This window comes from Tetrao urogallus (genome assembly GCF_951394365.1).
Source record: "Tetrao urogallus genome assembly, chromosome: 2".
NCBI classification, from domain to species: domain Eukaryota; kingdom Metazoa; phylum Chordata; class Aves; order Galliformes; family Phasianidae; genus Tetrao; species Tetrao urogallus.
In genome coordinates, this window is record NC_136814.1 from 101,163,371 (window position 1) to 101,307,549 (window position 144,179).

Sequence of the window (144,179 nt, forward strand, 5' to 3'; positions counted from 1 at the left end):
GAAGGGCATTTCTCTGCTGTCATTTGTGCCACAGAACCCCCATGAAATCAGTAGGTTTGAACTGTGTTAGCTCATGGAACGATATGTCTTCAATCCTATTACTGCTCCTTATGCACATCTTCTATCCATCAACTCACAGAAGGAATAAAGCGAGAAGCTTGCTTTTTATCTCTGTTGTGTTCTGTCTTAAGCTCTAGCCTTTGGATGAGCAAAGCTTTAAAGGCTTGTTCCTCCACTGCTGCCTATGGTGGCTGCAGTGTAAAGCCCTACTGCTTCCAAAGCTTTCACATTGCATAGAATCATAGAATCATTACTGTTAGAAAGACCAGCAAGATCATCTAGTCCAACCATCACCATGCCCACTGAAGCATGTTGCTCAGGGCCACATCTCAACGTTTCTGGAACATCTCCAGGGATGGTGACTCCATCACTTCCCTTGGCAGCCTGTGCCAGTTCTCTATCACTCTTTCTAAGAAGAACTATCTTCCTAATACCCAACCCAATGCAACTTAAGGCCATGTCAAAAAACATGTTGGGAAGTTAGATGTAGTAGACAGACCTGATTTCAGTTACACTATTTTGAATATAAAGATATACAAAATTTCAGAGAGATATAGAGCTGACCAGAATGGAGCTTCTTTATAACCAACATGCATTTTGCTGATGAACAGCTTAAGTTCTGCATTGTTAGGCAGAAGGTACTTGTTTGTAATACTACAGTGATGCAGTGGAGTCCAAACTTTTGTTATTGTTGTTGTTGATTATACCCATAAAAGCTTGTTTTTAACCCATCTATTACAGGTAAAAGTAATAAAAACAATTCAGAATTATGAATGGCTCTCTGATAGGAAATAAAATTCAAAACTGGAGGTTGGTTTTGGCTATTTTTTACTAGGAAATAGCTGTCCTGTTCAGGTGTCACAATAAATTTATCACCTCCAATAAAATGTAGAAAGTATTGTTTTTCTAATATTAGTGAAAGATGATGTCCATTTAAATTAGATTTTTCATTCATTTCTAATTGGCTTAAAATCCAGTTTAGCTACAGCTCTTTCACTCATAACTTGTTTAAAGGATTCTAATTCTCACAGATAAACAGGCATCCTGACGTTTTTCATTTTCATCCGTCATTAAGTTTCTTATGGCTGAGCTTGCTGGTTGTGCATTGCCTTTCCAATATGCTATCAACTTCTGAAGTAACTGGGTTCAGACTGGATACATTTATTTCGTTCAGTACCGTATCTGCTTCTTTCCCCCACTTTTTTAAGCACTGCCAAGGGTCATATTGAAAAACTATCTCCAATTCCAACTGAAATCAACCAGGAAATGGCTTTATTTTACTTTTAACTGCAATTGAAATCAACCAGGACTGCATCATTTTATAAAATAGTCATTTACAATACAGCGGTTTGTGTGCAATATAGAAAGCACCCTAAATTTTCTATATATGACTATTTTTCATTTCATTCATTTAGAATTACTTCAGAAATAGAAAATGTGAAGACTAGGGTGTCATTTAAAAATGCATATTGTTTGGAAATGAGAGGCATTTCTGTATGCAGGGTAAAAGGAACATGTATACTTTAGATGGATAGGAATAATAGGTCTGAAGGGCAAAATAAATCGAAAGACTGTTCCTTTCCAGTAGCCCCAGAGACTGAAAGAGAATGTCAGGATGCAAAGGCAGTTCATGTATTTTGATTCAAAAATTCCCTATTTGCAATAATAGGAAAAACTGAATATGTGATTCAGAATTAAAAATTGCTTGTACTTTGCTTTTATTTACAAATGCAGTCTCTATAGACAACTTTCTGAGGCCACCTACAGTATGTTTTTGTACCTTGAGCCTTAAGTCTCAGCCTTGTTTTACAGCTTTTCCAAGTCTGGGACTGGGTTTTGAAGAAAGAAAACTGATTCTAGACCTGTAAATATGTAATTAACTTGAAGATATCTGCAGGGTAGATTTTCCAGACAGTGTGGGAATAGTGGAGGTTGGAAGGTTTCTCATTCTCATTTGAACTAGCCCTGCTACTTAATGACAGAGAGTGTTGTCCAGATGAGGGAGTGGTGGGAAACTTGTTAGGTTTGAAGTTTCAGGCTTATAAAATAGAGCATTCTTTGACAATATTTTTTTTTTCTTTTTTCTTTTTTTTTTAAAAAAATGAGATCTGAATTAGACACAGACACATTAGACACATTAGATCAGTCTATTAAAGAGACTATCAATCAATCAGTTATGTTTTATAGCAGTTTCTATGTCTTCCTCTCTTCCCCCATCTTTAACTTCACTTTTTAATGGAAATAATTTTGTTAAAAGGAGATATTAGAAAATTACCTCAGTTATCTTGCATGAGACATTCAAGAACGTGGATGCCGAGGCAGAAAGTCTTATGTGTAGGACTGATAAATTGATAGAAGATTTTTAGTATCTGTGGTACAGATTAGAATCGTTTTATGAAATTTAGAAGGTGAATAATATTTTTTGCATGATATCAGGCTGTTTTCTTGTTAAGAGCCCGTGGAGGAATAGAGCATTTCCCGTTTGCTCCTGAAATAGCACTAGGTCTGCTTCAGAAATGTCAGCTGGGCTCTGTGGTCTGTTCAACATGTGTCCTGGATACAGACTGGCTCAGGAGTCTGTTTTCACTCCTGGCTTTCTTGGAAGGTTTTTCCATCCCATACTTTCTGTGCTCCTCTTATTTTCTGCAAGCTGTAATGATAGAGAGAAAATTAACCTGTCTCACTGCTGTAGTCCTTTGGTCCACACCAGACTTCTGGGTGCACCCTACGTATTCCCCACGCAGGGCATGAGCATCACTTCACTGGCAGCGGTTCTTTACAAGGACAGCTGTCAGAATCTCTGTGGCTCCTTCTTTAATGTCTCAAAGGTGCAGAGCAAACCTAGTGGAGAGTAGGCAGGCAATGCCATCCTATCCACTGACCTCAGGAGCGGAACTGGGGACCTCCAGATCTGAATGCAGGAAGACTCAACAGTGTGTGCTATATCTCAAATAATTAATGTTCATATTGTCTCAGAGCTATCTGTGGGGATGAGAAGAGAGTTTGGGGGAGGGTAATGTGTTTGTCTTATTGGCACGATTTTGCTTCACTCATCCAACCTGCCCTTCATCAGACATGAATTTGCAGACATCTGGATGAGCTCTTTGATGTCTGGCAAGGGGGAAGTACAGGAAAAAGGAAGATGAATGGAACAAAACTTGGTATTTCATAAGCAGTTTACAGAACATTAAGGGGAATATTTTGTTCCAATAGATTTTAGAATCCCTTGCAAGCAAAGCTGGAGCACAGAAGCAGTACAATCCAGGTTTTGGAGATTTTGATCTCTTTACTCTTTTCTTCTGATTTATTTGAGTGAATTTCGGATTTTAAATTGCACATCCTATAATGATTGAATGCACTTTCTGTATACCCACTATTTATGGTGCAGCTGTTGGCAATGTTAATGTGAAAAGCACATCTCCTGAACATTGTCAAGCTCTTATTGTCACCTTTAGTTCCCTGGGAGATGGGGACAGAATTTTATTTCAGATTAAAAGGAAGAAAACTGTTACCTTTCAGTGAAAACATATATTTATGTTTCTGGATGTCTCTAAAGTGACTCAGACAAGGAGACACGTATTTGAGTTATTGCTACTAGATTTTATTATGCTTGGTGCCTGGGTGGCTATACTGTATTTTATGCTGCAAGGATTAAAGTTGTTTTGGAATGGAAGAGAAGCATTTTGAGGATCTTGATGAGGAAGATAAAATGTAAATTCTCAGGGCAAAATTTAGACGTGATGCCATTGAGAATGTTTATTTTTTTTATATATAACAACCATTTGAATTCAAGCCTCATCTTATCTCTTCTCTCTTCTCTACCTATCCATACCTGAGTTTTCAGTGAGTAAATATGTCAAAATTTGTGAAATGTATCTGCTAGTGGGGTGGGGGGGGAGGGCAGAGGCCTGTTGCCCCTGTCACGAATGTAGATTGGTCTAGTCAATTCTGTGACACCCATAAGAGATATAAGTTAAAAATGAACTTTCACAAACCCATCCTTAAACCCACCATAAGGTTTAAGATATGTAAGCCAGTAATGCTTCCCAAGATAAATGTCAAAATTCAATGTATGGTCAGCAGACAGAGCAGATGTTTCTGAAGGACTTCAGAGTGAGAACCTGCCAATCTTCTTTTGCATACCAAGCTACGTATTTGATGTCTCTCCCTGGAAAACCCTTACTATCACTTACCATATTGCTGTGACACTTGCTTCTGAAGGCCAACTTCATTAGGTCTTTGAAATTTAGTGATTTTGGTGCAAGAAAGATGTATTTTTTGCTTTCACTTTCCCCTTCCCTTTTTCTTTCCATTTCCCCTTCCCTTTTCCCTTCCGTCTCCCTTTCCATTTTCTTCATGTTGTATACACAGTTAATGAATAACTGATGTTGTGTATGAATGTAGCACTGTTAATTAGAAGTGATAGTATAAATACTTGTTAATCCACAGCACTTAAAATTCATAACTTTTGATGGAAGCATATGACCCCTTTTCAATGTAATTTTTTTATATTATTGTAAGTAGTGATAAAAAAATAGAAAGATTAACTTGCGCCTCTTTACTGGTGCATATTCTGTGATTTATGACAAAATCATGCTTTTGCTGGGGGGGAAGCAAAGGAACAGTAATGTAACACATTAATGAGAAGATTTATGACTTGTTTTGACTATAGTTTTGCCTTGTAAGTCAATACAAATATATGCACATATATATATGCACACAGGCAAGCATCCTAACAGCTTCCAGCTCAAAAAGGAGAGAAGCTGACCATCCAGAAAGTGTGCTTGCTTTGCGGCGGATTTAGTGATCTTTTAATTAGCTGACATTATTTAGTAAAGTATCATGAAATGGGAGGAATAATGTCTTCATCATTAGATCTACATGAAGAAGATTCTCAAATAGAAGAATAGGTGCACTGGGGGAAAAGAAAACCATATCAGAGCCTTACAATATATTTGGATAGTTGTGAGCACCACACAGTGTTGCCCCATATTGGTTCTTGGTTCAGCATTGATGTCCAGAGAAGCTCCAGTTGTGCAACGCTCTTACGGTGAGCACAGCCTCCAGTTGGTGTGGGCTGGTAGGGGTTTGCTCATCAGTATGGGCTTACTGGGCACCAGGGACCCCTTGACCTTTCTGCTGATGCTTGTTTGATGTTCACTGTGGCTATAAGCCTTCATAACTTTCCCTTCCATTATAACCAGTCTTTTTAAAATGTACTGGGCCACTTGTGTGCCAGCCCACTCTTACTATCATGTAAAAATTACAACAACACAGAGTAGAGGTGTGCTATTTAAAATCCATGTGTTGGTGACTGCCAGCTCCTCATTCAGCAGCAAACATGGGAATTTTTCCTTGGAGAAGAAGCTATTATCCAGTAACTGAAGGGTCTGAGTATGTTTTCGTGTCACAGTGCAGTGCTTTGTGGTGATATACAGCCTGTGAGTTCGCTGTGTAATTAGCTGGGAAACAGGATGTATTAGACTCTCAAAGAATGCTTTAGTGGATCTATATGGTTTCTGACTCCTGAGCTGGCTTACTCCACGGTAGCTGAGGAACACTGCTATGAAGAGATATGCGGCTACTGTTCGGATTTAGGTTATCCTTTGTGTGGGGAGACATGCCTGAAGCTAAAAAATTGTAATTATGAAAATTTGGTTCTCATAGAAACGAAAAAAATGCAATGCTTGAGCTAATCTTGGGACTCATACACTCTATAAGGAAACAGATCTGTTCTTGTAAAACAGAAATGTATACATGGGAATCTACCGGACTTATGTAGGTTCCCCACAGAATGAGTAGAGAGGATGATTCAGTCTGTAATAAATTTCAAAGGTGGATGTGCCCTTACTTTGTATTAAAATTAATTCCTCCTTTCTATGAACATAACTAGACAGCCTTAAAATACTACAGAATATGGATTCTAACAGGAAAACAGTGGAGCAATATCAGCAATGGCTGCCTTTGAACACTTACATATCATGTTCTGAATTGATTGAACATCAGCACGAAGGAGCCAGCTAGACTTTTGAGAGCCTTTCTTTCTCTTTCTTCCCCCACCCTTCCCCCCCCCCCCCCCCCCAGTGGATTTAAACTCTGTTGTATCCAAACCCAGATATTTAATTTAGATAAACTTCAAACTGGTGGGAGTGAATTGAACTTTGTATGGAATAGCTAAGGACTTCATTTGACATTTCTAGAAATAAAAAGAAATAATGTAATACACTATAGATTTTTTGCCCTTATAACAAAATTCCACTCTGGCAAAAACTGGGAAAATCTTTCTTGCATTATTAGAATTATTTTTATTTTCCTTTATCCTGTTATTGAAGTGCTCAGTTTTCCACCAAAACGTCGACATAAATGCACATGCTCTGGGTTTTTCATTTATTTCATTATTTCAATTTATCTCAAATTTCAGTTTGGATGAGAAATAATGAAAATAACATACGTCAGTTATTTTCTGCAGCAGAGAACTCTCAGAGGAGCTTATATATTTACTGCTCAGCTACATTTATGCTGTTGAATAAAAATGATTAAAATGCCATACAATAAGACACAAGATAGGTTTCTCCCAGAGACAGAAATTATTTATGGACTTAACATTTAGCGCTGAAAGTGTCCTTCAGCAGCCAGTGCCCAACGTGGTATGTTATTTCTTTGGGCTAGATGGCGCTGCAGTATACGAAATTTCCATCCTTACCACCCTGCAGAAGGGCTGTGCTTTAACCCTCTGGTATTGGGAGCAGACTTCCCTCCTGGCAGGGGAAGGAGCCAGCCTTTCCTACAGGCAGACATTTACTTCTTAGTTTTGATGTAGGAAAACGGAATGTTAACTCTTCTTATTATGAAAGTTCCTCTTTGTGTCTATTCCCACATAGGGAGGAGTAGCAAAGCTGCATTTTAGATATGTGGTATAATAGATATAACTGCAACAAATTGAACACAATCATAAAACCTACATACATTTTCTGTGAATTTTGACTGCTTATTTTTTTCAGCCTGGAGCAGAAGAAAACCGCAGAGAAGTTGAGGTTTTTCCATGGGGTGAGGTTGTTCTATGGGGTGAAGTTGTTCTATAGGGTGAGGTTATTCCATGGGGTGAGGTTATTCCATGGGGTGGTTTCTGTTTCTAGCACAGGCGGTGAGCAACTTTAAGTGCAAAGATCTAAAAGTATTGGGAATTGTAAGTGATGCCTGCTGGTTATAATGCTGTACTTGGCTTCACTGTGTCCCAGAGTCCTCGTGCAGTTTTGCTCAATTATACATCTACATCATTGCAGTATCATCACTCCTAAGCATAAGAAATATGAGACATATAAAAGCCACGCAGAACTTGACAAGGGCCAGTGTCAAACACTGCTTATTCTACAGTTAAGATAGCCCATCCTACAGAAGCAGGATCTGTGTTCTGCTGTGCAATTTCTCTGTGCCTCCTCTGCATTTGAGTCACTGGAACAGCCTCTTTGCTACAGAATTGGGAGATACAGCAACAGGTGAGCAGAGTCCCCACCAGCAGTGAGGAGAAGAGTGATGGAAGAGAAGATGAGATCTTGTCACCTTATGTTAAAACCTGATCTAGCCCAGTGAAGTCCTCAGGGCCAGGAAATAATTCCCCTAACATGACTAAACTCTGCCTCTGTTAGATTTGAGGAAGAAGTATTTTCTGAGGAGGAGGGAGCTGTCATCACCCAGCATCCCCGACCCAGAGCTGTAACTGTGCCTGCTTCTGTAGAACCACAGAATCATTAATGTGGGAAAAGACCACTGAGATCATCTATTCCAACCCCAACCCATCCTTACCATGCCCACTAATCATGTCCCTCAGTGCCTCATCTCCATGGTTCTTGAACAACTCCAAGGATGGTGACTCTACCACTTCCCTGGGCAGTCTGTGCCAGTGCATCATCACTCTTTTTGAGAAGAATTTTTTTCTGACATCCAATCCAACATCCTCCCTTGGGGTACCTCTTTGTGCTGTTGGTGCCATAAATGATTCATTATTAACCGGGTTTCCAGGCTTCATAGCAAAGATGAAATATGAGAATTAGAGGGTGATGGTCCTGTGCCTGAAGTGGCACATCCCTTGTTGCAGGTCAAACAGACAGATATGCTGCTTGCTGTTTTCTGTGGAGGCTGCACTGCCTATGCAGTTTGCAGAAAGCTTTCTGTAGATTAATTACTTTCAGTACTGAGCTGAGGTGCTGTTCAAATGAGGAAAGACAGAGGTAAGGGATGAAGTGCACTAACCAGCAGTGACTACACTGAAGTCCTTCATGGAATCATAGAAAGTAGGAAAAGACCTTAAAGTTCATCAAGTCCAGCCACAACCGAATCAAACTACCCTCACAACCCTAAATCACGTCCCTGAGCACCGCATCCAAACAGTTTGTAAACACACCCAGGGATGGTGACTCAACCACCTCCCTGGGGAGTCTATTCCAGTGCTTAACAACCCTTTCTGTACGGAAGTTTTTTCTAATATCCAACCTAAACTTACCCTGGTGCAGTTTGAGGCCATTTCCCCTCATCCTGTCACCTGTCAACAGTGAGAAGAGACCAAATTTCATTCATTTGAGGGTAGCAGTGTGGTAGCAGTAAAGATGGAATATTGCTTGATCATCTTTAAATTTGTCTGCTAGTAGTATTGTTCTGAATATTGTTACTGTTTTATTTCATGAATATAAAGTTTCAGCCTATCAGCTACTCTCTCTGAATGTTTACTGGACCTTCCAGTAACTGCCAGTGAGCTTTTCTGTGCATGCTGTAGGGTAAAAGATGGTTTTATGAAAACACAGATCAGGTTTTGATCTTCAGAAAAGAGTTAAAGCATAGAAAAAGTGGTACAATGGATTGCTACTTGCTACAGAACACTCCCATGCATCCCCTTATGTGCCAGAAAGCACGTGAAGAATAGCTGGAAGGCGGGGTGCAGGTTGGGGCTGTTCCTGCATCCCTGCCCATTTCTTTCTTACCTGGCATCCCATCTTTGTGCATCAGCAGCAGCAGGGTAGCCACTCCCATCCCCTTCTTTTCTTGCTAATGCCTGCATCTGCACTGTGCCCTCTGCAGTGCTGTTTTGGAGAGCTATATTATATATATATTACTAAAAGACATTTTTTGAGTAAAAAGCCACTATTAGTGATTGATACTGAATGTGGAAGCACAGCTATTGCTGGTCAGCAAATGTGCTGAAAAAAAACAGCTAAGCTTTCTTTAATCTATTGGCAGGATATGGTTAGAAGTGAAAAAATATTCTTTGCTAAATTCTTTTCTTTTGGAGGAAAGCTGCTTCTGTCTTTCCTATATGCAATAGGATTCAACTTGGTCAGTGTTTACTGCTGCTCTGGGGAGGGTTTTTCTCTTCCATCCCACTCAGTCACACACAGTTCTGTTGAGGACTTTTCTGCTGGGCTTAAATTTACTGTACAGTTAAATTAACGCAAATTGGTAGAAACAGAGTTAATGCCAGTAGCACTGAATTTACATATCCTATCATGCTTCTTTATCTAAAACTGCAGGCAGATTTAGAAATTCTGGACTTTATTATTTTTTTTTTCCTTTAAATTTTCTTAATGAGGTTTTTAAGCATCCTGGGAAAAAAAAAATCTAGTTTTTAAGGCAGTAATAAATTAATTTGACTTTAGAGCATATAATGGAAATTTAAGTTGGCTTTGCTATTGAAGAAAAGGGTGATATTGCTTAAATCTCAGATCTTGCATACTTTGCTCATGTTATTCTTTCTTGTACGCAGAGTTTTTTAGCATCTGCATCTCAGTAAATACGTGACACAAAACCAACAGTTTAGAGTCCTAAGAACTGGAAGTTTTTAGGACATGTCTGAGTTCTTTTGATTTCAATAGAAATTGAGGACAGCTAGGACTTCATTAGACCAGGTTGAGTTACTTCAAGCTCTCCAGGGAAAATAAACTCTTTCAAAATATCTTATTAAAATTAAGGATGAAGCTGATGAGACTGAAATAAGCAACCTGATCCACTTCTCATGGCTAACAAAATTACCCTGATTCTCTAGCTGTTGTTATGGATGCTCTTAAAAACAATATTAAAAGCAGCTATCACCTATTTTTTTCCATCAAAATGGGATTTTTTTTTCCATCAAAATGAATTTTAAATAGCTCCTGCTCTGAAAGCTAGGTCAATATCCTAAGCTGAAATGAAGAAATAAGTCTTTGTATATATAAAGAAAAGGATAATAAGGATGATTTAAAGATGTCTCTCAACAAAAAATGTGTGTTATTTGGCTGCTAATAAGAAATGGCAGGTTGGTAGAATGTGACCGAGAGTATGATCCCTGTATGTGTTTCATCCAGTGAAAGATGTACGTGCAAGAAACATAACAATAGCGAGTATTTCTTTATGGTAATTACAGGCACTGTTGGAGATCTCCAGGAAACCCCACCCTCAGAAATATCTGATGAGTCCTAGATTAATACATCGGGAGAGTAAAGCCTTCCTGTGCGTGGACACTGGACAGATTGCCCTTTTAATCTGAGACATTCAGTCAATCTGCTTTTTATTCTCATCATTTCAAGTGAGTTGTTCACTGGGCTCACTGAGTGTGTTTGGGCTTTGTTCCCATTCACTTCAGTGCTGTTTTAGATCCTGTCCTGACCACCATAGCATCTGACCACCTTCCAGCTGGTCATTATGTGACATGTCTAGTATCTGTCACGTATACTTTGTTTTGCTTCTTGGTCTTCCCTTGGGTTGTTGCAGGTGGCAAATCCTTATAAATCCAGCAAAGCCCTTTGCTTTCAGCAAACCTCACTTTTCTGTTTTCTGTAGGATGATTCTTTCTCACATCACAGATGAAGTGTCATCTGTACAAGGGGACAGCAGTATCCAGGATGCCAAGCAAGATGTTTATGGTGAATTCTGGAGTTAGATTAATTAGTAGGAACATCTAAAATGCGTGTGACCTACTAAGTGCCTCAAAACCTGGCTTTGGAAGTGGGATTCTCTCCAGCCACAGGAAGAAGTGCTTTTTCTCATGCGAAAGGCAAAGCAAAAGTAAACCTCTTGCAGTACTGTATATTGCAAGCAAGCTTGGGCACAGGGATCTAATGAGTTCTCGCTTACTTTTTAGATCTCTGTGAGTCTCTGATGTGATATGACTTTCAGAACAAGCACAGAAATGAAACAGTGCAGTAAGAAACGTGTATTAACACAGGAGAGCAGTTCACCACAAATAGTACAATAAGAAGGGAGGGAAGTTTATAGCACATGACCTCTAGAGATCACTTCCAAAATAAATTATCTATGAGCCTATAATTTCTTCAGTATCAGTGTGTTGGTAGAATACTTGCTTCTCTGTATACTTTTCTTAAAAATAAGAAAGATTTTCTGACCTCTGTGAAGTGTCTAGGTCCATTTATGCTTTGTCATTTGTACTTCAGAACCAAGTTACAACCACTGCAGTGGCACTCTCTTATTTTTGTTAGAAGGTAGTGCCAGCTCCAAAGCACTTCAGGATGAATAAACAGCTCAGAGGTGATGGAAAGAACAGCCACACAAGAATGTGAACAATTTGTCACAGAACAACTCTGTGACCAAGGTGGAAACATATTTTTTCTCATGCATGGATATTCTGTGATATTCACATTCTCTATCTTATGTTCACTCCTGACTGTTTTCCCTCCAAATAAATTTAGCCCTGAAAATATTTGTGGAGCCAAAGTACTGATTTCACAGCCAACCTCCTTTGCCAAACAGTAGACTCCAAGCTATCTGATACTGTTGCAGTCCTAGGCACATTTTAAGAGGAAAGTTTTTGTTTGGCAAGAAAAAGTGAATTTCCATTGCACCGAACTGAAGCCTGCACCTCTTCTTTCACTCCTGTGTGAAACAACTGCTGAAGGCAAATTGGCAGGATGTTGGGATTCTTGCAGATTGTTACGTTAAGAAAAGAGCAGTCAGACCACAAATACTCATCGCCTCCTGGCAGTCCATCCATAGATACCCCAAGTCCAGCATTTGGGGCAGTGCGAGCCAGGCCTCACTGGCTGAGAGCAGCTCACGTTTCTCCAGGTTCTGTATTACCTGGGGCGTATAGCCAGCTAACACACTTCTTTTTTAAGCAATGAAAGGAAGCTGTGTTCTGGGCTATGTTGGCAAGAGCGTAGTCTAAAGATGAGGTGATTATTCCTCTTGGCACTTGCTAAGCCACACCTCAAACATCATGGGTGTCCCCAGTTCAAAAGACACACTGAAAAACGTAAAGATCTCATGAAGGGACAGCAAGAGGATTAGTGGGCTGGCCAGACTGACATACAAAGAAAGGCCGAAGGAATAGTGTTTTTTTAGCCCAGAGAAGAGAATGCTCTTAGCAGATCTACTCATGTTCTGCCAGTACTTGAAATGTAGGAGATGAAGGCACTCACTTCACAAAGATATGTGGTAGCAGTGCAAGAAGCAGAGGCATGAATTGTGTTAGAAAAAAATCTGTATGTCTGCAAGGAGATAAGAAACAAATTCTTTATCATAGGATCAGTTTAATATTGCAGTAGGCTGTCCAGAGAAATGGTGAAGTCCCTCCTGCTGGAAATACCCAAAACTTGGATTGACAGAGCCCTGCATAATCCAGACCAAGGCTGGACAAGATCATCTCATGAGATTCTTCCCAACCCAGAGACTTCTACTACACTATGATTTATATATTCTCTGTATATTCAACTTATTAAAGCCTCAAATGGGGTGCTGCAACAAGGAAGATCTTCTTAGGGAATCACAAATTTATTCTGCCAGCAGCTTGATGACACTAGCAGCTGACAAAAAGTTGTTTTTATCTTGTGACTTCTATTAATTATTCAGTAACCTTGTAAAGTTTCCCATCATCCCTCTAGCCTATTGAAATTGCTTACAAGAGCAGGTTGAATTTCACAGATTTTTTACCTGGTACCTTAGTATCCAATTAGAAAGATAAATAGATAGTGGAAAAATCAATTAAAGCAGAAAAGTTTTAATGCATTAAACTAGAATTGTTTTTGACCTGGAAGAATTGGGTCATTATCTAAATATTCCCAAGTCTTGGAATTGCTTTCATCCTGTGGCTCAGCTCTGGTTCCTCAGTACTTCTTAAGAAAATTAATCTAAATTTTATTATACATCAGGAGTTCTGAAGAGTTTGAAGACTGCTGTATTTACAACATCAAACAATTTAGAGGCAAAATGGATGACTTTATGCTTCTGTTCAGAGTTGTGAAATTATGGGGTCATGGAATAAGAGGGGTTCTCTTGTTAACTTAACTATTTCCATAATTAACATTCGTTTGGCTACTTGAGGTTTAACATGCCATTTCATTAAAATAATGCAATTGCAGATTGAGAAAAAAAGTTTTGAAAGTATAATTGGTTTTCATTGTCAATATAACTTAAAATCCCATTAGCCACAAAATTTCAGCATTGTTTTCCTAATGACTTGCATAATTGAATCATCAGATTTCTCTCCTTTAAAAAAAAAAAAAAAAAGATTCAGTTGGTGGTTTTAAAGGTTATAATTTGCATGATTTTTTCCCCCTTAGTGTTACATTTTGACTTCTATTTCCACCAGTGCTGAAAGGTCAGAGACCTAGCAAGTTAAATGAAATCATGTCAAGAGCAACTGGAGCTGTTACTTCCTCCCTCTTTTTTCTATTTATTGAAACTCTGTCAGCTTCTGCCACATACGTACATGGAGCCAATTTGATTTTAGATAGGTTCTAACTCAACCCATTAAAGGGTGTAGAGCACTCTTCTGGGTCTCCCATGGTGCTGCTTTCTCTTTTACGTGTGCCTATGGCAAGTTTTGTCACTTCATTTGGGATCTCCAGTGCCCTGTTTCTTGACTTCAGTGGACTATTTTGGAGATATTTTAAAATAAAATGTGAAACAAAGTTGGAGAAGCAGTCACAGCAATACATATTTTTAGAGGTAATACATTAATATAAGCAAAGTAGATCTGCTATATGTACTACTGGAAAAATTCTCTTCTCTTAACCTCTGCGTTTGTGTTATGGCAGGAGTCAAACACTGAAAAACTGTAGAAAAATCATGTTTGTGGAGGAGCTCCTGAAAGGTCGTCCAGTACATGCTTTTGCCCCAAGGCATGGTCAACTCTGCCTAAATCATCCCTGACAGATGTTCAGCATACTGATTTTTAAAAATCTCTAGTTTTGAAAAGTTTCTGTTTTCTCTAACCAATTCATTCAAGTATTTAAAAATATTTACAGCTCATTGCTGTATTTTAGGCTGGGTTAGTTTCTTCATTTTCTATTTGATATGGAGCAAAATTTGCTCCTGTCCTCTACACAGTAGCCTTTACACATATTTGAAGACCATCAACATGCTTTTCAAATGCCACTTACCTAAGAATCAAGCCAACTTATTTTGTCTGTAGAGGTCATGTTTTAAAACCCTGTGATTATTCTTGTTTCTTGGTTGTTCAGCATCTTTCTTGACAATATTTGAAATCTAGACAAAGCACTTGAGATGAGCAAAATGGAAAGTTTATTTCTTTTGTCTTTGGTATTATTCTCTCGTTTATACCTTCCATGATGAAGCTTCCTTTTTCTCTTTGAAATAGCCTAGCACTGCTGACTCATACTCAATTTATGGTCCGCTATAGCCCATGTAGCCTTTTTCAGCAGAACTGTTACTCCTCATCCTATCATTGTGCAGGTGGTTACTCTTATCTAAGTGGAGAACTTTTCATTTTTAGCCTTTATTAAATTACATCCCAGTCACTTCAGACCATTTCTCCAATTTATAATAATCAGTTTGAATTCTAGCCCTGTCATCCACATGCTTTTTCAGCCTCTCCCAACTTTGAATCATCTATGAATATAGCAAGTACATTCTCTACTCCATGCAGTTTATTACTGAAAGTGGTCCATAGACTTCAAATTAGTTCCCAGTGGACCTCATAGAGACATCCTTCCAGCTTAACAGTTCCTCTTTATGCATAGCATCTCAATCAGTTGTGGCCCTACCTTATGGCAGTTTCAGGAAGAACCTGGATTGCATAGAAAAATGTCATAAAAGACACTGTCAAAAGATTTAACAAAGTCAAGATATTTTTCTTTTCAATACACAGGCCTGTCACCGTGTCATAGGAGAAAACTAGGTTGCTTTGACATGATTTGTTCTTGACAAATCCGTGTTCTCTGATTTTTATCCCCTTGTTGCCTTCCAGATGTCTGAATATTTGAACCAGTATTTTTTTGGTAATTGAAATTAGTTTGACTGATCTGCACTTCTTTTCACTTTTTTTAAAGATAATGACAATGTCTGCCTTGTTCTGTTGTCTGAAACTTTGCCGGTCCTCACTTAGTTCTCAGAGTAATTGCTCAGGGCTCTGAGATCACTTCAGCCAACTCTCTAAGTATTCTCTGGTGAATTTCATCAGGACCAGCCAGTTTAAAAACATCCAGCTTCTCAAAGTGGAATTAAACCTATACTTTTCCTTTTTGATCCCAGGTTCCTACCCTTCTGTCGTTGATGCTAATTGTGTTAGACATCTAATCACAGCCACTGTGTCAAGTGAAGACTGAAAGAAAAAAAACCAAGCATTCTACTTTTTGGCTGCCTGTGCACCACTGATCCCTCATATACACAGGAACCAACAAAATGTTTTGATAATCTCCACTGTGTGGTGGTAGAATTAAGGAAAGAAGAAGACAGCACTCTTCATATTCAAATTTGTTTTTGAACTCAGAAAGAAGTAGGAAGTCTGACTCAGGCCAGATACCTGAGTCAAATTCATCACAATTGTTTTGATCATTGAAGTATTTTTGATATCTAGTCTAAGTATGATCTTCAAACATCCCTCTGTAATCAATAGAAGACAGAAAGACACTTCCAGGAGCAGTATTCTCCTCTCTTCCCTATACACATGCTATATGGATCCCAACCTTGCAAGCATATACAGTGATGATACCAGTGCAAGCAGACATTAAAGATTTGGTGCTTGGAAAGGTTGTATTACATTTTTTGCACGTCATCATGAAGAAATGGCCGGTTTTTTCTTTTCTTTTCTTTTCTTTTCTTTTCTTTTCTTTTCTTTTCTTTTCTTTTCTTTTCTTTTCTTTTCTTTTCTTTTCTTTTCTTTTCTTTTCTTTTCTTTTCTTTTCTTTTCTTTTCTTTTCTTTTCTTTTCTTTTCTTTTCTTTTCTTTTCTTTTCTTTTCTTTTCTTTTCTTTTCTTTTCTTTTCTTTTCTTTTCTTTTCTTTTCTTTTCTTTTCTTTTCTTTTTTTTCTTTTTTCTTTTTTTTTTTCCAATTCCATCATTATATTTAAGTCTGTATTGCCTTAGCCCCATCTTTTATACAAAACTTAATTCTAAGTTTAATTCTGATTCTCAAATGTTTAATTTCATACACAGCATTGTTTGTGACACACCACTTGTTTTTTGCTTTTGTTGGAAATCTGAATTGTGCCAGAATTATTCATAGATATATGATAATCTCTGTCTGTTCAAGACAGGAATTTACCAGCACCAAAAGCTGGCTGATATCCTAATTCTTTTCAGGCCAGAACAAGATTTTATTTTAGCCAGTTTAAATGTGACTTCTAGAAGGTGATTTTTGAAATAAAACTGTAGCACAGTGTCAGTTTGAGACAGCTTGACCTACTAATATATCAACAATATGGCAACTCAAGTAGTTTTACAGGGCTAAATCCATTTTGTATCACCAGTTCAGTCAAACTTTCCAGTCTTACTGCCTCAATTTCCCCTCTCTGGGGGCATGTTTATTTCCAGCACTCTGTGGAAGTCCATGTCATCCTGTGTATTACCTCCCTAGAGGCACAATATGTAGTCATCTTCTTTTTTTCTTTTTTTTCTATTTTTTCTCCTTGTCTTTCCCTCTTTTTCTATTTTTTCCTTTTCCTTTTCCTTTTCCTTTTCCTTTTCCTTTTCCTTTTCCTTTTCCTTTTCCTTTTCCTTTTCCTTTTCCTTCTCCTTCTCCTTCTCCTTCTCCTTCTCCTTCTCCTTCTCCTTCTCCTTCTCCTTTCTTTTTTCACAGAAAGCACTTCTTTAATTTTCAGAATCTTCATCTTCCTTTTTTTTCCTTTTCCTGCACTTGACTGCACACTGATGTATTCACTGCGCTTCATAGAAGTCTCAGCTCAGCTTGGCTACATTATGGTGTGACTGTATGTGTGGGTGTGTGTGTGTGTGGGGGGGGAGGGATGTGTAATAGATCCCTGAAGAAAATAAAGGAGGGTTTCCTTTTATACCAAATGAAGTGATTACCCTTCACTTGATGAAGTCTGGCACATACCTTGGAGTTCCATATGAATATCCTGACAATAACCTGACTATAATGCAGATTCCTGCCCCTGCTTCCCGAGGTTTGTGATATGTCTGCTTATTCCATTAGCACTTTGTCAGCTGCTCCCTTAATTCCACTGTAATAAGGAGAGGGGAGTTGGTGTGAAGTTCTTGATGCTGTTGAAAAGTCTCGTATTGCACTCACTCGTTCTCAATTTGCACAGTCCCTGTTTTTGTGCTTCTGCTTCTCTCACCAACTGATGCATCTGACATGCAGCTTGTGCAGCCTCGTTGTGGAGGACTGCGAATTTAGATGTTTGGTGTTCACTTTGGATGTGATGTTGGATAATAACAAGATTGTTATCTGATACCTTCTGTGTAGTTCCCCATCAGTGTTTCAGAAGAGGCTGCTTTGACATGGCAGTAGGGATCTGCTGAAGTAGTTTCTGCACTGTCTGTGAGAGAGGGATGTTAGCTATGGGTTTTCTTTGGGGTGATGAGCTGTGGTGGGTTTTTTTGCTTTGTTTGTTTGCTATTTGTTTTGTAATTTCTAACGAATTCCATCTATGTCATTTTGTCCTTTAAAGGAAGGAAGCAGAATAGGATTGAATGGACAGATGAATTAAAAAACAGAGCAGAAAGGAACTGCGTAGTGTTTCCTTCTTATGCTTTACATGATTTTAGAGATATTCAAGATGTTCCTGTATTGTGGCTTTCATTTATAACTAACATACTTCTATTAAGCAGACATATATAATCAATATTTTTTGTTCATTTTTTATATAACTGAAGCCATCGTGTTTATATTACTGATACAAAACAACCATAAGCACGTCTACATGCTATTAATAAGATACCGTGTGTAAATATGACTTAATTTTTTTTTTTAATGTTTATAGTGCAGATCAAATAAATTAGAAAAATTTTGCTGAAGTGCAGGAATAGCAGCCAGAAAAATACTGCTTGAAATTTCTTCCCTCTATAGTTTAGTGAAAATAACTTAACTGCTCTGCAGCAATTTTATGATCTCTGAAATGGGGACAATAGCTGAGGGTTAGTCCTTGGCAAATGACTTAAACAAGACTACATTTATGTGACTGAAATATAGGATATCTTTACTGACTTTTTCTGTTGAATTTCTTCTTTCATTTTTCACATAATTTATTTCAATTTACCAAGTAACTACTTGGTGTCAGCTCTCAAGGTTATATTGAATTATATTTATTTTTCTGATTGTATTTGAACTAGAATCCTTAACTCATCAACACAGGAAAAAATTATCCCATCAGACTGTAATTTGACATATTTGTGAATTTGCATATGGCATTATATTAGTACAGTGCATCCAATAGCTTTATCTTTGCAGTGCTGAAGAACAAGTTAGACTCGCAGGACAGATTTCAGTGTAGTTTCACTGCAGTTGTGGGAACATAGCTTAAAAATTAAATAGGTTGCTTCCTGTCCATGTTCTGTTACTCTTAGGCCTGTTTCAAGGATGGTGATGAGTGCTTTCCTATGTCTGAATACGGTAAGTTCATTAGCAAAACTGCAGTGAATTAATAGGTCCCTCTCATAGCTGTCGAGGCCAACTTTAACTTAAGGTGCTTTTTGTCCCAGTTCTGTGGGGTCAGAGGTTTTCCTTGCAGAGTAACACAATTTGCTGTATTTATTAGAAAAGCATATAGGTACGTAGTGAACACCTGAAACACAATGCGTGTTTTATAGCAAGATGCATGTGCTCAACTCATTGGTCCTTAGATATCACCCATCACTTTATCTAGACAAATTCTGCACAGTGGAAGGTATAAAGCAGGTTCCTTCCTCTGTGTGAAACTGGTCCTTTGATGGGAGATGTGATGGGTGGCCTCTACTCTCAGAGGCAGTGGCAGACAGCTGCGGTCCTTAATTCTGTGAAGGGTGGCTTGGTGTTGGCACAAGCTCAAAGTGGCTTCATCATGCCTTGCTTCCCCATCGTTAGCACGAGAATCACTGCCTCAGACTGCTGGCATGGTAACAGGGTGACAGCTGCCATTTTAGTTGTCATTTGAGATTTAGCCCAGGAACATTTTGGAACTTGAAACCAGAAGTCTTTGCAGCTTGAGCTGAAAAGAAAATGTCTGGAGCCAAGAGAGAAGTAGTTTTATATCCCTTATGTAGGCTGGGCAGCTGAGACAGTCTTCCCAGGAATGGCTGTAGCCCCATTCTAAGCGGAACAGATAAATGATGATGGTGTCAGGCAATGTGGCAATGTTTATCTCTATGCTTATCAGCACGGCACTGGGGGAATTAGGGAGGTAAAGGTACATTTGGTTCTAATAAACGTAGCACAAATGTATATTAGGAGTGGTTGTGGCATATAGCTGTTGATTCAGTTCTACTAATCAACATACAAGCACCTACACCTTGCAGCAATTAGAAAACTTGCAGAAAGTAATGCTACTAGTGATGTCTGCAACTCAAGAGCAAATAAACAGCCATTAAAATTCTTCCACAGTAACAGAATCTGATAGTGACTCAGAAGCAGTAAGCGAGAATAGATAGTCTAGCTCCAGCCCTAATGGAGAAGGATTTGTGCCAGCTGATAGTTTTCTATTTCTTTCGTTTAAGTAAGTGTGAGTGCCCTGAGTTGCAGCCTGGGTAGCTAATGCAGGCTGAATCACCTATGTTATGAAATTTATGCATAGTAGTCAGATGACAATTTTGTTACTCACTGATAGAGTCACCCCCACGTATGTTTTTGTAATCCTCGTTGACATTAATGGGAAATACGCTGCTATGGGGACATGCAATATAGACACAGGGTCATAAACCTTTCTCATCCTTCCATCCTTGTTAGTCAGAGGTGGAAAACAGCCCTTTTTTCTACATTCCCACACAGATTAAGACCAAAATATGCTTCTTTTTCTTCCTTCATCTATAATACTGACTGAAAAAGTGTTGGTTATGATGAGATATATAAATATTTCTGCTCTATCTGGGAAGAAATTGGAATGGCTCATTTGTATCATTTGGTATTAATATCATATTATTCTGTACCTATATATGTATAAAGCTAATGTGTACAAAGCAAAAGGTGTAACCTTTGTATTCAGCTGGTTTTTATTGTTTTCACTGCATAGTTTTGAAAGGGCTGTCTGGATCCCTCTCTGGATCACTTTTGCTTGTTTTCTACTAGACTTGGAAACCTTAGCTTGAAAAAAACAAAAACGGTCCATAAGAAAATCAATGCACCAACATTTTTGAAAGGTACAGAGGACAACAGTGATAATTATGAGCCTATTTGTCTGATATTGACCTTCAGAACAGTAATGAAATGGTTGATTCAGTTCAATTAATAAAGAGTTAAAAGAGGTTACTTTAATTATTGCCAATCAACATGGTTTGTGGTGACAGGACTTGTTAATCTGGGTTTCGACGTTTTTATGAGATTGCAAGTTTGATGGAGAAGTCTGCTTATTTTATATAGTTAGACATTTCCAAGGCATTTGATTTGGCACAAAAAGATTGTCAATATTTTACGGACTGGTTTGTTATCTGTATTAATACAAGGGTATTTCATGATGTAGAAAGAATAGTGGAAAATCATTCAGCGGGTTCGAAACCTTATTCCTGGGCTTCAAAATATTGTTGTAAATGGGGATTATTAGAAAGTAGCCACACTCTCAGAGCAGCCCTGGTAGGTTCCTTTATTCACTCAATATATATTATGTTTTGGAAAATACGTAATTGTATTTCCAGTACCATCAAATATGAAGTGACATCAAATGATTGCTCTCAAATCTTCACCCTTCAAATCTGTATATTTCCAATTTGGAGAGATGAATATTGTGAGGGACTGTGTCCAAGGCCTTACTCATGTCCAGATAGGAGACATCAGTGACTCTTCCCTTGTCCACTTATGCACTTACACCATCCCAGAAGGCCTCTAGATTGGTCCAGCAGGATTTGCCCTTGGTGAAGCCTTCTCAATGTCCTGTATCTCTCTTCTATGTGCCTTAGCATAGCTTCTAGGAAGATCTGCTTCATGATCTTCCCCGGGGCAGAAGTGATGCTGACATGATGGTAGTTCCCTCAATCGTCCTTTCTACACTTCTTAAGAATGGATGTGACATTGCCTTTTTTCCGGTCAACAGGGACTTCATGACTTTTCAAGTATCACTAAGAGGCTTGTTGAGTACATCAGCCAGTTCCCTCAGGACTTTGGGATGCATCTCATTGGGACCCATAGACTTATGGATGTTCAAGTTCCTCAGGTGGTTGCAGACCTGATCGTTGCTCTCCCATTCCCCACCCTCCATCTCATCTGCTTGAGGAGTGTGTGAAGAACCCTTACTGGTGAAGACCATGGCAAAACAGTTGCTGAGTATCACAGCCTTCTCCTTGTCCATTGATACCAGCCTGCATGCATATCTCAATAGAAGAGGGTGGGGTGGGGGGGAGGAATAAGCACTCTTGAACTTTTCTGGTTGATGTACCTGTAGAAGCCTTCCTTGTTCTTTACACTCCTTGCCAAGTACTATTCCAACTGGGCCTTGGCCTTTCTGACCCCATCTCTATAAAGCCTAGCAAATTCCTTAAGAATTCATGCAGGGATGAAGCCTGGCATCTTCTGTGGAAACTTTTAGGGGAGCATAAAAGTGTTTTTTTGGCCTCATCAGTTACACTTCTGAATCTTAAAATAAATGAGTGATTCTTTTTAAAGACAATGCAATTAAGTAGTGCCTGTTGGTGGTAGTGCCTGTTGGTGCCAGAATTTTCAGGACAAATGATCAATATTTTTAAGTTTAAAAAGAATAATTTCCTTCCATATTTGATGTTCAAGCTGCTGTTGTATTTTTCTAATTCCATGATCTGTTTGCAATTTCATACCATCACTGCTGAGTGCTAATAAATATGCATCCTTGGAAAACTGTTCATTGAGATAACACACAGTTGTTTCACAGTACCCAGTAAAAACAACGCAGTGGGAATTCTAGCTTGTAAATATTACCTTATATATCCTGAACATACCAAAACAGAATTGAATTTTGAATTCAGACCAAAATGTGAAGGATATACCAGTGAGAAGAATGCTGCACTGGTGAGGTATTTGCTCAAGCTGGGGTTCAGAACTTCTCGTTTCAGTTGTCTAATAGCATCTTCATAGCCCACTCATCTGATCTGTCACTGCAGTCGGGGATGAGAAACAAGCAGGCCCAGAGGTGGTTCATCCCCATGTTAATAAATGGTAGCTTGTATGTCCCAATAGTTCTACGTGGGTAGCTTTTCTTTGGTAATGCAAAGATCATGGATACAATCATGGATAAAATATAACCACAGGTGCATCATTTTATTAGAATATTTGCTAGTTTCAAAGACTATCTAGTTTTCTAGCTTTCTGGATGTATGAGGAGTGGCTATTGCCCTTGGATTGTTCAGCCTAGAGAAGAGGAAGCTGAGGGAAGACCTCATTGCAGCCTATGGCTTCCTCAAAAGAAAGCAGAGGGGCAGGCATTGATCTCCTCTTTGCTGTCCAGTGATAGGACCAGAGAGAACAGCATGGAGCTGTGACAGGGGGAGTTCAGATCAGTGTCAGGAAAAGGTTTTTCACCAGTGGATGGCCGAGCAATGGAACAGGCTCCCCTGGGCTGTGGTCATGGCATTGAACTTGCTGGAGTTCAAGAAGTGTTTGGACCATGCTCTCAGATGTTCGGTCTGATTTTTGGGTGGTCTCCTGTGTGGAGCCAGGAGTTTGCAGAATCATAGAGTCATTGAATGGCTTAGGTTGGAAGGGACCTCAAGGATCATCAAGTTTCAACCCCCGTGCCTCAGGTGGGGTTGCCAGCCACTAGATCAGGTACTGCATCAGCTTGCCCAAAGCCCCATCCAACCTGGCCTTGAACATCTCCAGGGATGCGGCATCCACAGAGTCTCTGGGCAGCTTGTTCCAGCACCTCATCACCCTCTCAGTGAATAAAGATGGGCTCTGTTTGGACTTGATCCTTGTGGGTCCATTCCAATTTGTCATATCCCATGATTTTGCGTTTGTTTTGTTTTCTCCCTGAAGGCCATAGGAATGGGTAATTTCCAGAAGCCAGCACCTGTTTCTTGAATGGCAAATAAAGCAACCTTCACAAAGGTTCACGCGTGTTCTGCCTCAACCAAATCTCGTCTGCCTCGAGAGATTTTCAGGCATAATTTTGCAAGAATGTGAGAGAGCCTTCTACATCACAGAGGCTTTTTGCTAGTTTTTTACATACTTTGAAAAAAATTCGTTACGAGTAATCTATAAAAACAAATTAGCATTGTTAATTTTTGTCTGTGTTCTTAATTGGAAATCTACTGATTTCTTCCAGTAAGCATTAAGCTTTCTTCCATAATTGTTAAGATTTTAAGCACATCACTGTAAAGCAAATTAATAATTTTCAACTAATTTGGCAAAAGAGTTTTTGAGAGATTCTTGTTTTGATGTTTTCACAAAAAAACCCAAAAAACTAAAAAAACTAAAGTGGAATTTCTTTGAACCTCACCTCTTGCATGCTTTTAGATACTAACTCAATGCAAGAATTCTTTGTCTTGATAGTGTCTCTCTCACATTGCAGGTTAGAGTACAGGTTTACTGAGACAATCGTACCTTCTATTAAATCTCTTTTCATTAAGAAGCCATCTGTCTGGTCTGTAAAGCATGGAATTCTTTTTTGTGTGTTCCACTTTGGTATGAATATTAGACCAGATCTTTAGTCCCTGCTATATCTGCAAATTTTAATGCAAACGTTTTGCTGAGTTTCTTTCTTCTTAGTTTTAGCTGTTTTAACATCTCTGTTGTTTGCTTTTCTGTAACTTCATTACAAATTTTGTTGGTATGAATGTTTACTAAAGAGATTCCTTCTGCAAAGGTATTTTTACAAACACTTATTTGAGAAAATGTATTTGCAGAAATGTCAGTGCTTACTAATACTTTTACTGGAGACACTCACCTATTTCCAGAATTTCTAAGAGGAAGAAATATAAGGAGAGGAGAACAAAGAAAAGTCAGAGGAAGATGATTTCAAGAAGCATAATATGAACATCAAAGAAGTGATTGCTATACAACCAAAGGTGTAGAGACGTAAATGTGCTTAGTGTGTTTGTCTACTGATGGTGAGTGCAGTTATAGATGAGCACTTTCACATATGAAAAAACTTGAACTGACCAGTTTAATTATTTAGTCTTTTGTATTATTTCTCCTCTCAATACTTTTTTTTCCAGCTCTTAATAATCCTGATCGACCTTGACAAAAAGAGACAGAAAAGTCAGTGAAAAACATTCATTTACACACAGGTTTATTGATTGTCATTAGAATCAAAGCAAAGGAAATTTTTATTTTATTGTATTACTGAACCGATGAAAAAAAATTGAAATAGACCAAATCCTGAGATTATCAGAAAGGAGTTGATTCGTTTCATTTTGAAGCTAGAATTAATTTTGGTAATTGTTACGGGCAATAATTGTCTGGTCTACAGGGCTAACCTTTTTCAGGCCAACAGAAAGATTCCTAGTAATTTAAGTAAGAGATAGCTATGACTATGTGTGAGTAACATGGTCTACATTAATTTTATCTTAATGCCTTTGTGGAGCTCAAGAAACAGACAATGTATTTTGCAATGAAAACACTGACAATATTCAGTGGCTGCTTTGTAAGTTGTCATCTAATGAAGTTAGTAACTGGCAGACTTTGTGTTTTAGCTTTTCCCTATCAGTGTAGAGAGCACATACATTCATGCTCATTAATCTTTCCTGTCCTTCTCCAGAATAAGTTGTACCATGGACATGCTTCAAATTTTAGTGGCTTTGCTTTTGAAAACGTGGCACTGGATTCTGTCAGCTGTTGTGGTACCTGGGAGATACTTGCCAGATGTCCCACAACCTCTTGGTGAGACAGAAAATGGCCTTTTGTGACATCTTTCCTGGAAAAAATCTTCACTTACGAATGGTAAATATAACAGACTTTTACATGAAAGAATGTATTGAACTCAACTGTATTTATTTTCTCTTCCATTGTTGATGTGTTGTGTAATGAAAAGTCAAATGTTGAGTTATTCTGCAGGCTACTGTTCATTTTCTGATTGCACACGTGTAATTTTTCTCATCCAAAATGGTTCTATTTTCTACTATAATAAAAGATTCCACTGATACTGATAGGTTATTATCAGTCATGGCTGTGTTCTGTGAACATAAATGTGGTACTCATTTACACCTTTTTGACACTTTTGTCCAAGAACATCATGAGCCATGCAGATGGCATTATTTGCTCCACAGCTCATCTCCTTGACACTTTCTGGATCTGTGCTGTATTTCACTGATGGGTGTCTTTGTGGAAAGGTTATGTTCTGCCAGCATATTTACAAATGCCCCGTCTGCCTTCACACATCTTGAAAATTGATTCATGTGATAAACCAGTGTGTCCACATCAGGCCAATAGTCCTATTCAAGGAATGTAAGACAAAGTTATGCCCTTTGCGTAACTTCGAATTTCTCCCTTAAAAGAGAGACAGAGAGAAGAATGTTTTTTGTTTGCATAAGAGAAGAAAGTTTAAAAGTTCAAAGGGGGAAGATGTGTTGTGGGTTGTTTTTTTGTTTTGTTTTTTACACTGTACTCATTCTGATGAGCTGCTCTTGTGTCTTTGTTCTGCAGAATGTCTTCAAGACAGTGGTATATAAGTGGAAAGACAAGGAAGAAAAACACATCAGGGCAAGACAGGAAGCTAAAAAAAATAAATAGTGCTCTGATACAAATCAAACTGCAGTCAACTAAGAAAAATTCTTTTTTCCTACTTGCTTCTGAATCTCAGTCTTCCATATTGTGCTGTCTATCATTTTCTACAAAAAGACAAGTATGTTAACAGAAAGGCTGTTTATGTATTCAGTTTTTCAAGCTGTACGTTAAACTCATGACCACTTCATGGAAAGTGAAAATAAAGCACCTTTCAATGCAGTGGCACTTGCCAGAAATCGGAAAGCTGATGGGAATGTGACAGCACTGTCCAGAAAAGGCACAGCTGTAGTTATTGCTTGAAATTGCACAACAAAAATATCTTTTTTTTTTTTTTTTAATAATGGTATCAAAGACATTAGAAATTGCTTACATGAAATATAAATAGAAGAACAACTGTATACATGTGTGTGATGGACCTAACAGTTTCCCCAGTTTCTGTTTGAATCTGCTACAGAAAAAAGGTGTTGTGCTAGGAACATCTCATCCTGCAGTAATTGCATTTCTAGGGGGTATTAACAAACACTGATTAGTTCTTTGAAAGAGCATCTTGAGAAGATCTTAGTGTAGAAGAAAATGTCAAACTATCTACAGTCCTGTCTGCTATTTTGTCCTGCAAAGCCCTTCTTTGTGAAATTTAAGAAAAAGGCACAGAATGGGAAGAATAGTCCCCTCATTAATTTGCTTTGAAAAGGAACATTTGCTTATGTTAAGGAACATAAATCGTAAATGCTTTATTTACTAAACAACATTGTAGAGCAGCTGAAGTCTCACTAAGAGCCTGTCTGATTCAGGTTTGCACAGAAATCTTTTTATTTCCTGCCTGTCATTCTTCTCTTGGGTTATTGTGGCATTTCACAAAACTTCTACCTAATTCTCCTGCGTATTTTCAAAATGAGCCTGTTACCACTGGCTTTGGTTATTTGATAGGTGCCTAAATGTAAACAGTGCCTCTCATAGCCTTAGCCCAGGAAACCTCAACCTCCAGAGCTTTACTGTATTTTGCACCCAGTTTTTCCAATTTTGCTGGAAGCACTTCTCATTCCTGTAAATGGAACTTAATTTGAATTGAATTTCTCATTTCACTAATGCAGTGAAATACTTTCCTCCTTTCTCTCTGCTTTTCTCTGTTTTTCTTCCCATCCCCACCACCTCCAATTTTAGGAAGTATAGAAGTCTCAACACATGTAAGCAGTAACCATTTTGTTGTGCATACAGAACAAAGAGTTTTCTAAGTGGCAATGGAAAGACATTTGGATGGATGCTGTCTATTCCCATTCCCACTGCAGATAATGAGTGTCCTTTTAGGACTGAGTAGACGTAGACAGGCATGGAGATGTTGAACACTAAGGATTAACTCAAAAAGTTGGGTCAGAGAAGAGATAAAGTATATAAAACATACAGATTCAAGAGAAAAGAATGAGATTAAGGACAGTCTTACAAATCAGCACAGTCAAGAGTGAGACTGCTGCATTCTCTTCACTGAAAAGCTAACACTCCCTTTCTTCAGAAATGTTCAAAAGTAATAAACAGTGCCTTGAACTCCTCCAGCATCCTTTCTTTTAACCTTATCCTTCTGTCACTCCCCATGCTATGTCCACTAGGGAGATCCTCTTCTCCTTCAAAAGCAAGCAGCTCAATTAGAAAAGCAGCAGCATTTGCAGCACAGCCCCTTCAGTACTGCAGCCTCCTTTAATCCAACCTAAGCTGAAAGCATTCATTTATATGTCTGTTCTGCCACAATGGAACATATTGATTATCAATACAGGGACCGCATTTTCAAAACAAGTCAACTGTAGGGCTTGCTGTGTACAGTTGTGGCACTGTTGTGAAAAGAGCCCTGCTCTATGACATTTATGGACACGTTCTCAATAGATGTTATTTCCAGGGCTTCATTACCTTTACTGTAGTCTTTTTTATTTATGTGGCCCAAGGGATAGTGGTGCTGAGCTCTTCTTAATACCTACAAACTGTCATCTGCTCTGTCATTTCATTAGCATAGTGGGTCTATAATCCATGAGAAAATTGGTAATGCTGTGGTGACAGAAACACATATGAAAAGACAATGAGTACAATAAATATTGCTAATTCTTAATCAGAAAGCATTCTGATGCATTGCTCACTTTTGCATTCAATTCTGAATGTCCATTTCTAACTCGAATTGTAAAAGCACTGCATTTGGCAAAGCTGTAGGTTTATATTGAAAAGTTTTTTTATCCGTGTAAAGTATTCTATGCAAAGTATTTGGGTAGCTGGACTAGATGGCTCTCAGAGGTCCCTTCCAACTCTAAAAATTCTATGATTCTATTCCTGCCATAATGATTATTCCATGGAGCAGTTGTACAGTCGTATTGTTCTAACCTGAACTGACTCTACCCAAGAGGAGGTCTTTTCCCTGTGGAAAGATCCAAAGAGCCAAAATCTACCAATTACTGCTTCAACTGCTTTTGTGCAAGGTGTGTAATTTCCTCTGCATCTTCTCAGTGTAGCTGTAAAAATAGAAATAACAACTTGTACTTTGCCTTTTCCAAAACTTTTTATTTTCAGCTGTAGTCCTGAGCAGAAATCCTTCGTAGAGAAACAAACCAAAGGGAAGAAAAAAAGAATATGCAAAATACAAATATATAATCATTAATTCTATTTTAGATTTCACCTGTCCGGTTTGATGGTTCCTAAAATATCTCTGGACAATGTAGGATTAAGGAATTATTGACAGAAATGCACACAGTAATTCCAAGTAAGCAAGAAGGGTTAATATCTAAGGTATTTTGAAAGATAGTAATGTGATTTTATATCATAGAGTTTTCTTCATCAATGCCCTCTCTTTGAGACAGTGATGTGATGATAGAATAGTAGTTATATAATGCAGTGGGAACTGCTCTGCTGCTTGATTTCAGATTGCCTTAAGTTTTTGGTCCTGTGGTTTCTCTTTTGACTGGATGGGCATCTTCATTTCCACATGATTTTCTTTGTTTTAACCAATAACATGAGGAGGTGTTCTCATTGGACTGCTTAATTTAAAAAAAAAAAACTTATCATTAATTCAGTAATTTCTCAGAATTTCTGTTGTCTGTGATCCAGAAGGATTCAGATTCAATTCAGTCACTTTACTGCAGTTTTCTGCAAACTCAAAAGATGTTCGTGGTGACAGCTACCCATGCTGTGATCTGCACTTAGTTCACTGCTCACCCACTTCCCAGTGTCAGGCTTTTAAGTGCTCACTGATCACTGGTCCATTCAACATGACTGTGCTCTGATACCTACTAAAGAAATGGATGAGCAATTACTTGGGGATCTTTAAAAAAGAGATCATTTAGAACGATCCCATCACCAGATTCTTTTTGTGTAACTTTAACCATCTGCAAGTTTGGCACCTATTATAAGTCATTTGGCCAGGTTCCTGGAATTGACAGGGAATGATAAATAACTCCAGGGTGCAACTCATCCTATCCAAACACAGGTGCCTAAGAACACTGGAACAAATAAAATGGATCCATGTGTGACTACAGAATCTTAGATTATCCTTACTTTATCTTATTTTCTCCAGAAGCACAAAAAAGCCTAACTCAGCCAAAAATAGAATAAAAATTCCACTTTAGAATTAAAAAAATGTTTTCCTGTTTTCCAAAAGTTGGAGATTTGTGGTTTATTACTAATTTGGGGGCAGCTTAGGAAAAAAACACCAAACATTTGACTTTATAAACACACACCTTATTTTCAGATTCCTCATTCCTTAATTGTAAAATGAGCACTCAAAAAGAAAGCCTGATAGTACCAAAACTGAATGGAAGATTGTTTAAGAAAAGTAGTATGGTTGATAAGTGAGGGTAATTTTTGGAAATTGTGTTGGAAATCTGAAGAAACAGAGTTTTGCACTGACAAAAGTTATTTTCATCACTTAAAAAAGCACTGCTCGCTAAGACGGAGGTGAAGTCTGTGATAAAAAATAATGGAAAAAATATGGTGCCTGATAACAATGAATAAAATCAGTATAATGCAGAAAACTGATAAAGAAAACTAAAGCAATCAGCTGAAAAATCTATTGCTAATAGGGCAAAGATAACAAGAAATTCTCTAAGGAGGAACCAAATGCTTATGGTGTTACAGAACTGTGGAGAGTAAAATTGTCAATCCTGCTAGAGAAAATGTAGGATTAAATAAAGATGTCTGTTTTCTGAAAGAAGAATGAAATATTTTATTTTCTGTCATTTCTAAGGAGAAGTGCTAAACAGCAACAGCAAATATTTTTAAGTTTACAGAATTAGATAATTCACAGTCAAGAATATTACTTGTCTGTGAAGCTGTCTGTACTATTCCTATCTTTTATAACAAATCTGGCAGTTCCAGAAGTACAAAAAAATAGTAAAATGTCTATATTGTTTTGTTATTTTTACTTTTGTTGTTGTTGCTTTTGTTACATTGTTTTTTATACAATCTTGAAAAGTGTCCTAATGGAGCAACTAGAGTGGTCCTCTGTGCTGAACTTTAATCCTTCTTCCCACCCAATCCAATTCTTCTGCTTCTCCAAAGGAACAACTGCTTCTGTAGCTTCTCTGAACTCATCTGGAGGCCACAGGGAGCTCAGGGCAATCTGCTGGACTCTCTTGTTTTTCCAGTCTAGCAGCTCAGAGGATGCCAATCCCAGTCCCAGTCTTTCCCATTTAGTCAGAGCTCAGGGAAGAAATGATGAGGTGTCTTGGGGAAGAAAGGATGGTAGGGAGCAGATAGGGTGCTGAGGCTGTCCCAGTTGATGGTCAGATCTCAGCAATGATCTGGTGTGTGGTGAAGATCGAGAGCTCCTGGTGAGCCTCTGATGGACTTGACAACATCTCCTGGCAGACACAATGTATTATAGTGCCTGCTGCTCCATGATGGAGGAGGACTCACCAAATGGAGGGTCCACCACCATGGGCTCATTGTCACCACCAGGGATGTCAGTATCCATCGGCTGGGACTCACTGCTGCTCCCGTGAAGCTGGAGCTTCTTAGGTGGAGGAGGATCCCAACCCATCCTGCAGCCATCCCACACCATCATGTCTGCAGCTCTGCCCCATTGGTGGCCCAGCCCAGCCCCGGGCACACACACACACCGCTCAGCAGCAGCCAGCAGTTGTGTGCTGTTGGCACTGCCTCAGCTGAAAGCAGAACATGACAAGGGCACAAGGCAGTGTAACTTAAGTTGTGGCAAATAACTGCATGCATTTGATACATTGGCTGAACACAGTCCTGTGAACAGCAAAAAATATTAATCCATGCTTTCTGTTTGAGAGAATTTGAGAATAAGTTTCGAGGTTGCTGAAAAAATCTTTTTTTTTTTTTTTTTTTTTTTTTTTGGTATATTTGTGACTCCATTTCAGTCAAAGTAAATAGGTTATCTATATGTAGATGTTGAACTCACAGAACAATTTCGTTTTTCTTTAGCAGACTTTTTTAAGCCTTCTTTTACCAGAGACAGATAGCCCTCTCTTCACAATCAGCCTTGATCATGTCATCACTTTTTGGCAGCACACACATTTGTGAACATGTTTTCAAGGATCAAGTGCAGGAAGAGTAAAATTTCATCAGAAATCTCTGAGGAACACCTTGAGACCTCAATGAGAATTGCACCCACTGCCATTGAACCAGACACGTGCATTAATTTCACAGAAACAAGGTCAAACATCTCATTAGTCAAACATCTCTGTCTTTTTTTTATATATATTTTATTTAAAAAAATATTGTTTTGTTGCTTCTCCACGTTAATTATATAATTTTATTATATATATTATATGAGGCCCTAGACAATTCCTTGCAGGTCCATAGGAAGGCCACTAATATGATCAGAGGGCTGGAGCACCTCTCCTATGAGGAAAAGTTGAGGGAACTGGGCTTGTTTAGCTTGGAGAAGAGAAGGCTCTGGGGAGACCTCATTGTGGCCTTCCTGTACTTGAAGGCTGTTTAGAAGGGTGGACAGTGATAGGACAAGGGGGAATGGTCTTAAACTGAGACAGGGAAGGTTTAGATTAGATATTAGGAGGAAGTTTTTCACACAGAGGGTGGTGAGGCACTGGAAGAGGTTGCCCAAGGAGGCTGTGGATGCCCCATCCCTGGAGGCATTCAAGGCCAGGCTGGATGTGGCTCTGGGCAGCCTGGTCTGCTGGTTGATGACCCTGCACAAAGCAGGGGGTTGAAACCAGATGATCATTGTGGTCCTTTTCAACCCAGGCCATTCTATGATTCTATGATTCTGTGATTCTTCACTCATTGCAGCCCAGGCAAGCCAATGTGTTGGGCACACATGATTTAAGGTATGCTGGATTTCAGTCAATGTGACACTGTGGAAAGTAAGGCTGGGTTTTTTTGTTGTTGTTGTTTTGGCTATTTCCCAGTGATTTTGTGTCTCGGTGAGATCATAAAACAATTTCATAGAGTAACTGTCCCAGTGGAACCTATTGAGATGTTGTACAGTTTTATAGACAGTGTGTGGCTGGCAGGTGTGATACAGCATCCGCAGCCACTCAGTGCCTGTCTGGAGCAGGCAGCAGGCACGTGTTATGCCAGAGGTGTCTCAACAACAAACAGTTGGATTTAGACAGCATTTAGATAGCATCCCCTGGTGCCCACACTGGGTGGGATTCATGCGCTTCATGAGAGGTACCCCAAAATTAAAACATCTGTGTCAGAACTACATTCTTTTTAGAGACAATAGAGAAAATAGGCACCTGCTGATGTGCTTCACCTGACTTAGCTGAAATGGCTGTCATAGGGTTAGGTGAAACATCACCAAAAGGCACTGAATTTCCCTTCATCATCTGGGGGGAAACTTAGTGAAACTGAAATTAGATGAAAGCAACCCGATGTGGTACAAAAAGAATATTGACAGCTCAGAAAGAGTTTGGAAAGATCTATAGAAGCAGTTCAGGGTTTGGAAAAGGTGCTTTCTAGTGTGGAACTAAAGAAGAGCAATCAATTCTATTTGTCCAGAAAGGTTAAGAGGTTGCAACCTATGGTTACATCTGAAGAAAAAGTGGTTGGTAGTTGGAGGCTCTTTAATCTGCCAGAAAAAAAAAAAAAAAAAAAAAAAAGCAAAAAAAAAAAAGCATGACATCGTACAGCTGAAAGCTTAAAGTAGCACAAATCAGTGCAGAAATTACAGTACAATTATTTACAATGTAGGTAGCTGTGAGAATATTCCAGCTGGTGACTGTAAAATCTTCTCATTGCCTTAAGTGGGTATCTAGACACTATGCTACCATGCAAAGCAAACAGATGAGCTTGGTTAAATTCCTGGGGAGATTTTGTGGCCCGAGATGCACCAAGCAATATACTGAAAAGTTACAGTTACTCATTTGGCTTTGAAATTTCTGAATTAATTTTTTTTTTTTTTGTAAGGTGGAAAGGAAGCATTGTACCTTCATCGGTGTTGCTGCAAGTCCCCAAGAGGCCTGTGAGAAATTGTTAACTAAGGCCAACAAGGAAGGTGAAAAACAGGAAAGATGATAAAGAGGGCAGAGGGAGAATAACCATGCAGAATTTCCTCTCCCACTGCTATATGTTGGGTTAAAATAATTATGATTTGGTTTTTGGATCTAAAATGTATATTGTGCTTTATTTCCAATTTACTTTAAGTTTTGGAAAAAAATGCGTCTAATAATATATTTATATATGTATATAGTCTATTGTATATATAAGTATTTATATAACATATGTATTGATTTGTCTGCTACTTTGTCTTCATTTTTTTTCTCTCTTCCCTCTTTCACAAACAAATAAAAAATCCAAACAAACCAAAATCATAAAAATGGGAAGGAGAATTGCAGGTACTGTAAGATTTTTAACCAATTCATTTTTCTGCCTGGAAATCAATTGAGAAGCACATGTTCCTTTTTCTTCATGCCACTGCACACAGAAAAGAAATATGCAATAATATCTTTTCAGAATTTAATGAACTTTGAAAAACAGTCCTAAATAAGCAGGGACTCATGTCCTGATACTAACAATTACATGATTTTGATGGTACTTACGTACTTTTATCTTTTTTTCCAGCACTTAAAAAAATAAAAAAATAAAAAATCTACAACTTATATCCGCAAAGACTTAAGTTGTTTCTTTACATCTTTATAAAGCAGCTGCCTCTGAAGTGCCTTTATAAATGAGAGCATTTTACAACACAGCATCTTGTAGAGGCCTCTTCTGCTGGGAATGCAGGCAGCCTTAACCCACTTGGTATTATGCCTGGAACTCACATATATCTATATATTGCTTGCTGTTTATAACCATTTTTATTAGTGTGCCTTTTTTCAGTACACAGTTTTGTGGAGCAAGCAGCTGTTCATTTGTTTTGTCAGTAATGGAAAGAAGACTTGAACAGCTGATGACAGGTAATTTGGGCTGATGTTCAAGCTCTTATAATAGAACTGTGAAGAAAGCTATCACTTTATCTTACAGTGTCTGTATACGTGTGACAAGACTTTCAGAGCAGAAGAAGAAATTTGCACTTCACAGGGTAAATAATAAAACATGAGAGAATAGACAGTGGTGTTAAGAATGACGCATAGGAAAGCTAGACACAGGAAGCCATATCCAGGCTGGATGTGGCTCTGGGCAGCCTGGGCTGGTGCTTGGCGACCCTGCATGTAGCAGGGGGGTTGAAACTAGATGATCATTGTGGTCCTTTTCAAACCAGGCCATTCTCTGATTCTATGATTCTATGATATCTGGTGCACAAGAAAGTGTTTTGCTGCTTCTACACTGCTGGAATTTTTGAAAACAATTCATGACTGCTGTGTGTTAGCACTTCTCCCCCCAGTTTTCAATATTTGTACAAGTCTGGAGTGTGCTCAGAACATTTGTATTCCCTTGTTTGAGTAGGAGTGATGTCACCTAACTAGAGTTTCAAGGAGTTTCTGGGCAAATTTAGCATACTTGCATTTTGTCTCATTTCCACTTGTCATTCAGTCTCTGGAGATTTCTTCTTTCATGTGTATTCTGGCAGTTCTTTGTCAGCTCCTGAGTGTTTGCAGTAAATCAGCCCCATACTCATGGCCACCCTCTGTTTCCAGATCTACATCCATGCAGGAATTCATTTTTCCACCATCCCTCCAAGGACGTCATTCCTCTGTGGTTTCACAGAAATGGCAGTTGCGGTAATTACAGCCGTCCTCCTGCTTTGTTCGACCTTCAAAGTAGCTTTTGTGTACACATCCCTGTCCTCTGCTGCTTTTCTCTGCCACTGGCAACCTTTCTGCCTGTCCTCCTTGGAGTTCAGGGAGTTCCCTGGTACCTGTGTTGCAGCAGTACTTGGCTCCCTGCTGCCACTTTTTAATTCGTTCTGTCAGCTTTCCTACCACTGCTGGCTTCAGAAGTTTATTTGCTGTAGGCAACAGAGAGTCCACATATGGAGTGCCTGGAGATGCTGTCCTGGCTGCTGCCCATGCCTTCTGTTAGTGTACGTCTCCAGTTGTTCAGCTGCTTCTTAGCTTGCTCAGGAAGCTGTGAAAAAGCTCTTTTTTTGCAGATATCCCCATTCATATACATTGCAGATGGAGAATCGGTCATTTCTTGTGATGAGTAACTCAGTGGTTTTGCTTAGCATTACAGAAAATTAAAACAGAAAATATGCTATGAAGAGTTCAGGTGATGGCCCAATCATCAGAAACCATACAACACACAAGAATGGGAAAAGCTACTCGGTTCAGCCAAATGCAGAGACCATTAAGCATATTCTGTATCATTATTTATTAGGATGTACTCATGAAGTATTTGCATACACCAAAATATACTCTGTAGCTACTCACAGTACCTGACTCCTGAATTATATGGATCCTCATAAGTCACTTATTGATTCTGTTCCTCTCTGTGGCTTCTCCCTCCCAGTTGTGGTGGTTTTGGCCTCGTTGTGCTTCAGTGTGACTGAAAGGTCATTTTTCAACTTGTTGCATCCCCTAGATGTCACTGCACTCTTGCTGGTATTCTATCTCCATGTAGCAATTGGATTAAGAACAGATCATACAGCTTAATGATCTAGCATAGGGATGCAGCTCTTGGAATCCAAAATAGAGGAGGAAAAACTCTATGTAAGTTAATGAAAAGCCAGGGTGATAAGGAGATACAAATAAAGGTAAGCATTAAAGGTAGGGCAATGCATAAATGGCAAATAGACAAATCAATAATTAATGGCAGCACAAAACAGTCACCTTAGAAATACAGGGCTCATTTTCCATTCTTTGAGGCGTACCTAATTGGCCACTGTAGATCAACAAAAAAGTTTCTGGATATTTTTGTCCTTGGTATTCTTCAGCATGACAATTCCTACCACGACAAGAAGAATTTGTCAATATTCAGACAAACAACCTGAACAGTACAAATAGTGGCGTTCTTACTTCCAAGTATAAAGGAATAATATAACTTTCTAGGAATATTTGTTTTTGATGCACTGTTGAATTTTTAATTAATCTTCAGCCATTGTAATTTTAAACCCACGTATAGGAACTTCTAAAATTAAACAACTGTGTGTTTCAAGCCCTGTAAATTGGACTATGAATTAATAATCCATCCACTGTATTATTTTTGAGGAATGGAGAGTCAATTATGTATCTTTTGTGATCTGTATTGGGATTTAGCCACCTAACTTGCTTTGACATTAATGGGACTCACACAGATAAATTGCCCTTAGGAACATAAGATTTCACCCTTCAGTCTCAAGCTATGCATTCAGTTACAACTGAAAGAACTAAAAACATATCCGGTTGTTATGGAAGACACATGCTTGGGCATTCTGCATAAAGAAGGAAATAGCAAAATAAGGTTGTTTGTCAGGAAGTAGAAAAATGCTTTATTTTATAAATGGCAGACAGGACAGATGGAACTAGAAGTCATGCAGCTAAGAAAAGGATCAAAGAAGAACAACTATTTCCTTGATGCAGGGAAGAGAAAGAAACAACAAAGTGTGCAGTACAGTGTGTGCTTTTGACATAGCAGGGTCAGCCAGGAGCTTAGAGACTTTTGAGAAGGGTAAAAAGAGCCGGAGTTAGGCAGAGGGAAATGCGTGAGTGTCTTGAAAAGACAGGAGGAAAAAAACCTGTATTTTAAGTTCCTATTCTGTGAAGTTGCTAACTGCTGTTCTTGTTGGTTTTTTTTGTTGTTGTTGTTGTTTTTTGTTTTTTAACCGTGAATTATGATATATATTGAATTATTTTAATATTAAGGTGGCAATGTCACTGTGTCTGGTGATGTTTACTTTCTAAAGGAAAACAAGGAGAAATAAATCTAGTGAAAAAAGCATGAACCTTCAGACTCAAGAACTGGAGTCTTTGTCTGCTTAGGAGCGTGGAGTGGAGGGAAAGAGGCAAAGGAATGAGCGACAGAGACATTTTAATTTATGCTTAAATCATTTTTATCTCAATCCTACAATTTATTTATTTTTTAACTTGACTGTGTCCGTGCTGGAGTTGTGTTTCAATTACAGTCTTATGGTACTAAGTCTTCTGCTTTTAATTAAAAAAATATATTTTAATGACTTCAGAAATCACATTAGAGGACTCAGCAAGCTGGTGAACACACAGTATCCAGGATACTTAATCCTGGACTCAGGTCCAGATGTAAATGTTAGAATATACTGCTACGGGTCTTGGTGTAATTCAGCACTCTTTGGTGTCCCATGATTAAATCTGTTAAACATTCCTTCTTCATTTGCCTGGAGAAGATGGCTGCGAAGTCAGGTTCTAGTAGATTCTTAAGTGCATTTTACCAGGAAATGGTGAGATCACAGAATTATACAATTATGTAGGTTGGGAAGGACCTTCAGGATCATCAAGTCCAACCATCAACCTGACCTGCCTGACAAAATAAGTTTCTCAGTACCATGTCCATGTTTCTCCCAAATCCCTTCAGGATGAGGACTCACATTCCTGAGCAGCCTGTTCCAATGTGTGATCACCTTCTCTGTAAATTATTTCTGATGTCCAATCTAAACCTCTCCTGCTACAATTTGAGTCTGTTTCCATATGTCTTATCACATATGATCTGAGAAAAGCGACCAGCACCTCCTTTCAGGTAGCTGTAGAGAGCAATGAGGTCTCCTGGAGTCTCATCTTCTCCAGACTAAAGAGACTCAGTTCCTTCTGCTGCACACTGTAAGTCTTGTTTTCTCATTGCTTCACCAGCTTCAGTGCTCTTCTCTGCACATGCTTGAGCAACGTAATACCCTTCTTGTAAGGGGCACAAAACTGAACACAGTGCTCAAGGTGAGGTCTCATCAGTGCCACATTCAGGGCTCAATCCCTTCCCTAGTCCTTTTGACTATGCTATTTCTGTCATGGGCCAGAATACCATTCTCCTTCTTGGCCACCTGGGCACACTGCTAGCTCATGTTCAGTTGGCTGTTGACCAATATCCCCAGGCCCTTTTCTACTGGGCAGCTTTCCAGCCACTCTTCCCCAAGCCTTTATAGCTGCACTGGGGTGCTGTGACTCAAGTGCTGCATTTGCCATTTAGCCTTGCTGGATGTCATGAGAATGGACTTGATCTGTTGACCTAGAGGTGGTGACTTTAGCTTTCAGGATTAAATATGTTTGGAGATAACCCCTAGAAAACTGTTTCCTCGATATTTGTTTTCTGCCATAATGGCTGTACATTTCTGGAGGTAAAAACTTTTAAAATATATTTTTGCTATTTTTCCCTCAGCTCAAATGCTGTTGAAAAGATAAATAAAAGCTTAAGTGCAGAATTCATCTTATTGCAGAGTATAACTTTATTTTATTTTTATTTAAAGTACCTAGGTTGGGGGATAGGTAAGGATTGCAGTATGAAGCACACTGGTGAATGCATCTAGAAGAAGAATAAAAGAAAAGGCAAGAAGAATGAATATTAAGGTGAGAAATATATTTCAGTGTTCCTCTTTCTATTCCATTAATGATACATGATACATTTCATAGCAGTCAGTTTTGGTGTTTCTGTAGTTCTACTTGTATTTTTACTCTTTGTGGGCTTGAAACACAAATTATATATTCATTGATAGGAATGCATTCTAAGGCGTAAAGCTTGCTTCCTTCTGTCAGTGCTGCTTTCAGATGACTCATGGATTCTTCAGGTAAAATAATAATTATCTCCCAAGAATTAAAAATACCCAGTCTGCACTAACTGTCACTGCTTTATCAAAATGTTGGATAACAGGATAAGCACAAATGTACATTTTCAGTTTTTTTTCTGGCTTTCTAATTTGTAGCTAAGATTACATTTCTGTCATTTTCATCTCCTGTGGCTCAAGAATTCTGACATGTGTGCCTGTCTCTTATGTTACCCCCAGACTCAGTCATGCAATTCCTGTGCCAGAGTGAATATAATAAGAATACAAATTAACAAGTACAGAATTGTTCTAGAACATTTGGTCTTTGGAGGAAAAGCGCTTGTCGCATAGCCCTGTTGTTGCTGAAAGAGCAGGAAGGATTTCCATTGCCATCATTAACAGTTGGATCAGATTCAAGTGTGAGTTTAGCAGAAAGGCAAGGGAAAAATATTCCGGTGGTTCCTCCTGACAATTCCCATTACATAGGAGCCCGTTCTCCCTAAGTATGATGTAGAATCATGGGTATGCAGTCTTCCTCTCTCTGAAGGACCATTTCACAAGGACCTGTAATCTGCCTCATTATCTGTGGGTGAGCTTGGAAAATGGAAAAAAAACAAAAAAAAAAAACAAAAAAAAAACACAAATTTCTTCTCTGTCTGTTTCAGACAGTACACAGCTTTGTGGATGTTTGTACCAAGGTGGTGTGACTCCCTGTTAGCAATGAAGTAGCTACGTGCTAAGATTTACAACCAGACCGGAATCCAAATTATACACTGATGCTGTGGAATTCAGCACTGGTGCTGTGGCCCAGGCCAGTATCATATGGCAATTTGCTATTATGGAAATTGCATCAAACCGGTGATGAAGTTAAAAGTCTGCTCATGTGTTAAATATACGTGGGAATTTCTTTATTCCCAAAACCAAGAATGTGCAGAGGAAAGAGAGTAAATGGAGTCTGCTTGACACCTTTCACTAACACTGAACATTATGCTGTGGATGACAGTCAGTGTAAAAGAAGAGCTGGGAAGCAGTTCTTAATACACTCACTTTTCCAACTTTGTTTTACGACTTTTTTTCCCCAGTTGCAATAGGTAGAACATCATCTGGAAATGCAACCAGATAAATTTTTTCACTGATGCTTTAGCATTGGAAGATGGACCTTACCCAAAGCTGTGTGTAGGGAGCTGTGAAATGTGGCACTTGAATCTCTCAAAGAAATAGTTTCCTTCACTGAATGTGGATGCTGAAAATCAATTATATGTAGATTGGCTATGAGAGAGACAAGCTGTTCTGTTGATTTAGGCATGACCTGTGTGGCGATGCTTCATCTCCCCCTGAACTAAATATTCGTTCAAATGACATATTAACGGGAGGGCATCCAAAATACTTCCTAAGCAAATGAATGTGTAATAGCCAGATGGTTAATTTGGATTTTCAGTAATCCTCAGAGGATCAGAAAAGGGATTTATTTAGGATTCAGTAAGTTACGGCATGAAGTTACCTGTGCTAGAGTATCTTGAAATACAGTACATTATAGTTGCAGATCTGTTCTGTTCTTTTTTTATTCTGCCACATTTGTACAGCACTGTGGATAATGACAGCCAACATTTCATGGGGTGGTAGGAGGATAGGTGGGGGATCTATAAGAAATAGGGTGGTAAAAGGAGTGGTGAAGCAAATTAACCAGTAATCCCTTTGTCACCTTTATGGCTGCTCCCATCACTCTTCTGCTATTCTTAGGAGTATTCAAATGTTTAATCCCACATCAGACTCCTTTTATTTAAAATTTTGAATAAAGACCATAATGCATGTCTCAGAAGGTGGAATAAAACCTACCCATGGGAACCTACCCACATAACTCTTTTTAATGGATAAAATGTATTCTTGGATGCCTTCTCTTTACTTGACTGTATTGCACTCACAGAAACTTCTAATACAGTACCATACAGGCTTGCTGTTCGTGCTTTTAGCTCTTTACATGTCTTGCCAAAAGTCCTCAGCATATGCACAGTCTCTGCAGCTGGGAGAGTGATCCACAAGTGTTACATTTATATAAAGCCTGGCTTTGCTCCACATGGTTCCCTAATACAAAGATAAGATTTTTTTCCTCCATGAGTAGGAGTGTGTCTCTTCAATGCTACTTGATTCTCTGCGAAGAGGGAGAAATAAAACTGAGTTTCACTCATTGTGGCATGTGTTTGGAACACATTTCCTCTGGGAAAAACTGGATGGTTTCTGAAGCATTTTGGAAATTTGTGTCCTCTGAAGACCAATAGCACTGTCCCTGTGTGTTCCACTGACAGCAACAGAGAATCAAAATGATTCCTATCTAAGTTACATTTAGAGAATAAGCAAAACATGAAGCAAGTATGTCACTCGAGCAAAATATAGAGGTCAAAGTTCTGGAGAATAATTCAGGAAAGCCCCTCAGATCTGCTTGTCCTCTGATTTGTCCCAGTTATTGCGAATTTTGGGGAAAATGCTTCCCTACAGAATCAAACTTTAACTGCGTAAGTGCTCTGCTTGGTGCTTAGCAAATCACTCTCTTGAGTGATTCTAGTGAAACTAGTCATTTGTGCAGCTGGGTTCACTCTAGAGCCTAGTTTGTTAAGTGAACGTACCTGATTTTATTGAGTTTTACTACAGCTGATTTGCAGCGGTGTGGGGACTTGGCAATAAGGGTACACTGAATTCACTTTTACACAATGACCAACAACTGTATGGCCTAGGGACAAGACAGATCATAGACTCATGGAATGGCCTGGGTTGAAAAGGACCACAGTGATCATCTAGTTTCAACCCCCCTGCTATGTGCAGGGTGGCCAACCACCAGCCCAAGCTGCCCAGAGCCACATCCAGCCTTGAATGCCTCCAGAGATGGGGCATCAAACCTGAAGTACTGGAACAAGCAATTTAGGCTAGTTTCAACTCAACCTCAAGTTACAGGAAGTTTTTTTATTATTATTTTTTATTTTTTTACCAACCAAATCCAAAATTAAGAACAAATAAAACATAGATTTTGATGATGAACAGAATTTTCGTCCTTCTGACTTGCAAGTCCTAGACATGGCAGTATAAGTCTCGACTTTATAAAACCTTTTGGTTTCATGGACATGACTTAGCTCTTAGAAGCAGATTCCTTGCCAGATATCCAGATATTCTGGAAGGAAAGGAACTGTCTGCCTGCTCTCCTAAAGCCTAGGAGTAACTCGGTCTCCCAAGCTTTTGTAATTGAAGGCCAAATGTTTTAATGGCTGACAAAGAGCTACAGGCCTGTGCTCAAAAGTGCTCTCAGTTTCTGCATCCAAGTCTTGCAGAAATGCTGAGAGGCAGCCCTGGGATGCCTTCCTTGTGTGCAGGCCCTGTGGGTTGGTTCTAGCACTCCTGTGCTTGAAAACTCTATGAGGTGTGAACCATATCCTGAAACTCAACTTCTCCTTAGTGTCCATGGAGATATCTGGAGGTTCTGGCTGATGCTGCGGTGTTCCTATCTGTCTATGGACACCTTTAAGCTGGGACAGTGCTGATCCTCACCGTGTAGACCCTCTGTTGAATGCCTGCCATGTGGCAGGAGGCCATCCATCATTAGTTCTGTTTTGTGACATATTCCCCCCTTTTCCTACATGGTGTCTTTGACTACTCCAGTGTGTAATCAGTGTTGTTCAGAGAGCCAACAGCATGTGCATGCATCTTTCTGAATCACAGCATAAAAAAAGTCTGCCAATTCTTGAATTCAGAAAGTAGTCTTTCCACCATTTGTCACTTGCCACTCACTCAGTTTCATTGTGACTGATGTCTCTGCATGAAATGTGAGCCACAGCTATAAGCCAGATGTCAGTAGAAAAGTAGATTATCCCTGCTTCATTGTCCCTTATTGTGATTCAATTTTCGTACATGATAGGCATGACTATTCAACAAGCGGCCCTGCCACTGGTCAGCGTTTGATTTAAACAAACATTTTCAGGCCATAAACTGGAGAGGTGCTTAGTCAAACAGTTGATCAGTGGGTAGTGAAACTGGTAATACAGACATGCAATAAGATAGGAGTATCACCAGGAAGGCAGATGTAGATTAGAAGCCAATGATTTTGATTTGTCTGAGCACATACAGAAGGATAGTTTTGAAAGCAGTAGAAATTGAGGGTGCTGAGGGAAAATCAAAGCTTTTTTTTTTTTTTTTTTTTTTTTTTTTTTAAACAAAAAGGAGTATTTAGAGGAAGAGGAGGGGATATGATTTTTGCTAGTTTAATCTGGCAGTAAGAAATATATTACTTGGCTTGTCAGCATTTGATCTCAGAATTAATTTAAGGATTTAGGAACAAAATCTCAGACAAATCAGTGCAGCGTCTGCTTAAGTGGGTAGTTGCTTTTCCAATTGTTTTAACAGGCAATATGCAATGTAAGTGTGAGTCTCCAGAGGTCAATAGAGTTTGCTGTAGTTATGAGGAGAAAATAGGCTTCATGGTGAGTAGAGAAAACAGAATTCCTTTTAATACCCACAATATAATTTTAATGTTTGATAAAATATTCTTATACACACATATATGCGTGTGTGTATGCATGCAAAGAAATGTTAGTAATATGCTTCAAACAAAAATATCACCTGCACATAATGACTTTGCAGTATATTTAGGAAATCTACCAAAATGCAGCAGAAGACAGTAAAAAGAGATAAAAAAAAAAAAAAATACATCTTGTAAACTAAAATGAAATTAATTGTAAGATCTTTAAGTTCACATCAGGAATACCAAACAGTGTATAGAAAATCTACTGTCAGCCTGAGAATGGGTACAAGTTCATGACATCACTCAAACCTGTGACAAATCTCCTATTGGCATGCATGAAACCAGAATTGCATCCATTATGATTTTCATATGACAAAGTGCACCAACAGCAGTATAAGCTTTCAGAACCCTAATCCCTCTCCTTTGGTTATCACTACTCACTCTGCCTTATTGTTAGTGAAACCTTAAAGCACTGTTTCATGCTTAATCTCAAGAGGAAGAAGTTGTATGTGCTTCTGGAGAGTAAATCTGTTTTCATGCCCAATGTACTCAGAGGAGATGCTGAAAGGTAAAAGTTTACCCTGAAGCCCAGCTCAGCATTAAGAAGTGGCTCCTTATATCATCCAGGAAGGCTGAAAGGAAGCTTTATGGACATACTTTATTCTTCATAAACCCTATAAAAATATGCAATGTCATTCTATTTTGGTGCCAAAGTCTTTCAAATACAGTGGTTACAAATAAAGGTTTATTCTGTGACCTTCTTTGCCTATTCTTTGGCAAAAAACACTGTGGAGATTAATGTGAGGAGCCAGGCTTCAGCAGGGAGGAGAGATTGTTACTGTTTAGAAAATGCAATTTGGTCAGTGCTGTTAAAAAGTAAGTGTGTGTCTAAATTTAATACTCAGCATAATTGGAATACTGCAGATTTCCCCAGGAACCCTGGTCCCTCACCTGGTGTGATCTGAAGCTGTGGTCAAATACTTGATCAAATTCTCAGCTGGTTTAAGTAGATGTAATGACCCTGACTTCAACAGATAGCTAGCAGAGAAGAGAATTTAGTCTGCTAACTTTTGAAAGCGACCATTTTATTTATTCTTCAGCTCTGAGCTTTTATGTTCCAGCTGGTCTCAAAAATCACATAACTGGAAGTTGTAAAGACATGCTGGGGGGGAAAAAAAAAGGTGGCAGGAAAATTGGCGGAAAAAGAGACACTGAAAACTCAAAGCAGAAACTATGGCAACCTGAAGCACTTGGAGGAAATGCGCGGGATTCCCACCAGTGACACCTGGAGGAGCAAGCATTCACCTCAGGAGCGCAGGGAAAGGTTATAGGAAACAATTTTCTCCACTGATTTGTCACGTGTGAGACTGCATCTCAGACTGCATCCACATGTGTGCTTTGGATTACTCCAGTACATGAAAGGTATTGTCGGATGGGTTTGAATCCTGCAGAAGGCACCATGCTGGCCAGGCTGCTGGACCACAAGGTGTGTGAAGGGCTGAGAAGCCTGCAGAGAAGGCTTTGGGTTATCCTCAGAGGTGTGCAGTGATACGATGAGAAACCAAAGTCAAAAGCTGGAGCGTAGGATTTTCAGTTTAGATGTGAGGAATATTTCTTCACTACAGGGGCTAGAAACTGGGAAAGAGGTTGTTGTTGAGCTCTAGAGAAATGCAGAGCTCAGTTGGACAGAGCCGTGATCTGCTGTGATTCTTCTTTCAGTGGCTTGTTGGATTGGAGGACCTCCAGCGGTCCCTCCCATCCTGGATTGTTCCGTGATTCTGCAATACCCTTCAGTTTCCTTATGTTACTGTCTTTGTTTTCAAAGAGAAGTGACAGTTTCAGAAATGGATCCAGCTGTTGATTATATGCTTCAGGGGGCAACGTTAATGGAGAAGCTGCAGCCCTTTTAGCCCCCTGGTAAACTCAGGCCTCAGTTCTTATTGTTTTCTACCTTCAGCTATTGTGTAGCATTGCTGAGCTCATAAAGCAGCTGCTGTGAGTGGTGTGAAAAGTAATTGCTGTGTGTACTTCATACGGCTTGTAAAATGGTTTGGAAATTACTGTAGATAAAGAAACTGCTATTTTTTTTTATCGATATAGAAAAACTCAAGATGGCAGATCGCTAGATAAGCTATATATATATGCATATATAAATATATGTGAGCAGATGTGTATATATCTATGTGTATATATATGCCTTGGTGCTACTTTGATCCAAGGATCTGGATCCAAACTGTTGAGATAATTCATGATACTTAGAATCTGGCCTTAAAATCTGACTACAGCCCTTTTTCCCCCAAGAAGTAGTGCTACCATGAGTAAGGTGGAGCTCCAGACAACATGCCTGGCTGTTAAGATGGACAGGAACATGAAAGAAAAATTCAGAAACACCAAGAAAACACAGCAACCTTCAGATATCCTCTAAAATATTTGTGTCTGAATGAGTGAAAAAGGGAAGCATAATATAAACTTAGCTGATAAAGGAAGTCATGTTGCTGGACAGGCATATGTTGGTACATAAACAGTGCACGAAGGAGCCTGTGCCCTCCTAAATTCAACTCAGAACGTGTGATGGATTTTTTTCTTCCAAGAAAATGGTGAGAGTCCTTCATATGTCCTGCTTGCCTCAGCTTCTATTTCTTTTCCCTACTTTTCAGATAATAGTACCCATGTATCTCACAAGGTGGGCCTAGGCTTTTATTAATTAAACTTTCAAGACCTTTGAAGAGGAAAAAGAGAAATTATTATTATCAAGGATTATTTAAACTACACTTCTGTGAGGTTGAAATACAGTCCAGCTGAGAACTACATGCCAAAGCCTGAGTAAAAATAGTCAACCAGTGGGTTTTCAGCCAGTATGATATCAAATTAAAATTATACTTTGCAACAGTAAATTCCTTGCTGATAAATCCATGTGGATTAAACATAGGAAGCTGAAAGAATAAACATCCTATTTTTTCTCATCCAGATCACTGTCCATCCTATTAGGATTTTATTTTCAGAAAAGTAAACCTGAAGTCTGTACGTGGAGATGTAAACAACTACACAGGGAAAAAAGTAAGTACTTAGCAGCAGTGAAGTTTGTCCAAGGATTACCACAGTGAATAAAACCAACTTCCCTTTTAAAAGCTGAGTGTACTATTTTGGGAATGTGACCCCTTTTCATGAATAAATGACGTGCTGACATTTACAGATAAAGCAAGATTTAACTGCTATGAAAGGAGATGACAAATGTCAGGATGTCAGTAATGATCTGTGAACATAATGGTCTCTCACTAGAGCTCTGAGTAGATATATAATGTAGCTGTCGCCTGCTAATGCTGCCGTGGAAGAAGAAAAGCAAAGCAATATGAGGAAGATCAAAAACCTCTTTGGAACCAACCTTAAAGTCTGATTGATAGGCATTGGCACAACTTAACTAATAAATTATACTCCTAATGACTTAAAGTTTTTACCTTGTGCACATTACTATTAAACACTATGAAGTTCCTGTATAACTTACAACTTTATCGTGTCTGAGGATGAAGTGATGGCCATCAAAATGGGCGTTCTGACAGTTTCTTTACCCCTGTTGTACTGCCAGGGATTGGCTGTTGTGAAGGTCTCTCTGGAGCTACTAGAGGGATTTACAGCAACCAGAATCTGGTTTGTGGAGCCCCGACTGCTGCAGTGTGGAGCTGACTATGGGACAGACCTATTAGATTACTTACCCATGCCAGGGCTGTCCTCTTTAGATGTTCTCAAGTGTTAGGTCTCTCAGTTTTTCACTCTCTGGCAGAGTATGTAGACCCAGCCTTGTGCTTGTTGTCAGACTCGTCTTGATGACATCTTGGGAAGCCTAAAAATATGGTAGGGAAAGAAGCTTGGCATTATTTATGCAGTTGTCTCAGGCAACTGAGTCTCTGAAGTTGTCTCAGGCAACTGTCTCCCACCCTCAGGCCCCAAACCAAATCCTCATTTGTCTCACATATTGGCTGCTTTCTTCTGCTGACAGTTAAATTCCTTCCCATTTGCTATTTGAAGTGAGGAGAGTGTCTGGAATTCTGAAGGTTTAAAATTCCCGTGACCTGGGCACAGCGTGGTGGGGAAGACAGGGATTTTCTCTGCATGGATCCCACAGCCTCCTGGCAGCTTCACAGCTCTCAGCCATGCAATGGGTTTGCTTTCTTTGTGCGTTGTTCTGGCAGTTAGTTGACCTTTCTTCTGACTAGGTTAGCCTGCCATGGTGCTGGTGTCATCCTGAAGACCAAGGACGTTTTCAGAGACAAAGTGAAGTTGTGATTGGAAGCCAGACGTGTAACACACAACAAGCCAGGAAGTATTTGGCTGGTAGTCTACTTATGAGAAGAAATATCAGGGATAAAACATTAAAATATCGTGGTTCAAACATTAATGCAAAAAAATATCGAGTTCTGGAACATAGCGAAGAAGATGCTGAATACTGAATAGATGTATTTTTAGGGAATATTCTGAGTGCAAGTGCCTGTTAACAGTGCACAAGAGCATCTCTAACATAACTTTTATAGATAAAGCAATCACAATATCTTTCCAGCAAATCCACATCACAATAGAAGCTCAGCCCAATCTACTTTATCTTTTGATCTGCACTTTACAGTCAGAGTCATCTGTGACAATGGATATGAAGGCTTCATTTCTAATACGACAGTCGGCATTGCAGCAATTGTATGTGACATCTAGGAAGGAGTCATCTCGATTAACATTATCCATCTAAAAGTTAGATGTCTTCTCTAAGTGAATTCTTTTAAGCTTCCTGCAAAGTCAATGGAGAGATGCGTGCAGTGCGCAAGGCAATTGACCCTATCCTGAGGTAAATATTTTATGATAAATTGTGCCTGTTTCTTGCTGTACACTGTAGAAGGGACTCGACTATCCAGAGTAGATGACTACATGTGAGGTGCCTATACTTAGGTGAGACATGGGAGTGAGAAGGAGTGAAAAAGTACTGTTCTAATTTCCATGGAATCAGCTGATCCAAAGGGTCAATTGCTTTAACACAACCTTGTTACTGTGCAGCGTTAAACTGTTAAATGCGATTAGGGATTTCTAGTGCATAGTCCTTCAGTCACAATATCTTAAACAGGCACAAAAAACTGAATACTAAAGAAAAGAAATATATATTCTAAAAAAGTAAATGCATAATTGGAGACTTCACAAAAGATGAAGGATTAAAGACAAAACTCTTGAGACAGTATGAAAACATTAAGCTAACTAAACAGCAGCTACGTGGGTCCCTTTTAAAAAGATATTCAGTTAAATAGAAGTGACAAATAGTTCTAATATTGAATCTTGTGACAGCCACTGTGCAATTTTCCTTCTCTCTAACAAAACAGACATATCATTTGGAGAAGCAATGCAATGATTCTGATGGTAATGGGAGAGAAACCAATATCATTGCTCTTGTGTTGGAAGACAAAATGGATTCCTGTTTGTATCAGACTGGCATTCCTGCTGATCCACTGGGGAGATTTGAGTTTATTTGTGTGGATATGAGTGTCCCAGTGAGTAAAGATTATCTCTAAAGGACAGTTTTGTGATGTGAAGCAGTAATTCTAGGGGCTGTATATTCTATGAGTTTTGTCCACAAGTTTCTTGAAAATGTTCAGAAGTGATTTCTAGGTGGACTAACTGGGGACTGATTACTGCTTCGGTCTAATTTTTCACCCATCTATCCTTATTCAGGGATTTTAAATGTTTCTAACTTTTTAGTTGTTTATTCTAGTGGGCCACGTAAACTACTTGAGACTTTTCATTGTAATTTGTTTTTCTTGATTTATTGTAATATTTAAAGAACTCTTACAATTGGGCAGATTTCTAGGTTGCAGCTATTCATAGAATTGCTCAGGTTGGAAAAGATCGAGTCCAACCGCAGTGTAACCAAACAACCCTAACTCTAACAACCCTCCGCTAAATCATGTTCCTGAGCACCACATCCAGATGGTTTTTAAGCACACCTAGGGATGGTGACTCAACCACCTCCCTGGGGAGCCTCTTGCAGTGCTTAGCAACCCTTTCAGTAAAGAAGTGTTTCCTGATATCCAACCTAAACTTATCCTGGTGCAACTTGAAGCCATTTCCCCTCATCCTGTCACCTGTCACCAGTGAGAAGAGACCAACCCCGCTCTTGCTGTAATCACCTTTCAGATTTTGGAAGAGAGCCATAAGGTCTCCCCTTTGCCTCCTTTTCCGCGGACTGAAAGCCTCAGTTCCTTCAGTCTCTCCTCATGGGGCATAATTCTCCAAGCCCTTCACAAGCCTAGCTGCCCTTCTTTGTACCTGCTCCAGCACCTCAATGTCCTTTCTGTATTGAGATGCCCCTAACTGAAGTGCCTCACCAGACCTACTGGGATGAGAAGCCCATTACAAAATATGCTACCAGTTCTGCTGTTAACAGAAAACCTAGGAGAAAGATTTTTTTTATTGTCAAAACACTGAATTTTTGTCTCTGCTTTTAATGCCCTTTCTAGCTATCAGCTGAGAAAAGGACATTAGCCCTATCGCTTACTAACAAAGAATGACAACTGCTGACACAACAACCTGCCTTGAATTATTTTTGGGTAGGGGGAGGAATGGGTTGGCTTAACGCAAACATGTAATTTCAGTAAACCACCATTTTCAGAAAACCACATTGTTTCAAATTTCCTTTGCTGGCAAGGAGGTGCCTTTTTTTTTTTTTTTCTTTTTTTTTTTTTCCTAGACTTCTCTTAAAAAAAAAGAACAAAAACACACACACAAAAAAAACCACACACAAAAAACCAAAACCCCAAAAAATGTGCAGAAGGAAACCCCTCCCCCCCAAAATAAAACATGCAGAGAGCTGAATAAGAAAATGATGCTGGAAGAATTACAGTATGTACTCATTGTCAGTCAAGATCTCCCATTTTAATTTTTATTCTGAGTTCTATTCAAGTATGAATATGTATACAAATTCTTATTCTTAATTAACTGTGGAGCTTACAGAAAGTATTTATTGCAATCTATTTCTTTCGTATCACTCCCTTTACCTCCCCTGATAAGAGCTGCATGTTGAGTAGGCAGACTGTAACCCTGTAATTTGAAGCTACTACTATAGCATCAATTCTTCTGGATGATACCACACCTTGCCAGTCAAAAATGATTTGAACTTAAATTGTCAGTTAAAGATGCTCTTCAGTTTTATTGTCCTTAACTTGCAGGCAGTTTATTGGATGAAGTGAATTACTTTGTTGTTGAAAGTGCTTGTAATTTTGTGTGAAGGACACAATCAGAATACACAATATTTTTTCCCCTTTGCATTTTCCAACCTGCTGCTCCTTTGGTCCCCAGGAATATTACAAAATTGCTGACATCTAAGCTGATCAATCAAACCCTTTGCAGTTCTGTAAATGATCAAGCTTAACTGTCTATGCAGCTGTTATTTGGCAGAGCTCTGTCTGGAAAATAAAGGACAAACATCAAAAGAAGTTCAGCTAGGTTTATAGTTCAGAGAGGTTTTTTGATAGCTGGTCCATTGTATAGACAAAGTCTCTTAGGTGAAATTAGAAGAAAGCAGACCTTTGTCCTTTCATAAATCTCTCTCCAGATGATAGTCACCTCCCAGAACAGGGTTGGTATATCCCACCTGAGCAGCATCTGGTTGCTGTGCTGATACTGTGCACACTCATGTGCATATCTCCCAGGAAAGCGCATTACACATAAGCTAGGGAAAGCTAGTAGCCATATTGTTTATAGGATGAATAGGGTGGATCTTTTCAGAAATCGATCCATTATCTTCTCCTCAGTTGTCTCCCAGCTGTCTAGAAAACTTTAACTCCATTCTCCGTGGCAGCTAAAGACAGTGCTGGTTGCCTTTGGAAGTGCTATTATCAATCTACTGTGAGGAACTCTGTGTATATTAAATTGCTCTCAACCCAGAAAATAAAATACCGGTGTTGAAGTGTTTCCCTTCTTGATTCTTCTCTCCTGAGTTTAAATTATAGACTTCCTTTTATAAATTCAGCTAAACTGTTGATACAATATGACCTGAACACGTTAAGCAAATGTACCACACTGAAGGAAGAACATAGTGTGCATGAATAGTTCAGGGTTTATCTAGAGTTGAATGTGTGTCTCTGTCCATTGCCACAGAAAGAGAGAGCTGGGCACAGGGTATTGATGTCACTAGCCAAGGCTGGAGAGAGACACCAAATCTCCTGACACTTCATGCTCTGATTGGTCATGCCCAAAAGGCGTAACAGTCAACTTGAACAGATCAACTAAGTTCTCATCAGCCAAATTTTGAACTAACCTTTCTGCCTTCTGATTGTAGAGAGGGCAAAACAGTAATCACAGTAGAAAAGTTGTCCTTAATGCTCTAAAAAGAAACTATCAATCTGCAAAATTGGGTGAAGGAAAGGAAAATAGATCACTGAATCGAATGCCTTATGTTCCTGGACGAAACACAGGAGGTAAAGTGTTGTAGATCTGAGTGAGAGTGATGGACACACTATCAGCTGGTCCAGGTCAGTTAAAATGGTTCCTGGGGTAATGTGGAGAAGGTTTTAACGGAGGACCTTAAAGGAAATGAATTGCCCATTGCCAATTTTATAACCCTTACAATATGTGGAAAATTCCAGTCAGAAAACACTAGTAGGAAAAGAAAATAATAACAACAACAGTGTTATGTGCTGCACAAGTTGCAACGTATTTAAGAGATCTTTTTTATATTCTTTCTTTTTGAGATCTGCTTTTGCAGAGCATTTTTTATGCTGCTTAGTTAGTCTGCAATGTCAAGATACAAAAATGTACAGCAAATTTTAAGCCTTTTAACCAAAGCCACAATATGCATCTAGTAAAATACATCAAATCTTTTTTCCCTTGGAAAAAATTAGAACTGCTACATTTAGAAGCACATCCCATTTCTATCAAATATACACCGCTTCCCCTGCAGCTCTTTTTATGTTAGTCAATATCTTTTAATGTTATCTGATGGTTTCCTAGGAGATGCCCTAAATGGCCAAACTCACTAGTTTAATGCTAGTGTTGGATAATATCTATATGCACTGAACATCTGTTTTGTTCACTGAAGTCTGCTCTGCCCTTTTTCCACTGGTCATTATGTTCCCCCTGTGGGTTTCTAATGGCTGCTAATGAGATAAGAAGAATGCTCCATGTACATTTCCATCTTCTTCGATGGTGTGTGATCAGAAGTCTGTGCTCTTTGTTAGAGGGAATTACTTCAAAATCATTGTTAGTATTTCTTTGTACAGTAGTTTGAATGCAAATTTTACACTTAAGGACTCAAGTGCCTTTTAAAAATCTGTAAGAAGCAATTAGAAAGAGAAAGATCACTGCATTATAGGGTAAAGAGTTCTATTTGTGGAAGGGTGGGCTCAGTGTTGATTCATGTTTTTCAGATGGCACAGTACAGGTTGCATCATTAATAGAAGATTAAGATGCCAAATGGGGAATTTTTACCTTCTGTTTCTGAGTCTTTCTCCATAGGAAATCACCCGGATATGGCTAGAGGTTGATTTTACATAACATGATGAGCAGACAGAGTGTTCCTCAAATTTAACAGAGCCTGCTGTTACTGTGGGAAGAGGAGCTGACAACTTGGGTAGTATCCATACAAAGCTATAATTTCTATTCTGTCAGAATCATTTCCCTTTAGAAAGTCTGATTTCATTAGCATGTTTTTTGTGGGATGTGATTGTCTCTCATAGCAGCTTTCCATTTACAGCTTTCACAAAAGCCAATCAGATTATACCAAGGGCAGGAAATAAATAAGCCTTTTTGCTGTAAATTAATTTAGGCAAGAATAAATCACATATGGATAGATTCCTACTTTATGAAGTGTGAAATTTTAGCAAGGTAAAAGATGAGGGCTCTAGGAGTAGATATTGTCATAAACATGGTTACGAAATATATTTTTTTTCTGGAACTCTTATAGTGAGTATAGTACATATAACCTGTGTCTCATAAATGGCAAAGCAAGTTTTCAACTAAACCAACAACATAGGCAAAACTGATGTATAACCTTCTTGGAGAAAGTGGCCAAATTTAGCTTCACTGCTCTGGGGTAATTCCAACCCAAGCACTGACTATTCACTTACGTTCATTTTTAATTCATGTTTGATCTTCTGCATTATTCAACTTATCAGTATACTCTCCACCATCACAATAAAGTCTGAGATTTTGTTAGGGCTTGATATGCTGACCTACCATGGTGTCTCCAAGATGCAGCTTGCCTCTGCTCATTTCTTGCTTTGGACCTGAACATGTCAGATATGAAGGAAGCAGGTGCTTTATGGAAACCTGTTTATCCGCTTGATTCCACTCTGCTTGATTCAGCTCTGTTAAGCTTTGGCAATTTGTGAGGAAAAAGGTATCAGATGTTTATTCTCTTTAAAAAAGATTTTGTTCTGGAGAGTGTGGCAAAGTAAAATCTCCTCAAAGAGCTGTTCCTTTTGGCTGCTAAGGTTGAAAAAAATATTCAGAATTCATTAATAACAGAATGTGATGAGCATCATAGAAAGAGGATGGTTAAGTGTTTTAGTTCCTCCCAGGCTGCTTGCATGATTTGACAACAAAGCTCATCAATGAAGCTATAGCTTTATTTTTTCAGTCACCCTGCCCCATCTGGAGAACAGATAAAGCTGTGATTTTATTTGCTAATAAAATTTCTTTCTGTGCAGGTGCAGAGAACCCTTCTAGAAAAAGTCACAGCATCTACCTGTGTACGATTACTTTGGCTAAGAATTTCCTTTGGTTTGGAATCTATTTAAGTAAAAAAATCTTTCTCAGTTTTAATTTCTGTAGAATGTACAGAATCATAGAATGATAGAATGGTTTGGCTTGGAAGGGGCCTTAAAGACCATTGAGTTTCAATCCCACTGCCATGGGCAGCAACAGCTTGCAATGGATGTCTGCTCAAACCTCCATCCAATCTGGCTTTGAACACTTCAGGAATAGGGCATCCATATCTTCTCTGGGCAGTATGTTCCAGCACTTCACCACATGCACAGGTGAAGAACTTCTTCTTCATATCAAATTTAAATCTACCTTCTTTTTAGTTGAAAGACATTGCTCCTTCTTTCACTAAATGCACATGTAAAAAGTCCCTCTCCATCTCTGTTATAGGCTCCTGGAATGATGACGCATGGTCTCCCCAGAGTCTTCTTTTCTTCAGGCTGAACAACCCAAACTCTCACAGCCTGTCTCCATAGGTGAGGTTCTCCAGTCCTCTGAGCATCATCATGGTCACCTCTGGACCTTCTCCAACAGAACCATGTCCTTTTTCTGCTGGGGACTGCTCAGCTGAATGTGGGTTGCCTGTATGGGCTGCAAATGCACATTGATGGCTCATGTTGAGCTTCTCATCAACCAACACCTTCAAGGTGTTCTTCCATACTAAATGTTTACAGGTCTTTTGGCTTCTAATTTTGGCATCTCTGCATCTCTAAAGGGATATTATCTATGTCTACTATTTTGATTTTTTGCTTTTAGATTTAAGAAATTTTGCTGTTTTATTAAAACTCTTCCATTTCTTTGACTATCTGTAACAGGCTGTTTTTCCTCTCTTCATTTTTTTTTTTTTTTTTTTCCAGTTCCATATGGGCATTTAAAAACAGTAATTCTATGCTATTTCATGTGCTCCAGATCTTTGCAATGCCAGTATCTAACTGACAGTATTTGATCTGTTTTATGATTACTCTTCATCTGTTGCTGGCTCTTTTCCTATAAGCTGGTAACTGCTTTGATCACCTCTTGGCCAGAATCTATGGTTTCTCATAATTCCTTCTGGAAAGCTTCTTTGTCTTCTTTTAATTACTTTTTACCATTACCTGGCTAGCATCCATTGTGTGTTGTCTGGTTTTAATTTTTGCCTCTGTGAAAGCTAATAGGACTCTCTTCATTGGGACATTTAGGAAAGTCAATCCAAATTAAATGTTAAAGATCACACTTCAGCTGCGTTAAATCCCTGTATAGATAGCCTTGTTAGAAGCAAAGAAGACTTTATTTTTGTTTAATTTAATACAAACTAGAAATGAGCTAAGTCATATTTAGCCACTTCTGTTTTGAACAATGATGTCAGTACAAGGATAGTGAAATTTACCTGCTTTAGATTCATACTTTTTATTAATGTTTTTCCTTTCTCTGAGTTTTCTGTAGACAGGACCCGCCCTTTCTTTTCTTTAGGAAATATCATTTTCTAGCAGCCTATTTTTTGTTCTCCTTTTCTTTATGTATGACTACCATTCTTCCACTCTGATGATGGCTTCAGTTATTTCTGAGGAAGACTTACAGAACATAGTTGTTCTTATTTTAGTCAGATAAATTATAATGTAATAGATCCACATTAAGTTCAGAGTCACATTATAATGGATGTTGTAAACAGATACGATGGAATTCTTCTCACATATCCTTCCTGGGCAAAAATCAGACAGATGGAGTGTACCTTCAGCAAGTTTGCAGATAATCAAAACTGAGGGGACTGCTTGAAACACCAGATGGTCTTGCTGCCATTCAGAGAGACCTTGACAGGCTGGAGAAATGGGCAGTGAGGAGTCTTATGTAGTTCAGCAAAGGGTAATGCAAAGCTCTATATCTGGGAAGCACGTGCCAATATGTGCTAGGGGATGAGTAGCTGGAAAGCACTTTACTGAGAAAAACCTTGGGGTCCTGGTGGAAAGAAAGCAAGATGACCATGAGCCAGCAGTGCACCTTCACAGCATAAAGGCCAAGTGTGTCCTGGCCTACATTAGGCAGAGAATTGCCAGCAGGTCAAGGAAGAAGATCCTTCCCCTTTACTCAGCATTAACGTTTCGTACAAAGGATATATAGACATATTGAAGCATCAGTGCAAGGTTACAGAGATTACTAAGGCACTGGAATATATTTTGTATGAGGAGAGGGAGAAAACTGGCACTGTTTTTCCTAGAGAAGAGAGGTTTACAGGGGGGGATCTTCTCAATATGTGTAAATATCTGATGGAAGGAAATGAAAAGATTACCAGACTCTTTTTAGTTGGGACCCATTGATGTGTCAGGAGAAAATGGACACAAAATGAAACAGATGAAATTCCATCTGAACAGAAGAAAACACTTTTGAATGATTTTGAGCGAGTTGAAGCAATGCAACAAGTTGCTCCATAAACATGTGGAGTCTCTGTCCTCGGAGAGTCCGATCTTGACACAGTGCTGGGCAACATGTTCTTGATGATCCTGCTTGAGCAGGGAGGTTGGCCTGGGTGATATCAAGGGAGAAAAGGAGGCTCAGAGGAGAGTTTATCTCTCTGTGCAACTTCCTGAATGGAGATTGTAGAGAGGTGGGGGATCAGCTTCTTCTTCTCCCAGGTAACAGCAGTAGGATAAGAGTCTAAGTTGCACCAGAGGAAGTTTAGGTTGGATATTAAGAAAAGTTTATTGTTAGAAAAAGTGATAAGGCACTGAAACAGGCTGTCGTGTAGGAAGCATTCTATTAGCAAGAAAATACAGTTATAGCGCACCCAGCTCAAATCATGCACCCAGGGTCACATTGTGTCACTTTCTGATTTGTTCCTTGTGCTCAGGCTGCACCCTTGCCTTCTGAAATTTCCTACTTTATCGTTCATCCTTCTAGAGGTAACCCAAGCTTTTAAAACAGCAGCAAATTTCCATAGTGATAGCCTGCCATTAAAACAAGACACTAGTAAAGCAGATGTATGTCTGGTGTGACCTCCTAAAAAGTTCATCACAGAGAACTTCTTGTCTTTTCGTATTGTAAAATCTGAAACACAGGACTCTGAACCCACCCCTTGTTTGCAGCTGTACCTGTGAAGTGCTGAAGTTCATCAGACATCAACTTCAGTTGATCAGTCTAAAGCTCTGACCTTATGGATAGGAACACTTCAAACTATGCTGACTTTTAAAAACTAACAGGCACCTCAGATTAATTATCTTCAGAATTATTTTAAAATTTACTGCTTTAAGAGGAGGAGGAGGAGAGACAAGAATGTGACAGCTTCTATAATGCAGAAAAAAAAGATGAATTCATGCAACTCCATCCTTTTGCTGTCTATTAAAATTGTTCCCAGTAAGTCCGTCTCAACAGCAGATAAATGAACACTCCCATGTAAATCGCCTCCTGTCTGATAGGTAGGAATTTGCAAGCCAAAAAGGAATCCTCCTCCTTACTTCTCAAAAGTATGCTCTGCCTTTCAGATAATATGTACTTTCCCAACCTTGTCAGGTGAGGCAGTGCTTGAAAGCTTTTTAGCACTTACCCTTTTGTATAACTAGTTATCTCTGTAGGAGAGTTTGCAGCAGTCTTTAACCCCTTTGTATTTTCCTTATGTCTCAGAGAAATTTCATGCAGGCTAATAAATTCTGTTAAGTCTTTTCTTTTTCCACAACATTAGTCTCTCATCAACTAGTAATGAGCCTTGGTAGGTTCCTTGTGAAGATCTTAGCAATCACATTAATTCCTTAAAACAACTTTCACTGTAGTGATCCTATTAGCAAAGAGTTTAAGAATGCCTACTACATACAATCTTAGGAGCTTTTGGTGGCCTACACTCATTGTCCCCTGATATTCATCAACATGCTGCTGAACTATCATTGCATACTCTTTCATGTAGTAAGCTGGCACTGTGCTGCTAAAATAATCCTTTTTCATCATCAGTTCTTGAAATGAACGATATTTCTTGAGAAATTAATGTCATCAGTTGGAAAGTTTATATAGGTTTTTGCACGTTTTAAAGCACATGAAATGACAGCTGATTTTTTAGTGTGACTATTTCTCATATAAAACATATTGGCATATCATGCAACATACAGCCAACGCTCACACTGCCAGTCTTGGCTTCATGATTTCTCTATGATTGTCTGGAAATTCACTCTTTCATTCTAACCTACTGAAAAAATCTGTGCCGTTGGAGGTTTACAAAGGGAAGTCTTGTTGCTTAAAGTAAAGTATATAGATTAGACCCCCCCCATTTCCTACTTATCTTGTGGTCTACTGACAGCCAACCTACAATAGTAGGATGGGAGGTGAGGGGAAAGGACTAAATCTTACCAGAACATACTAATTCTTGTGAATTTCTTTTGGCTTCCAACTAGGCTCCTTTTCACATAAATGTCAATTAAAAGCATCAAACCAATAAAAAGTAGAACAGGTTCTGTTGGAGAAAGAAAGTATTGTGAGGACTGTGGACTTGGAGAAGACAACTGTGCATTCTAGACATTTTTCTGTGCATGTCTCTGACATTACAATCTGCACTCAATTTACTTGTGCTGAACTCTGCATTGCTAAAAGGAGAAGCAATACCCATCAATTCAACCCTCTCATTTCTGCTTCTTTTCAGCATCAATTCTTCAGTGAATTATTCTCTTCTGCTGCAGCAGCTCTTTCTGACTGGGTGATTATTATTATTATTTTTTTTTTGTCTCTTTTCCTGGACCGATTGTCTTACGCCATTTTTATCTTTGCTTTGTTTCTTTGTGATATGCATTAAAGCCCACAATGCAATTAGCATAGTTAGTTCCATTCATTCTGCCCTTTCACTTTCTAAAAAGCCAGATTAAAAAGAAGAAAACAAAAAAAATCCAACTACCCAAACTTGAAGTGTCATATTCTGCAGTTTTCTCCATTCCCTCTGACTGTGCTGAAGCCTGATAACACTAAAGAAACTGATATATAAACATATCTTGCATAAGTATTGTGTATTGTTCACAGAGAAACAGTTGTCATAAAAGAAAGCAAGTTTTCATTTGAGCTTGAACTTGCTTCAATATCATGAAAACTGTCATAAGTTTTTCTCTAAAACTATTATCTGAACTGAAATTTCCTTCCAGCAATCCAAAGAATCTTTCGGAGAGGCTTTATCAGTTTGGATGAAACCTGGTTTTAATCTGTATTACAGAAATACTTCCAAGCTTGGCATAAATTTCCAGAAGAAGAAATGATGCAAAGGCCATTACTGAGACTGTGACATGAATGGAGAGCCTAGTGCAGCCTAATATATTATTTAATTTTGACAGAAGAATAGCAGTAATCTAACTTTCCTCTAAAATGAGAAGAAGAAAACAAGCAAGCTATTGGATGGCAGGTGTAAGAGACACAACTTAGGTCTTCAAAAGGTGCTTGAGTAAAGAGAGTTGGCACAAACTTTCTGACTCAGCATGAGTAGAGAGGTCTGCTCCTTCTGTTTTGCATGTGAGCTGAGCACTCATTGCATTGCCCTATTAGGTTGTCTCTCAGAAAGTTCTGATCATTTGTTCTCTTTGGATGCAAGACATTTGAAGGATTTTTTACTTGCTTGTCCGAAATAATTGTTCATTTTTTAAAAAACAAAATGCATTAGAACAGACTTTTAATGGAGTGCTTAAAATTGCTGTTCATTTTTGAAAACTGAGTTACACTTTTTAGTTTGGTCCCTTTGAATTTTCTTAATGTGAGTAACCTTGATAAGCAAAATTCAAGCACCTCTACAGTAACTGCAGTCCTCTCAAGCAAATGATGCCTAGGATCAGTTTACATGGTAAAAGGACTAATAAGGAAAAATGACTTAACACTGCGTGCTGAACTCTGGCAACTTCTTTTCAAGTTGTCCCTATGTGGAAACGAATGGCGGTAGTTCTAGGAAAGTCTGAGCAATAACAAATGTGTTATATATTAGATTAGCTTTTTCCTCATTAATTTTTGAAATTTTGACTGCATTTTCAATATTGCATCTCAGAGTAGGTACATGTTCCTTGTTAAAAAGTAAGACTGTTTTGTGTCAGCTTTCCAATGACAGAAATATTTACAGTTAAGGATTTTTGGTTATTAAACTAGACTAGTTCCAAAGTATGGCCATCTTAGTTACCTGATTGTGATCTCCCTCTCCATGAGAAAATCAGGCTACCTAGTGACGTGACTGATGCCCTATCCCTGGAGACTTTCAGGGTGAGGCTGGGTCAGGCCCTGGGCAGCCTGATCTAGCTGTAGTGTCCATGTTCATTGCAGGGGAGTTGGACAAAATGGCCTTTGAAGGTCCCTTCCAACTGTAAGGATCCTATGATTTCATGATTCTACGATTCTAGTCATATGTGACCTGGACAAAAAGATAGTATAATTATGATGTAAATATCAATATGCTCATTCAAACAGGTACAGTGGTGTTTTTGCATAGGACAGAGTGTACATGCAGAGTAGGAATGCTTCTGGATTCAGCTTCTGTGGTTGTGCATCTCTCAGTAAAACACTATTCACTTTTAACAGCCATTACTATTAACATTTAGAAACAGAACATCTGTGGCTGTGATATGGGCCTTAACAAAATGTTTTCCTCTGCCCTAGATGATGTAATGTGTGTTACCCTTGACTTTCTCACATACGACTGCACCTCTGAGTCACAGAATCACAGAATGGCTGGTACTTCTGGTCTCTCCATCTGGTCCAAGCCCTGTTCCAGCATGGACATCCAGAGCAGGATGCCTAGCACCATGTCCAGATGGCTTTCGAAGACCTCCAAGGAGGAAATTCAAAATCCTCTCTAGGAGATGGAACCTCTTCTATTCCATCTTGTGCCCATTGCCTCTTCTCCTGTCACTGGGCATCACTGAAAAAAGCCTGGTTCTGTCCTCCTTCTACCCTTCATTCAAGTATTTATAGATGTTGATAAGATCACCCTGAGTCTCCACTTCTCTAGTCGGAGTAATCTGAGTCTCTCAGCCTCTCCTTCTAGAAGGGATTCTCCAGTCCTTCAATCTCAATAGTCCTATGTTGGACTCATTCCATCATGAACATCTCTCTTGTACAGGGGGGCCACAACAGGACACAGCTGTCAAAGTGTAGCCTCATCAGTGCTGTGTAGAAGAGAAGGATCACCTCTCTTGACCTGCTGGTGATACACTGTCTAATGCTGCCAAGAGTGCCATTAGCCTTCTTGGCAACTGGAACACACTATATGTATCATCACTATACATGAGTCACAGTATCTGCATCCAAACATCTTTGCTTCTGAATAATATGTATATAGGAATTTGGATTTAGGAGATGGCTTTAAATCTTGCCTTGTCATGATCTCATATGAAATGATCCTTACACATTTCTCCACTTGCCCAAAGAAACAACAGCAAGAGCTGTTGCTAATTTTGTTTATAATTAATTGTGTAGCATGGATTTGTTGATGTGACACGGATAGGGGTCAACTGAGTAGATTTGCCTTGGGTTAATAGATGTTTTCCATCTCCTTTATTGCTGGTGCTTAAAATATTCCTCACCAACCTTAAGTTCATGAATCGGTGCATAAAATCATCACGACCAGTCAGTTGTCCTTTAGCTAAGGCTACCACTGTCCTTCGCATTCAGCTGCCGCACAGCTCTCCTTACTGGTAGGAGGCTTGTCAATGCTTGGAAGCAGTTTTATGAATAAAAGTATTTCAAGTGCTAAAACTCATTTTATATAAATTAAAATATCGTCTTTTGGACTTTTCATAAAACACTGTATGCTCTACTCATCCCCAGAGTGGATTTCTTTTACTATTATTACTATGATGACACATAATTAAGTCAGATTACATTTTTATAGAGAGGAGAATAGCTAAGAAACAGTTTTAAATTATTCATCAATAAGTTTCACCAAAAAAAGCAAAAGATAAGAATTTAAAACGTGTTCTCTGTTACTTTTTTTTCTTGCTAAAACTAGATAATTTTATAATGGTATATTGAACAAATAAGTCTCTCTTTTCCCCCCCATGAGAGAACAAGAGACTTCATTTAACGCCACATGTGTTATTGTGCTTATCTGCTGATTACCATATTACTTTGATTTGTATGGTAGATTATAAACTCTTCTAGGATTATGGAAAGATTTCTTTCCCCAGGCTGAAGTAGTGAGATTTTCAGCATCATGAAGCCAGAGATGAGTAGGAAAGAAGCAGATTGGTTATTATATCTCTATGTATTTTTTACCCACTGGTTCATCTTATTTTTATCACTGCAGAGTCAGCATGAAAGCTGACTAAGTTAATACACCTCCACAACATTGTCACACTGCTAAGTTTTAATGCCTCTCCATATCCTCAGTATGCTTAGTGAAAATGTGAATTGCTGAAATGGGGTAGCAGTAAGGAAAGGCAGAAGTAGGCATCAACATGCCGTGATCCAACTTGTTAAAATGCTCCTTTTAATTTCAAATTGATATCATATGACGAGAGCTGATTTTCTAAACATTGGGGTTTCATTATGTATGGTATTTTCTTCCTGATTTTGGATTGGTTCATCCAACTTGCAGACAATTTACTTGGCATATTAAGCTAAGTATTTTCTTGTAGAAAATAAAAGGAGAAACAATAGCCAACAATCAAGTTTGGACAAGAAAAAAGAAAAATAACTGTTCTATACAGCTAAAATTCTGAAAATCAGGCTAGAATCCTGAATGCAATTCTTGTCATTTGTGACCAAGATCAACTGAAGTTATCAAGGAAAATATCATGGTAGGTGAAAAGATGGGTAGGAAAGTGCAGGGACAGCTTTGCAGTTTTCACATACAAAGAGGTTGGCAGTACAAAGAGGGATTCTTGTTAGGATTTGTACAGTTCATCACATTTATAAATTATTTGGAATGGTAGATGGATAATGAGGTGACTGAGTTTGCTGATACTACAGAATTTGTCAAGGTGACAAACTACAACTAACAACACAAGTGTAAGCAAATCTTGTGATTCTGATTGAATGGAAATAAAATGTGAGATAAAATTCAGTGCTGATAGATGAAAAGTAAAAAGACACAAGGAAGCACAATCCCGATAATTCTTAAGCTGCCACAGATTCGTAAATGAGATATTGCTATTTTGGAAATACATGTTTTGGTTAGCTTTTTGAGAGGTGCTCAGTGAGAGCTGAAGATAGTGGCACAACAGATAGCATTGAGAAAAGAACAGTAAAGAACGTTTTTTCTCTTTTGAAACATAGAGGGGTAAGAAAGATGAGCTATGAAGAAATTTTTGTACTAAGAGCAATTAGGCTACGATTGTGGATTTTTGTGGAGAAAAGAAATGACCAAGGGACAAAATTGTAGAGCATATAAAATAATAAATAACACAGAGAAGATGGACTGCTGTGTTTACTATTGACCATGTTTAAAGCAGTAGTGACCAGCTAATGAAATTATCATGCTACTAGTCCAAGGTAAATGTAAACAAGCACTTTTTTCTCATAGCATGTTTTAGCTGTGGAACTCACTACTGGAGGACTTTTTGTGGTACTCAAAGAATAAATTGGTTTTTAATAAAGGTTAGGAAAGTTAGGTGGAAGACAGCGAAGAAAAGTAGAAGAAAAGGTTAGTAATTATCTTATAGAAGTACATGAGGACAGTGATATAAGTTAGAAACAGATCAGAACTGTTCTTTATCCTGTTGGGTGGATGGATGGAGATACATGTTAAATGAAAGTGTTTCACTCCAGCTGCCAGTGAGAAGCAGAGCAGGGAGGCTGATAACTGCCTCGTAAGTTGTAGCATGTGGAAAGACTGAAAATAATTTTTAATAGCTTCATTTCTTCCTCTTCATACAGGAATAACTGTGGAACCACTGGATTAACAAGAAAGGTTTTTCTTGTGTTGGAAAATGTAAAGGTACCCAAAGGTATCCAACATGAAATGCAGGAATGTTTCCAGAACACTGAACAAATTCTTGAAATTGAAAGTTGGAGAGGAGCTGAATGAGGTGAGGGTTTGTGACAGACAGAGATTTTGTTCTGTCATTTTGACCTCGGCCTGAATCCATTGTGCAACATCAAGTTGTCTTCTCTTAGGACCAACCCTGAAATATGAGCTGGAGACAAGCTGGCATGCCTTGAGGTGGGTTCTGGAGCACTGGCCTACTTCTCAAAGACTGCCAGAGCTGCTCTGCTGATGTTCAGCCTTTTTGTGGACTAATGATTTTCCTGTGCCAGCATGCTTTAGCACTCAGGGTATTCTGGCTGCAAGTTGTCTGTGTAAATGTAATTAATGTCCCTGTCCAAGTATCCCTCACCCCACAGGATTAAAAGAACACGTGTATCAAAATTTGAGGTGTTCTAGTGCCACGGTAGTAGAGTCATGTCAAATATGGAACCATGTGAAGTGTAATATATGTTGGAAGTATAGAGCTAAATCGAGTTGAAACATACAAATGCAAATTGTGAACTCACTCCCAGGAGCCCAAGCTTTGGGTCAGATGTTACTGTTCAAAACTGTTTCCAAGAGAGTGACTGTGCCTTTTTATAACACAAGCCTTGTTACGCTTTGATTTCTTCTCTGTCCTGGTCTGAATTATGCTATTTTTGTTGATATGAATTCACAGCTACTAGCCAATGACCATAAAAGCCTTTCTTATGCCACATATTGAATTGAAAGGTTTCTGTCCTCAGAATAAAAGAATGACACTTTGTCCACTCAGCCAGACCAGACCCTTGATTTTACATTGCTGTTTTCACTCTGAGTTTCAGAAGACCTTTTAATATTTCAGAACCATGCCAGTGCTTTCATAAACTTTCCAAAGGGTGAACAGTAGTAGTTGTATTCCAGCTGCTGCTGAATCGCTGTGTTTGTTCAGCCCTGAAATGATCTTTTAAGATGTGAAAATAAAATGTTTCACTAGTACTGAGCCATAAACACAAAACTGACCAGGGATGCTATCCACCCAACAAAAAAACTACCTTTTAGGTATTAGAATGATTTTTTTTTCCCTTGCTTTCTGCATGGTGGCTTGACTCTGATTTAACCTGATCTTTTATTTTCAGCAGAGCAGGTAAAATAATATTCATAAAATTACTTTCAGAAAGTTTTGAGAGGATAATGGCTATTACTTTGCCCTTAACCACTATGAACCTATTGCAAAGACTTGAAGGAAACAAAGACATCATTTTTTTTTTCTCATAGAAAGCAAGCAAGTCTTATTTACTTGTCACAGAAATTTTACTCTGAATGATCTAAGTATTCTGACTCTAGTCACAGAGCTAGTTAAATCTGAGATTGCAAGCTGATCTTCTGATCACTTCTGTACACTTTTCCTTATTTTACATTATTTATTTGAATGTGTGAAAAACACATTCTTGTATGGATGCTGTAAATACTTTCTGATTTTCTTTATAATGCAAACAAATGAGGTATCAGCACAGGGAGGTCTCAGGTTGAAATCCTTAAACACGTTTACTGCTAATAGAACTCAGTAACAGCCAGATGAGCTCTTAGCAGAAACCATACAACTCCAAAAGCACTTTTTTTACCCTTCTTCCCTTTACAAAGCAATTAGGAGGGGGAGAGGGTGGAACAAAACAACCACAGCAAAACAAAATTCTATATACTAAATGTTCCAAAACCAAGAAACAATGGACCAAATATCAGACTCTCATGGAAAGAGAAGGAAAGATTTTCAAATATTGCTAAGATTGTTTTTCCTGGTCTTGTCATCTTTTCCCTGCCTTCTTGGTTTCTCTCTATGGAGGACATAAAATCCAAATTTTAAAATTCTACATCAGAGCTCAAAGTTGAGTTGCAGGTGAACAAGTACATGGAGGGAGAACAAGGTCAACTGAATACATCAGCTTGTACTTGGCATCATTGAGAACTGTTTATCAAAAGGGAACAAGATGGAGCAAGATTGAGAATGTAGTATGGATCAAAACAAAGAGCTGGAGTCAGGACCACAGTAGAGATCATGGTGATGGATTGGTAGAAATATTTTGAGTTCATAATTAGGAGGGAGTTGGGACAATGTAAATGAGAAGGGTTGAAAGAAATATCTTTAAGTGTGTCACTAAGAAGGAGGTGCTTAAGCTGGAAATATTCTGTATCTCCAAGATTCTTTGGAACAGGAAGGCTTGAGAGAGTAGGAATCCTGGGCTAGTTGCAGCTAAGTATGAACAAGTTAATGTTACTCTTCAAACAACAATAGGGAAGATAGTGTAACAGCCCTGAACACCTGATTTACCTACTGTATGCATTCACCCAGCTATGCCCAGGTACCTTTTCTGATTGCCCTTTCAATGCAGTGGCACACATAGCTGCAGAGGCTTTACAGATTGTTGGTACTATCCTTCTATACTTGTGTAAGACATAGTGCTCAAGTTTCAAGCTGCTAAATTCTCTCTCACAATTTATAGTGATGTGAAAATTGCCTAGACCAGAGTCAAAATGTCTCTAAATGTTTTTAAAGCCTGAATAATAAGGATGGTTGAAATCTAGTGCCCAAGGCCGTGCTCTACTGCAGGTGAATATATTAATGTAGCTGGAGACTATAGAAAATTCAACTTTTGTCAGAAATCCAAAGTCCACCAGGACTTTAATGTCAGAACATTCACAGTTTAGATGTAAAGCTTCTTATGGAAGTGTTGGCAATGTTTCTAAAAGTCTGCTTTTCTTCTAATATCCTCAGCACTTACTTTGTATTGAGTGGGTATAAATCCTATTCTGGGTTCCACTGCAAGCTTATAGGCCAAAAACGTGTTAAAAATGTGCTGATATGTTAACTGGTCCTATCCTGCCTTCTGTCAGCATTTAAGAAGCTTCTCAGGTCTTGACTTCTGTGGGAGTACTGAAAGAATCATCTTGAATAGATCTTCTCTTTTTAAAGATCTCCCCTCATAGGCAAATGGCACCATAACCCAAGAGAAATGTGTGACAGACATGTTGTCTCTGCGGGAATTATCTGAGTTTTCAAAGTCTAAACATTGTATATAGTACTTTAATTTATTAGTGGAACTACTTCCATGCCAGAATGTGCCAGAACTTTCTGGAATAAGCATATGTTTGTTTTGAATGATAGAAAAGTTTCATATCTACAGATACAGAAAGAAATTATGTCTGACAAGACAAGGAAGAACAGCATTACTAGATGTGGCTTTATTTATATGCTTGGGAAGATTTTATTAGTTTTTTTTTCAAGTTTTACAGTTATTTGTTACTAGAGGCAAAGGTGGAAGAGTGGTGCATGCATGGTTTTGATGCCATTGATGTTTCATTTGATGATAGTGAGTTCACCTGCTCCTTTTAATGACTGATTCATGCTGGGAATCCATCCAAGCAGTCAGCCTGAAAAGACTTTAGAAAAACACAGAAGGCATCAATACTTCCTGAATTTTTCATGTGATTGTTTTCCAGTGCTTTAAAGGTCTTCTCATGTCCCTGGGCCTCCATGTCCAAATGCAATCATACAGAAGAAAGCTGGAAGTGGTCACAGCCTTATCCTTATAACATGAGCTCAGCAGTAGCTAAGTACAAGTTAGACAAGGATAAGAAATTTTGTTCCACTTCCTCAGTAATATCAATCTGTGTTCCGTGGTAATAACAGTCTGTGTGAGGTGTAGTCCAAATCATAGTTGGATGGCTGTTCCGCATTGCCTTGCCTTTGTATTTTGAATTGTCATCTGCATCTGATAACTGTCACATCACATAGATGAGCAACACTAAATGAGATGATTTGCTAATGTCCTGAGCAGTGATACCATGTCATCCCTGATCTAGTTAAACTCTGCCTTCCCCACATCTGCTTCTGAGGTATTTTCTGAGGCAAAATTGAATGCATGACTCCTTGTAGTTTTAGAACCTTATGTGATGTATAACATACTGCCCCGTCCAATCCCAACCACACTGTTCCACAGTAAATTTCATACTTCTCTAACCAAGAGGTTTTAATGGCAATCTTCTGAAGAACCTATTCAGAGAACTTAATGTTAGGCAAAGATGCTGCTGTATGTGAGCAAGATGTGACAAGATTTGGCTGCATGGAAGGTCCATTACTATTTATAGAAGTTCCATGCAAAATCTATGATCAAGAACATGCACTGAAATTTGTCATAGCACTACTTCCAAAGCACAAGACAATTATGTTATTCTGTATTCTTGTCCCTCAGCATGCTCCTGAGGCATCTTACAGGCCAAATACTTTCAGTGGATCCATCAGATCTAGTGGTTGGCAACCCTTCTCATGACAGGGGGTTCGGGACTAGATGATCCTTAAGGTCTGCTACAACATAGGCCATTCTATGATTCTGTGATTCTATGATCTGAACTTCCAGTTTTCAGTGAAAATGATGTACAACAACTAGTAGGAAATATTCACTGCACAGACAGCTGAATGTATGTCTGTTCTTATACAAAAAAAAAAAAAAAAAATATTAAATTTAAATGTCTTCTCCCCTTACCAAGAGCAGCAGTGGGAGTGCAGAGGTGGCAGCTACATCTGTCTTTCCCACAGCACCTGTATCTGTTGTCAGTGAAAAAATGTGTTTTAGCAATCTGGCTATCGTGGTCGGACAGAAGTTCTAATGAGACATATTTCATTATGGAAAGGATAAACTTTCACTTAGTATTAGAGGAATGCTGCTATTATGTTTTGAGTCCATGGTTTTAGAAGTAGTTGAATGTCTGCTGGTGATGGGTGCAAGGGTAGGTTTTAAAGTGCCCTTGAAGATGTCTTAAATAGCATTCCAAAGCCTGTTTGAGGAGTACTATGAGAAGTTCATCTCTGAATTTTAAAACTTGTCTTCTTTATTTCATTGCCTATCACTGCCCATAGATGTTCCTGGTGACTTTGAATATACCAGGAGGAGAAACCTGCTTGACAAAACTGGAGGAGAAAAATCTTCAAAGGAACAGTTCTGTCTTGACTGTTCGTTACAAAGAAATCTCTTATATAGAATGAACTTGACAGTGAAGCTCTTGGAAATAGTGAGAAACTGAAAATCATTTCCTAATGGAGCTTACAAAAGAACAGATACTACAGGGATTTTATTTTGTAGTGATGAATAAGAGGTGAGGAATCCTAAAACACCAGTAGCACATTTCCTAGCAGACACAATAAAAGAGAGGCAGTTACCAGAAAGTCTTATGATTCTGTTATATATTCGATCTTTTATTAGCCTATAACACTCAGGACAGCATGTTAATTAGTGCTTGGTCTCAGAGGCTACTGGTTAAACCTAAAAATCTACAGGAAGCTGTTATATTTAGATGCATTGATAGCTTCTGTAGAAAGGAAAAAAATCCTCAAAATGCCGATGAACATTATCACATGTTTACTTAGAGATTTGTCGGCAAAGTTAGCTTTCATGCTAGCCAGCTGGGGTCTTGGGTTTCTATATAAAAAGAATAGCTCAGCTATGTCTTGAGGCTAATACTGAAAAGGTCATGAGATTCTTTTTCATGAAAGGAATGAAAGTAAGCTGAAAAGTACAGGAAAACATAACATTCACGATAAATGATAGGATTGATTTAGTTCTATGCATTTCTCTGGGTATAGAAAATGACATTGAAATACATTTGTATTTAGATTTAGGGAGCAACTTACTTCCTGCCTGTTCACCGGTTTATTATTTATTTCTAATCCTTATTATTTTAAAATGCCACAGCACCCAAAATATGCAAGACCATTTCTAAACACAATCACATAATGGATTTTTTCTGTGATGAGCAAAGCAGTCATTTGAAGTTCATTCACTGAGACCCTTTGGCCTTTAGAGCATTTAGTGAAGGGTTTGTTTTGTTTATTTTACAGTTCAGTGGAATGGAAAACAATTTTTCTTAAGCATTACTGGAGGCCATCAAACAGCGAGAAGGAATAATTTGTCTGCTGCTGCATGATCAGTGGAATTTAAAGGTATCTCTAAAAAAAACCAGGTGTAGTGATAAACCTACATTTTCCCCCTTTTTTGAAAAAGTGTAATTATACTCATCAAACATAATGATCTGCTATTTTCCCCATCCTGCTACTGCTCAGACTATAATGAGAAAAGTTTGCCAATGCTGGGTGGGCTTGATTATTCCCCATTTCTTCCTGTTTTATCTTGAAAACAAAACAAAACAAAACAAAACAAAATAACCCCAGCAAAATAGAGAAACACATTCACACAAAAAAATAAAATAAAAACAAATTAAATTGTTTACTTATTCACAAAGCGTGATTTGGATGTGCAGCTCATACATGGAAATAAAGTAATTGAAAATATACTTTTCTCTGCCTGTTGCCATAGAACTATTTAGATTCAGCTTTTGATTACTTGGAGAGACGATAGGAGGTCCTGTTTTTCATTCCTTGCTTTTGTGTTTCTGAAAAACTAATTTTCATAAGACATTACAAATATTATTAAGTGGAGGCAGGAAACATAAATAAAACTGTTTTGAACAATGATGAAGCAAACTGAGAAATCAAGTGATTGATGATGTTCATGCAAGTCGAAAACTTCATGCAAGTCATTAATTAATTCCTGCAAGTTGAAGACTTGGAGCCTAAACTGCTGTTGAAGTCAACAGCAAATGTCTACCTGCACAGCAATTGAGAGTGACTTTTTTAAAGTTATTCTGACTTTACAGCCACATAGCCACAAGTTGCATCTAAACTCAAATTGCATTAAAAACAATGCAGAATTCTTCAGAAATATAGAATCATAGAATCACTAAGGTTGGAAAAGACTTTCAAGATCATCCAGTTCAACTGTCCACCTATCCCCAGTATTTTCCCACTAAACCATGTCTTTTAGAACAACATTTAAACTTTTCTTGAATGTCACCTCTAGGGACAGTGATTCCACCACATCTCTGGGAAGCCCATTCCAGTGCCTGACCACTCTTTCAGAGAAGAAATTTTTCCTAAACTCCAACCTGAATTTCCCCCGGTGCAATTTGGGCCATTCCCTCCATTCCTATTGCTAGTTACATGGGAGAAGATGGTTACCCTCACCACTCTACAGCCTCCCTTCAGGTAGCTGTGCAGTCTTCCCGGAACCTCCTCTTCTCCTCTTAAACAATTCCAGTTCCCTCAGCTGCTCCTCATAAGACTTGTGCTCCAGATGCCTCACAGCTTTATTTCTCTTCTTTGGACAAGCTCCAGGGCCTTAATGTCTTTCTTGCAGTGAGGGGCCCAAAACTGAACATAATACCTAAGGTGCAGCCTCACCAGGGTTTCCTGCTCCTACTGGCAATGCTATTTCTGATACAAGCCAAGATGCCATTTGTTTTCTTGGCCACCTGGGCACACTGCTGGCTCACGTTCAGCCAAGCATTGACCAACACCCTCAACTTTTTGTAGAGCTAAACTCTTTGACTGTCCCTGATAAAATGCAAGGAATTACTAGATATTTGATCTTTAAGGAGATTTGGAAAAGGATTCTGGAAAATATCAAAGCTCATTTTCAACTTGGGTTTGACTTAAGCTACACAGTTTATTGAGTACATTTAGGACTTGATATTCAGGTGTTCCTTTTTGATATTTAAAATGTTATTGTCTATCCTCAGCAGAATGACTTGAACAATGTGAGTTAGGATCTAAGGTTCATTTACCAGGTAATAACATGCAGACATCAAAGAAGGTCAGGTCAATGTTTATCCCGATTGCAGGAAAACATCAAGATACTAACAAGCTGAATAGTCTTCATTCTTTGGAAAGCAGTAACATTCTTCATCATGTTAACCATGAAAATACTCGCTCTGAAAGCAAACTACTGGATTGAGCAAACCCACTTCACTCTTCCCCCAGAAGAGTTTCCTAACCACGTCAATGTGAAATAAATCCGCTGGTGTTGCCTGTTAGATTTAACCTTTCCTTCTTGTCAGATCTGGAAAGCTTTATACTCCAGCTTTCTGTTGTTCGCAGTGTTCAGCTTCAAGATTCTCTCTTTTCTGCCTAATTGTAGGTCCATCTCCTCAAAGCACATATTGCCCAGTCAAAAATTCCCACTGCATTTTCAGCAGTTAGAAAGGATCTGTGGTTTGACCCAGCTTGCATTCACAACCTCTTACTGACCATTGTGCTTTGTTGTTCACAACACTTGCCAGCAGTCTAGGGTAATGTTGAACCTGATTCTAATGCTTGAAAGGCTCTGCTGACAAAACCACTTCTGTGCCACTAGAACCAGAATTTAATTTAAATCACTTTTTTTTTTTTTTTTTTTTTTTTTTTTAAGATAAAGGCATCTATTAAGGTTGCTTCTATGGATGTTAGATTTTAGATGACATTGGTTATTTTTTGATTAGTGACAGTCAATTTTGTCTAGTGGAAGATTTCAAGACAGATAGAAATGTAATTGATATTCAGTTACTCGTAATAGTTAAATGCTTTGAACAGCTATTTGCAACACTGAAAAAAGAAAAACCCAAAACACTCAGTTCATTTCTGCTGTAATACACGTAGTGTTTTTCCATTTGTTTATCTTTGTGTTGAAGACCGGTGCTTTTAACAATGCATAAAGTGACATTTTCAGACTCTGGAACTCATTCCCTGCAGCGTTAACTGTGACTATTGAAAGGTGACTTTGTATAGGCTGAGGTTAACTTTCTGCTATTTTCTAGCCTAATATTTCCTATTTAATGCCATCATTGAATTCTTATTTTCTATTTTAAATTGTTATAATGTTTTTTATTATCTCCTTTCTGAGCTTGGACTGGAAATGTCTAGAGTTTTCTGATGCTTCTAGAGCTTTTTAACAGATCAGTGAGACACCTGGATTTTGTATTTGAAGGTCATTCTCAGAGAAATTAATCTAGTGTTATTTAAGGCATCCATAATGGAACGGTCAAACTTCAAACTGCCACTGTAGACTCTCTCCATAGTTAATGAGAGACTTAAGTATCTCCAAAGAGATACTTGTGACCTGTCACATGCAGCTGTCTCTGGCCAAAAACAATTGTATCCTGAAGCTGCCAATTTCAATCTAATGGCTGTAGAATTACGCTACTAAATTTGGCATCAGAGGAGGGCAGATGAATTTCACTCAGTGCGTGTAGGATGCAAATACTTTTTGCTGTGCATTTGAGAAATTTGACTTGACACTCATTTGATATTTGTGCACATTTTAATTGTGTTTATGATATTTATTTGTAAGTCAAGTCTAAAGTGAGTACTCAGCCAGTGTTCACTGCAAATAAAAAAGTCCAGAATGTTAGCAGGAAATGTGATTTCTAATCTACTAAAATGGAGGAAATCTGAACTAAAAGGCAGTTAAAAGTAGGATCTTGAACTTGGAAAAGGTTTGAATTCCAGACTTCTTTGCTACATGAAAAATAAGGTAATATTTTCTCTTGAAAAGCTGGAACAAGAAACATGCAAAATGTATTTTCATTAGAGTTAGTCTCATTTGATGTAGGATGTTGACTTTAACTGTATTTGTCTCAGCTTTTCTGGCTTCTTTTCCTCTCATCTTTCATGCACTAACTATACTGATATATGGGAGAAAAGATTTAGACTAAATGTCAGAGGGAAATTCTTCACTGAGAGGGTGATGAGACCCTGGCACAAATTGCCCAGAGAAGTTGTGAATGCCCCATCCCTGGATGCATTCAAGGCCAGGTTGTTTGGAGCCCTGGGCAGCCTGAGTTGATGGGTGGCAGCCCTTCTCGTGGCAGGAAGTTTGGAATTGGATAATAATTGGATAACCTCATTGAGGTCCCCTCCAAACCAAGCCATTCTATCATTCTGTGATGCTATGATTTTTGACCTCGTCCCACCCACAAGCTCAATCCTTGCCATTACCACCCCTTCTTGTTTAGCATTCAGTTGATGTCAAATGCATGTTTCAGTCTCCCAGTAAGCTTAATTGATACATAATCTTAAATACTTGTCCTTATCCTAAAGGTTCTTAGCACAGTGCACATCAAGAAGCAAACCATATATACGTTACTCCAGCTCAGGTTAGATGAACTTTGGATGCTTGCATAGATCTTGATGTTAGCCCTAGGCAAACACAAGGCAATGTAAATTAGTTCAGCCCTCTTTTGCTGTGGTAGAGATGGAATCAAACTAACCCATGCTTACCCCAGGTTAAAGATGCATCTGATTGTTCTCGCTCCTTTGGCAGCTCCTGTTTGAACTGAAGAAACTTTACCAGAATTGTGAGCTCTATTGAGTGATATACTACTTATTTTTTCATATTGATCAAATAATATTTATACGATTTTGCTAAAGAGCCATGTTATCAGTGTACATTTTTGTGAAAATACTTTTTAAAATGCCACGTGAAGAGGCGTGCCATTATGTGACACTCATTTAGGGACTGTTTGAAGGCCTACTATATACATATATATTTTTAAATATTATAGATTACTGATCATGACCAACATGAACCTAAATATGGCAATACCTGCTACAATATGAATAAAACGAAGGTTGAGATGTTGTGGTTTTAAAATGCTTGTTTATAGTATATATTTTCCTAGCTGGAAGTATCTGAAGAGCATTATCTCGTTTGCTCTGAATGTACTTCTCTTATGCTGTAGTCAGCTGGGAAATGAAAGGCTCCAGATGAAGAAAGAATCCTTACAATGAGATGTGTGTTCAGCAGGTCGATCCAAAAGCTTTTGCTGCGATGTGAAAGGTTGCAGTGGGCTTGCTTTCAAGTTCTGAATAGTCTGTGCTGACATCTTTAGCTCATGGCATTTGTTGCTGCCTTCATTATTGTCCACAGATAAGATATAAGATAAGATATAATTTGGTCCAGCTGGCTTAGGCGCAAAACCACCATGGGCAAATTTTTATAACATTCCTTTGATGTGCTGTTTCATCATGTGTCTCATCAACATTGGACAAACATGTGGAGAGAGTAAGGGATCCTGTGTGTATTACCCTCTGCATTCAAGCATACAGAAACAATCCCTTGCCCAGAGACTTGCTTGTGCTGCTTCACGCATCAGAGCTCAACCACAGAGGGTCTCATTTGCTCTGTTTCTGCATCTTCAAGATCAGAAGGGGTTTAAACACCCGCCTACCACTGAAGTTCATTATTTTCTGCCAGTATCCTAAGTGAAGGTGGGGCAAGGGGAGAACAAAAAATTATTCTAAACCATAATTAGGTGCAAGATTCAGCTACAGATTTAGATACGGCTTGATTAAATCCTAACTCAAATGAACATTGCAGTGAGAGTCCCATTATTTAGAGATTTTACAATGCAGGTTTAAAAAGTGTGCTTTCTATTTGTTGACATCACATTAGCTGATAACTCCCTTCTTCAAGTGCAATCAGCGAGGAGGATCCTCAGCTCAAGTATACCCACAGTGTTGGAGTCTCTCTAGTGTAAAGGATTGGATGGGTAGGAAAGGCTGAGGACATCACTTAAAAAGAAAACAGTATGTATGAAGGGAAACTCTTCTGCATTCTTTACACCACATTGGATTACAAAGTGGGGAACCAGAGGAAGCAAACTGCTGTTGTTATCTTGCGTGTGTAAATTTATTACGAGAGATAGTCATTAGATGGCGTTAATTCCAGTGCAAATCTTCCAAGAATGGTAAAATTATGGTTCTCAGACATCAGTATGCTACACTGAGTTGTACACTTAAAAAAGAAAAAAAGAAAAAAGCTCAGTTTTCTCTGTCTCCACACCTGACTTCTGAGTTGTGCCTAAAAACTAAAAACAGGGCAAGAGAATTTATGGAGATTTTAACTAGTTGGACCAAATGCTTATGGTCCTGTTTATGCAGCCCCTGTTTGCTTCTGTAACCAAAATCTATCCTTCCTTACATGCATTTTTGTCCTCTGGTTTCCTTCTCTTCACAACTCCTTCCTCAGAAAAGTGAAGTTCCAGGTGAGCTGAATTTCTACCAGCAGTGCCATACAGCACAGCTTTCCACCTCAACCCACGAAAACACAGCATTCTTCATCCAGATGTGCTCATGGGACGGCAAGAAAGTAAAGATGGAGTTACGGTTAAAGAAATGCAGGTTGTGATAAAGCAGTATCAAAACATAGCATCTGTTCTCAGGGAAGTGAAGTCTGCAATATTGCTGTCACGGCCTATAAAGAATCTCTCTTAAACAAAGTTTGTGAGTAAAGAATGCAGAATACATTTTTTTCCCAAGATGAATATTGTTCATCCGTGAGACACAGCAAGGTGAAGGACGAGAAGTAGATAAAATATATATATATATAAATTTGAAAAAGCAAATGCCTTTGCAGCTGATTGGTTTTATTTCTGACTTTGGAGGCGAGATCATCTGCTATCATCGCTAACACAGTCAAGATGAATTCAAAACATTCTGGCACTTGTCTTCATTGTTTTGAAATCTGTAGATGACCCTGTGAGATGCTGCTTCAATCAGAAAGGCTATCATTTCCTTTCCTCTAGATATCTAACATACCTAGCATCTTAGTAATATTACCTTGTCACATTTTAATCTATGATTTTTCTGTTTTGTTTTGTTTGCCTTGGAAATACAATCCAGCCTGCTTTGCAGAGCTGAAGGGCTACAGAGACAAAGGGAATGTTTGTCAATTGTCTAAATATTTGAAACTGCAAAATACAAATTCTCACTTCTGTTTTTACGTGGCATCTTTTATAACGCAGTTTTGTTTGCTATTATTGCTGCTCTGATGATAGTGACACTAGAAGAAAAGATTAAGTGACTTGACCAGATTCAAAGAACAAATAAATAAGCAGAGTCAACACTAAATCTCAATCTTTTTGAATCAAGATCAAAACCTAATAGGCAATGCCCAGTAATTTAAATAAATGCACCATACCTGAAGATGCCTTGATTATGCTGGGCTAATGACAGAAAAAATTACAAATATCATAGAATTATTTGAGCTGGGAGGTACTTTATAAGCCTTCTAGTCCAACTCCCCTACAGTGAAAAGGGACACCTACAGCTCCATCAGGTGCTCAGTGCCCCCATCCACACTGACCTTGACCATTTCCAGGAATGGAGGGGCATCTACAACATCTACCACCTCTGAGCAAGATGTTCAGAGATGTTGTGGATGCCACATGTATATGGTAATGAAAAGAAACCATTGTAGCTGTGCTAACTGTGACTTGACATCAGTAAGACCCTAATGTGTGTATATAGATAGGAAGATGTTGACTGAGTTAAGCAAAACCTCATTCCGTAGCCCCTTGGGATGCAAGAACTTTTGATGCATTAAAGCAGTTGAGTAAAAACTGAAGACGAGTACCAGTGCTCAGAAACATAAAACTCTATATATTTATTTCTTTCCATACAGAAAAGGCAGAAAGTATGCTATGCTAATTTTATTTCATTTAAAGGAAAACAATAAGCAAAAGACGCAGATGAAATCCCAAGGGCAGATATTTAGTTCCTGTATATTTGCTTTACTGGAGTTAAATTATGTGATATTTGTGGAGATTCCAACCCTCAAATGTTAAAGCAGACACCCATCTATCCATTTCAGAAGCAATAAATCTTGTTGAAAATATCTTGTTTTTACCTTGTAGACATATTTGCATTCTTCTTATTTGCTTCTTGATTTTCCATCCAGCTGCTGCTCTCTGATATGTGATATAAAAGGACTGAAGATTTTAACAGTGGTCCTCCTACCTCTTGTAAGCAAAGCAGCTGTCTTCTGGTTATGCAGATAAGACACTATAGAAGACAATTAGCTTTGAATTTCAAGAGTGGGTTGTTTTTCAAACTTCAATCTTCAAATAAAATAAAGTAAATAAAAATGTACTCTGGAATTAAAGTCAGAACTTCTCCAGTGTGGTGATGTTCTTCTGTCCTAGACTGTACGACTGTATATGTCAAAATAAATTGAAACTCAAAGCATCTGTATGTGTTTCTATGTTTTTACACTATCACATTTGTTTTAAATGACACAAATTATCTGTTTGGATCTAGAATATTCTTCCATAGATTTAAGAAAAAACTTTTTGAGGACACCTGGGGAGGCTCTCCCACATTCGGGAAATTATTCCATGAAGTTGTTCATTGGAAAACTATTGAAATCTGCTGATCTTTTCAATCCTTAGAATTCAAGCTGTTACCTACTGCATCATGATGATGTAAGTAGATAACTTACTTAGTGGTTAACACAGAAAACTTTGCAATTTTCCTATCCTAATGGAACATACTGCTCTATATTCACGATAGGGAGAAAGTCTGGAGGAAATCCATGGTAATATTAATTATTTTTAAATGTGCTTAGAGAGATATCACTAGTTTAATATTGTGTACCATCTGGATCCAGATTCTCTGGTTTAATATTGTATACCATCTGGATCAAGACTCGCTGCTTGAGAGAATGAACTGCATCTTCATGATAAGAGTTATGCACTTTTTTTTCCTTTTCTCTCTTGACAGCATAAAATAATCAATTTCTACCTGGAAAACAAGATGCAGCCAAAGTTGTATGAAGGCAATGCAAGTTCTCAGTAAAATCCAGATCACATCAGCTGGCCAGGCCTAAAAGTGTGGTAAAGGTGCTTTCGGTCATGATGAATCATGACAGTAAAGAAAGGGAGTTATTTTTTTTCTTTTCTGCTGCATGGCTCTGACTACCATTGACAACCAACCCTGCAGAGAGATGGAAACAGAATGCAATCAGACTTCCAAATCTTCACTTAATGCAGTGTCTTTCTTCGGAGCTTTTCCCTGTAGGGTTCCTCTCAGATGGGGATAAGTAATGCTGTTAGTACATAATCCAATCAGAGATGCAGATCGCTCCTAGACAAACCTGAGGAGAAGACTTGTTCATTATTATTATTATTTACTTTTTTTTTATGTTACAAAATGGCTTTTCTGGAGAAAAAAAGAGTAGTGAATGTAGCTTAGAAGGTATTAAGAATATAAATAAGCCTCGTTATGTGCTTTCTGCATATGATAAAATTGGAATCTTAGTTTACCATAAAATATCAGAAACAAAGCAAAACAATGGAGCATTTTAGCATTCAGGACAGGATGTCAATTTAGTGCTCTCCTCTCCCCTGTTGCATTATCCAGTCAGCATGGGATGTGTGCTTCTTCTAGTTCTCAAACTAAACCTGTTTCTGGTATTGACAAGACAAAGGTCTATTCATGATCTTCTGCTGCCACTGCTATGCTCTCTTCCTTTTGCTGCGTGTCATTTGCATTGTGCTTGGTACAGTCTTGGTTGTGTTTCACCACATTTCTGGCCAAACTGTTCCAGTGCCTCACCACCCTCACTATGAAAGATTTTTTCATCATATCTAACCTAAATCTACCCTCTTCAAGCTTGAAAACATTTCCCCTTATTTTAACACCACAGACCCTGCTGAAAAATCTCTCCTTGCCTGTAGCTTCCTTTTAGTTGTTGAAAGGCCACCATCAGGTCACCTCGCAGCCTTCTCTTCTCCAGGCTGAACAGCCATAGCGCTTTCAGCCTGTCCTGGTAGATGTTTCATCCCTTGGGTCATTTTCATGTCCCTCTTCTGGATGTGCTCAAACAGGTTCACATCCCTTCTCTAATAAAGACTCCACATCTGGATGCAGTACTCCAGGTCAGGCCTCAGCAGTACAGAGCAGAGGGGCAGGATCCCTTCCCTCTCCCTGCTGGCCATGCTTCTTTTGATTCAGCCCAGGATACAGTTGGCTTTCTGGGCCGTGAGAGCACATTGCTGGATCATGTCCAGCTTCCTATCCATCAGTATCCCCACGTTGTTTTCAGCAAGGCTGCACTAAATCCCTTCATCCCCCAGCTTGCATTGGTAATGGGAGTTGCCTCAACCCAGGTGCAAGATCTTGCGTTTGGATTTGTGGAACCTCATGAGGTTCACACCTCTGGGACCACTGCTCAAACCTGTCCCTGTCACAGTCCCTCTGGATGGTATCCTATCTAGTGTGTTAAATGCACCCCACAGCTTGGTGTCATCTGCAAACTTACTGAGGATGCACATGACGTCATTTCCAATGTCACTGATGAAGATACTAAAGAACATCATTGACTTCTATGCTTCCTGGGATTATCAAATCAAACTGAAATCAGTTTAGTTATTATCACTCTTAGTCAATGTTTTTTAGTACGTAACATCTATGGTTATGGATGTTTTTCCCAGGAAATGTTAACATTTTGTATAAATTTATTTGAAAGCATTTCTGAAACATGGAAAAAAAAGCAGAAAATCATGGATTGGTATCCCATACACTTAGATTAAGCATCTAACTTTGTCCTACTGAAGAAGTTGTCATAATTCTCCATAGAAGAAATAGAGACAGGTGTGTGCTGTTGAAGCTATCAAGAATGATGCCCTTCAGCTATCCAAATTAAAAACATGACATCTAGCTCTCTAGGCTATCAGAAACATCTGCGTCTACTGTTAAAACTGTATATTTATAAACTGAATTTCTCCCATAAATAGGAACAAAAAACCTGAATATATGTATGGTTGCTCGAGAAGAACTGAGTTAGATATTATGATAAATGCATGATTTCCTCAAAAGCCCTCAGGATTATTTTAAAATGTTGCATTAGTTCTTCCAATTTCCATTCAGCTGGTTCATTTAAAATGTTTTTGGCACCTGCTAATGCTTCTAACAAAATGAAATCTGCAGGTGTAATGTCATTCTGAAACACATGTTTAAAGTGAAGGGTATAGTAAGAAGATATGGAAATGGCTTTATTCACATCCCTTGAGTTAGTTTTAAGAATTTAGAAAAATATATTTGATCATAATCTTTCTGTTTAATCTTCTTCCTTTTCTGATCATTCACCAAATAAATTTTCTTGACTATTGCACCACCAGTGGCCAGATTATGATCTACTCAGTCCATTTTCCACCTTTTGTTGCAATTAGTGGATTGTAAATAAATTGTGTTACAAATTATGGCTTAAACATATTGAAGAATTATTTGAGCAAAGGTGAAATTTTAAAAAGAAAGATTACCAGTCCTTTTCAGTGCGATATTAATTATTGTACCATTTCTGGACTGTTTTAACAAACAGAGCGTTTTTTTAGCTGTAATATGTGTCAAAAACACACAAAACGGGAAAAAGTCCCAATTTTGAAGAGTGTATAAATTAGAAGATCAAGTGAAAGCTTGGAAAGAAAACCAGCAGAGAAAGCATTTGCTTAAGTCTACAGAAGAAGAGAGAGCAATAAAACCAATAATTTCTGAATTGGGATTTGTCTATGATTACTAAGGCATGAGTTTTTTCTCTGCCTGTTGAATTATCAGTTGCTTTTAGTGCTGATAAGGAGAATTCTATGGCAGGGAGTATTCTAGGGATGGATTTTGCCATGCCTTTCATAGGCGTCACTCTATTGTCTTTCACATTAAAAAAACTGATTAACAAAATACTGAGCAGAGAAAAGGGACATACTGTATTTTCTTCCCTTGTAGAAAATGATGTAATATATTTTTTAAAAGTATAGGGTTCTGTGTGATTTCTTTGGGATGAGTAAGATGCAAAAGTAGAAAATGAAGTATGCGTCCTGTATTCCAGGCTAGAAACTCCTACTATCTCATACAGAACAGAGCTACTTTCAGATTTCATAAGGAGTCATTGCTTAATGGAGGTGAGAAGGTCAGTGGAGGCTGGCTGTTTCTTGTCTTTTTCTTTTTACAGAAACACAGTCAGGATCTCATTTTCTGCTACTTGCATTGGCTGAAGAGGGCAGGGGATGTCAAAATGTATGGATTTCTTAGAAAGTTTGTTAAAGTTTTTGATTCCCTTCATTCATCCTTTTGTAACTATCATGAAAAGTGAACGTTAATGAGCATTTCATTGCCTGTGACAGTTTATTTTAATTAATCTTGCTGTTTTCTTCTTTAGTTGGGGAAATGTTCTGGAAAGCTGGCAACATATGGAGCCAAGCCTGAGTTCTTCACAACTGGCTGAGAATGGCAGATACAACTTGACCTTTACAAGAGGTCTTGTATTGTATTCTTTACGAAACTTCAAATCTCCGTTGGCTTTGCTGTATAAATTTACATGTTTCTTTAGAAGATTTCTGCCACTGAGGACCTCTCCTCAGGAGGACCTCTCTATAGGTGGATCTCTCACAAAACAAATGCCAGACTAATTTCTGCTGTGTTTCTCCAATAGATTTTTCTGGTGACTGAGAAATTTGGGTTTGTTCAGGTTGTAGAGGAAAAAATCTGGGAGATTTTATTGCAGCATTCCGATGCATAACAAGAGCCGTAGGAGAAAGATGTGGAGAGACTCCTTACCAGAGTGTGTAGTGATAGGGCAATGACTAATGATTTTAAATAAAAGACAGTAGATGAAGATTAGTGATAAAGAAGAAATTTTTCATAATGAGGGTGGTGAGGCATTGGCACAAGTTACCCAAAAAAGGTACGGATGTATCTTCCATTCCTGAAGCTGCTCAAGGCCAGTTGGATGGGGTTTCGGGCAACCCTGTCTAGTGGAAGGGGTTGGAACCAGATGATCCTTGAAAGTCCTTTTGAACCCAAACCATTCTACAGTTCTACTACAATTCTATAATTCTGTGACACAGTTAAGTTCCTTCCTTCCTTTCTTCCTTCCTCCCTCCCTCCCTCCATCTTTCTGTCCTTCCCTCTGTCCTTACATCCCTTCTGGATTCCTCTGTACCTTCTGAAAACAAGGAAATATGGTGGAAATCAAGGGATAAATAAATGCAGTGGTGTTGTAACAAATCTGATTCTCAAAGAGCTGATGAAACGTATGATGAGTATCGATAACTGACAATTGATCATGTTAGTTTAACAGCACTAATTCTAGAAGAGTCCTTCTCCTTCTGAGAATTAATAAATCTGAGCACGAAAATCAGTGTGTAAATGGGATCAGCCTGATCCTATGATTTCTAAGGAGTTTGATATGGCATGCAATAATTCCAGCTGAGACTGAGTTATATGCAATATTTGACAGCCGAAAGACTGGATTTCCAAAATAAAGTTCTAGCCCTTTGTTATAACTGCATTCATTTCCTCCTTTAAAATATATATAGTTGTTTTCGTAGTCTCTGCTCATTGTTCTCATATTCTTTCATTCTTCTTTATTAAAACAGTAGATCTCTCAACACAGTAATATTCAGTGCCTTAAAAATTTTAGAATGACTGAGGTCAGCAGAAGCTTCATTTCATTTCATTCTGTTTCATTTAACAGAATAAGAAAAATTCCATGGAATTTGAAGGCTAACAGTACTAGGATTAATATTGGCATTCGCATGGCATCAGACATACCTAGGAATAGTACAGACCAGAAGTTGGACAAACTTCTCACTAAACCTTTCCATGACTGAATAAATGCTTTCTCTCAGATCAGTTAGTGTAAAATGTGCTAATGAACTATGTACCCCCAAAATACCCAGAGCCATTTTAACATATTTCTTTTAACTTCTGTAACAGAAACACTGTCTAGTTAACTCAGAACTTTTCTTCCCAAGCTAATCATTAACATTATTGTTGACTTTCATCAGGAGAGCATTCAGTTTGCCTCCTTTCCCTGTCTGAAATAGGAAAATCCTCATTTACCCACTTATTTATAGCACTGATATTTTTGTTACCAATTCACTGTTGACTGGAATAATTTCATTAGCACTTCATGAACTGAAGTTATTATCACACAAACAAATATGACAGATTGGTTTTATAAAGCTATCACAGCAGTTTACTTTATCCAAAATAGAACACGTCTTTACATAAGTTCGTTAATCCACAATATTCTTATATCTTCAATACTTCCTGCAGCTCTGAGAATTTCATTTCAAAAAGGCTATACAACAATTTAGGAAGAGGTACACATAATGATTACAGTGACACTTTTAGGCATGAATTCCATGTAGGAGGGAAAAGAGATGACTGTGAAAAAGCTGGTATTCTGTAAAATCCTGAATGCTATTGATAAAGTGAATACAACACACAGCTAAATTATGGTTGTCTTTGCCCCAGGATATTCTGGAGGTCAAAAGTACAAATGAGTTTGTAACAGGATTCAAAGGTCTAAGGTGAATCCACCTGAACTTTTTTTCTTATAATGAGCATCCCCAAAAGACCTAGGGGGCTGATAATCTCAAAAGCCAGGTTTTATTTGAACAGGAACTAGAATGGATAGTTTCTATAAAACTTTAAGTGACTACAAAGGTGACTACAAGAAAGAAGATGAAACTTCAAAGAAACCCGACATATAGATTTGTCTTCCCCTGTTTGTTCTGTCCTTGCTGAGCAGTTCCTTGCTTCCAGACTCAGTTATTAACAACTTGATTTTCTGGATTGCTCCCAGATCTCTTGTGACTTTCATTGTTGTTTTTTTCATTCTAAATGAATCTACCGTTGTATCTACTCAGAAATTTGGGTCTCTTCAAAACTTCAGACTCCTACCTCTTTGTGAATCCCACGCTTCATTTGCTTACCTGATCCTGAATACTGCTCTTCTGCTTTGTGCAGGCTCAGCTGTTCTCCAAGGATGTGACATACAGCTAGACATCCTCATCAGGTCCAGACCCTTCCTTTTCAGAAAGGAGATGATATTTAAAAAAAGGAAACAGATAAAATGGATGCTATAATAGAATTTGTAAGAGTATTCATTTAAGCTCTTTTTTGTCTCAGTGATTTACACTGCATTTAGTAGTGGCAGTGTAACAATACAGGGAAATCAATACTCTAAGCTTTCTTTGCAAGAATACTGCAGAAGGAAATGAGGAGTTATCTATTGTTTGGTTATAAATGTGTTTGAAAACAGTTACTAATACATATATTTTATTCTTCTAGAATAATTTATGGAGCAAGCTTTAAAATAATCTTGGCCAAGCTTTGCTTGACTTGATCTTCTGGACATTTCTGGATTCCTGCTCTGCATCAGGTTATTTTTTCCTCTGCTATACCACAGAAAAATAGCAAAATAGCAATATATGGATCACATGCATGTCACACTTACAATTGAAAACAAATAGTTTAGAAAAATACTGAAATAGGTAGTTTCCAGACTTTACTATATAGACAGGATGGTTAAATGGCAGTGGAAGACTTCCTTTCAACAAATGACTGAAGTTTTTATTTTGGGGTAGGGTTTTTTCTTTTTTTTTTTTTTCTTTTTTTTTTTTTAATTTAAACTCTGTCCTCCAAGCAAGCCTGAAGCTGTTTGCTTAGATCCAGCAACTATTAAGCAAACTTCAGGGCTCAGTTCACAAATTCCTACAGGATTTGCACAGCCCAATTTTCTAGATTTAATTAATCAGCTCACCAAATCAAAGTCTCTGTGTAAGTAACTGTGAACTATTATTGCAAAGTATGTGAAAGCAATAACCTGAAACTTTGCCTATGACTTTGTTAGGTGCTCCCCTGGCTTTGCTTCTCATGACTCTTTGCACATCTTTCCTCCTAGCTGCACCCTGTTATGAAACTCTCTGCTTGGCCGGATGTACACAAGTGACATTGCCACCAAAGTGAAATGCAGACTCAGCTGACTGTAGAAATGCCATGCTATGAAGAATTTAGAGAAACCCAGAGGAATGGTTTATATTGCAGAATTCAATGATAATAAATACAAGAAAATCCTATTTTAAGACTGGAGTTATTTCAAAGAGTGAAGGCTTTGGCAAAAAACAAAAACAAGCAAAAAAAAACCCCATGAGAAAAATTTTATGGATCAGAGAGTATCAGAGACTGACATCCAAAAATTATCTGTGCCTGTAATAAAGTTAATTAGAATTGCAGTTAATTTAAATGGCTCTCTCATCCTTTTTTCTGGTATTCAGTAATTCGTTTTCTTCGTATCTTATAACATTTCCCAATTTCATCACTGGAAAATGAACCCATCCTTGCTTGAAGATTGTACAGTGCAGCTGAGCCTTGATTACATTATCAACATTGTGATAAAAACTGGATGTCCCTTTGCAAAGGCATTTCCATGTTTCAGAAATGCTTTCAAATAAATTTATATAAAATGTTAACGTTTCCTGGGAAAAACATCCATAACCATAGATGTTACGTACTAAAAAACATTGACTAAGAGTGATAATAACTAAACTGATTTCAGTTTGATTTGATAATCCCAGGAAGCATAGAAGTCAATGATGTTCTTTAGTATCTTCATCAGTGACATTGGAAATGACGTCATGTGCATCCTCAGTAAGTTTGCAGATGACACCAAGCTGTGGGGTGCATTTAACACACTAGATAGGATACCATCCAGAGGGACTGTGACAGGGACAGGTTTGAGCAGTGGTCCCAGAGGTGTGAACCTCATGAGGTTCCACAAATCCAAACGCAAGATCTTGCACCTGGGTTGAGGCAACTCCCATTACCAATGCAAGCTGGGGGATGAAGGGATTTAGTGCAGCCTTGCTGAAAACAACGTGGGGATACTGATGGATAGGAAGCTGGACATGATCCAGCAATGTGCTCTCACGGCCCAGAAAGCCAACTGTATCCTGGGCTGAATCAAAAGAAGCATGGCCAGCAGGGAGAGGGAAGGGATCCTGCCCCTCTGCTCTGTACTGCTGAGGCCTGACCTGGAGTAACACATCCAGATGTGGAGTGCTCATTAGAGCAGAGATATGGACCTGTTGGAGCACATCCAGAGGAAAGCCACAAAAATAATCCAGAGATTGGAACACCTCTCCTACAAGGACAGTCTAAGAGAGCTTGGGGCCGTTCAGCCTGGAGAAGAAAAGGCTGTGAGGTGGCCTGATAGTGGCCTTTCATATCTAAAGGGGAGCTGCAGGAAAGAAGAGGACAAAGTCTTTAGCAGGGTCTGTGGTGACAGAACAAAGGGAAATGGTTTAAAACTATAAGAGGAGAGATTTAGGTTATATATGCCGAAAAAGTCTTTTACAGTGAAGGTGGTGAGGCACTGGACAGGTTGCCCAGAGATGTGATTGATGCCCTATCCCTGGAGACTTTCAAGGTGAGGCTGGATCAAGCCCTAGGCAACCTGATCTAGCTGTGCATGTCCCTGTTCTCTGCAGGGATTTTGGACTACATGACATTAAAGGTTCCTTCCAACTCTAAGGATTCTATGATTCTATGATCTTCAGGGTACCTTCTGACCCGATATTCTACATAAAATATCCTCTTTAACAAGTACACTACCAATGATGAATTGTCTCTGGCTTATTTTAGATGAATGGTTCTAGCAGAAGGCAACACTGCTTTGGTTTCCCTGACGTTATTGCACCTCTCCCTAAACAAACTTGGCTTCAGTGGAAAACACAGGTTATCTACCCATTGTCCATAGTATCTATCAGTATCTCTGAAGAGAATTAAATATATGTCATAGGATCCCATCCATGTATTTAGATAAACATCATATGCTTAAATTTATGTTAGCTGACCCATTTGTCCTAATCCACTGAAGTTTTTCAGTGTACAGTTTGAATGTATACTACCATGATCTAAATTATTACAAGCTCAAATTATTTCCTTCCATTCTGTGACAGCCTTTAACTTATATTAACTTTATTCTCATGTCTTCAGTCATTATTCCTTTGTCCATAATAATACCAGCTGTTCAGATTTCTCCTCCTAGCCATGTTTTCTAGATGTCTGATCAGTCACCATCACTGCATTTCTCTCAATTGTTGCAAGTCCTCTATATCTTTTCAGAAATTCAGGTTAATATATGGGGATTTATTGTTGGGTCTGGTTATTACGGAGTGCACTGGAAGGATGACTATACTTTTATTCAAACATCAAGCGTGCTGCTTGAATAGAAAGCCAGACATACAGTTTTTAGTGTTATCAGTTGATTTCTCTCAAGTTCTGAAAGTAATTGCCCTACATACACTTGTAGCATTCATCCTAAAAATAACCACATACCATATAAAAGATGCCGACGTTTTCCTGACAAGTGTGATTCATGAGAAGCAGCAGTGTGATGACTGGAAATTTTCCCAGCCAAAGTGATTACAGTGACAACCTCACTATACGGGAAGAACTGACTGAACAGCTGCTTTTACATTTACTCTTTATATATGCACAGCTGGCAAGCACCATCCTTTGGATAGACAGATGGATGTCTATTTGTTTGGGGGGGGGAGGGAGGAAGATAACATATTTATAATGCATCCTCTCTTATCTCCTGAGAATATGCATTGCAATAAATATTACACTGAAAACTTCAAATTACCAGAAAATAATGATTTTTAAGCCTCTATATGTGGGTTACAGGGTTACAGCTTGAGATGCTGGTTATGCTTGCAAGTTCTGCAAGATTTACTCAAGCATTAATAAATTCATATTAATAAGTAGGGGCAGGCTGAGGTAATTAACAGGAAGGGATCTGATGGCATAGGCACAAATAGGTGGGGAGGAAATTAGGATAGGAACTGACAAGATTATCATCTGCTTGTGTGGAATCACCTGGGATCATGTTGACCCTGATGGCCTTCCACTGAGAAGTGAGCCGTGATGCCTTTCACAGAAGGGGGATCCGTGCATGTAACCCATTTCTGTGCAAGGCCAACCTCATAAGCGTATTCCTATGCGGAGCCTGCAAAACCACAGTTAAATCATTTGAAGTGATTCAGTCCACCATAGTGACCACAGCTGTCTCAGTACTGCCCACGAAGATTATCAGAGGGCTGAAGCACCTCTTCTGCAAGGAGTGCTGGAGCTTTTCTGCCTGGAGAAGAGAAGGCTCCACGGGGACCTTATAGCAGCCTTCCTGTTTCCTAAAGGGACCTGCAGGAAAGCTGGAGAGAAACTTAGAAGAACATAGAATCACAGAATCATAGAATCACCAAGTTTAGAAAAGACCTATAAGCTCATCCAGTCCAGCCTCCCACCTAGCACCAATAATTCTCTCTAAACCATGTACCTCATCACAGCGTCTAAACATTTCTTGAACACCTCCAGGGTTGGTGACTTCACCATATTCCTGGGCAGCCCATTCCAGAGCCTGACCGCTCTTTCAGAAAAATGGTATTTCCTCACATCCAGCCGGCATCTCTCCAGGTGCAACTTGAGGACATTCCCTCTCATCCTATCACTAGTTACACCAGGGAAGAGGCCAACACCCAGCTACTACAACCTCCCTTCAGGTAGTTATAGAGAGCAATAAGGTCTTCCCTGAGCCTTCTTCTCCAGACTGAACAATCCCAGCTCCCTCAGCTGCTCCTCATAAGGCCTGTGCTCCAGACCCCTCACAACCTCATTGCCCTTCTCTGGAAATGCTCCAGGGCCTCAAGTAGCAACAGAACAAAGGGAAATAGCTTTAAAATGGAAGAGAGCAGGTTTAGACTAGATACTAGGAAGAAATTCTTTACTGTGAGGGTGGTGAGACATTGAAAATGTTGCCCAGAGAGGCTGTGGATGCTCCCTGTCTGGAAGCATTCCAGGCCAGGCTGGATGGGGCTGTGAGCAATCTGGTCTAGAGGGAGGTGTTCCTGCCTATAGCAGGGGATTGGAACTATATGATCTTAAAGGTCCCTTCCAACCCAAACCATTCTATGGGTCTGTGATTCTGTGATGACTCATTCTTACAGTGGACAATATTCTCTCCAGCTATGAACTCTCTGAGGTGCAGTTGGTGGAAATGGTGATTGCCATGCCTGCACTGCAGATTGCCATCACTGCACAAACAATTTTTGACTTTTTGCATAGTACTGGAAGTAAATTTGTATGAAATCTGTCTGTAGACAGTTCCACCAATGTTCCAGAAATATAGTGCTTCTGAAAGGAGCTGGTAAAGCTCTCTCTTTTTACCCAGGTGTTCTCATAGCAGAGCAAAAATGCCTTCAAGGTTCATTCTCATTTTATTTAATGCACATGATAAAAACTTACGAGGTCACAGGGATTTATGCTAGCAGATTTGGTGACCTTTTAGTATTTACCTAGGCTGTAAAATATAATTTGAATTTTGGAAGTATTTGTCATTGTATCTAAGATGGATAAAGGTATGTTTATTATAGCTGTATTTGCTATGTGTGATTTACATTGTTATATGTTGACTTTTCATTCCCTCAAATATCACAGTTGCATTTTTGTCTTTTTAACTTCCTCGAAGAATAGAAAGTTAAATGATTTTTTCACACTGATAGCAATCAAATCTTGTTGCAAAGACTTAGGGTATGACTGCTATACATACTGAGCAATGACTTATTTTTGGGGTATACTTCATGTTGCTTTCTGTTGTGCAGTGCAGTAATTCATCACACCCAGGAGTCTCTTTGCGTAGTCCATACTTAATACAGCACTAAAACAGAGGGCTGGTGAGTGGCCATAAGTAGAATTTTTTCTTTTTCTTCTCCACCCCTTTACTTTTTGTGCATATTCTTTTCTTAGGCTGCTCTCTTGCATACTCTGAGGATTGTGCTTGCAATTTCTGAACAACAGCCTCAAAGACTACTTCATGGTGCTCTCAACTCTCTCAACTGTTATTATAAATGCAGAAAAGGAGCTCATTCTTTTTTCCAAAGCATAATTCTAGGTCAAAATTATTATTTTTTTTCTTTTAACTCTTTGTGCAATCTGGTTATATGGGAGATGATCTATTTATTTAATCCCGAGGCATTTGTGTTCATATCTTATGTGATATCTATGTTTGTTTGTTTTTAACTTGTTTGTATATTTTTGAAAATACATGTTAACATACCATGGAAGACACTGCCATTGCTTTAGATGCTTTTTTGTTTGACTACATTACATTAATAAATGTAACACTCAATTTAGCTACAAGCTTTATCAGTAACAGTTTTATATTGACTTTCCAATGACTAACATAAGTATGGAATGGCAACAGCCTTTCAAGTTCCAGTGGAACTTGCATGCTTGGGTTATTTAGCAAGTCACAACCCAGGCACATGATCTTTGTCAAGGAATATCAAATACCATGCGCTAAAAACGTCTCATTTACCACATCTCCTCACTTCTTAATCCACAGAATGTGAAATTCCTTTGGATGATGATAGAACAACTCTATGTATAGTAGTATATCTTATTTCTATATCTTTAAATTTTGGCTGAAGACTCTATTTCTTTGGATGTGTATACAGCAGGAACTCATACTTCTTAGCCACTACTGCAGTGCTACCAATCAGCAAGTAGACATTGACTGTATAGAAAGGTCAATGCCCATGAAAGGTATTTATTGGAAGGAAATCTGCACACGTTTGTTGTCATTTTAGTCAATTTAGACTGTAAATAGATTAGATTCCATATTTCATTATCTAAGTATAAAAAGCATATTTTCGAAATCACTGAAGTCTTATAGTTTCTGCAAAACAGAAGGGTTTCTGTTTTTTCACTGTTTCTGATAATGATATATTTTATGCAACTGCCTAATTAAAAATTTAGGTCACTCTGAGGTTTTGAAATTTTCATTTGTGTTTAACCAGAATTAATCAACATCTAATTAATATATAATCAAAATCTAATAAAAAACACAGGGAGTGTGAAAACACCATAGATATTCACAGTGCAATAGACAAGGCATGGTGAAAAATAAGGCCTTCTGTTCTCTACCTAGCCTTTGCACATGTGATCTGATCCTCCAGCGAACAAACAAATACCCTGAATCTAAGGAGCAGCTTGACATGACGTTAATAGGATATATTACTTATTGAAAGTAAAGAAAAAAAAAAAAAAAAAAAAAGGAAGTTTTGCTACCTTACAGTCTCTGGTGTGGACTGAGGAAACATTTGAGAAAAATCTATCCAGGAAAAAAACCCAGCACCGAAGGCATCTAATGGCAAAGCTGGGAAGTCAAATGACAGATGCTTGAGAAGCCAAACAGCAAGGGAGCTTGAGAGTTCAGACAGCAGATGCACAGCAAGCAAAAGGGCTCATCTGAGAGAACACCTGCCATTTTTCGTGCACCTGTTTAATTTTTGAATTATAGAATTTTGTGTATGTGAGGGGAAATGAGGAGGCAAAACTGAAGCCACAAACCAGAGCGGATGAGATCTTAGTCTTTGTATTTGGGACCGTCAGTGTAGTTACCCTGGTGAAATCCTTAGTGCAATCAAACGAAGCAGCTGTTTGCACTGCTGGATCTATTCAGACTGGGAAAAAAGGGGTAAACACTTCTAATGCAAATATCAGCCTTGCCTCTCTCCACTTGCTGCAAAGATTCTGTTATTTAGCCACTTTATGGTGTCAATTGGTGCAGAAAATCTTGAGGGCAAACAAGGCTTTAATTAATAATCAGTTATTTTCTGCAATAAGTAATTGGGAGGAAGCTCAGTTGAATGTTTACAATTCAATATATCTTTGTGTTCCAATAAAGAAAGTGGTTTATTCACCTGCTTTGTTAATATTTCCCATATAACTACATCAAATTTTAGGATAATGCTATGTTTATCAAAGCTTTGATAAAGAAAAAGATTATAAATGTAGAATGGTCTAATAATTGGGATGTGTTGTCTTACAGGAAAACCCAGTGACTGAAAATTTTAATGACTTTTCACACTAAATATAAATAAGCCCTAAAGGGAAGTTGGCATTGCCGTGAATGCTTGCCTTACAAGCCTATAAAAAATGAAAGATTTTATTTAGAAAATTACAATTTAGCAAATTACCAAACAACTAAACAATCACAAGGAGACATTAAAGAACAAAAGAAAATGTATGAATCTAGACTGAGACATATGCTACAGAATATTTTCTCTACATATCATTTCATGCTGTCAAAGATTCTTTTTCTTTTTTATTTAAATAGTATTTCTGATGTATTTAAAGTTGGTTTAAATATAATATTTACTTGTTCAGTAATAATAGTACCTATTTCTATTAACACTCTCACTTGTTTTTTGGTAACATTTAATAAAATACAGAAAGTTGTATTACAAAAGAGAGCATTTCAAGATCTTGGATCGATGTTATTTCAGGTATATTGCTTCTATCAGACAAATAGTTTTCTGTCATGCAGTTATAAGAACTATCTGAAAAATATAGGAACAGATTATATTCCTTCTGTTCTTGAGTGGGTTGTAATCTGTAGCAAGTGATTCTTCCATTTTCAAAACTAAATTTTCTTTTTCAAAACTCAATAATATAGAATGCAGTCATTTTCCACATAACATCTTCCAGACTGTTTGTTAAATAACCTCCATGACAGTGACTTGAAGTATATTTCTGATCCCTATTTTAAACATTGAGTGGCAGATTTTAGATTATGTTCTGATGATAATTCAGATTTGAATGCAGATATTTCTCCTTGCTGCTCCTACTCTCGCTTATTTTGTTCTTCTACAGTGGGTTGAAGATTTTGAACACCTCTTCCTGGGTGTCCAATTACTCTAGACATGAGTTAGCTTTCCCCATGCAGCCACTATAGGGCTATGCTTTGCATGCATGGCTAGAACAGTGCTTATATCACACCAATGTTTTGGCTGCTGCTACATAGTACAGGCATAGCATCAAAACTGTCATTCCCACTGCTTTTCTTCGTTAAAGGCCAGTAGGTGCCAGGGTGGGTGAGAGGTTCCCCAGCTGACCAAAGGGCATTTCATACCGCATGGTCTGACATTCTGCAATAGTAGCTGGAGTAGAGGGGAGAAAAAAATAATTACTCACTGTGAAGGCATTTGTCTTCCAAAGTTGTTTCTTTACTTACTGAAGCCACTTATCGTGAAGAGGCTGGACATCACTTGCTGATGGATAGTGAATAAATCCTTCGTTTTTTTGCTTGCTTCCATGCACAAACGTTGGTTTTCTTTCATTAAACTGCTTTTATCTTGACTCAATATTATTTTTTTTTTGGGGGTGGGGGGAGGATTTCATCTAATTTTCTCTCCCTGCGCTGCTAAGGAAGGGAAATGAAAGATTGGCTTGATGGGCACTTGGCAACCAGACATGGTTATTCCGTAGCACTTAAACCATATATACACCTGTAGTATCTGAGATTGTTGTAGAAATTGTAGAGTCTCTGAAGCAAATCTGGGCATTAAGTTTTTGTTTAAAAAGGCTATAAAATAAACTGTTCTCAAAAAAGAGTACATGAATAGGATGGAATAAAGTAGAGTGGAGTAGAACAGTTCACTTAGACGGGTACTTCAAGGGTCATTGAGTTCAACTGCCTTACCAAAAGTTAAAGCAGGCTATTGAACCTTATCTAGCTGTAGATGTCCCCATTTATTTCAGGGGATTCGGACTAGATGACCTTTAAAAATCCCTTTCAACTCAAAGATTCTATGATTCTAATGATTCTATGATTGAGTACATTTCCAAATACTTTTTGAACACTGACAGGCTTCTGTCTAGGAAGTCAGTCCTTTTCTTGAACTTCATGACATTGATTGCCCAATGCTCAATCTATCTAGATACTTCTGTGATGTTTCTCATTCCTCCAGAGAACCAGCATCGCCTCCCACTTGTCAGATTGCTGGTCACAGAGTTTTCTTCCTGTGACTCAGAAGTCTCAAATGTTGAAAGGAGACTGGTTTGGATAGAAAGAATGCTTAGTTTTCTTTCACAGATATTCCTAAACAATAATATTATTCTTATAACCAATTGCTATTATAATAATGATTTTGTGGAGGCGAAGTGTACTCCCTGTCAAAAGCTGAAAATGCATCAGAGTTCATCAGCTTGACAGCTGCATGTACAAATAATACTGTTAGTCATCATACATTGTGTGAAACTAGTAAACTACAAAGATTTAAAAAATGTATCTAAGAGGGAAAAGTTATCTGCCAGGGCAAATTCCTACAATTCAGACACTAAATAATGCAGAAAAGGCAGAGAAACTGAAGAAGTGTTTCAGTAAAGAGTGATGCTTACTTCCAAACAAGTCCATAATTGCCATCCTCTAGTGTGTGATTCACAATGTGATGAAAACAGACCAGGAGACATGTATGCACCCAAATGCTCCCAAACAAATGCACCCAAACAGTAACTATTTCACTTCGAAAAAGGAACCTTGTGTGACTGTCTTAGTTGCAGGTATCTACAGTGTTGATGTCAAAAAGTTGAGATGAGTTCTGCTGTATGAGTTTAGAAATCGGAGAAAATACAGGAGGTAGAATTCTTCACCAAAACTCAGTTACTAGCCTCTCAGATGGATTCAGGTCAACCAAGGGTTATATTCTGAAATGTTCTGAAATGTCTCTGTGTCTCTGCTGACTAGATGCTCCATCATACTTGTGCTTCATCAACCTCCTTTGGGCCACTTCTCTCCATAGTCTTTCTTTTTTAATCCTCTATCATTTCCTGTAGTACTGTGTTCTGATTGTCTTTCTTTAAAATCACTTGTATTGAGTGACCTCCCTCCTGTCATTTTCCTATGATAGAATTAACATGATGCTTTGAATCATGATTAATGTTAAAGCATCGTTTTTTAAAGCCAGTGGATCATCTTTTGTTCGTTTATTTTCTGTTTAAAATAGAAATTTAGGAAGTCTCAAAAATATTTTTTCTAGACTATTTTTTAACATTTAAAATGTATCCCTACCTGTTTTGGAGGAGAAAACTTTTGTTCTGTGAGGCTTTGTCTGTGGCTGGGTTGTGGAAATTTCTGTTTAGTTCTACTTAATGAAAAATGAGAAAAAATGAAGGTCTCTGCAGATAGATTAGATATCTAAGGAAATCACAGAACCCTTAGAGTTGGAAGGGACCATTAATGGTCATCTAGTCCAACTCCCCTGCAATGAACAGGGACATGCACAGCTAGATCAGGTTGCCTAGGGCCTGATCCAGCCTCACCTTGAAAGTCTCCAGGGACAGAGCATAAACCACATCTCTGGGCAACCTGTTCCAGTGCCTCAACACCCTCACTGTAAAAGACTCTTTCCTTATATCCAACCTAAGTGTACCCTTTGAGCTCGAAGCTATTTCCCCTTGTTCTATCACCACAGACCCTGCTAACTTCCTGGATGTGTGAGAGACCCGGTGAGCTATAGCAGGAGTAAGCTGTTGGCTGTCCTCAGTACTACTCACTGGAATTATCCAAATCTCTTTCATTAATTAAAGATTTATTAGGCCATAAAATCATCTTGTATCCCAGTGGAGTGGGTAAGTTACATAGACTGGCAGTGAGTGGATAATGTTCCCATCCTAAAGAAAAAGATTTCTACACTTAATTAGTATTACAACCAGACTACTTGCTACTCGCAGAAGAGTAAGTGTCTTTTTGTATGTTTTACCAGAAATTCCATCCTGGACCAAAGGATCAGTTTCAATTAATCAACATTTTCCAATGAAAAATCCCCCAAAGGACTTTTAAAAACCTTGATAAGCTCTTAGAGTTAGTTATTGGCCTGTCCTAATCATTTTCAGAAGTGTTATTCAGAATATTTAATACAGATGAGAATAATTAACACATGAAGCAATAGATGAAGCTCATGTAGGATATAGATATGATATGAATTCAGTAGAAATTGTATCCAAGCTCAAAATTTGACATTACTGTTAGAATTAATTTCATGCCTTTTATAGTCTTTTATACACTTATTTTTGGATGGGATGAATATTGCCCTTTGGAGGTGCCAGTCTTCAGTGCTGGGAGAGAGACCTTAGATGACTAACCTAGATAAGGCATGTAACTTTCAGATTAATTCTACCCTACGTAATTATCTTAGAAATGCTGAAAAAGTCATGAAAAGTAAGAGTCCTGCAAAGGGAGGCCTACAAAATGGAAACTTCATTTAAAAAAAGAACAGGTGTGGGAGCATAGAATGTCCTTGTGAAGAGTTCTTAAGGTTATAGTTAAACTATAAGTGAAATACGTGCTTGCTACTCCTTACTCCTACATCTGTAGATACAGATTTTTGTCTGAGACACTTTCATCAGAACAATGAAATAGGCTACCTATAATAATCCTTAGCCAAAGAAAGCACGAGTAGAGGAGTTAATGGCACACAAATTGAATGTGGTCAGTACGAAGAGGACCCTGTCTTTGCAATCAGTAAGAGATCTTGAGGCTATCTGAAATCTAATAACTCCTTCCACGTTGTCAGAAACGAAAATAACAGGGTCAGAGCTGGGCAACATGTAACTCCTTCCTTCAGCGCAGGTTGGGCTGATCATAACACTTTTATTACCCTGTTGCTGTGGATGATCAGTGTGACCATCTGTTTGGTTTCAGCTATAAAAGGTCCTTCGTGGGGGGAAAAGCAGTTATCAAACCTATCTCAAAGAAAATAGAAATTTTAAAATGGCATAATCATTGGACTTGGTAGAAAATACTTTTAACAAATAGAAGTGATCAGTCATTTATACTTTTGTCAGCCAAGCATATACTATTGAATGCTACTATATAATCACCATTGCAGTTCAACCACTGCAGGTACCATGTAAATTATAATAATTTCTTGGTACTCTCTGTACCATTCCTACTTAAATTTGCTGAAACTTTCTAACTGTTTTATAAAAAGTATTTCTTTGTGACAAGAAATAGATATTCTGTCTTCCTGGGTTAAGGTGTTCATTTTCTCCTTCTACATGTATAAAAGTGTATGATGTACCTACATGTATGATGGGGTCTTCCCTCCAAAGGTAGAGACAGTACATCTTCAGGCCTCTCAACAACCTGGTCTGTGCTCTTGTTGGTACTAAGAACAAAACATTGTAAAATATTTGCATGTGTATCCTTAGTTATAGCAAATATGTACTTCTACCTATGGATGACCACCCTTGAAACTGCTAAAGTGGTTGAACAGAGGAACATCAATTCACAATTCAACAGCTGAACTTCAGGGTATCAGGGTGATGGTCAAATGATAGGAGTACATATAAGAAAGCATTGCAAAAATTTCAGGGTGTGCTAACTTTGTAAGAACACATAGCACCCAAACTTGTGCAACTTTGCCATAAATCAGTATCTCCTCTCTGTGTGTGAGAATAGCTTACTGCACACTGGCTAACAAATCTGCCTTTCAAGACAACACTTTTGGAGAAAAAGTTCTTTTTTATACCCATCTTCACCTCTCTTTTTCCAACTTATGCCTATTGTGCTCTCATTGCATTGAGAGTTTTTGATATTTGCCTCCTAAATTCACTAATCCACTTATGTAGATTAGCTGAGTATGTTTTATGGCTAGGAACATGAAAAACACTGCTTACCTATAGCCCTTGCCATTTTTGTTATTCTAATTTCTTCTAAATTTCTTTGTTCAACTCTTCTTATGAGGTGCAAATGAACCATATACCTTTTAAAAATGATTCTTGCTATTATTTGGAACTTTAATGACTCCATGTTAACTCAGTAGCACTGTATAAAGTTCCCACCAATTACTTGCAAATTACTCTCAAGAACCCCTCACTGTAGAGGATGACTACATAGTATTACACTGCCTCAAGCTTAATTGGCATTTTTCCTCTTGTAAGTTAGTATTATGAAATTAATTGATTTTTCATACCAGTAAGAAGATACCATTACTCCAAGAACTTAGTCAGCAGTCAGGAGGGAAAAACATTCATTTTAAACATCTTCCTGAGAAGTGAAAAAAGGCATAATCACATAGTGTTCTATCTTAGTCTCGCTTAAAATAGAATAATTAGCTATTGCAGTGGTGTTAATTTTATTTCTGTCAGTGTAAATGTTGTGAAAACCAAACCTCGACAGGGTTTTACCATATGCAACATTACCCTGAGAAGTTAGTTTTATTTTCAAATGTGGATGTACTTTATCAAAAGAGATTGATTAGGACAATCAGAGAAATGGTCTGCAAAGTAATTCAACATAATTAAGAAAGAACTCCAGAAATCATGGCTTTAAAATGGGTAATTCCCCTCATATGAATGTTGAATCTGCTGTTTCCTACTCTGGAAATGAGAAATGCATGAATACCTTGACACTGTTTCAACACATTCCATAAGCTCACCATCACCAGTCTGACTTTCAAGGTCTGGCACAACACTTTCAGATCAATATGCAGACATTCTTCCAGACAGAATCTTTTCATGCTTAACTGAGTACTTATGCTGAGCATCGCATTCATTTCTTTTCTTCACTGTGATGATCAAAGATCTCTGTAGTGATCTTTTGAATGCCGTGTAGTAGAGCAACTACATTAGCATTTTAGATAGAGGAAGAGGTTTGTCCCGCTGAACCAACTGCTTTGCATTAGGAAGCACCAAAGCACCAAAAATCATAGAATCATAGAATCATTAAGGTTGGAAAAGACCTCTAAGATCATCTCGTCCACCTACCATCAACACTGCCCACTACACCATTTGCCTCAGTACCACGTCTCCACATTTCTTGAGAACCTCCAGGGACTTCTCCTACCTCCCTAGACATCCTGTTCCAGTGTCAGACCACTCTTTTGGAGAAGTTTTTCTTAATATTCAACCTGAACCTCCCTCTGCGTAACTTAAGGCCATTGCCTCTCATCTTGTCACTGTTACCGAGGAGAACAGGCCCACCCCCACCTCACCACAATTTCGTTTGCAATGAAAGTAACTCAAAAGATGTACATCTAATGTTGTCCATACACTAATGGAAGCTCAGGCAGTTACATCAGAGTAGTGCTAGAGTGAACCATACAAAATGCCTATAATGAGGATGTCAGGCTCCCAGCAGCAGCTCTTTCCCTCTGCAGATTTCTTCCTTGATGCAGGGCTTTTTTTCTATTGTGAAGACACTCTAAGTGAGCTGAAGGGTTTTGTTGGGTAGTCCTGTAGAAGAGGCATAAAGGATTTTTTATTAGCATTCATCTCCAAATCTTCATCTTCCTTATATTTCTTACATATATGTTTGTTTGTTTTTTGGAGGTCCAGAATGCTGAGCATTTGTAAATTTGATGTTGTTCTATACCAATAAATTAGACAGTTCCAGGCCCATAATTTCATATTCTAGACTATTAAATTTTTTCAGTGTTTACTGGTACAGTTTTGCCTTGGGCAATGTGGTGCTTCTACAGATAATTCTCCAGCATACTTTGTAAGCCAGTCAGATTTAGTGATCCTTCTAGAAAGGATCTAGGGACAAAGCCACATACATGGCTAAGATTGTTAAATGTGCAGCTGTACTGTGCCAACTTGTCTCAAATCCAAGGAAACAACTACATTGCTGGTGAGATTACTGGCATGGATAGAGGCCAGTTTAGATGAAGTGCAGTCAAAGAGTAGAAAGGAAGCTGGAGACTTCAGCTTACTTGCTGATGAGGTGCTGAGGTGCTGAGGCTTTCTCTCTTGGATAGCTGTAGAAGAATTTTGGCAAAGGTGGGTTAGTACAGTCCTGACTTTGCTCTGCAAGAGACCAAATCCACTTTCACCCCATTGTAGTAAATGAAGAAACCATTTCAATTAAAGCATCTTGCCTGTATCTACTAGATCTCTACATAAATTAGAGAATGGACTAAACAAAACTTTCTGTCCCTTTAAGGGCTATTCAGGACCTGCAAATAACTGCCATAGAAAATTCTGGTTTTTTCCCCCTCTGAAGTACTTCTTAAACAATTTAGTTGCAGTTTTGTGTAGAAGGCAAATTAAGTTAGTTAAAATGTGGGGAGCATCTGACAAAATGAAATTGAAATTATTTTCAGAGTTCAGCTTTTTCTGCTCATGTCCTTCTAGCTCTACTGTCTGGCAAAGAGAGTTAGGGAAGAGATGTCGTACTGTGATTCAGTGATCTACTCAGCAGTCCTTTTTAAGGCATCAACCCACAGATGTAATCAGTACTTTCCTTTCTATTCCTTTGGACAACACTCTAATTCAAAGAACGTTCGTGTGTTCTGTACTGACCTCTTTCAGTGCCTTGTTCAGTCTAGTAGGTATCAGACACTGCCATTTTCATTATGATTTAATAGAACAGATTTACATATAATTTACATGTTGTATTGTCTCTAAAATGGAAAATGTGGAAGGAGCAGACTAATTTTCTGAGCAAACAAGTTATGCTGCACAGAGATCAGTACAGGGAATTCACAGTCCTAATGATCCTCCATCTGAGTTCCAATTATAGAATCATAGAATCACAGAATCACAAGGTTGGAAACGACCTACAAGATCATCTAGTCCAACCGTCTCCTCATCACCATTGCCACCACTAGCACTAAACCATATCACGCAGCACGTCATCCAGATGCCTCTTGAACACTGCCAGGGACAGCGACTCCACCACCTCCCTGGGCAGCCATTCCAGTGCCTGACCACTCTCTGAGAGAAAAAGTTCTTCCTTATGTCTCATCTAAACCTCCTCTGATACAACTTGCGGCCAATAGAATCACAGAATCACAAGGTTGGAAACGACCTACAAGATCATCTAGTCCAACCGTCAAGATTCTTAAATGGAAGATAGAATCAGGACCAACACTAGGTTTTATTAGTTCTTTCTCCTGATGGGCATGTTTGCTAGCAATCTTTGCTTCAAAGAATGGAAGTAAGGAAAAGATGAAACCATACCCTAAAAATAATATGATTATTGTTCAATGTTATCATATTTACCATTTCTTTGTAATCTGAATAGTATTCTGTAGACTAATTAATTTGTTTGATGTCAATAACCTAAAAATTATAATGAGACTTTCTTTAATACTCTTACTGTGAAATCAAAATTTAATCAGGAAATTTGGGTTCTAACTCCTGCATTCCACTGTTGAGAAGTTTAAACTAATTTTTGTGAAGAATTGCTCAGTTAGGATTAATGTGAGCTAACTTTAGCCATCCAAATACCAGCTACAGAATCAGTGAATAATTCAGGTTAAAAGGAGCCTCTTGAGGTCAACTTGTACAAGCTTCTGCTCAGAGATCATATCATGTAATTTAGGTATTTATCCAGCTGAGTCTATAGCACCCCAAATAATAAAAGTTCCCAACACCTCTGGGCAACCTGTGTCACTGCTTGACCACCCTCGCTGTAATTATTTTGCTGTATATCTAATCAGAATTTCTCATGCTGCAACTTGTCGCAGTTGCCTCTCATCCTGCTGCTGTATGCCTCTGAGAAGGCTCTGTTCTCTCTATGTGCTTTGATGATGTAATTCTAAAAGACAGCAAGGCCCTCCTTGAGTCTTCTTTCCTCCAGTCTTGGCAGACACAACTCTTTCTGATTCTGGGGTGCTCCAGTCCCTTGACCAGCTTGGTGACTTCCCTTGAATTTGTTTTGGGATATCAGTATCTTCTGTAATGAAGCATGCAAAAAAAAGGATGCAGCACATGAAATTATTGTGAGGCCATCTCCTTAATCTTCTCTGGTCCTTCTAAGTGGCGCCCTTCATCTTGATGACTGCTCCCACAATGTGATGTCAACTGTAGACTATCTGAGGTGCTCTATCATCCAGGCTGCCAACAGATATACTTCACAGTACCTGGTCTCATCTAAATTAAGCATTTGGACTTTCTTTGCGTTTCAGAGAGCACTCTGTTGCTCCAAAACAGATATTCATCACAGCCTATACCGACATCTAAAAGCCCTATCAGAGGATGGAGGCAGCTAAATTTCCACAGGGAATGACTGAGATTTTGTTTATGTAATGGTAACGTTGCTTCAGTCTGGAGTGGATGTGGATGAGGCCAGTGGAGTTAAATTGGATTCATGCTGCTTTAACTGACAGAGAAATCTTCCTTTTTAACTTCTTCTCTGTGGGAAAAGCCTTCAGGCTTTGTATGATCGATGGCCATTTTACTGGTAAAACCACACTGAAAATTAAACTGGTGGTTTACAGCTCTTAACTATTTTAACTTCAGTCCACTCAAGACATACACAAATGATTTGTAACACTTCATTCAATTAATTAGATGTGGTAGTTAGAATGTAGTAGATAGGGCATGAGTTTTCTTGCAATCAGTATGAACAATTTATGTTACTGTGGTTACATCTGACTCTCAACTACCCAGAAAAAAACTTTCCTCTGAGTAAATCTCCTTCTGCACAAGTCAATCCATATATTTGGATTGGAATTAGTGTCTCCTAAATATCAGCACAGAATGACTGTTTTAATCCATCAGTGACAGATGGCAGGCCAACCATTGGTCCACCTTGCTATCTTGTCTCTACACTTTGTTTTTAATCTGGTCAATAGCATTTGCCAGGATTGCTCTCAAATCAGCTCCCCAGCTCTGACATTTTGAAGTAATCAACCTGCTTTGCAAAAGAAATGTTTTTAGACAAATTAATGAAATGGCTTTCATGAAGGAACATTTTCTGAGATTTGTTCACTGAGAAATTCAGAATGAGAAATATTATTGCTGTCAAAAACCTCAGCAGATGAACTGTTTTAAGATCCAGAATGCTGAGCAGGGATAGAAATCAGAAAGACAGGTGTTTCTTTTTTTACCTGTAGCATAGGAAGAAGAAAAGGTCACTTGCCAAAAGGACAGCTGAAATGGAATTAGCTTTCAAATTATAAGATTAAAGAGTGCTTCCTTGAAGAAAGTGTTATTATGAAGTGCATAAAGAAAGAGGAGAGATTAAAACGTATGGAAGATCTAATCAGAACAAAGATAAACTCTAGATCCTATAGGTTATAGGGGTTTCTGTGGGCTTTGTTTGCCAGTAGGTTTTCATAAACCACAAAAGACTGAAATATTAGTTTCAAATATGAGATTCTTTCTTATGTGCAGGAGGAGCTCACCCCTTTTTGATTTCGTATATGTGAAAATGGAGCAAAGCTACTGCAGAACAGAGGAAAGAAAATTTACTTAGAGACATTTCTCAGGCATAACTTGGACATTTTTCAACACCTAGGCCAGATTCTGCTGCTGCTTCAGTTGGTGCAAATCCTCAGTATGGGTTGCTGTGTGTTCTCCTTTGCTATTTACAGAGGAGTTTGTGTGACTATTTGCATTGCTTTTTAATAAAAGAAAGTACTTACCATATGCAAATCCGGCATTTCATGGTAAACAACCTACCCTCTGAACTACAGGGCACTGCACCTCCTGCTCCATGTTGTCAAACGGCTCTCAAAACACACGGCGGGGCTTTCTCTAATATTCAGATGTATTAACCCCCCAATTTCCGTTTCTGAATTTTTTTCTTGGTATTATTCCAGCTCTTCAATTGAGTGGCAAAAAGAAAGGGATAGATGTTTAAGTAAAGGAAGGCAAATGACTGGCTATGGTATTCTGCTATGCTGCTAGAACATGCTGTCCCCAGCTCCTCCCTGAACCTCTGCCTGCACTGTTGCACACAGTGACCTTGTCTCCAATTTGGGACATTGCATTTGTTGCTTTTGATCAGTCTGAAGTTTGCATCTCCAGCCTGCTAACGTCCCTTTGAGCAGCTGTTTCCCTCCAGCACATCACCCTCACCCAAGTTTTGGATGGCCCTTCCTGAGGCATTGCTATTCTTATAAGTGAAGACATTACAGAGCATCAGCCCCAGCACTGACCTCTGATTTCCATCTAAGCATTGCTGGTTTGTAAGGCTGGATGGTATGGTTCATACCCTGTAAGAGCAAACACTTTTTCCTTTGTTTAGGTTTAGCTCCTCAGTCTTTTTTGTTCTTCCTCTGGGAGGGAAAAATACTTTTCTCTCTTGTTGTCTTTTGAGCCCTCCTCACCCTTAGACTTATGGCCAGCAACTTTATGCTTTTGATCTTTCACTGCTTTTGTTTGGTGTTGGGTTTTTGATTTTTTTAATCATTTTTTTCCTCAGCTTTCTGGTAGAGTCTGGGCTTTCTGAAGACCCAGATCAGCACAGGAGTATTTACATAGGTTCACATTACTTATTCTTTTTTGACCTGTTCGCTTCAGCATCGTGAATTTTTGTGTATGTTTTCCACTAAGTGAATTTCTTAAAGTTTTCAGCTGCACTTCTAAAATGATTTGTGACTTGAGCTTGTGTGACTGTCAGTGTAGTTGTTCAGTTGTACAGAAATGAGAGATTGGCATGATTTCCAGAAATGCAGATGCACTTATTTCTCTCTTATTCCATATCTCTACCTTCCCAATTCTACATATTTCATAACTGTTGCATGTACATGTTATGTAGTCCCCTTCAGGGAGACAAAATATCCTTGAAATATTAGCCACTACCTTTGGGCTTTCTGCAATGCTCCTTAGTCATTTGTTAGCCAGTGAAAATTCCCATTAAAATCAAATTGATTTTTATGAGCATGTCAGTTAGACTGAGGTACTTGCATATTTCACCTCTAACCCTATGACTCTTTTTCAGACTGAACAGATAACCTTAGACTCCAAGTAGTCATATTTCACCATCTTGTCTTTCAAGGAATACTGCATTGATTTCTGTGACACAAAACGATGTAGCTTGATTCCCATTTAAACAATCTTCAGGGAGATTTTCAAGATACTCATTAAACCCATTTTTCGTTGAGATCTTTTCAATCCTAAGTGCTGTAGGAAGGGACTCAAGCAGAATGTATAAGGTCTATCAGCAGAGAAGTACGGAACACGTGTTTAATGATCTCTGTAGACTTGAACTGACACAATGCAAGTCTGTGATATGCAGAGATAAGAAATAACAGAGCTTGAGAGTGCCTGACCCACAATTTTACAGCTGCATGCTATTTATCACCCACCATTCAGAGCACAGCAGGTGATCGCCATGGTAGTGCTCAGTGGAGGTTTCCATCTGTCTTTAAGAGGACTCTGCGATTTCCTTCCCTCTCCTATTTTCCTCTGAAACTACCTCTTTTTTAAATGCAAAATCTTTTTTTTTTTTTTTTTTCCCAGACAAGTTTCAGTGTAGTTGATCCGCTGCTTAGAAAAAGGAATTGTAGTTTAAGTTATAGGGCTTTTTATTGTATTATTTATTTATTGCAGTTAGGCAACCATTCAGTTGGCTGAAAGAGAATGGAAAAATTGGCTTTGCCTATTCCCCAACATGTCCCCAACACAAAACATTTTATGACTTGTTTTTAGACTTTGATTTGATTTTAGAATGCGTAGAATATGTGCTACAACAGAAATTGTTGTTTTGGCTATTAATGAGCCAGACAGCCATCCCTAACATCCAGTCTGTTCCTAATTTTTATGACTTTGTCATGCTTTCTCACAGTATCTTAATTGCCTGTTTCATCTCCCTGTTTTCCCTTCTTCCATCCAGATCTTAAAAAATGCCGTTCTCAACTTTTATTGAGCTTAGTAGATGTGATACGCATTCAGTGTCTTACATTATCAGCCCAGTAAATGCAAAATGATTCACAACATCTATCTTCACTCTGTCTATTCTGCCTTTTGGGCACCACATTTTTCAATTGATCCCTTGTAAGAGTAAGCATTGCTCTTCTCTGCTGCACTCTGTGCACTTCCACTGATAATATTCAAACACCGGCTCTGACTCCTTTCAGTGGAAAATGAACATTATTCAGGAAAGGCGAGGGTGGAGGGGGGAGCAAAGGCAAAGAAAGAAATATGTGTGCAAGTTGATCACTCAGGGCAGAGAAGGAAGAGAGAGAGGAGGTTGGGAGACAGAAGAAAGTAAATTATTAGCAAGAACGTAGTACTGCAGAAGAGAGGCTATATTAATTTCAGACCTAAGCTGGTAATTCCATGTGATGTTGCAGTGAATCATGTAGACAAACTGGCTTGTATTTCTTCTAGCTCAGAGATCTCTGCAGTTCATTTCATTGCAAGAGAAGTCAATATAGATGTGTTGAAGAGAGCAGGGCTTGGTTAACCTCTTAAAAATAAGGCTGAAAAGGAACATAATTGATTCTTATAAGCAAACTCAGGAGAATAAACAACAGAAAGGGAAAGAATTGTTTAAGATAGAGGATAACTTAAATCCAAGAACAAATAGTCATGGATCACCAAATAATAAACTAAAGCGGGAAAACAAATTGTTTTCTAACCATTAGAGAAGAGGGTGATGCAGTAAAATGGTCAGGATTACTGAGGATGAAAAAAAATAGAACAAATAGCTTCCTACTTCTGATTTCTCTCTTAAAATCCTGAATATTTTGGGCCAGGTTTTATTTCTTCATACAAAGAGAGATCTCTCCTGACATTATTGCAGATGCAAACAAAGGAACTGATAGTTTTTATGCCTTTCCCAGTCTTTTCGGTAGGCATCTTAATGTCAGCAGGTCAACTTTTAAGAATTTGTTGTTTGTAGAGAGGAGATCATAAAGAAGGCATCTAATGACAATATTTAAAGAGAGTGATAAAGAGAAAGTACACCGAGGTTGCATTATAATCTTCAATTACAAAAATGGGGAGAATTTTCCCTTTTTTCCCCAAAGAAACTTAAAAATACAACTTCAAGGCTGCTAAATGATTGACATATTTAGGTCATAGTCAACAAATATTTCATCAATTCAAGGGGTAGAGGAAAGACAGGTCAACATGTTTCATGTTAGCATTTCTGTGAAAAGTTCAAATTTTCAGCCTGCTTTTTTGAAAGGGGATGCGGGATGTAAGACTTCAGAGGAATAGTTGGGCCAGATACCTTCTTTCAAAGCAATAATGTTAATCTATTCTGTCAAATAGATAAAGACTGCCAGAAGGAAAAAGAAAGAGTAGTAGAGAAGGAGTGCATGCTGAGAGAACTTTAAATACAAGAGAATCAGTGTTCTTCTAATTCACATCTCAAATATTTTCTGCACAGTTTGCTCATCAGTTGAGAAGAACTTTACCCAAAGACATACCTAGATTTTATACATGGGAAAACCTTTTTAATTCTTGAAAGCTTCACTGCCTGCACTTCCTGATATTGAAATACAAGAAAGAAAAAATAAAAGACAAGTCTTAAGATAAGTCAAACTTCCCACAAGCAGTGATTGCTCTCACAGCAGTGATTTGTATCAGCAAAGATGGTAAAGTTTGAAAATATTGATGGAGTTTGAGGACCTGTACTGCTGAGAGAGCAGAAAAAAACATATTTTCTTAGGTTTGGAAGTGGTCTTTGTGTCTTTGTGGTTAGTGGTAATGGTGTGTGGATATAGCAGTTGGGCCTCTCACAGCCTCTGTTCTGAGACTAGTAAACTTATCTTTTTTGTAGCATAACCAATGCTAGTGTGTCAATTCAGTCACAATATTTTTCTGTTTTTCTTGTCATTATTGTATTTGAGTAGACTGAACAGTAGTTTGTCTTAGAGTAGGGGAAAGGAGCAGTAGAGCTTTATAAAAATTTCATTTCCATCAGTTCTTTGCTGACTTGCACTTAATTCAGTCTCAGTTAACTTCCTGGGTTCCTTCCTCTCTTATTTCATAGGGCTCTCTATGGCAGGTCATAATTTTGGTCATTACATTTCCCTCTGGGCAATAGTGGACACTTTATTCTATTTGTCTTATTCAACTGTAGTGAAGCTTGCCCATGGGTAGCAAGAGTTTATTACTTTTTTCCCCCAAGTGTTTTTTCTCTTTCCTTCTCTCAGCAGCAGCATGCCAGGGGGTGCTGCTAAACTATCAGAACTTCTGCTTCATTGATTTCATTTAGAAGCCTTTTGTACGTGTGTGTCTCTGCCAGAGCATCTATGATATTATTCTCAGTCCTACACTGACTTTAAGCTTTTATATTAATGGCTCTCTATCTGTTCAGCCCTCTGCTGCTTGACCCTTGCCTTGAGCTCTGTGTATTTCTGGTAAATATTTTCCAGCATGTGATCTTGAAGCAAAAATTAGGTTAATGCTGATATTTTTTGTAGTATACAATTCCCGCTCCTCTTGTCTGTTTAATGGATTTTCCAATTAAAAGGGACCTGCCAGGCCATTTTTATCTGACCCCCTGTATTACAAGGCTAAAGAAAACTGCACAGCAATTGCATGGTGATGCAATGACAACAGCACAATCTTTTTTGTCCTTCAGCTTTGGAGAGAAGCACAGATGAGCACTGTGCAGATGTTCATATGTATTCTCATTCTGTCACTTGAAAAATGGGGCATTCCAAATTTCAAAGACACCTGGTGACAGGCATGTTCTAAAAAGCTAATGTTTATGAACAGGATGAGGTGTGAAATGGACCATCTCTTAGTACCCACAGTTTATTTTTGTGTCTGGGCCAAGTCTTTGCACGATGACACTTTTAGTAAAGACAGGTCTGCGGTAGGCATCCTCTTGTGCTTCTGGCACCCTTGGAGCAGCTCTCAAGCTACTCATGCTAGTCCAAAAGATGAAGAAGCTGAGGAACAATAGTAGACTGGATACTGATTTTCTTTGTATTTCAGTAGCTATCGGTATTACTATGTATGGCAGGCATGTCCTAAAATGTGTCCTTTCACTGATCTCTATCTGCCTCTGAGGGTGAGGGCAGAGTTGACCACTGATGGACTTACTTTGTCAGTGAATTTGAGATGGAAATTTCTATTCCAATCTCAAATAAGGTATGTGTTCAAGCAGATATCCAGTATGATATATAATAGGTCAATTTATATGTAAATGTTAGCACATCCTGCACTTGGACCTCCAGACTACTGGCAAATAGGAAACGAAGCCCGGGCTGCTGCAAGGTCTGAGTCCCCTACAGAAAGGAGCAGCCTCTTTGTGCCAGCTGAAAAAACAGCAATCTGGAACCTGTGCTGAAGCCTTGTCAAATTTGTTTGCTCAAGAACCTGAGCACTACAGAACTGACTTAAAAATCTAAAGACTACATTTTTTTTTAGTTCAGTTTTCATTTTATGATTAAATATGGAGGACAATTTTAGACATCTAACATTTGAGCCTATGAGTTTGACACTTTTCATCACTTAGTCCAGAAGTATTGTTTTACATTAAGCACAATATTCGTGATATTCTTGATATTCTTGGATATCCAAAATAAACAGAAATTACTGCAGCAGGTGACAAAGTTAAGATAAAATCCTGGAAATAAATAAAATGAAATAAAATAATGTATTTAAGAAACCATTCATCATTATTAATAGTGGCTTGTGGTAGTGGTAGTGGGAGGACGGTTGGACTAGATGATCTTGTAGATCCTTTCCAACATTGTGATTCTATGATTCCATGATTCTGTGATTTTTAATAGAGGGTAGGTTTGTGGAAGTGACTGCAGGAAACTGCATGCTGAGTTTCAGAGAGAAAGGCATAGAATCCACAAGCCAAGGACACATCTGAGGGGAAGATATTCTTATGGAAAAATAGGAAATTCTATTCTTTGGGCATAAAGCTGAATAATCTACAATTCACGTGAGCATCCTTTTGGATATATATCGTCTTCAGGATCATTTTCAGGGATACATATCATTTTAAGGAAGATTCATTTTGGATATCTTATCTGAAAGAGTAGTCAGGCAATGGAACAGGCTGCCTAGGGGGGTGGTTGAATCACCATCCCTGGAAATGTTTAAGAAATGTGTAAATGTGGTGCTAAGGAACATGGTTTAGTGTGTGTTATTGGTGATAGATGGACAGTTGGACTAGATGACCTTAGAGATCTTTTCCAACCTTAATGATTCTGATTTTTATGACTCCACAGTGGAGTCTTCTTGCTTACATGTTGCAAGTGCATCTCATACTAGGGTTTGGAGGACTACACTTCCAAATGGTGGGCATTACTGTATGTACTAACTACTTGAACATGTGACAAACATTTGAAGGCTTTGACTCTTTGGAGGGGAGACAATGCTGCAACAGGATGTCATTATGACAGCATCTGATCTGACAGGATAGTCACTGTGTGAGTGGATGTTTATACATTTTAGTACTTAGATAACCTGCAGTCTGGTATGTGCTGAGTACCCCGTCGTTAGGGAAATCTCTCTGATTCTCATTAGGCTTATTCCCATTTGTCCTTGCACAGGTGATGAAAAGGATTGCTTATATTTTAAAGATGCTATCTTGGGGAAAAAGTGGGAATTCAGTACATTGTCATCAACAGATGGAAATCTGTCTGTAAAGGAAAGGGATATGAAAACAACAGCAAGTAAAGAGTCTGTTTCTGTCTTTCTGTATATAGAGCTGCAAGTAAATGGAATGAATCAAAGTCTTTAAAAAAAATGCTGAAAAAAAAAAGGAAAACTAACTAAAGGAAAACCAACTGAGACCTTAATTCTTGATGTTTTGTTTTGTGTTTTCTTTTTTTTTTCCACTTTATAGAGTGTTTATTTTTTATTTTTTTATTTGTTTGTTTGTTTTGTTTTTTGAGGAGTTATTAAGGTTTTTTTTTGTTTTGTTTTTTGTTTTGGTGAGGAGTTACTGTATTTAATCCCTTTAATCCCTAAATGAGATTTTTGAAGATTCCTGAAGAGTACATTTTCCAAGTTTCTAACGTAATTGTTTCATTGCTTTTATTACTGGTTGAGAACAGCCCTTAGGACTAATGGAACTGGGCTATGGGGTGCAAGATTGCACACTGATCATGTGTATGATGTGATGCGCACTTGGAGGATGCAACAGGGTCCTCATACTGCTCGATCCATAACTATTATGTACACATTGAAAAGAACAATGCTTCTTTATATTTGTAATTAAATCATTTTATGCACGATCTTAAATAGCATGATGCGTGAAATGTGTAGGTGGGCAAACTGGGATCTTATCTATTAAAAGTGTGCCTTGCACATTGTACTGCATATTAAGTGGGCAGAATGGAGTGGCAATACTCACCATTACTCCTGGCTAGAACTTTGTAAATTGGAACATATTTCTTACAGCACAGTAGCCTGCCATAATTTTTGAACAGCCAGTAGAATAATTAATTGTTTGTGAGTTATGAAGAGACTTTCAGCGAATTAAAGCCCAAACAATAACTGCAGTTCAGTGAGTCTGAGGCTTATATGGTTTCTGCTCTGCTTCAGGATTTCAGTGGGGTAAATGCATGAATCTGATGAACAGAGTTTAATCCTACTTGATTGTGTTTATATAGATAAAGAGAAAATGATGTCAATATTTTGAAAAATGAAATGCTTCATATGCCTTCAAACATCAACTCTATAGCTCAGATAGTACTTGCCTTTCATAAATGTATCTTTGATATGATGTTACTTCAATTGCTTAAATAATACTTTTGCTGAGATATCATGACAAGTCATCTTCTGTGTTGATTTTTATTTTGGAGACGTTTGAAGTACATGGCTGCAAGAGGAAAGTTGCTTCTTATGCAAGGGCATTTTCTTCCCCTCAGCCACAAATTTTAGTAAGATTTTTTCTTTTATATATTTTCAGTAGGATATTTTCTGATAACATGTCCCATACATTTCAGCCATTATATTTCTTCATGGGCAGTGGCAAAGTTGAAGAGAATCTATATTTCTGAGATCGTTGGAGGTCATAAGAAGGTATGAAGGAAAGAATAAATGTTTCAGGACGGTGTTAGATTGATCAAACACAGTTCGCACCTGGGGTGACACCCTGCAGATTTCCTATTATTTCCTTATGTTTTTGACACTGTGCTATGAAGGACATTAATTTTTATATTACTTATTCACCTGAATTCTGTACACAGCTTTTCCATCTTCAATAATTTCAAACATAGTTTTTGTTGTTGTTGTTAGTCTTTGTTTTTTGTAGGAAAAAAATAAATAGGAAATGATAATATATACTATATGTATTGGATTGTGCTTTTTTTATAGTCTGTAATCCTTTTAGAAATATCTGTTGGGGTGAGAGAGGTGTATTGCTTCATTGTGCTTAGGATTTGAGAGTCAGAAGAGGAACAATAGTTACACATGGCTCTATTTTCTTAGTAGAGCTTTTTGAAAAGTAAACACAAATTATGTGAATGACTGAAAAGAGAAAATCTGTAAAAAATTTATTCAGATTTTTTTGGAAATGTCCTAAAAAATAAGAGTGAGTTACAGCATTTCTAGAAAAGCAATCAGAATACAGTTAAATATTACCAGCCTAAGAATTACTGGCAACTTCAGATGAACCCTGGCTTTTGAATAGAAACTATCTGAAATCATCTTTTTATTTTGTTCTTAAACGTCTCCTCAGAAAGCCAAACTGTCATTATGGATGTACATGGAATGGCAAATACTGTTGCCCCAGATGGATTTCCTGGAGAATTGCTCATTCCTGCCCGTGGTGGTAGGATAACATTAAAAATACAGGTGTTTTCTACAGGAGAATCCCCAGGCTAACTATGAGAAAATTCAGACTACTACTGGAGGTGTGTAACTATGCCAATGTGGAATGCAGTCTGAGATGTTTTTGGAGAAGTCGGGGGAACAACCCAGACTGAGCATAGTCCAAGAATGGAACTGAACTGCTGCAAGACAGGTGCATGCCTCTGATTCACTTACAGGGTTGAAAAAGACTTTTCATGCAGTAATTTGTCTTCCCTAGAACAGAAACCTATACGCGGTCAGATATATTGAGCTCTAGAAAAGCTAATTCTCCCTATTGATCGTAAAAAGCCAACTTACATGATTTAGACTGAGATTTTCATTTTGCAGAAGCTGTTTAAATCCTACACTGCCTGTATTGAACGTAACATCCGTAACACCCTAGCTAGCTTGAGTTTCTCTATGTTAGAAAAAGGAGCCTTATTCTTAGTATAACTGAGAAATAGTTCGTTGAGTAGACCTGAAAACCCCAATTAGGTTTTCAGCTTTTCCGTTCCTGTCTACAGAGAGGCAACTCTGTTATAATCACATTTATGATTGAATAGGCACTTCACAGTCTTATGAATTAAATTATTTACCTCTTTAAAAATATCAGCAGAGAAATCTCGAGTTTTAAATGTTGACACTTCTCTTGGGAAGCAGGAAGGAAGAGATCAGGAGGATATCACAGTGCCAGTTAATGAGGCCAAGTCTTCAAGAAGAACATTCATTAGGTTATATATGGTAGTCTCTGCAAGCTGTTCAGAAACACAGACCAAAGCCTATTTAACTGTAGAGCAATACTTTCCAAAACTTTGAGAATGGCTGGAGGAAAAGGAAAATTAAGTGATAGAAACGAAGCACTTCCAAACAGCCTCCCCCTTTCTCTTTGTAGAATAATAAAGAATCTGAAGCTAGCACAGTAGCTTTAGGGTCAGGATGAGCTTTGACCTCTGTTAGTTTCCCACATTATTAGCAGGAAAACAGGGATGGACAGAAAAGGTGCTAATAGAGGGGTGTCCTTTTGTTATATTGTTTCCGCTATTACAAACAGATTAATAACCTGATTTTGCCCTCTGTTTAGCATATTGAAAAGAAAAGAATAAGTTAACTAAATTATGGAAAGGGAGAGTATGAGAAAGATGTATGAAAGGAGTAATGGGAAGAAATTAGTACTATCGTCTGAATTCTGCACTGGGGGAAAATATTCCTGTCATTGAATTGGAAAAACATGGACTGTAGGAAGGATTTGCTTTAGAAAGTTCTTGAGTTCTTGGTATTTCAGGTTAAGGAAGTATTTCATTATATCTTACAGGGAATTTAAAGCTGTATGGAACAGAACATGAAATATGTCCCTATACTGAACTTAGTAACCTCAGTTATAAGCTAAAGTGTTTAATCCTCAACAGACATAAATATGGATGTACCTCAGGTAGAGATCAGGTGAAACTGAAATGCCAACAATGCCAGAGGCCAATGCAATGGCAGGGAATCTGTAGGACAGAATATATCCAGATGAGATTAAAAGGCATGTGGTGTCTTATACTACTGTTTCTCAACCAACCACACATATGAGAAGTTCCTTGCTGACTCTGCATTTGGAGTTCTTTGATCCTGAGCATGTGAGCAAGAGACAGTACCCAAGCAATGAGGAAAAAAAGAATTCTTCACTTCATCCTGTTTGTGAACTCATCTACCCAATCAGTGTGTCATTTCTATCTGTCAAACATTTCTAAGGGGAAAATTGTGTATATATGTATATATACATATATGTTCATGCTTATATGCATGTATATGTGTGTATACACATAAATATATATAATCCAGACTGTATAAATGCCAACTTTGTCTGTAGGTGGTGCAAAAGAAGAGACAGACACCTATCAGTCTCATGCCACACAACCCTCATTACAGTGAAGTCTTGAAGTCTGTTGAGTTAATTCTGTATGAGGACAGTGATACAATCCTCTCTTATCAGTAAGCAACAGATGAAGGGAATTAATTATTCACTGATTCCAACTCAGAATTCATTGACTAACTTCTACCTTTTGTTGCACAGGTGGTGCCAGCACTGTAGGAGGGGGAAGGGTGTTGGATAAAGCAAGAAAAATCGTAAAACTTTCTTTGACATCATTGTGTGAGGGTGTAGAGCCTACTGTCTGTATGAAGCTATAGGAATGGCAGTGTAGATGCCACTAGTGTTGACTGGCTGGAAAAAAACAACTCTCTTTAAGTTGTGGCAGGCAATCATTACCAATTGTGCATTGTGGTAAAAGTTAATTACTTTTTAGAATTTTCTGTCCACTCAAAAGCATGGCTGATTTTCTTGGGAGGAAAGTCCTATTGCACCAAAATAGAGCTTGTGCTTTCGGAGGGGCCACCTCAACTTGGACTACCCTAACCTTGTGCTTCATACAGAGAAAGACCTGGGCCTGAGCTGGGCCCACAGCTGCCCAGATAGAGAATTCTGCCCTTCCCAAAGTTTGCTGGAAAGAAAATAATCTCCAAATCCCAGTAGTCTATGTGGGGACTCTCAACTTGCAGCAGCAGTCACCCAGCAAATGCAGTACTAAGGGGAGGGTGAGTATATGGCTTTGCTGGGAGAAGTTGTGTATTAAGGTAGTATGAATTCACAGCGTGGGGTTAATGCTTCAAGCCATTAATGAATTTATTAACTTTTTAAAAAATCTGCTTTATCAATTGCTGCTACAAGCCAATATTAATAATTTATTGTGAACTTGCTGAATTATGACTCCCTTAACTTGTGAAACAAGAAAAGAGAAATATTTTATCTCTGGGGAACAATTCCCCACTTTCTTTAAACCTGCTTCCTGGTCAGTCTAACAGATTCTCTTTGATATTTTATCTGCCTGAGACTTATTTATTAATCCTTCATTGCCCAGAGGAAAGCTTTTTATGAATGTTTTAATAAAATACGTTCAGTAGAGTGGTTGGTGTCAATGTGCATCTCAGTATCCTGTAGGGGATGAAGTACAAATAAAAGATGATCTGATAGTAATAATTAAGTATCACCCTTCTAGGTCTTATTTGGCTTCCTTACAATGCATTTTCTGTGACTGCCTCCAATTTTTCAGTATTCTTCTATGGCTTTATAGAAAACTTCTATCAGTATTGTATTTTCTGGAAACGTGCATTATTGACAGAATTCCTTGTAAAAATATAAATGATTATATAATTAGTAAGTAAAAAGAAACAGACCCAGCTACTAAATAGATGTAGTAGACAGGAATCATCATTCCTGACTACTGCTGGAGTAACACTAGCCAAAAAGGGACAAGGGGGAATAGTTTTAAACTAAAAGAGGGAAGATTCAGATTAGATGTTAGGTGGAAATTTTTCACTGAGAGGGTAGTGAGGCACTGACACAGGCTGTCCAGAGAAGCTGTGGTTGCCCCAGCCTTGGCTGGGTTGGATGATTTTCTGGGCAGCCTGATCTGATGCCTGATTTAGTGGCTGACAATCCTACTTGTGGCAGGGGAGTTGGAATTAGATGATCTTTGAGGTCTCTTGCAAAACAAGCCATTCTATGATTCTATGAAAAACAGCTCACTCTTTCTGTCCATAAATGTTTGAAAAGAAAAAAAAAAAAACACCAGAATTCTTAATAATCAATAATTTATTACTCGATCACTCACTGTATATAGATTTAGATAAATTCTATCAGGTTAGGTGAAACTTGGAGGTTTTTGCACTTAAGGACTTTGCACTTTGTCTAAAATTGTTTTCCTATCAATGTGGGAGAAAAAAGATATTGACAGTGTTTCTCAGGTTGAAAGAAACCCAAAATATCAAAGCAAAACCTAACTGGCATGGATAAAAGTCCTTTTGTGCAGAAACTAAACACAACTTCTTGTATTTTAACTGATTTGTTCAAAACTGTGACTTTTTCCTTTTTTGGCATGTGGAAGTGACTCACATCTCAGTCCAAGCTTCTGAAAAGCCTCATGAACCTTAACGAACCTATCAGTAAACATATCCTCAGCTTAGGGTTTGTAGCAAAGGCAATTTTATGCATGGCTACTTCTGAAATATGACAGAAAAATAAAATACTCTGACCTTTGCTTTATTTATTAAAAAGATCAATCATTTTTCTAATTTTTTAATGGCGCGTTCAGAGAAAAACTGTCCTAACCAAATTCTAGGTCAGATAAGAATAGATGTACTTCCTATGCTGAATATGAGAATCTGTTCTTTCCCCTCCAGTTCAGCTGCAGAGATTTCCAGGTAACTACATGAGAGTGTCAGACTACAAGTAATGCTTCATTCACTTGGGCTTAAGGAATTTTTATTTATCACATGCAGCACATGTATTTATTCATTTGTATTTCATTTATTTACATTTCCCAAAACAGAATGTTGCTTAAAATAGATAACATGACCAGTATGGAAGACAATGAGATGTGCATCTTTGATGTTTGTGTAGCTATTGTGTTTCATTATGGTGATAGCTGTAATGGCTGACTTAGGTTAATAATTATTAAGCACTTGGGAATCCTTCAACATAAAAGCATTAAAGCAAAAAATGCAAAAAGCTATAATTGCTTATAATATGGCCTTCCTGAATACTTTCTCCACATTAGTAATAATATATTGGGGAAAAAAATGATGTTCTGGAATTTGGCATAAAGCATGAATTAATTAGCTTTCAAAATAAGTTTCTGGCCAAGGAGAACACTTGGGGGTTCCAGGCTGGACTGCTCACTAGAAGCAAAGAAGCTTCCTGTATACTTAATTAGAAACACTTTGCCAACTCATCGCTGTTTGCCTACTATGCTCAGGTTGAAAAAGCAGAGCAAGAAAGCTGTCAAAACAAAAACACTTTCATATTTGAGCCAGTCACTTTATTTTAAAGTGAGGCTAGTCAGGGGGAAGGAGTTCATGATCCCACAATAAAAAATCACTAGCAGGATCCTGCCTAATTGTACCGAGACTCAGTCAGGATTTCACTTTGGAGAATATTCTATCTCAAAAAATAAAAAATAAAAATCGAAGGACAGAGTTTTTTTGTAGTATGAAGGTCATTGGGTTTTTTGTTGTTTTTAATTTTCCCCACTCAAGATGTAGAATAATCTGTGGTCTGGTCTATTCACAGTTGGCATTTGTTTGAATTATTAGGAAAATCAGGGGATGCAGGAGACTGCTCTTGATGCTCTTGCTGCACCGGAGAGTTGGCTTACGCAATTTCCATTAATGTTAATGCAGATTATGTTCATAAATCAGCCACACATCAGTGGAAAAATAGATACTTCAGTCTACCAAATGCTTAATGTTCCAGTATCACAAGCTCAAATGTGATCTTTTAATATTTGAAGTTATTCCTTCTTAGATGCAGAGAACATGAATGGTTTGCTCATTAATCCTCACTTTGATGTGGTTTTTGTTAGGAGACTTTTTGTTTGTTTATTTTTGTTTGGCTTCGTTGTTTTGGTTTTGCTTTCTTTACTGAAAGATGACTAGACTACCTTGGAATCTCTGAGGGACCCTGGCTGCAGCTGACTTAGTAAAGGAAAGGCTGCTAGTGAGCCTTTCCATATCCAGCAGTTCAATTGTGCATGTTGTTTGATTGCTGGGAGGTTTTCTGGCATGCTGGAAGCCTCTTCCAACAAGCTCTACTAATTTGTTTAGGAGAGGGCATGAGCTGAGGGCTGTACTCAGTTGCAACCATTTTTTTGTGTGAAGGACAGGAGAGTTTAATAATATTGACTCAAGCTACTCCGTGACAGCTGAACAATCTGGAGAACATTTAACTTCAGTAGCATAGACTTAGTCTCTTTATCTGTTGTGATGTATAGACTATGTAGTTACTTAGATTTGCAAGGCTGATGTATCTTATTGCCATTAATTGCATGTCTTCCTCTGAGAACCTTTCACAGAGGCTGAAATGCCCTTTCTAGAATAAATGTAAGTGGGAATAAAGCAATAGTTCTTACAGGCTCTTGATGGTGCTGAATATCCTTCCTCAACCTTAAAATTATCAATTAGTGATAAATGTGATGAATGAATGAAGTGGGTACTTTTGTATTAGGCAAAGAACTGAGGAAAGCAATTAGTTTCAGTCCTGCTCCTTAGAGGCACAGAAGAAAAGAATTCTATATAACTGATATAGATAGTCAACCATTCCCTTAATTAAGTTTCTGGAATTTGTGTTCAGGATGGACTGTAAGGATGGTATTTATTACTTTTGTACACCGATAGCTGTGGTTATTTTCAAATCCTTGACCAAGAAGTAAACAGTTCTACATTGCTTCCCCCCCCCCCCCGTAGTCATTAATTCTTCACATGGGCTCAAACCCATATGCAGTCTCCTGTCTCATTCCCAACTTCCCTTTGAATCATTTGAAAAACTGGCTATCAGTTGTGGTTGCTGCTGGTGTGTTTGTTAATGCTTTGCTCTCAACAATGACCAAATATTTAAAGTTTGCACCCTGCTCTATCTTTATCAGCTTGAGGCTTTTAATTTTAACGCTCTTTTAAAAATTATTTATTTATTTATTTATTTATTTATTTACATATACTGCAGCAAAAGAAACCACACTTCAAAATAGTGTTTTTTTTCCCCTCTCCTTTTTTCCCCTCTGTGGTTCTTTGAAAGGTTAGGTTTGACAATAGGAATATAGTCACAGATACTCTAGGCAACAAATGAGAAATGTTCTTTTGTGACCTTAATGTTGGCAAGTGATAATAACCAGTGAACCATGAAATACTGCTGCAATATTGCTCATGACTTTTCTGTTTTCTGAGATTAATTTTATGTTCTGAAATGAAGTGACAATCATTTATTATTCTGTTTTACATAGCTTCCACCAGGAAGCAAATATGAAAAGCTTAATTTTCTAGCCCACTTGCAGCAGTGTTTCTTGTGAAGAATCAGATATATGTTTAAATATTCCTTCTTTAATGTATACAATATAATCCCTTTGTTTGGGCATAGTCAGAAGTCTCTGGCTTAGCACAGTTCTGGTTAATGTTTAAAAGTAGGAATTACTTTACTCTCTAAGGGTTAAACTATTATGGTACTAATTATTAATATACTATGGGTATGAACTTTACAAGAATATTTAATATTATCACCAAACTCTGGTCTGTTTAAATTGCTACCGTCAGGATTTAGCAACCAAAGGCTTCTTGATAGCAACAGTTTCTACTCCACAAGTAGATTAGAATAGAATTTTCATTAGAGGAAAAATAAATCAACTTAGTTCACCTTTCCATGTACGCTGTTATCTTTTCCTTCATAGGCTGCTGGTAAGCAAATAATTTTAAGGCTTGATAGTGCAAGTCTTAGTCGTCTTGAGTAGCACTTACCCTTATCAATGTTTCTGTGGACCTCAATAATATTGCTGCTCTGAAATATCACAGGTGAAAAGAAGCAGGAAAAAGAAAAGCCAGGAAAGTCAGGAAAATTTCAAGGTCACTTGGATGGGGGAAATTAGATAGCATTTTTAAAGTCAGAGTTTTTGAGGTTTTTTTTTTTTTCTTTTCTTTCTTTTACATATATGTGTGATTAAGTATCAGGGTATAATTGCATAACTAATTAAGGACTTGATTCTCAGAGGAACTGAATAACTATCACTTTCATTAACATTACATTTCTCATTAAGGTTGTTCAAGAAGCTAAGCACTGGCCAGAGATTGTTTACCTGGAATGGGGCTCATTCAGAATGCAGTGGGTACCGTTTCTTTTGGAAAACTAAACAGTTTCCCAGTCTGGGTGCATTCAATTACATGTTAGATCTTTTGTTTAGCCAACTCAATTAAAGTAATCTGGTTTCAAGAGGAGAAGAATTGATTCAAAAGGAGATTTAAATTTTGAACATCAGACCAGAGCTAGTATCCACCTGCAGATCAGGCAACTGGCATTAACAATCACAAACAGAAAGAAACTGATCCATATACACTGTGAGTTAGAGGCAAAAGACATGGGATTGTTCACACATTTGGAGCACTACGCTCCCTAGTACTGACTAGCATTAACTGTAGATCAAAGTCACTAGTAATTCTGGAATTTTGAATTGAAAAAATTAGAAAACACACACATACACACATGCAAAAAAAGAAAAAAACCACCATCCCTCTGTGTTGGTATTCTGATAAGTACCTTAAAATCCCAGGTGATGTTTTGTAGCATGACTCAGTTTTGTTCAGCTGTTCATGCATTACTGGCTGTTGTTTCCTGATTCAACAATAATCCCCTTTCTGGTGTTCTGATTAGATAACTGTTAAAAGCAAGTGTAAAATGTTAGGTTCACTACTATTAGTTACCAAAGCCTCAGCTGTCAGGAATTAGATATGGTGCCACTGCCACTAGATGTGCAATAAGCAGTGTTTGTGTTAAAAGTCAGAGATTACTTTTGTTCGAGAGTGCTCTGCTCATTATAACTCTACTTGAGGAGCCTTCTTGAAGATTCACAGCAAAGCCCAATCTAAGACTAAATATAAAGCTAGCATCCTGGTGGGATTTAAAACAAATAGAAGATAAAGAACCCTTCTTTTATCTACTGAAATGGCCACAACTTGAAGTGGATAATTTACTGAATTGCATTTCATTTCCTTGTAATATAGTACATGACATACAAGCAAGATTAGGTGCTATGATTCAGAAGCAATGAAACAGAAGTCTGTGGGTGCTCAGTGGGTATTTATACTTTTTTCTTTTAAAGATATTTTATCCAAGGAAATTCAAAAGAAGACTATCTGCTGTTATTCAAACACCAGTTTTATGGGAAGATCATGAATTATGCAATCACAACATGAAGTTGTTACATCTAAACTACTCAATTTTCACTATGTAAGCCACTAAATCTTCTGTAGCCTAGGTGTACATAACACCTAGGAGAATGGAGAATGGAGAATACAGAACTTTGCTTTACATTTTTAAATTTGACAGATAGAAATTCTGTGCACTGAACAATTTTGAGGAGTGAGAGCCCAATAAGACACTAATTAAAAAGAAGGGAAGCTTTGACTTACCTACCTAAATTTTTCAATGCCTTGTAACTATGCTAATGTTCTCTTTTTTTTTTTTTTTTTCTCTACAGGACTTTATGCTTTCATGTGTTTCTTTTCCACTTGAAAGTTACTGTAAAAGCCTGGAATATATTGGTCACAGACAACATGGGTTCACAAGGAGAAGTCCTGTTTAAAGAGCTTAATCTGTTTTTATGCTGAGGTTACCAACCCAGTTGACCAAGGGAAGCCAGGTGTTATCTTTTTGGATTTCAGAAAGCTTTGGATACAGTTTCTCACAGTATCCTTCTGAACAAAATGTCCAGCATTCAGCCAGGGAAAAACATGATGTGATGAGTGAAAAATTGGCTAATTAGTCACGTTCAGTGGGATTACATCACAGCCATTCACTGGTGGGGTTCTGCAGGGCTTCTTTTTACGTCCAGTTCTTTTCTATGTTTTTATAAATGATCTGGATGCAGGACTCAAAGGTATACTAAGTAAGCTTGCAGATGGACGTGTGTTTTCAAATGCCTCCTGTCCATTAAAGCTCTTTTCTGGGCTCTATGTCCTTCTTCAAGGGGTGGGTCTAGCCCTTAAGCTGCTGGATCATTTGGATGCATAGAAATTTATATCCTACAGCGCTGCATAACAGCCACACACATCCATTATTCTGACTCATTCAGATTTCAACAGGAATTCTGGATGCGCAATCATGTGTAATAACAATCTTCGATTGTAGGATATTTTCAGAATGAACAGATATCATTTGAGCACTCATGGACAGCAGATAACAAGATCCTGCATAAGTGTATCAAAGAAAAAGATAGTACTTTTATTTATTTGAAAATCCATTTCTTTGTTATTTGTTGTAACTCTCTGTATGAAAACTCTGAAACCCCCAGCAAACAAGAGATGAAGCTTAATTGAAAGATTGATTTCGTGCTCCAATTTTAATTATTCCTATAGATTTTTTCTTGCATATGAAAAAGTTGCACCTAGACCTGAACAAAAAGTGAAGTAAACTCAGGAAATTATTGTATTTCCTCAGCTGGAGATCATTTTTTCTTTCTCCTAGGAAGCAAGATGTTATATTTTGCCAGAAATAAACAGATTTATCTGAGTGGCAAATGAAACTTGTTTGTCACAGTGGAGGGCAGAGCTGAAGGTCAGAGCTGAAACTCCACTTGCTGTGACACATTTCCATGAGCTGGATCATCCCTCTGTGATTGACAAAGCTGACACTCGCCAGGAAGGGAGTGAGGGTGAAGGGACAGCAGATATCCTCGTGATTCTGTGGTGGGTTGGGAAGCTACAAGAGCTCTGATACCAGGGCCCTATAAACACAAATTAAGCACAACTAAAACAAAGAACTCACTAGGCAGCAGAGCAGAAGTCTGAGCCCTGGGAGGGTCAGGAATAGGAACAGTGGACTTTAATAAGTTGCTGCTCAAGGGATTTGCTCCACCACCTGCAAAGGTTGGGAGCTTTGTGTTTTGTTTTTTTGTTTGTTTTTTTTTTGTTCTGTTTTTTTTTTTTAAATTATTTTTTAATAATAATGAAGAAAAATAAAGAGCTGCAAGTTACATGAGAATGAAAGAGAGATGAAAGAGGAGACTTTTGCTTGTTGAAATAAATATACTAAGAAGATAAGTTGGATTCAAGTTCAATATAAAGCAAAACAATCCAGACTAAAATTCAGCAGCAGAGTGAAATCTTAAAATCATTGAACACTGACCTGAAATATCAGTTTCTTTGTGTTTCTTTTATTTCACAGCAAGGCTTTCATTTCTCCTTTCACTGATACATCTACCTGCCATAAACTTCTTTCCATGTTCTATCAATCACTTCTATAGTGGGCAGAGAAGAACTAATAGTCAATTTACGTTTTCACATCATTGTTTGGACATTTTTTACACTCCAGTTGCAAATGCTGGAGAAATACGGTCTAAACTAAAAACTCGATGTAGTGCTGGTTGGAAAACTGTAATCAGAGCAAGAGTTGGTTCTCAAGGTCTGCACAGATGAAGGTAGATCCCATGCTTTAGGGTAGAACTCAAGACAGGATTATTTAACATTCCTCCCAGCTGCATTCTTCGGGATTAACTTCCAGTTGTTCCTGTCCATGATCTCATCTGTTGCCACTCAGCAGTTACAGCCTCTCTTACTATGGGCATCACCTCCAAAACAGAAACCTTATCTAGCACCATTATTCTTCTCTGAGGATGGAGAGCTGCATCATCTCCAAGCTCTTCTGGTTCTATCACTGTACTAATTCTTTCTCACTATGGTTTCTATGAGCAGTCTTAGTCTCTGCCAGCTCTGCAGCGTTTCAGGAGGAGGTGGCTGTTGATTTTTTCCCCTGACAACTTTTTTCTACAGTCATTATTGCTTGGATTAATTTTCCTACTGTACCTTTAGTTCCACATGTGTAATTCAGTGGAGGAGAGGTGATTGGGGTCATCTACGATTGGGGAGGGTTTCTGGCTGTTTTTTGAGGCCCACATGTCAGGACTGGGAGCAGAGACCAAAATGTTTTACATCTACACGGGTCCCGCACTGCCAATGGACTTCAAAGCCTCTCATACATTTTCTACTGCTATTGCTGGGTGTAGACCTTGTTGAACTCAATCCATTCATCTCTTTGACTTCAGTGAGGTTCGTATCAGACTAATGCACTTTTCAGTTTGATTCCTTTCTAGATAATTCTCTAGTTTTTCTTGTTATTCTCAGTTCATGTTTTGTCACTGTTATTTATCATTATTTATGAGCCCTAAGAAACAGCAATTTCAGCAAAATAAGACTAACTTCTATGTCTGGGAGCTAGCTGTCTTCTGCAAATTCAGTTGGGAAATAAGCTTCTACTGCTGTTCACTAGTCTCAAACTCATCCTGTAAATCTTAATAAGTCCTCAAATCTGGCAAGAAGGGATACCCTTGGGAAAGTTTTAATGATTTGACAGTACTAAACATGAATAGAGGACAAGCAGATGCTTTGTCTCTAGACTTGTAAAATACTACTATCCTGTCAAATTACAGATTTTACATAGTATAAATAAGGATAACGGGCAGTGAAAACAAAGGTGGAGAATCTGAAAACTCTTCATCATTAAGGCAAATATTGCTTTGCAACATTATTCCAAAATTTCACAGAATGACAGGAGAGCAGGGTATATGCAAGTCAGAGGACTGCAGTAAGGAGATGAAAGGTCAGGAGTTTTTTGTTATATTTACTTATGTTTTGATTTTGCAAGGACAAGGATCAGTTTATGCACCATGAAAGAGTTTTAAATTTGTTCATGTATCACAGATTATGTTTCTTTTTCCACTTACCAACTTATTTTTTCAAACACACATGACAACATAATTTGAGTGCTTTCTGGTGAATCATACCTTTTTATTATAACTTTTTCTTTTTGAATGATTTGATAAGGACCTTGTTTTGTCATCATTTAGTCTTTTCATCAAGATAGAGTTCTGCATGTTGCTCAGACAGTTTCACTTTACAACTCTGCTTCCTCATTGCAGTTTTGATAGCCATAAAATAGAATTTTCTAAAATTGGAGAACAAGCTGATATGCTTCATCCAGCAGAGCTGCAGGCTATTTTTCATGATTGCACATATATTGTGTTGATTATGATGAAGCCAAAAGATTTTTAATAGCAAAAAAAAAAAAAAAAAAAAAAAAAAGAAAAAAAGAAAACAATAGTCTCTTGCTTTCTGCAGCCTGACAGAAGCTCCTGAAAGTCATTAAAGTTGAAGGCGTCTTGTTATTTTTGTGGTTTTTCTGAATTATGCTGAGGTGAATGTTTCCTCTTTTATGGTGCAATTGATTTAATATTTTTTTGTTCTTTAAAAATGTTGAAAATATCTCCCTATCACAAAGCATCTAGCATTTAGATGTGTACGTTTTTCTATATTCAAATAATGTATTAAATAAAATTACTGCATTGTAACTACAGCTAGAGTAGCTTGTTAAACAGCACGTGCCATTCAGATCTCTTCTGTTATACTGACTCACTAAGACAGGAACATATCTGCCACTGCATATAGGGAGAAACTGTAGAACAGATAGATGTATAAAAGATGTATATTAAACAAACTAGAATTAAAAGGAACAAAAGCATAGAGATCTTCTGGCTCTCAAGAGAAGGTCATTTCAGTTTGTCAGAGGGACAGTTTGCCTCAGTCCTTCTTTTCCCTTGGGATTAACATTGCAGGTGATTTACACAGATTTCACAGGCAACTGTGGAATACCAGTTCCTCATGGTCTTTGTGGTTCCTCTAAGTTGTAGAGGTTTGAGTTTACAAGATTTTCTACAGGCTACAGGAAAACTCCAGCAGTAACTATGCATCCTTATTTCCTGGGATTTAGAGAAGAATATAATTCCAGAACAGAATCTGACTGTCACATCTTATTCCAACAAATAACTTGATTTCTCCAGATTCCATTTGTTAGTATTATCATACAGCAGAAGTGTTTTCCTTTACCTTTGGTCTTTAAAGAAGATATGGGGAAGTCTGGATCTATTTTTTCTTTTTTTTTTTTTTTAAATGGACCTCATTTATGAGGCATAACTCCTAACATTAGTAAGAATCAGCTTTAAAGTGATTCCATTAAACTTCACTCGGTTCCAGAGCTGACATCCTTTCTCAGAATAAAAAGATAGGTTTGGAATAGTTCCCTGCCAAAAGTGAAATAAAATAAATAGAAACAAGTCCACAAGTCCTTATTCTTTCTGGAAGTGTTCTCGAATACACTTCAGTTAATCCACTTTCAAGTCACACTTTTTGTTAAGTCAGGCTCATTTTCCTGATTGCCCCTATTTAGACAGGTCTTTGGAAATCGGCTCCAGCTGAAAAGCTCAGGTTAGGATGTGAATGTAAATGAGTGAACTCTAAGCCTACTGTTGGGATCCTGCCTGGGTCAGGCCAACCTAGCTTTGCCCAGTTAACCTCTTTTACCCTTAAGCAGCAGTGACTTTAACATCATTTTACTGTTATTAATGCTGCCCCTTTCTGTAACTTTTCAGACAAATAGACATTGGGCTCTTCTGAGGTAAATAAAGCCCAGCAGTGGCTAATAGCAGGGCTAGTGGCATTGCTGCTGAGGAAAATAGCAGTGACAGCAAGAAACACAGATAAAATTGACACTGAGCCTCTGACATGGTAAAGATCAGTTTCCAGTGAAAATTACTCCCTCGTGTAAGCCAGCAGCAAGACCACTAGGGGGATCTTGCCATCAGCATCCCTCTCATGGAAAGAGACACCAGGCACTTCTATTCACTTTTTCTTGTTCTTTTTCTTTTTTCGAGAAAGTGAAGCTGATACTCTGCCTCTCCCTTCTACAGCTTCAAATCTGGCATTTAAAATCCTTATTTTCATTGTACCAGTCACTTCCAGCAAATTCACAACACCAGTGGCAGAAGCACCACACAAATACTCCAGAAACCCCTGATTGAGTCTTTGGGCCAAGATGTTTCTACAGGTCGACTCAGATCCATCTCAATCTTTTTTCCTGGTGTGCTTTGTGCAGAATTAAGGGCAGGGTTTTCCAAGAGTAGAAGAGACTTTCATGCACTCCTAGAGGAAAAAAGTCCTGCAACACATATGAAATAGGCAGTCTGAGAGTTGTACAAGGAATCACACTGGGATAAGGAGGGGCAAAAAAAATAGTGGTTCCTTGGATTATAAGAGGAGAAAGATGTATGATGTCAGGGGATTTTGTGTCTTCCTTGAGGAACAGAGTAAAGAACGCTGCTGCTGTGGGTCTGGGAAAGATCTAGATTTTTGCTAAAAATGTTTGGAATCAGCTCAAACAGTTTGAAAAAGGGAATTTAAAAGAGCTGAGGCTGTTCTTTCCAGGGTTAACGTGGGCTGAGCTTAGAAGCTGAGATCTTTTGCAGTCTTAAGTACTGCTTTAGTGCAACCAGTTCCTCTGACCAAATGCAAATCCAAATAAAAAAGATCAGTTTGATCACATGCTAAAAATGACCATTTCTCCTCCTTCAAATATAAAAGGGATTTAGGATGACTAGCTCATATCTAGGGACTGACACTACAGGCAGATGACTCAGTGCCTAGAATTAACTCTGGAGACTTGGTAAGACCTAATCAACTCCTGAACTTACTCTGAGCACAAGAATAGCAGTGGTGACTTCTGTGATAGAATCAGAGGTAATAGCATGGAGATGTCTCGGGAGAGGATCAGATGGGTATGAGGAAAAGGTTCTTCACCAGAGGGTGTTGGGCATGGAACAGGCTCTCTGGGGCAGTGGGCACAATCCCAAGCTGCCAGAGTTTAAGGTACTTTTGGACAATGCTCTCAAATACAGAATTTGAATTTTGTGTGGTCCTGTGTGGAGCCAGAAATTGGACTCGATGATCCACATCAGTTCCTTGCAACTAGTGATATTCTATGATTCAGTGTGTGACCATATACATGTATAAAGTTACATGAGTATGGGGTTATCTGCTTGCATGACTGCAGCCCTGTGGGTTAAAATGGTGGGAGAATCCACGTGACATATCCATGTGATGTATTACATGTTGTGAACACACTGTCGGGTTCCACCGTTGTTGATTGAGCTCTATCTGATGACAGATACAAGCCATATTTGTGATGTCAGAAGGTCAGAAAATCATTGAATCATTTAGGTTGGAAAATTCATGCAGATCTTCTCTAAACCATACTCCTTAGTGAGATGTCCATAGGTCTCTGAAATACCTCAAGGATGGGGACTTTCCTTCCCCAGAGAGCCTATTCAAATGCTTGACCATACTTTCTGTGAAGTGTCACCACAATCACTCCTGTGTTTCACTTCTATTAACATTATTTTAGACCAATGCTAAATGTTCTTTCCCAGTTCATGTTTGTAAGTCTGAAACAATAACGTGGAAGAGCATGAAATATGAGACTATTATGAACTGAATGTGAGAAGTCTGGGGCAGAGTTAAAAGTCTGAACGATTTATAATCAGTAATTAGTTCTTTTTCTGATGATATAGAAGCTGACTCTTTTAAAAATAAATCAGCATGATGTAGCAGATATATTTTGATGCTATTATTAAATGTCATTGTGGCTTAAAATGCAAAACACAATAGGATTATAAAAACCTGTCCAAATGTCTTTGTATTACAGTAATATACATAACTATTTTCAAGTGGAGAATGAAAGTGCTTTAGTCTCTGGAGCCTACAGCATGGCCTTGTCAAGTTGAATGAGATACATAAATAGTACAGATAGATAAATGCAAGCATGGATATATATGCATTACCTGTTTGTTCTCGGGGATAAGGTAGCTGGGTTTTGACATTGATCTTTAAAAATGTTTTTTCAGGCAATAGTCTAATTACATGCATTTTATTCAGCTCATTGGTGGATTTGCTATTAAATTTCATATTTCTTTCATATAGTCTCAGAATTTCAGCTTATCTCACTAGCTGTTATATAATGACAGGAAGTCAAGTTGACTTTTGCTGTTAGTGTTTGCTTAACTGGATTTAGCCCTCAGAATTTCATACTGAGATACACAGAAATCATGGGAGAAGAAGCTGTTTTGAAATGTGGACATTAACACACTGATAAAAGGGAGATGTAACACGAAGCTAAAGGAAATCCTGAGAGGTTTTTTTTTTTTTGCCTTTTTATTTTTTTTTTTAAGCTAAAATGATGTAAACTAAGGTGGAAATCACATCATAGATAGATCTGTAAGAAAACCATGGAGAGTTCCTTCTTGCACTGGGAAACAACAAAGAAGTTTCCTGATATTTCATACTTACTTACAGTGGTTGAACTTTGACAGATCTGAAAGCAAGATTTGGTGGAAGGGCAGGTTATTTTTTTTTTTAATAAGTTCTGAAACTGAGGATAGTCTTGTGCCTTAGTTATTAAATCATCAGTGCTCAGTGTAACTTCTATTCCGGCTCTGTCATATATTTCCTCCACAGGAGTCATTTAATATCTTCCTCCTTCTGTTTCTCATTTTTAGGACAAAGACAAAACGTTTCATTTCTTACCCCTCTTTGAAAGTCTCATTTATCTATGTTATAAACTCTTCAAGGAAGGAGTGTCTTTGGCTATCAGTTTTATAATGCACAACAGGTAGGTACCAGTGGTAGAGCATAGACATGCTTCCACAATAATAAAAATAGTAATGGAAAAAACAAGAGAGAACTTCACTAACATGAGAGTTTTCTGATGCAACAGCATGTGGAGTCTCATGATTTAATCTCTGTGTATGATGTCAACATGAAGGTTTACTTATTTAGTGAGTGCTTGCATACAAGTGAAAGATTCTATTAAATTAGTATCTATCTGAAAGGTGCCTGAGTATGTACATGCAAATTTCCATTTCTTATGGAGAAAATCTGAAAAGAGTCTATGTTATCCCTAGAGACTCAGTATATCAGCATAAATTTGGACTTATTCTCCAAACACAGTTTTCCAGGTCTTAGACATATAAAGCGCATCCCGTTTTCTGAGCCAATGTATCATTTCAGAGTTTAACCTCTTTCTTATTTCACCATTGCAATCACAGCTATCTTCTCTTTCTTAGCTAACTCAGGGAAGAAGTCTAGGATACACAGAGAAAGTATAACAAATGGGATCTTTCTTTTCATTTCTCCCTCCAAAAAGATTTATAGTTCAGTATCATTCCTCTCACAGAGCAGCTAAATTTCCTTCTTTTTTAGATCGTATACAGTTGTTTTGCACTTCTTGGAGTAGTTTCCACTGGGAAATTAAATTACGTTTTTCATGGAAAAGGTTTAGTCAAAATTAACGTACGTACATATGTGTATATACATGTGATTGGTGTAAAACAAATTACCAGTTTTTCACACCAGCTATGATACTAATCAGATGCAGACATTAATCTGGTTACTGTTTCTTTGCCTTTTTACATTTATCTGTAAGAACAAACATGATGGTAGGTGTTGCCCCTTTCTCTCTCAGTGATCTAATGCCTCAGAAAACTCTTGTTCATGGAACTGTTTACTGAACTACCTGGAAGTGATGATATCTTAAAACAACACATCAATAGAGACATGATTTCCTGTGTGTAGAAAATCTGTAAGTAAACAAAATAACATAGTTGAAATGTAGGAAAAATTAAGGATAAACAATGATATTTTTACTACTGACACGGCTGCAATGTGCAGTACCGCTCTCCTAGCAGTATCTGTGATAAAGAAGGGTGCAGATATGAAAAGCTGACTGAGGTAGGGAAGGTAAGGGTATCTTGCAATTGGTAGTTCTCGTATCCAGGCTTTAAGCCTTGGGGAAATAAAATCTCACATCTATTTCCTACCAAAAAGGAAAACCATTTCAGAAGAAGGCCTTTTTTTCTCCTCAAATCCCTTTTCTTAGGACAGGATCACAGATCTCAATTACCCACTAAGTGTTTCCTATTCCTTAACTTGTCACTTAATAAAAATATCATTTTTTAAGGCTTTTCACTCTAGCTTTAGAAATGCTGATGTCTCTGACAAAACAAAAAATATTCATTTCACAGCCAGGAAATGAAAGCCTTCACTGAATATGAATGCAAATTTTAAGTGAAGAGTTAATATTCAGCTACTAAGAAATCATTTACCTATTGTGAGTGAAGGACTCTACGAGGAGTCGCACAGGGCATAGTTCAGACCTTGGTACATAACCTTCTATACCCTGGAAATACATGTTTCATACAAATAGACACTCTGGGAATCCATCTTTAAGCACTCTCACTATGAGAACAATATGTGAACCACACTCTTGATGGAAAATAGGCACAATGACATCCAATTAACATAAGCGTAATGGTAGTTTTGGCTTGCTGGGATTGAGGGACAGATAAAAATTCAAGAATAAAGTCTCTGTGAATGATTCTCAGAGGAGCTATTGGCTCATAATTTTGAGGATTTGAGTTCAGAGAAAAGGAAAATACACACTGCTAGCCATGACCATAGTTCAATATCAATATCAGCACAGGAGTTCTCTTTCGCTCATTTTGAAATATTTCTCATTCTTTCTAGTTTTATTTCTCAGTCTTCTAGTTTTAGAATGAGTTTTCTCATTCTTCTAGTTCATTCTTTCTAGTTTTATATAAAAAAGAAGGTGATCCATGTATTGATCTCTACAAAGATGAGCGTACAATTCCAGGACTTCAAAGGACAACCATTTGAGCACTTACCATAGGTGTGGCGATTAGTCACACTGTCATCATTGTTAACTGCATCTGAAATTACAAAATGTCAGCACCCAGCAGCCCTACACATACAGACAGGACATTTGTATTTGTATATATACATAAAAGAGCAACCACTGAATCTATATTATTAATATCTGTAGTGTATGTTTGCTTTACCAGGCTAAGTGATTCAGACTTCTTGTTCCTGTTTCACCTTTAGGACTTTATGGTTGTGATAGTAACAGGATTTGTGTGTAAAGTCACTTTCATATATCTAGGAAACATAAACAAACAGTCTTTCCCAAGAGAGGCAAAGATCAACCTTTGTATAAAGCTGCCTGACCAGCTGTCCTCTTGTCATCATCCTTTTTTTTTTTTTTTTTTTGGCTTTTCTGTCTATTCTGGCTATTTGATTTTTCAGATTCGATCAGGTATTCTTGAACAAGCTAATGTTTTTTTGTTTTTTTTTCTTCCCAGATATTTCATGTTCTTGTATAGCAGGCCTTTATTGAAAAAGTAAAGCTGAACTTGAGTGACACAGGCTTCCATCTAACAAAGTTTCTCGGAAAAGTTACACAAGCACTGAGATCATTTGCACAGACTATGGATTTTCTCCCTGAATTTATACAACTTTATACTAGTCCATTCCAATAACTCAGATGTGTGAACACTAAGTTGTGAAGCAGACAATTGCAATCTCATAGAGGCAAAAATGAGAATCCCTAACAGTGTTCCTGAGGTGTTAAAAAGAGATTTTCGTCGATGGCATACATGTTGTTCCACAGATAAAGTGCTGATATCTCTTCACTTGTCCTTAGAGCTTATAGTTTTAATACCCTGTCCTTCTTGTCTGAAAGTCAGGCGTTGTAGTAAATTCAACTGAAAAATAAAAAATAATAATAATAAAAAGATCAGATTCACAGTCTTAAGCACGTGCCGTTACAGTCAAAGATTATCATGTGGTGAATATTTACACATAAACATCCAAAGTTGAATGTCTGCATGCCATTCCAGTAGTTGCAAAACTGTGAGCCTATTTGTCATTGCAAGATGTATTCTGGAACAACGAATAAGTAGGAACTGGAAACTGGTTTAATTAATAGATCTGAAGAACAGTACTCACCAGTGAAGGACAAAAGAATTGGAGTAGAATTTTCAACTGAGGTCCCATTTATTTCAGGGTGCCAACACGATTCTCGTTGTCGTGTAATTCCTCCTGATAGTTATTAAAAGCTACAAGAAGTTTCAAGTAATGTATTTACAAGTGAAACTACCTAACATTCCTGTCTATTTTGGTATCGTTACTAGATGTCTTCACATTTTTCCTAAAGTCTTCTCTGAGTGCCTCTAGATATGCCTGTTACTGACAGCTGTTTCAGTGGTCCTTTCACAGAAATCACTGGGCCTAATTTGAAAGTTCAGAGCATCCCACTGATAACATTCTTCCATGTGTAAAATCACTCCTTCCATTCAGTTTGTTTTCTGTGACTTTGCCATTTTCTAAAAATATTGCACACTCTAACTGCTTGGAGCAAATCCTAGTCCCAGTGGAGTCAATTTTTGGCTGTTTTAATAGGCTGTTGTAGGAGACTGTATCAAAGACTTCCAGGAGGTCCCAATAAACTATTTTAACTAGCTCTCCTTTATTCACTCTTTTGTTATTGCAATAAAAGAATTCTAGCATATCTAGGACAAAATTTCCTTTTCTCAGAATTGAATTGCTTAATCCCTGCTAGCTGCTGTTCATGTGTGCAGTCTGGTTCCTCTCTCTTTAATTAGTATTTCAGCTATTTTACCTGGTACTGAAGCAAATCTATTCTGACTGCTATTCCTAGAATCTATTCCCTTTTCGGACTAGGTATATCATTTACTACTTCCCAGTCTTCTGCAAAATAGCTGATCTTAATGAGCAGCTGCTGGTGGTTAGTGTCTCAAAAGACAATGCTTTGTGTTTATTTCAGTTATTTCTTACCCCCTGGAGAGACCTAATCTTCACTTACATCTAAATGAGGATAAATGTGACTGATTAAATTGACAATTAGCGTTGTTTATAGAAATTATTTTTCAAGTCTTTGCAGTTCTTAAACCAGATTTCAGTTCTTCCTTGGGATGCCAAAGGTCTCTGGGATAAGACATTGTGGTCTAGTGTCTAAGTCCAGACTCAAACCTGGATGCTTAGGTGGACTCTATTTCTAATCCCTGTAAGTACTTTCTGTATAATATTTAGAAAATCATTTTATCTTATCATGTCTTCATTTCCTTTTAAATAGCATAATAATTACCTGATTGAGCTTTTTGATCCTCTGATTAGAAGTGCTGATATGGTTTGTCTGTCTGGATGGCTTATTGGTTCTCAGAGCTGGTGATCTAGCAATAGGAGAGAGTTTGAACGATAACGTATCTCATTTAGACTGGTATTTTATGTGTTGGGTTCAAACCTAATCTAGACTTTCACATTGGTTTAAATATGGAGACATTACTTTCTAGAAAGTGGAGATGAACAGGTATTTCAGTTGTGTAACTCAAAATTTCCTTTCAACAAACTTTCATAACATATTGATTCTGATTCAGGTTTCTGCAAGAAACATTTCCTTTTTAAATGAAGCAAGTCCTGTAGGTCCTATAAATCCCAAATTGACAGAAACAGGAACCTCCCCTTGCAGTAATGAAAGAAATTACTGACACTATTTCAAATTCATAGTCTCTTCTGAAGGTTTAAAGAAGATGAAAAAAACAAAGGTAAGTGTTTTGGCTGTGAGATTTTTTTTTCAGGAGGTCATAGAGGGAAGTGGCAGCAATTTATACTTACAAAGACTGTAGAACGATCTGAACAACAAAAAGTAAATTTAGAAAGAGCTCTAAAGACAAAGAGCTAGCCTTACTGAGTCTACCTTTACTACTTACCATCTAACTTTTTACGTACTCTAGAGTGAAGATTTAACTGGAGTGTTAACAACCTGTATAAATACTCCTCCAAACTCTGCTTTTTATATAAAGCACCTTTCCATGCTTATAGCATAAATGAGATTTTAATATTTTATTTTAATACATACCTTCTGCACTCAGTTTGCTAAAAATTTGCTTGTGTTTTATTCAAATGTTAAGTATGTTTGTTCCAGCCTTTTCCCCCATGAATTCTAATGATTTTTATTTTCTCAGTACAACACGTGTAATACTGTCTTGGTCTAATGAAAGCAGCAAAGGGTTGAGTTACTGAAATATCTGTATTTTAGCTCTAACCACAGTTTGCTCTGGAAGGTCATTTTTGTAATGTAATTGTGGATCACCAGATGGCACTCTCGCAGGCAGTATATCAAGTCAGAAGCCCTATTTATAAAAAGGGAAAAGAATATATAACTCTTTACACTTCTGCTTCGGGTAATCTCACTAGGTCACACCATTCTATTGCCTTCTTTGTGATACTGTGGTACAAATTTATTTTCCAGCTTCTGGTCCTGCTCCCTGTTCAAATCCAGTATATATTTTACATATTTGTCTACATCTGTGACTTTCATGTCACCTCCTAACTCTCTTCCCATTACATGAGATTTAACACTGTCTACGTTGGAATGGACAAAAGAAAGTTCGTGCCTGCCTCAGCTCACAATGCCATCATGTTCACTTCTCACATTTTTATCTCAGTATTAAAGTTAGACTTATTTCCTTTCCTTCCCTCATCTCTAGTTGTTCCCGGTTCCTCTCTGGACCAACGCAAAAGCTCACATCAGGCTGAGTTTTGAGTAGTACACACTCTTCACTGAGTCTTCTAAAGCAGAATGGAGTGCATCGGCAATGTTGTGTGATGGGCTGATGGCAGAGGGCAGGTCAGGGCAGAGTTAACAAGCACACTTTGCTAAGGCACACCTTGGAACTGCACTTTCTTGTTTAGCAAGAGGTAATATTCAGCTACAAGTGCTGTCTAGTCAGTCTTACTGCATATTGTCCCTCCCTCTTCAAACTGTTAGCAGTGGTTCTTGTTTGGTGTTCTCTCTTGATGCCCATATCTCCCTGCAAATATCCCTGTGTTGTTCTTCCGTACTGTCCTCCATTTGTGGAACAGGATTTGGCTGGTCCCTTCTCACTTCCCTTGTCAAGCAGTCTGTCAGCCCTCATCTCTGCTTTGACAGGTCCTCTCTGCAGTGATAAATTTCCCCCATTAACAGTTACTGCAGAGCCTGCAATTCCATATAATAGTATGCAAACAACACACTGCCTTATAAAGCATTCCCTGAGCCACTTCTCTTTCAAAGGCTATTTCCTTATATTTTCAGAGCAATGCATGTAATTTAGCCCGTGTGACTCCTATCAGCTACAAAGAGCTAAATCCTCACCTAAATCTTTGAAAATTTAGGGGTACCTTACCAAGTCTTAGATTATATATCACTTTAATCAGCCTTATAAATCTGATTATGCATCTTTCAAATAAATAATGATGGCTTTTGCCTGAAGCTTTTACTGTTTCTCAATCTGTATCTATCAACTGAGATTTTATGTGCACTCAACAATTGTTCTGTTGTTAGAAATTCTGTTATTGCTGACTGCAATAACATTCATTCAAATGGTATGGATGGAAAACATTCTCCTCTCACAGAGCAGTTAAATTGTAAGGCAGCATTAGTTAAAAACTGGCATCACTATTATGTGAAGTTGTGTATCTGATTTTCCTCATTCTTATTCTGAACAGGTTCTGGGAACATTTTAGGTCTAAGTTAAAGTAACATCTCCAAAATTGATGAGACTATGGAAAAGAGTTTCTCTATTCTCACCTAAAAGCTACATTTTCCACCAGAAAATAGAAGTCAGCTAAGTCAGAAAATGACTTGAGAGCATTATTTTTTCTGTTTGTTTTGTGTTTTTTTTTTTTCTTTTTTCAAAAAGGTTCTCTTCATTCTGCTCTACCTGTAACTGTTATGCATGTCCAGAGCTGAGGATATGCAAAATAACCTGTAAATGTCTGAACGTGGCTGTATATATACCTGCTTATCAGATCATGAGCACAATCACATTTGTAACGCTTTTATTTTTACATTCACACAGAAGAATATCTACCTTTCCGGTATTATTGCTAAAATATTTTGCTACAACGGTAACATCAATTTTTTTTTGGTAAAGACATTTGTTTGCTTTATATTACAGTCTTGTGTGTTTTTGGAAATGAGTCAGCATGTTGCCCTTGGGGCCGAGGAGGCCAGTTGGTATCCCGGGGTGCATTACAAAGAGCATCACCAGCAGGTCAAGAGAGGTGATCCTCTGCCTCTGTTCTGCCCTGGTGAAGCCACATTTCGATCACTATGTCTGGTTCTGGGCTTTCCAGTTCAAAAAAGACAGGAATCTCCTAGAAGGAGTCCAGTGGAGAGTCACAAAGATGATAAAGGGCCTCAACCATCTCCCATATGAGGAAAGGATGAGTGACCTGGGTCTGTTCAGCCTGGGGAAAAGAAGACTGACGGGGGATCTGATTAATATTTTTAAATATCCAAAGGGAGGTGGGAGACAAATGGATGAGGCCAGGCTCTACTTAGTGGTGCATAGTGATTGGACAAGGAGCAGTAGCCTAAAACTTGAACACAGGATGTTTTGTACTAACATACAGAAGAACTTCTTTACAGTAAGGATAATAGAGCACTGGAACAGGTTGCCCAGAGAGGTTGTGGAGTCTAACTCCATGGAGATATTCAAGACCTGCCTGGACACCTGCCTGTTTGACCTATGATAGAGAACATGTTTTAACAGGGGGTTGGACTCTATCTTTTGAGGTTGCTTCTATCCCCTGCAATTCTGTGATTCTTTGTTTCATAAGTGAAACAAAGTCAATCCTCTGACAATTTGCAGCTTGACTCCAAAATACAAGAAGTCCCTGGACTTCTCAGTACTGCATGTATTTCTGCAAAATTTGACTAACTGGACATAGGAGTGGAAGGGGAATGCCATTACCATGAAGAGCAAAGTGAAAACAAGGGCAGAAACATCATCAGAATGGCATGTGACAGACACAAAGAAAAAAAAAAAAGAAATATAGGCTGTTTAATTTTGTACCCTGACATGATAATCCTGGGAAGTCTTTGGGTCTCTGATTCTTTCTCTTCTCCAACTGCTACGGTCAGTTTCTTAGAGAAAAGCTGCTGTTTGCTAGGTGTATTGTCAGGCTCTAGATAACAGAGAACAGTTAGTAGCAGCACACAAAGAATTTCCCATGAGATGCAGAGCTAGTGACAGTCTCAGACAGGGTCTTTATGCATTAAAAATATTATGAATGCTATTATAAAAAGTGAGGTCAGTGAGAATCTCCATATTTACAAGGAGAAATCACAGTAGTGATTGCAGATTTGCAAAACAGCACACTGCTACTGCAGTTAGGGGGAAGCAGGCACTGAATCAATGGGGCAGCATTGTTCCATAGTGCATGGTATTGTTGGAAGCATAAAACTCTTACATAAAATATAAACCAGGTGCCTGGAGACCTGTTATTAATAAAGACCAACAGCCATTTCACTGAGATATCAGAGGCATTGACTCTAGCAGTCTGGGTAAAATCCAAACTGGCAAATACTTATCAGAGGCATACAAAGCATTCTTAATGAAATGCAAAGCTGGTAGCAATTCAATTTTTGGGGTATTTTATTACAGACATCAATATGAGCTTATCTGAAAGGAGTAAGTACACATACTTTCAAGTAAAATTAGACATCATATCCCAAGAAAGTGGAAGAAACATCACGTCTATTTGCCTTGCTGAGTGAAAGTGATCCCATTTTATAGATAAGTCTTTTATACTGAAAGGATGTAAAAATTCACGTCCATATAGATGTTTTGATTGGAGGGATGTATTTTCCCTGAAATACTTAAAAAGAAAAATATGCAAATTTGGGCAAGATAGGGAAGGTATTGGGGAAAAGCACAATTAAAAAATAGGACAATATCTCTTTTGATACTTAATTAGATTTCACACATCTTTAAAAGTTACAATATTCTCCATACAACATCCCTTTACGTAATATAATTTCTCTAAATTCTTCCAATACTTTCAGGGAAAACAAGGTATTGTGGCAACTACAATGAACTTGGATATCCTGATAAGTCTCAACCAGGGTTATTTCTCCAGCAGCCTAAACGTGGTCACCTGCATATGCTTGGAAATAAAGTAAATAACAGTTAGACAAAAAGACCCTCCCCATCTTTTCTATAGGCCCCTTCAGATACTGGGAGGCTGCTATAATGTCTCCTCAGAGCCTTCTGCTCTCCAGGCTGAAGATCTCCACCTCACTCTGCCTGTCCTCGTAAGGGAGGTGCTCCAGCCCTCCAGTCATCTTTGTGGCCTTCCAATGGCCTTGCTCCAGCAACTCCATGTCCTTCTTGTGTTGGGCAGCTCCAGAATTGGACACAATACTCCAGGTGGGAGTAGAAAGCAGAGTAGATGGGCAGAATCACCTCCTTCCATCTGCTGGTTGACACAGGCCCACACAATGCTTTTCCTGAAAGTAGTCCTAACCTCAGCAGACAAGGCTCCCACACTGCATTAAATGCAAAATTTGTGGAATCAGGGTGTCTGTAGGTGAAGAAGACCCTAACTGTGCAATCCCATGAGAAGATGAACCCACAGAGCCTCACTCCCAATAAAAGAAAATCTTTCCTTTTTATTTCAGTTCTTTTATCTCTGATAAATATTACTCAGCCTTTCTCTGACCTTCATCAGAGATTTAATTTGTTAACATTTATAGCAAGGCAGATGGGTCTGCCCGTCTTTCATAGAAACTTTGTCATTCTGCATTTTGCAAGGGCTGAAAGGCTTTTGGAAATTAGAAATGTCACCTACAACGTCAAGCTGAGTTAAATGTCCTTTCATGTTCATTCGCACTTACCCACTTAGCCTTCAAGCTTTTACTGTCAGCTGCCCTTCTGCAGCTGCACTGGTGTTCACGTTGACAGGGAGAAGTGACATGATGTACAGGCATGGATGCCAGTGAGGCTCTGAAGGCAAACAGAAGATCAGCATTTGAAAAGATGGCAGCAAGAGCTTTGAAATAATCTGGTTAAGTGAAAGTTTTGAGGGAGGAACATCTATGTGCTCAGGAAGTATGCAGGAATTGTGGTGCTGAAAATCTGAGTGGTTCAGGGCTGAACAAAGCTGTTCAGTATTTGGGGGTCTATGCTCAGGACTCCCACTGTCGCACTGTCTCTCTAGTATCTCTCTGATTCCTCTTAAGGTTAACAAATTCATAACTAGGGATGTGGTTGGAAATGTAACTGAAGTCCTCAGCCAGTGAATGAAGTCAGGACTCTGGGAATGCATTACTAAGAGCATTAGTGATAAATCTACACAAAGGAAGGCAGACAAAGAAGCATTTTTACTTGCATTTTATTGAGATAAAATAGTAAGTCTAGGTCTATACTATGTTTTAAACACAGAGCTCTTGCGGGCTACTGTTTTGAATCTCAAGATAACCATGACCGGACAATAAGTAAAGTCCACAGTAAGGGAACACAAGGAGCTTAGCCTTGTACTGTCCTTCAGGCCAAGCCAAAAGATGAGCTTTTCTCCAGTGTACACGACTCACATATGCCAGAATTATTTCTGTTGTCATTGTATGCAACAGATTCTGAGGAGGTTAGGAATCACTCCAAATAACTCGTCATTTTAAAGTATGATATTGTGTCTGGTCTCAGTCAAGAACCAGGAATATGAAGTCCACAGAACCGATAGGCTATTTAGATATTTATTTAATATCTATATTTTAATGTATAGACCAACATAGATTTTAGGGCCAATGAAAGATTAATGACCCAGTGGGAAACACTGACATCCTCCTTTTTAGTGGCTATTGTCTCTTACATCTCATTGAAAATAGAACCAAATACTAAGCCAAGTGCAAAAGAGATGGTATATAGCAACAAACAGCCCGCCTAGAGAAGGGAAATACCATTTATTCTATATAAAATGATGACAAGAGAATGTTCTATTCAGGAAATAAAAGCCAAAAAGACTTTTTTGGGGGGAAAAAAAAGACAGTTTTCTCCTTTTTTTTTTTTTTTTTTTTTAAATAATTGAGTGATAGAACAGATAAAGTATGATATTCCTCAGCTTTGGATACCATGAACAGAACTCATTCAAACTAACTATGGGGTTTATTTACTTAATTAAGCATAAGCCTCTGTGTTCAGAAAGGTGCCCTAATGTATCCAAGTTATTTGTCTGTGGCTTCCAGACTGGGCACAGAGCCTACAGAAGGCTGTTACCCTTCCAGGCCAGTAGCTGGAGATAAGGGATGAAAGCCACAAGGCATGTTTCCAGAACGGAATCCCTGCTCTCATATGTCTCCTGTGCAAACACTTACCCCCAAATTTATTCAAAGATCCCAAGATGTCAATGGCCCATTTAAGCACTTAATTATCACACTAAAATAGAAAGAATTGCATTATAGATGTGCATCTATCTCCTGGCTGACCTAAAAGGGAGATTCATGCTATAATTTTAGATACAGAGATGATATTCAGCTGACATATTTAGACAAGCAGATTTAGGAATCTATGTGTGGACACATAGTTCAAAACTGAAGCACCAAAACATAGGTATCTCTTTGTGGTTTAACTATTAGCATGTGGTAGGGAAAGAAACACTCCTGTTAGATTCTACAGAAATCAATCATTACAGTCAGTTGAACTTGGTGGCAAGCTCAGTTCACTCTAAAATAAAAAAAAAAATTGAACTGCTCAATTCCCACTGCAGTGTCTGCCTGTTGCTTGCAAGGAATAATTTATATTATATAGTCCTTGTGTTGCATGTGTCAACTGCATAAGGATGTCTCAGATAGCACTTCATATCCAACTCAGCTCTGCCCCCAGTAGCTGGGAAACTAAAATCTGTTGAGCAGATGTCCAAAACCTGCAATGGGGGATGAGACCCCAAGTGCACCTGCAGGCACCTGCATTATGATGCCCTTAATGTTGAACTGAATCCTTGCTCTACACTTGCCCAGCTGAATCCCATCAAGGGAGCTTGTCCCTAGAACTTTGCCCTCAAGTCTTGATTTCACAAAAAACAGTCAAGAATTCTTGTAATACTTCAGCAGAGCTGAAAACCTGTAAAGTTCTCTGAGTTCTTGTTTTAGGGTCATGATCTTCAGAGCCAGGGAAGTTTCTGTGAACACACAGATAAACCCCTCACTGCTGGATGTGCTGACCTGGACCTCAAGCAAAAGTTTGGCCATTTAAATAGGATTTTGCACTTCAAGAAGGTGAGTGGGCAGAGTCAAAAAAGATAGGAAAACGTTCATAAAGTTTACAGTTTCATTATGCCAAGAAACTGGACATTTATTTCTGATTCTTCGTATGAGTGAAGATACCAATACACATGGAACTTTCCTTCATTAAAAACATTTTTCCAATGCAGAGACCTAGTTGTTCTGTAACAGACCTGTGTGCCCTAGGATTGAGCCCCCAGAAACCATAACAGTCACAAAAACCACCAGCTATTCATCAAAGAGCTACTGAATCCATGAACTTTTGGGATGACATTCTCTTCACCATTTACTTCTCAGTAGAAAAAATAAATCTCAGTAAATTTTCAGTTTTCAATTCTCTTATTAAGAAAATTTCTCTTTTAGAACATATTATTAAAGCTACTGTGCTACTACTGCTTCATCTGTATCTGTTGTACATTCTGTACTGTACATCCTTACTCCAAATTTGCTTAGAAATATATATATGAACGTAAGTAATGTAGAAAAAGCAGCAGTATGACTGAAGGCTGGAGCACAGACAGTTGATTTCACTGCATCTTTCTTAAGGTATGTTAATCTTGCAAAAGTAAAATATTATTAATGGTAATTAGAAAGAAAGAAGTATGTTACTTTTAAGCTGATATATTTCTCTGGGCAACATCACATTATTTTAGTGCATTCAAAGTTCAGGGACAATAATATATGCACTTGTGGCAAACCCAGGTGGTCAACCATTCATCCAGACTTGATTGGCAAATGTTCACTTACAATTAATTTTATCTTCACAATCATTCCTTTGTATTTTCAACATCTGTTGACAGAACCCTAAACATGTGAATTATGCTAAATTTTTGCTCTGGCTGCTCTACTTCTGTGATATGATCTATTGCAAAAATATCAAGCTGAAATTGGATCAGAAAAGCAGACTTGCAATTGTGAGCTATCAAAACGATGTAGTGTTGTTATACAGCATAGTTTCAGAAAGTATAGTGGCAGAAAGATTGCTGTGGCTATTTTTAAGTTGTGAGAATATAAAAGTAGAGACTTGCAAGGCTTTTTTTCCCAATATTGCAATTTCAGATTTTAGGTTGACTGGGGAAAATATATGTATTGAGTATGGAAAGCTAAGGGCTTTTTTTAGGAGAATAATGTATAAGAATGGTTATTTAAAAAAAGAACATCAATATTTGAAGTTATTTTACTTAAGAGGCAAAGATCTTGAAAGAGGTAGTAAATATTTTGTCAGTGTTCAGCACAGTAATGCAGTCATTAAAGTCAGTCACTGCGTTTGCTTCACCAAATACTCATATGAATGATTGTGCTAACATCTACTCTATCAACTTAATAACATTCATTATGAAAATGTTGGTTGCAGTTCCACTTCAAATAAAAATACCCAGTGTAGGTGATTAGCGGTGCTCCATGCTAGCAGATCCCACAGCAGGATTGGTGACTTTAACTGAGGGGGTCAGAATATAACTAGAGCAGAACTTGGCTAGTAATACGTGTTTCTTGATGTATGATTGACTAGTTCAAAGGCATTATTTGTTTATTTGGACATTCAGCTACCTTATTTTCCAGTGGTACAAACCCATAGTCACAGTGAGGGTTCATAAAACTTACTTCATTCTCCTCTGGCAATTTTTCTTTGTACTTAGATAAAAATATGATGCTGTATGAACATAAAAATTCAGTTTAAATATAGTTAAAGCTACAATAGAAATCATGAAAAAAAAAAAAAAGGGAAGTTCCCCCTAGAGTCACTACTAAGGTAAAAATCATACTAAATTTTAGTTATAACTTACACCGCTAGTAAACCAGAATGTCATTCCATTTCATTATAGAACAAGT